This window comes from Xiphophorus hellerii, chromosome 16 (genome assembly GCF_003331165.1).
Source record: "Xiphophorus hellerii strain 12219 chromosome 16, Xiphophorus_hellerii-4.1, whole genome shotgun sequence".
NCBI classification, from domain to species: domain Eukaryota; kingdom Metazoa; phylum Chordata; class Actinopteri; order Cyprinodontiformes; family Poeciliidae; genus Xiphophorus; species Xiphophorus hellerii.
Window position 1 is genome coordinate 1,301,792 of NC_045687.1, and position 108,614 is coordinate 1,410,405.

Sequence of the window (108,614 nt, forward strand, 5' to 3'; positions counted from 1 at the left end):
CTAAATCTTAAGTTCTTATTTTTAATGTGGTACAGAGAACATAAATTTGTATATTTCCAGTGCTTAACTTATAATTAACTAAGTCTATACCTTTAAAGTTATCAGCTAAACTTTAATTTTACACACATTTGAGTTATGTTAAGTTTACTTCACTTATGCCTAGAAGAATGAATTTCTAAATTCTTAAACTCTTTTGAAGTGAAAGAACTAAGAATGATCATAATCAAGTTAGTAAATGTCACGTGTTTCTAGGAAAACCCCTAAAAAAAATAAAATAAAATAAAGTGAAGTAATAAATAAAAACCCCAACAAGAAAGCGTAGATTTTCCATCTGGAAAGTAGGGAAAGTGCTGTAGAAACAGGAAGACTGATAGTCCATCTGCTCAGAAGGATTTGTTACATCCCGTCAGAAAAGTGTTGGTCCAAATCTTCACTCTCCGCTTCGACCACTCGCCAGTGGACCAGCAATAGTTCTTTTAGTGGAGAAACTTTCAGAAACTTTTAAACTATCTGTTGCTCTGGACGTTTTCCTCCTGGGTGTCAGAAGTTGTTGAACTGGATATTTGGTAGAGTGAATTTTTGCTACTCACTCTGTTGTTTCAGATTTAGAGTTGTGATCTAGATGGGTATTACAGACAGGTCGTCCTTCACAGTGTGGATTCAGGTTGCTCCTTCCTTCCTGGACTTCAGCAGGTGTGTTGGTCACCAGTTACACCTGGAACGGCCTCTGGAACGGCCTCTGGATCGGCCTCTGCCAGCGGTTGGAGTTCCAGTCCTTCCTCTGGAAATCCCTCATCCAGACCCGTCAGCTGATCTGATGGCTGCAGCACTTTGGCAGGAAATGGCAGGAAGGTTTTCAGTGTCTGTGAGGCTCGACAAAGCAAAGTGGACAGGTTTTAGGTTTTAGCAAGTTTTTTTTCCACGACAGACACTGATGTGTGTTCCAATCTTGATGACCACTGTGTGTTAAATGATTTTTCTCCAATTGCAATTGTTGTAATAAACTTGTACTTTTATTCTGATATTTGCCTCCTAGATTGATGTTGCTTTAACAACTGAAAGATAAAATGCGGTTTTTAAAGTAAAGTTGTGTTTTTTACAGTAACTGATTAATTTCCTAAAGTTTTTCCTGCAAACATGTTTTCACTTTCATTTTGATATTCAAAATTAAGTCAACAGACAAATTTATAAAGTCATGGGCAAAAATAAAAACATTTATACAAATAGATAAAAACAACATAAATTTCAAACTGAAAAAATAGTTTTGAAATTTTTTTTTTCTTAATTTAAAGTAGGTGATGTTTTTAGAACAGGGTAAAAATTACTTCCTGTTACTAAGGATATGCTAAATATTCACTTCACCTTTAAACGCAGATTAAAACCATTAGAATAACAAAGGTTTTGTAGAAACAAGAGGTCTCACTTTAACTAACTTTAAGTGTCAGTATTTTTGGTTAAAACTTGTTTCTTATTCATTCAGTGAAGTTACTCACAGAAATATTACAAAATATAAAACTTACTTTGTAGAATAGCCACATTTTAAAGTTACTAAAGTAAGTTTAGTAACTTTAAAGTTACTTTACTGCATGTTAGACGGATAATTGTTTTCTTGTGAGTCATCAGCCTGCAGGGACTCATTTGTTCCAGCAGGTGGCGGAGTTGTAGCATTTAGTGGTTATTAATTGAAACTTTTTTAACTTTCTTTTTTCAGGATCAACATTGTTATAAAATGAGGCAAAACTTTCAACTGTCATTGAGTTTAAGAAAAACTATAGAACATAAAAACTATTCAGATATAATTTTTGACCATTTAATCATAAAATACATGAATGAATTTAAACGTTTCACCTCCTTTTCTGCAGGGATTCTGACACCATCATGAGCAGAGTACAGTGGGCCGAAGATGACTTTGATCTTCCTGCTGGAGTGATTCGGTTGGTCACCCCGCAGCCAACTGACGACAAAACCTACGTCATGTATCATGGCACCACCAGGGCGAGCGCTCAGAGCATCCTCACCTATGGTTTCCGTCAGTCTAATGACGGGATGCTTGGTCGTGGAGTCTACCTGAGCAGAGACCTGCAGAAAGCCAGTCGCTATCCTATTGATGACAAGCTCCCTGAGTGGGACAAGGTGGTCATCAAGGTTAAGGTCAACGTGGGGAAGGTGAAACGCATCGATCGTCAGAAGCACCCAATGCAGAAGACCTGGCATAACCATGGGTACGACACCGCCTGGGTGCCGGCCAACTGTGGGATGGTGCCAAGCGGTCTGGAGGAAGACTGCGTCTGGGATCCCTGTCGAATCACCATCCTGAGTGTCATTAAACCCACTGTAGTCCCAGCCCCGTATTCACATGGCTACATGTAAAACAAGACAGGATTGATTCAGTCAAATATATTTTTATATATTTGGATAATGAAAACCATTGTGTATCATTTTGACCTAAAAAAAAAATAAAAGTCTTAGAATTGTGATATTACTGGAAAACAGTGTGGTTGGTTATTGCTAAAATAGTGTTAAAACTGCATGATAAAAAATGATATAATTATGATTCAGTCCGCTCACATCGTTCCTCATAATTTCCAGTTTGTTGTGGGATTGAGACTGAAAAGAAAATGTATTAAATTTATAGTTGTTGGTCTCAAGACGGGCAGGAAGTGGGCCCCATGTGTTATTTAATCAAATCATGTTGAGTGAGAACAAAAACTGGACCCATGTGGGTCAGTTTGAAGTGATTTCCTTTAAACCCCTTTGGGGCCCAGTAAGGACCTACACTGGGTTTCCACCTGTATTAACCAGTAAGAGATTTATTTACTCGACCTAAGTGGTTCTGACCAGCAGCGTCTTCCTTCAGGTTGGACGGGCGCTGAGTTCCAGCTGGTACATTACTGCCACCTTGTGGTAGCAGACACACACTGCAGTCAGTTGACTAACCCGACATGCTTATCTTACGTCGCACCCATTATTCACGCAAAGCCTGATGGGAGTTAGGAATAAGGTGGATACTACACTGGGGGAAACTGTAGTCAGTGTTAGCCAACATGCTATATTGATTAGATTTTACACAGTTAGCGCTGCAGCTAATTTTCACTTATACACTAATGTTTGCTGACTGAATGTTAGTTAATGTAATAGTGATAACTAGTGGTACCATTTAAGCTAACTTTAGCATTTTAGCTAATTTTCACTTATGCTTTGCTGTTTTTACACTAAATGTAGTACAGTATATTACTGGAGCATTTTAGCTAGTTTGATATAAAAGCTAACCTTAATACACTGAATGGAGAAAGTCAGTGTTAGTCAACATGCTAATTTTTAACTAATTTAAGATGATTTTAGCATACACATCTAAAATCATCATCAATCACATCTTAAATTATGATTTATCATCTTAAATCATAATTTAAGATGATTTTAGCATACACATCTAAAATCATCATCAATCACATCTTAAATTATGATTTATCATCTTAAATCATAATTTAAGATGATTTTAGCATACACAGAGCTGTTTGCATACTAGCTAGTGTGTGTAACTGGTGGTCAATATGCTACTGACAGCAAACACTCTGTTGTTTTAGGCAGTTTAGGCCGGTTTCCCTTTCCGCTCACTTGAATTACTTAATTGGTCTTTAGCCTCAGCTTCTCAGTCATTTGAATCAGCTGAGGGACGCGTCTAAAACCTGGAGAGAGACACCACTGGGCTGATTTGACCTCCAGGTCAAAATCATTAGATTCAGTAACCAAGGGAAAGTTGATCCAAAACACAAACACAACAGCCGTTCTAATCTACAACAGAACGGCTGAAAAAGAACAGAATCAATCCAGTGTAATGGCCTAGTGAAAGTCCAGACATGAAGCTGAACGAAAAGCTGTTTTTGGACCTTGGGAGAGCTAAAACTCACAGCATTAATTCTCAGAAAGTGTTTTCAGAACCTCTCAGACTTCAGAACCAAGTCCTGGTTCTGGTCTCAACCTTGCTGCTCCTGGCTAACATGCTGCTGTTAATCTGTTTCCTTTACAAATCACCAAATTACATCATATTTTATTCAAATTCATTTTATTTCAGGAGTCTGGAATAAAAAAAGATTACTTTTAAATTGGATCCATTTTAAGGGGAAACATAAAAAAAAATTATGATAAAAATTAAGTCCAAGAAAGAGAAATAATTTTTTTTCAGTCTTAATATCTTGATAGTTCGTCTAAAATTGCTCATTTCACAGGATTCCAGTCCAGGAGGAGTTTATGGTCCGGTTTGATCCGACTGGAAAATGATTCCTGAACCGATTTAAACCAAATCTTATTGATGCAGAGAAGCAGCAGCTCTAGATATGATGGATCAGAACCGGGTCACCCTGAAAAGGAACAGGTCCGTTTTATTGAAGTCTTTTACATCTTTGGATTTTCCCTCCATGTTGTCTCATTTCAAACCATTAGAGGGCGACACTGAGTCTTTTCCTGGTTTTACAAGAAACAAATTAAAATCATTCACGAATAAAAATCAGTACGTTTGTTCTTATGTTGTCACAGAAATGCACAAACACCAATTATTCCTAAAAATGACTAAACTTCTCCACTGGATTGGAAGTTCAGGCTCAATCTTCCAGCTTTTTCCGGGACTTCTCCGAAGTGTGGATCTTCATCATGTGGAGCCGGACGTAGGTCTTCCGGTTGAAGGTCTTCCCGCACACCTGGCAGCGGTGGCGTTTCTCCCCGGTGTGCGTGTTGCGGTGCTGCGTCAGGAAGCTGCGGTCACTGAAGCCACGGCCGCACACCGTGCAGACGTGTGGTTTCTCCCCTGAGTGGCCCCGGGCGTGACGCAGCATGTTCTGCCGGAAGTTGAAGGACTTCCCGCAGTAGCTGCAGCTGAACGGCTTCTCCCCTGTGTGGACCCTCAGGTGCACCTTCAGGTGGCCCTGCGAGTCGTAGCACTTCCCACAGACGTCACACACCCGCTTGCTGAGATGGGTCTTCAGGTGGAGCTTCAGGTTCTCCTCGGAGTCGAACTGGTTCCCGCAGACGCCGCAGAGCTCAGAGGTGTGAGTCTTAGCGTGATTCACCAGAGAGACGATGGAGCGGAAAGTCGCTCCGCAGACCTTACACGCCACCTGCGGGCGTTTTGGTGACAAAGAGGAGTCAGTCTCTTCGCTCTGCGTCGCAGTCGGGCTTCCTGGGTTGCAGTCTTTGATGTGGATCAGCAGGTGGCGCTTGTGGGTTGTGTAGTCGTTGAAGCTTTTGCTGCAGAATTTGCAGGTGTAGGGTTTCTCACCGGTGTGGATCCGGCTGTGGCGCACCAGGTGAGGCCGGGTGGTGAAGGATTTCCCGCACTCGGCGCAGGGGAACGGCTTCTCCCCGGTGTGGATCCTCATGTGGATCTCCAGGTGGCCCTGCGAGTCGAAACACTTCCCGCACACCTCGCACTCCTTTCCGTTCTTGTGGGAGTCCAGGTGACCCGCCAAGCTCTCCGGTGAGTCGAAGTGATTCCCGCACACGCAGCAGAGCTCCGTCTCGTGCCGCTTGCTGTGATTCAGCAGGGAGAGCACAGAGTGGAACGTCAAGCCGCAGACCTTACACGCCGTCCGCGGTTTCCTTGCCGGTGGACTCTTCCTGCCACAGTTTTCCGGCGAAGACTCACCGAGGCTGCTGTCCTTCACGGAGTGGACGAACAGGTGGCGCTTCAGGGTTGTGTAGTCGTTGAAGCTGCGGCCGCACACTGTGCAGGTGTATGGTTTCTCCCCAGTGTGGATCCGGCTGTGGCGCAGCATGTTGGCCCGCGTGGTGAAGCGCTTCCCACACTCGCTGCAGACAAACGGTTTCTCTCCCGTGTGGATCCTCATGTGGACCTCCAAGCCGCTGGAGCTCGAGAAGCACTTCCCACAGACTTTGCAGCTCTCTGCCTTCACGTGCGTCTTCAGGTGGGTGTTGAAGCGCTCCTCGCTGTCGAAGCGCTCGCCGCACACACCGCAGACATCCTTGGGATGCGCCTCCATGTGGTTGACCAGCGACACAGTGAGCAGGAAGGCTCGGCCGCAGACTTTGCAGCAGATATGAGTCTTGTTCTTTTTGGTCGGGTTAAGTTTAGGAGCCACTGGGAGACGAGGAAGCTTAATCTTCAGCATTGCTACCTTTTTCTTCTTCTTCTTCTTCTTACTGCTGCGTTTGCCTTTGGATTGGGAGTTGGCCCTCCATTCTTCCTCACTGTCAGCATCAGAGCAGCTCGTTGAGGCGCCATCAGCAGCGTCCGGCTGCGTCGACGTGCTAGGAAGAGGATCCTCCTCTTCCTCTTTCACTATCGCCTCGCTGAACTCTGTTGAACTGCAGACGTTTCTGACAAAGGGAGGCATGAAGTTGACCTTGATGATGCTGCTGTCCTCCAGCTCCTGACTCCGCCCACCGGAGCTGGAGGGATCGCGGTTTGTGTCCACGCTCCATTCCAGCTCGTTGGGTTCTTCTTTCTGCTGATGGTCAGAGGTGAAGTCTTCGTCCCAGACGCACAGCGTCAGCTGGGGTTCCTCTGCAGGGAAATACAGAAAACCAAATTTAACAATAAAAGTTGTTCCTTAGCCTGTCACAATAATAAACTGAGCTGGACGATACATTTTCCCAAAAGTTATTGCGATAAAAGATAATGTTGTTTTGAGACCGTTTTCCAGTAATATAATGGTAATGGATTGACTAACAAACTTTGAGTTCAAATGAACATTTAACACTGGAACTGGAAGACATTTCAAAATGAATAAAACAACAAATAAAATGACTGATGGAGTCTCTGTTTTCAAAAAGGGCTGGTTGAGACCAAAGCACCAGACTGAAGACTTTTATAATCCAGGTTTTGGAAGAAATAGAGAGAAGAAGAAAATGATAAATCATGCAAATGGAAATAACTGAGCTTGTTTTAATTTATCATGTGATTATTTGATCTATTGCTTATTGAGACAGGCATCGCTGCTTCAAATCAATAGAAAATGCATCCTATGAACCACAAAAATAATCAATATTCATGTTTTGCCAAACATCTACAAGTTTCTGAAGTTAATAACATAATGTTATTAACATGACGTCTTTACAGTTGCTTTCAGGTGAAATCCAAGACAAAAGTAACAAACAAATCTACAGACTTCACAGCAATTTCCTGCATTTTCATAAGTTTTATTTTAAAAAGTGACTTTTCTCAACTGTTAAAACATCTGCAAATTATCGGGGATTTTTAATAAGTTATCATTTTAATTTCTGAACATCTGTCAAGAGAAAGTTGTTCATTTCTTTATAAAAAAGGTGTACCGTGATTAAAAACAGACGCAGAATGTTAAGGTAAATTATACTTTTTAAAAACTTATTAGACTTCTTTTCTAGGCAATTATCAAAAAATAGTTTATTTATAACGGTCTGCAAATGGAGTTTGGGATAGTGATTACATAAAAGTCATAAAAACGAGTAATAAGTCATTATGTTAATGACATAATGGCGTCAAATTTAGGGAAAATATTAACATCACTATAGCAGAAATGAACAAGAAAAGAAACTGGACAAAAATCTGATTCTATTGTGTAAATTTAGTCAAACAAAAATCGATAACGGGCCTCCAGCTGCTTGAGATCCGGGAATTAGACGGAGCCGCAGCTCCATCGGGAGGCCCGTGTTTAAAACCCCGCCGAGAGCTCACGCACCTGAGTGTCCACCTGGACTGCCTGGAGGCTCGGCCACCACCTGGAGCATCCTGCGCTGCCGGTGGAGCTCCTGCTTGGAGAGCAGCAGCTCCTCCTCATAGTCTGAAATGGTTTTCTTCACCGCCTCGAAGATCTCATCTGCGGCCGCGGAGAGCCGCTCGTTCACCAGCACCCGGAGCAGCTGGATGCTGGACATGACGCGGGCGGAGACACTTTAATACGGGAAAAAATGCAGCTTTGGAAGAATTTTCTTGGCATTAAAACCTAAACACGACATTAAACTACAGACTAGTGTCTTGCTCCTCCAAATCCTTAAGGCCGGTGCTGCCACCTGGCGTACCGGAGAGGGAACTGCAGGAACTTTATCCAAGGTTTGAGGAAACAAAATTTATAATTTTTTATCTTGGCACAGCACAAACAAATGAATAAAAAATAAAAATAGAATAAAAAATATAGTGAAACGTTTAATTGTTTAAGTGACCCATAGATTCTATCTCCATATAAATTAAACTAAAAGAGCAACATCTCAGTTTCTAAATCATTGCTATAAACTACAAACTCCTGTAGGAGTCCTGCAGTGTTATGAGGCTCCCAGGGATCATCTGGACTTTGTGCAACCAAAGCAAGAGCTAGGTTTGTGTCCAGGATGTGTGGGGTGTGCAGAGGCTTTCCTGACCCTTGACCTGTCAGCCTTAATGATCATCTCTTTAGACCTGATTGTTCGTTGTAGTTCAGACCTGTCCTGTTTTATGAACGAGCCAAACCTGAAATGAAAGTTCAGGTATTGTCTGAGCTTCTGAGATGCTAATCAGCTGCTCACAGTAGTAAAAACACCTTGTTGCCACGGTTACACAGAGAGAGAAAGAAAAGGATGTAGGAAACAGAATAAGTACAAGAGTTGATTTTGCATCACAACCGTTTTCCCTCCACTCAACTTTCCACAACTATGACTATTACTGTAAAAAAAAAACTTGAAACATACCAATCTGTTAGTTTTAAGTGAAAGTTCAGCAGAAACCTTTTTCATTCTTGGCGCGTCCAGCAGGTGGCGGCATTCTCCCATAAACTCATTACAGCGCAGAACAAACAGAAATGTTGAAAATAAAACAGAAACTCAGACATTCAACAGTTTTATTGTGAAAAAGTCTTTTCATACACGTTGTCTTGAACTGTACAATCAATAATTTAAAAACATCATCATCATCATCATCATCATAATCGTGTTTCATCACTCAGCAGCTTCAGCGAGTCACGAATGAACAGGAGTGTTTGTGCAGCAAAGATATTTGTTTGTGTCGTTATTGTTTTAAAGATATTAATAAATGTTTCTAGAGGTCATGAAAGGTCAACCAGCACTCCACCCCCTTCAAACAAATTTGGTGCTGTTTGTGCTGCGAAAATTCTGTTTGTGCTGCTTTTGTTTTGAAGATATGAATGAAATCTTGAAGGTCAAAAGGGCAACCAGCCCCCAAACATGAACAAAATCAAATTTGGTGTCAATCAACTCCGTTACGTTTGTGCCGCAAACAAAAATCATTACTATCTTTAAAATGATAGCAGCACAAACAAAACTTGTGCAGAACAAATATTTGACTTTTCATGACCTCAGAAAACTTTTATTAACATCTTTAAATGGTGCAGCAATGCAGCACAAACATTTGACACCAATTTGAAGAGGGAAACGTCACTCAGGTGAGCGACCAGCAGCAGAACGGGTCGGCGGGTCACAGAACGGGTCGTAGTGAGATCTGTGCTGGAAACCACTCAGAGGAACTGGAACAGCAGCTTTTCTACAAAACAGGACAATTTCTGGATCCATTTTTACAGAATCAAAACAAATAACGAGCCAGAACCAGAAACGGACCGGGAAGATTAGTGTCTCTAGAACAAGCAGAACCGGGTCAGAAGAAGCAGGACTTATTGATCAGAACCTGCAGGAAAACGTTGAATAAAGAGAAAATAGTGGCAGCAGCAGGAAAAGAGGAGAGACGGAGATGAAGCCCTGCAGAGCATCTATTATTAAACAGCAAGGCATCATGGGACGGCAGGCGGAGGCAGCGATGCGGATCACAGGGAGGAAGAAGAAGAAGAAGACAACAGCGATGGATCCCAGGGGAGATCCGATCAGATGAAAAGCGGCGGCTCTGAAAAACTCACGTGTTCCAACTCATTTAAGCACGAGCGCACTGCAAAAACACAAAATGCTACCCAGATTTTTCTCCAGTTTCTACTGCAAATATCTGAGTAGACTTGAAATAAGAAAACTAACTAACAGGTCATTTTTCTGTTTTGCAGAAAAATGATTATTGTTTAAGTCAATTATTTAATGAAGTTAACAGAGTACCACAGGCAGATTATGTCACTTATAACCTTTTTATAAATTAAATAATCTGAATGGGACTAATAAAATTATTATTAAGAAATTATTGACTTAAACTCTCATAAGTTTCAGAAAAATTCCCTGCAAGTTAAAACACTTGAAATGAGACAAAACTGACAAAACAGAAACTAGAGCAGAAATTATTTGTAAGATTTTGTGTTTTGCAGTGAAGAAAGAGTGAAACGTCCTGCAGCACCTGAACGCAGCGCAGAGAGGAAATAACAAGGAAAGATGGAGACATCAGGATCTAAAGCCTGGAAGGGAAAATATTTTACATTTTCATTCTGGATGGAAAAATAGTGAAACTGTTTTGGCTTCATTTGACTTAAATAAATGTTTTTTCTTCATCACTGAAACAAAAAAAACAAACAAACTGATAAAACCTGAAATTTTATCATTCATATTCAAAGTGAAGCAGATGAAGGCAAAAACAAACCTAAAAAGTTTAAAAACGGGTCAGAGTTTACTGTCAATGAGGCCCGGTTCTGTCTGAACCCGCCCAGTTTCTCTGACTGGGTCGATGTTTGGGAACAGGAAGGAGCTCATCCGAGGTATTTCTGACAAAAATACTGAATATGATCAGGTCTAAAAAACTGAGACAACTGGGAAGATAAACCTGAAGTAAACAGAACCGTCCGACCCAGTTAAAGTCCCGTCCAATCAGAACTCAAAACACTTCGATTAACCGAGAAATAAAAACCATAAACGTAAAACCCGAACCTGGGAGCCAGTGGAAGTGGAACCGGAATGTGTTAGTGAGAAAACGTGGATCAAGGCACCAAAGCGAGCCTGGACCGGAGTCTGCTGTGGTTCTGTAGTGTGAAACGTTGCTTAGCTTATCGGGAGCGGAGCGGTGAGGTTCTGTACATGTAGTGACGCCTCTGCGGTCCGGCTCTCCGCCCGTCTCCTAGGAGATCTTGCAGTTGCTGCGGGTGCAGTTCTGCGGCGGGCTCTGCGGCGGGCGGATGGGTTTCGACCGCTTCAGGCTGTTGGCCTTGGAGCCGCCGGCCGGGTTGGCCAGCGAGTACGAGCGTCCGTGCATCATGACGGCGTTCATGCCGTTGGCCATGGAGAACGACTTGAGGTGAGACTTGATGGCGACGGGCAGCGGCAGCTTGTCGATGAGGTGGACGGGCGTGCACGACACGATGGCTCTGCAGCACAGGTCCTGCAGGCTGAAGACTGAGGGAGGGAGACGGGTCAGAACGGGTCAGAACCACAGAACCGGATCGCTGGAAAAAGCAGCCAATCCCCAGCTTCGTTCACACAGCAGCAGAATTAGTAAACGTGTCACCTTAACTAACAATAAAATGTTCCAGAAATCATTGGAATAAACAATAACATTGCCATTTTGAAACCGTTTTCAACTAGCATGATAATAATGCTTCCATTTTTACTGCTGTAATCAGAGCGAGGCTGTGGAGTCGTAAACTGTTCACACAGAAGTCATTCATGAACGACAACGCAGAAAAAAAAGACATTTTAAAAACTCTGAATTGATTAAAGGTTTAGCTGAGCGGCTGGACCCTGAGCCGGGAAACAACGGCCCCCCTGGGCCCACTCACCTCTGTTGGGCCTCCAGAACTTCTCCATGCCGTGCCGCATCAGGACGATGCGCGACAGCTCCGTGAAGGACTCGATCACGTTGAAGTTGCAGAGCGGGCTGACCTCGAAGAAGGTCATGCCGTTCTTCTCGGCGTAGGCCCGGGCCTGCTCCGTGGGAACCTGCCGCTTGAAGGCCAGGTGCAGCCGGTTCCCAACCAGGATCCGCGGCACGCCCGGTGCATGCTGGGAACAAAACGCGGCCGGTCAGTCAGGAGGTTCGGTGTTAACTCAACAAGCTGCAGGTCTGAAACATAAAACTCTGCATTTCCTTTGAATGTTTCAATAATCTAACATTTAGGAATCTGGAACCAGCAAAGAATCGTTCAGTCCAGCACCTCACTGTTCAAGGGTCTCTCAATCTAAGGAGGCAAAATAAATGATGGAAAATGTTTCTTTGTGTTTATATAGATAGAAAACAAATAAAGAACCAGAATTAAATGGAGAATAAGTGTAAAAACTTCTTGAAAAAAATGAAATATCCCTTCAATGGTGACAAATTATGCTTCCTTGAACAGGTTAGGACAGATCTATGGCCCAAACGTACAAAACATTTCTTGCACATAATCATTCCTCGATAATGAGATTTTATTCTGCTCAGTTTTGCATTTTCAGCTATTTTAGGGCTCTGTCACTTTCTCGTTAATCTGACATCAGCTGCAGCAGAAAAGTCATCTGAAAGCTGCAGGGTGGGCCTTCAGGCCCAAGGCGGCAACATCCACAGAACATCAGGAAAACTCAGGAATAATTCAGACAGGTTGCATAACTGCTCCTGGGAAACCAAGGAGCAGAAAAATATTTCTGCTTTGTTTCGTCCATTAAAGGTGTCAGAAGAACCAGGAGAGCCGAGGTGGAGCAGGAAAAGCACAACTGGAGCCCAGTCTCATCATATTTAACATTTATTCACAATTAAAACACAAAAACTAATTATTTTATGATGATTTATTTAGATCTAGCTAGAAGAGGCACTTTATATTTTGAACATTGAATCCACAACTGACTCAGAAATGCCAAGTTTTAGTCAATATTTACTGGAAAAAGGCAGTTAGATGACATCAAACTGTTTAAAAGTCTAGAAAAATCAAAGCAGATCTGTGGCTCAGAACCTTTTCAAAAGATTAAATTCAGACTCTATGCAGAGAATTAAACCATCAGGTTTAGTTATTAAACTTTAAAATATTTCTGCTTTGTTTCGTCCATTAAAGGTGTCAGAAGAGCCAGGAGAGCCGAGGTGGAGCAGGAAAAGCACAACTGGAGCGCACATTCCACTGACCAAAAATACCACCCCACACACACACACACACACGCCCACACACACACACACACACCCACACACACACACACACACACACACACCCACACACACACACACGCACACACACACACACACCCCGATGCAGCAGACATCCTCTTTGTTTCCATGTCAGCAGGAAGGACACAAAGCAAGAAGCTGGAATTCCCTGTTTGTGTCGTTTAGCTTTGCAGCGCAGCAGCAGAAAAGTTTTTCCTAATCCTAATCTCATCCTTCAGGTTCCTATGCAGCGAATATTTTGTTCAATGCAGCATAAAACCTTTTACAATAGAAAGAGACAGAAATATCTAACAGTACCTGAGATCTATGTTTGCTATTCACTAGGGCATAAATGGTTATAATAACAATCAAGCCATTAAATGAGTAACTGTCTGTAGCAGCTACTAAAGCAAGTAACAGAAATACATGAGAAAAATAACTTTTAGTCTCGACTTTTAAGTTTGATGTTTTTTAATTGAAATACAGATAAAGATTAAAACATTTAATAAATATTTAATATTTGATCAATCATCTTCTTGATCAGCAAATACATGAATTGTTATCCAAGATGTATTTAGATCCATCCAATAAATGAGAATATTATTAACTTTATAACCGAATGAAACACATTATACAGATTACACAAAGAATGATGTTTTAACACTTATTTTTCTTAATTTTGATGATTTTTTGCTAATAGCTAACAAAAACACAAGATTTAAAAATAGATTATTACATCAGTCCAATAAAAATGAAAATATTTGTAAAAACAGAAACATGAGCTTAATGAAAATTAAGTTAAATATCTGCTTAACGGTTGTTATTTTCCTGCTGAGGCGTTCAGGGACGCTCAGACGCTCAGAGACGCGTTTCCACTTAGCTTAAAGAGATCCCACACTTTCTGACATGCTAATAGCACTTAGCATTCATCAGCAACTCATTGATGGAAATGAGAGCGTTGCGCAACACAAATAATTATCCAGTTGGAACGCAGTGTGCTAAATAGTAAAAGATAATTTCATAAAGTCTTGAGGAACTTTAAAAATCAAGGTAATCTTTCGGTGAATCGTTACAGTTCTACTATTTACCCAAAGCAGGAAGTTAGTCGGTCAATTCAGGAAGTAATTAATGCAAATTCACTCATCTCAGCTTTTCCACAAAACTGACCAATCACATTAAACCTTTCTGTATTTCCTTATTTTCTGACCAATCACTGCCACTCGGATATATTTTGATTTTGAAGTTTAATTAGCTTCTTTCTAATTTAACTTCCTGTTTCATGACGTCTCTTCAAAACCGAACCTGTGAGATTAATTAACAGAGGTGGGGACTCGAGTCACATGACTTGGACTCGAGTCAGACTCGAGTCGTTAAAATCACGACTTGAGACTTGACTTGAAAAAATGCTCAAAGACTCGGACTTGACTTTGACTTTCATGCCATTGACTTGAGACTTGACTCGACTTGAAGCTGTTTACTTGAAAAGACTTGATATTTTTTACTCAAAGTCTTAAAATTTAAAACACATTATTTATAAAGTGGCGTCATTAATTAATTTCACTCATTCCGTATCAATATGCGCAGACCGTCACTATGTTTTTCCTCTCTCCTTATGTATGTATGTGTACGTAGCTGCAGCACAACCAATCAAATTAACAGGATTTGGACGTTTAAAAAAACGCGGCAAAGCTACAGAGCTCAGGGAACGAAATACGAAATAACCGCTGGAATATGCTTCCGCGAGTAATTTCTTTTGGCTATGTAGGTTATGAACTTTCGACTAAAAAACGAACTGCAACTTGTAAAACATACAAGAAGAGAATATCGGATGGAGATGCCACGACGTCCAACTTTGTCCGGCATTTGAAGCTTCACAAAGATCGGTAGGTGGCACTTTTCTTTTGCTGTAAGATAGTTGACTTTAGCTAACTTCGTGTTAGCATGTGTACTCCGGGTTAAATTGGTGATGATTTACCATAAATCCGGTCCTTCAAATGCCTCCACAAATAATGTGCACCGTGTTAGCTCAGGAAGCCGGTGGATAGTGAGCGGGGCTCCGGAACAGAAAGCAGATTCTGGACCTGAACACAGGGAACAGAATCTCTCTGTCCCATCATGATGATGAGCCGGGTCTAGTATCATCTAAGGATGGTTGGTGTATTTGAAGACATCTACGTTGGAAAATTATATTGACAATATATTGTTTACTGCAGTCAGTGCATTAAGTCAACTGTTTTTGACTTAATGCACTGACCGGCGTGACTGTCACATGTCGCACAGAACCCATTTCCAAGTAGTATAGCTTTGCTGGGAAAAAAAAAAAAAAAGACCAAATACAGTGACTGTCCCAAATAAATTTTGTGTTTAGAATATCTGTCCCATATTTACGGAGGACTGAAACTAACATACTTAGAAATAAAAGCAGAAAAATAAATGCACCAGACCTTCCTGAGTTTACTTGTGATAACTTCATTTATACTTATTTCATTTTTTGAAAACTATGATTGTTGTAGTGTTGATGTTTATTTATGAATAGAAGGAGTAAACTGAAGTCAAATGTAATTCATGAAAGGCTGTAATTTATTGTCTGACATCTGTTTACTTCTGAGAGATTTGAAGAATACCAGATGAATAAGAGGATCACAAATGAACCTCAAATACATATTTTAAAAAGAACAAATGGTCTATTATTTGAATTTTATGTATAATTGCAAATTATTAAAAAAAAAAAAAAAACGACTCGAAATGACTTGAAATTAAAGGTTCCTGACTTGAGACTTGACTCGACTTTTGCCTGTCTTTACTTGAGACTTGACTCGGACTTGAGGACAGAGACTTGAGACTTACTTGAGACTTGCAACACAGTGACTTGGTCACACCTCTGTTAATTAAAGCTTGTGTGACATTAAATCGTAACTTTTTTTGTTGTTGTAGACAAAATAACATGTTAAGATGTTCTGCAGGATTTGTTTCTGCAGCGTAAACAGTTCATGCTAACTTGAATGACCATGTATGAAATGGTTCTTTTGCACTTTGACCTTTCCTCAAGACATGCTTTCATTTGTATTAAGTGTGATATTTCATGAAGTTGCATAAAATTGTAATTTGAACTTAAAATATGAACTAAAAGTTAAAATCCCGTCTTTATGCGAAGATTATCTGCAACAATTACAACTTTCTTAATGAAACCGGTTTATGGCAAAAATAAAACTTATGAAAACTTTGCAGCAGCTTTTAGAAAAAGGGGCTGAAAAAAAATCTGTAATTTTAGGCTACAGCAATCACAACTGGAGGATTTTTATAAATGAGCTGAAAAAACCTCGATTGTTTGGTGATTATTGGTGCAGCGTCTCTCACCTCGTCGATCTCCCTGATCCAGCGGTCGATGCCGTCGAAGGACCAGCGGTTGGTGATGTCATACACCAGCAGGATCCCCTGAGGAGAGACGGAGTCACCAGAATCAGAACGAGTCAAACGGTCCCTAAACGTTAGCTTAGCAGGTGCTAGCTCTCACCTGAGCGCCGCGGGAATACGAGCGGAAGATGGTGCAGAACCGACCCTGACCCGACGTGTCCCTGTGGAGCAGCGCAGGGCGTTAGCACGACGCCGAGGCGGAAACACAGCAGCAATGGCACGATAACGCAGGAACTCATTCTCAAAGATCAATAAACTTTAAATTCTAATAAATATTTAACACTGGAACTGGAAGACATTTTAAATATCCAAAATAAATAAAAACAACAAAATACATGTTTTCAAAAACAAACCAAAACACCAGACTGAAGACTTTTATCACCCAGTTTTTGGTAGAAAGAGAAACAATAAATCATGCAAATAGAAATTATAGAGCTCGTTTTAATTTATCATGCAATTAATTGATTTGTTTATTGCGACAGGCTCAGCTAGAATCATTAATGCCCAACGTAAGAAGTTCACACTCAGTTTTCTCAATCGCTTCAAAGTTCTGCTGCTGATGATAATTTGACGCTGACATAAAAAGATAAAAATTTTCTTTTAAGCATTATTTGTAGTACTTACAAAGTATAACGTCACAAGATGCTCAACATTCCTCATTAAAATTTGTTATTTTTATTCTGGAGTTCTCATAAAATTGTGACTTTTTTCTGGTAATGAGTTTATTCATGTATTATTGTGATTCTATTTTCATACGACTGTATTATGGAAATTTTATGACTTTATTCCTGTAATAAAAAATAAAAACATCTTAATATTCAGTTGCAGAGTTGACCTGAATTCAAAGTAGAAGCTGTAAAACAAGATGGCTGCCCTGGCACGTTGACATCTGGACTAAGGAAACCCAAAAAGCGCATTGGTGAAAAAAAACACATTTTCCAAAAATTAAATCTCAATTTCAAACAGCTCCCTGGAAAATATTTCCTCCAGAAACATGATGGAAACTGAATCTTTTCGGTGGTTTGTTGACCAACTTTTTCCTTTTTCTTTAAGGTTTTTAAACAATCCAGACGCGGTTGGTGTTCGCTCACCACAGCTCCAGCTTCACCCTCCTGCCGTCCAGAAGGATTGTTGTGGTTTTATAGTCGATCCCTGCAGAGAGACAGGAGCAGCTGTTAGCAACACGGAGACGTCCGTCAGGAAAACAGTGACTCAGCACCAGCAGGAAGCATTTAAACGCCACAGCGCTGCAGGGTTTCCCCCAGTGGATTAGAAGCCTGGCGGGCCACCAGGCTTTACTTGTCCCCCCACCAGGCTAAGCATTGTTTATTTATTATACTGTAGTTTGTTTTTAATGTTTGCCTTTTTTTTAAGACTTTATAGTTGGTTTTCAGGTATTAATCTTAAAATAACACATTATCATGTTTTCAAATTTCCTGCCAACTTTAAACATTTTAAACTTAAAGAAATGTCGGGGACGCTCAGACGCTCAGTACCACCGGGTTCAGAGCGTTTTCTGGGGAAACCCAGAACTGTAAACCTAAAACATGTCAACAAGCCCCAGTACCAGCTGCTGCTGAAAACTTCTCTCTCTTCTAGCGAAGCGACAGCTAACATTTCATCAGCCAGCGCTGACGCAGCATTTTTCACAGGAAGCTGGATGTTAAAAATAATTCACTTTCCAAAACAACATCTATGTTGTTCAGGTGACTCATGTTGACTTTCACTGCTGCTGACTCAGTAAAACGGAGCAGGAAACCGACTCTGCCAAACCTGTCTGACCTGCTGCAGGCGCCGACCTGCTGCTGCGGTTTTTATGAAGCACATGAACACCTGAGGACAAACAGGTGCAGAGCGGAGCGGCCCATCCCCACCTGGGAAAACGTTTATGTAAAGACTCAAACTGGGACTTTAATGCTTTAATTAATTGAATAAATTTTCACTTGTTGAAAATTTAAATGCAATTGCATTTATTGTTCTTTGTGTTTTTAATAACCTTTCTAGTGGAACCTTTCTATTCGTATGTTTCTGGTACGCCTGTAAATCTGATGCACTAGCTACATCCGCTAGCTTCCATCGCTAACAGCAGCGATGGAAGCTGCTTCTCTTGACCCACTGGGGGTCAACGTCTGTTTCTAAACGATCCGACTGGAAAAGACCGTCATCGTGTTCAAGTTGTGCTAAAGTAAGCTAGCCTATCAGTGAAGCTATTGAAGCCTAAAATAGCAGCTGAATGCTAACCATGTAGCAGCTAATGCTAATATCAGCTTCCACATTTCTAAAGGATTTATTCAAAGAAAAAATCAGATGGTTGACTAACCTGAATAAATTAAAAGCTAAATGTCTCTGTTGTTGAACTCATATGTTTATTTAGTAAATAAAATATCAGGAAAAATTGTTTTTAATGATAAATGTTGCTTATTTTGATGATGTATAGTTTTAGATTAAAACATGATTAATTACAGACTCTGCAATCACCTTGATTGTAAACTGTAAATATTACATTATATTTTACAATATGTAAACAAACAAAAGAAAGTAGAGAAATGCTATTTGTCTTGTTAAAGAGTGAATGAGAAATCCTGTGTTGGGTTTTAGATTTCCAGTGATGCAGAGAAAAGCTTTTTTTTTTTTTTTTTAGAAAATATTTATTTTATTTTGCTGTATAAATATTTGATTATTAAAGCAGTCCCATCAGTTCAGATCAGAGTTTTACAAACAAAATCTCTGATCAGTGCAGCTCTAACTTTCTAAGAGGTTCAGATAATTAAAATGCAGCCAAATTTATGCTTAGTAAATAGAACAGAGGATTTATTTTTATAAGTGCGTAGAGTTTAATTTCCCTCCCAAAGTGAGCAGACTGGATTATCTGTGTCTAAATGAAGCTGCAGGAAGAGGAAGTTAGAAGGGAACATGATTTATTATGAAGGTCAGAGAAAATGTCTGCAGCCATGAAAAACAAAGTTCTTCTTTACATCAGCTGACAGAGAAACAGATCATTAATTCATAAAGCTTTAATTTTACTGCTTCAATTGTTATTTAAGGTAAACAACTGTTGAATCCTCACATCACCCTGCTAATTCATGAGGCTTTACAGCGAGGATCTCCTCATCAGTCGGGTTTTTAAAACGACAGCATGACTGCTTCAGGTTCTGACGGGTCACCGCTGCTGGCTAACAGCGTTAGCAACATCTCCCAATTTCCAGGCAACTTAAAGCTGCAGCTGACCATAAGTGCTGCTCTGGCAGCCTAATTGAATTGGAGTGAGTGCAGGGCGGCGGTCCAAGAGCCGTCTTTCCTCTTAATGCCGGACCTCACTTAGAAATCCCACATAATCGATATTCTTCTCTGGTGTCTTCAATTGAAGCTGCTTCCATTCAAAAGGAAATAAAACTCAGACTGGAGCAGATTTAACTTTAATCTCTATTAGATTTTAGAGAGTTCATGACATTAAAGGAACATTTTCTATCTTTGACCGTTTTTTTTAAACTGTGAAGAGAAAATCTGAAGGCCATCAGTCATTTGTTTCGCATTTTAAAATGTTCACATTTTCCCATAATATTTAGCTTTAGCTGCAACTGTTTCTTCCATGTGTCTGGAACAAATGAAGGACAAAATATCAAACTAACCACCAGCATGTGTAGCATTAGCATTAGCTGGATGCGACTCTTTAAGGCTAAACAACATGTTGCTGTGAGAAGCTGCAGATAAAATAGTAACGAGTTTGAGTTAGCATTGCTACTCAGAACCAGAGCAGAAATTACAAACTCTGAAAGAATGTCATTGGTTCAGATTAGAGCTCAGAGTGCTTTTAAAACCTGCGGTAGGGTGCTTGTTTGTAAAGTCTCTAAGCTACCACTGCCAGACACCTGCCCACTATTCTGTCCCTACGTTTGTTTGTTTTTATTTATTTTGTTAAATACTGACACCAAAGATCCCCAACATGAAACATCAATCAAGTGTTTTTGCTTTTTACATTTAAATTTCTTTCAAATTAAAGCATAAAAACACTTTAGACTTTGCTGAAATGGTTTGAAAAGTAGACATATTTAAGTAGATATTAAAGCAGATGATATTTTGATTCTACCAACCAAATAATGTTTTAAAAACATATTTCATATTTCCATAATGAAAATACTCATTTCTGCGTAATTATTTAGCCATTTCTGCAGAACAGAAACTTGAGTCGGTACACAAATGAACTCTGTGGTTTTTCTGGCTCTGCAGTGTTTAGTAATAAATTAAATCGGTGATGCAGGAGAACAGTTTGAGGTTCCTCACATTCTGGGAAACATAAGTCATTTTTATTATGTAGGAAAAACACAAGAATGAGAACTAGAGCAAATTCTAAGAAGTAAGAAGTGAAAAGAAAGTGAAGAAAATAAATAAAAAGTGTTGCAATAACAGTCTGGCTGCGTCTTTAAAGAGGATTAAAGAACATTCTGCTTTTTATTTATCTCCAGCTCTCAGTTAAACCCAGTAAAGCTCCTGGTTTATCTGGATCCAGTGATAAATGCCACCAATAAACTTCTTCATCCACAACTGAACGATGGAGCAGCAAGCCTGGAAACTGATTTGATTATTGATACGAGTCAGGAAAAAATAGAAGCTTTGTCAAATTATCTACGGAGCAGATGAACTGAAATGTATCACTTTAAACTGAAATTACTCTACATTTTTAAACAGGATTTATACTGGGATCACATAACTTTCTAATATTCTACTAAATTCTGAAAAACGTAGTGGAACATTGCAGCATACTGATAATTTTCTCAGAAAGTCTTTAGATTTTGTTGCTTTATTCCTGGAACGGGTTGAGACAACGTTAGCTAATATAAAAGCTTGATAAAAACCACTGGTTCCACTGGCAGATTATTTCACTTATATGGGAAATTATCTGTTTTTATCTAAATTAAGAAATTATTGGCTTAAAACAAGCTCCTGTTTCTTGCTAAAAAAAAGTCACTTCTAAGTTAGTTTTGATTTATTTAAAATGTAATAAGACATTTGCACCAGAAACTAGATAGAAATACTTGGTAATATTTTGTGTTTTTGCAGTGTAGGGAGTCATGTTTCAACTAGCACCCCAAAAATCAGGACCAATCAAAGCCTGCGGGCGGCTTCAACCAATCAGAATCTGTTCTCCTGAAATATTCAGGGTGCACAGAACACACACACACACACACACACACACACACACCCCCACACACACACACACAGCCCCTCTACTGATGGAAATCAATAGCACCGCCGTCTCTGAGCGCGTTCAGCTGCGATCCGCTCAGCCTCCATATTTAATGAAGCCGTTTGATCTCCCTCACTGCCTCCTACTGGGTTCAGGCGCCGATCCGATTTTTATTTATGTGGAGAAACGAGGAAATTATCCAGAAACATCCAGAAGTCCATATGAAACGCAAACACAGTTATACGGAGCGTTTCATCTAAAATCAACTGGAAACTCTGGATTTTCCCTCCAATAGTCACAGAAACAACATTCCAGCTACCAATCAAAGCCAAATCATTATTTATATTGATACGATTAGGACAATAAACAGATTGTAGGTTACTGGAGTTCCTGGGGGCGCTGCAGCAAAAGCGGCCATCCTGCAGGCTGACATATTTTTCATGAACTGTTGCTGTTTTTGCAGAAAGGAGGAAAGAATCCGACTCATCTTCAGCAGATCAACCGTTTTTGTTTCAGCGCCTGACTCTGACATCAGCCACGTAATGAGGAGGAATTAGGATTAATTAGTCTGAGTGTTTGTCCAGCTGTGCTCCAGCTGTTCGATGCATTCCTTAATGCGTTCCTTCCCTCCGAGCTGCCAAAGTGTTTCACACCGTCCAGGTTTCCTGATGGAAATCATCCATCAGCGGCTGAATTATCCAGCCATTTCCAACACGTTTCATTTTTTAATGACCTACTTCTCAAATAGCAAATTTCCAAAGATCCCAGTTTATTTTTAATCATATTTTCCAGTTTGCACCACTCAGCTTCTTTAGCCACCAATCACCTTCCAGCTGGATGTTTCACCTTGAATGCAGGTCGAACTGGGACAGATCATTTAAACTGGTTCCCTTCCACAGTCAAACCTTTCAGTTTCTATTAACTGGGCTTTTCTTAGCATCAACTTCCTTCGTCTGGTTCTGATCTGGTGACGACGTTGAATAACTTCAAATCTATCCATAGATGGCGGCGGCCATCTTTACTGCCATAAACAGAGCGCTGCCGCGGCCATCTTTACTGCCATAAACAGAGCGCTGCGGCGGCCATCTTTACTGCCATAAACAGAGCGCTGCGGCGGCCATCTTTACTGCCATAAACAGAGCGCTGCGGCGGCCATCTTTACTGCCATAAACAGAGCGCTGCGGCGGCCATCTTTACTGCCATAAACAGAGCGCTGCGGCGGCCATCTTTACTGCCATAAACAGAGCGCTGCGGCGGCCATCTTTACGGTCATAAACAGAGCGCTGCGGCGGCCATCTTTACTGCCAAATACGTCACTTTGGAGATGTAAACTGTTCCTACGGAAATCTGATTGCAATTTAATTAATAGCATGAATGACCAGGCAAAAAAATAAAATAAAAATAAAAATAAAGAAGTCTGTCCTGCAAAAAAAAAAAAAAAGGCTAGTTGAGACCAAATCACCAGACTGAAGACTTTTGTCATCCAGTTTTTGGTAGAAAGAGAAAAACAATAAATCATGGAAATAAATTTTTACATTTATCATGTGATTAATTGATTTATTAGTAATTACAGCAGACCTAATCAAGCAGTGCAAACATCTTCCTTTCTGGGGTTCAATGTAAACAAAGACCCAGTTTGTGTCGATCCAGAGACTAGAAAAAATTTATTCAGTGTTTTATTAAGTTATATTTAAAAACTGCAGTCCAAGCAGCTTTTTGTGATAATTCATTAAGTCATTTTGCTCTAAACAACACTGAGGATAGTTTCCACCATCAGATAAGGTGGAAATTACACCCAGTTTTGACAATTAGTTTTCAGGTTTAGACAACAGAGCATCATGTGCTACATTGGGGATGTGAATGAGAAGCATTGTTTACTCTCCCCCACTGTGACATCCACACACAGCACGAATGTTCAGGACTGTTTTGCCAAAGCGTGAGCCATCAGAAAAGCAGGTTTTTCGGCCAGCAGTGACTCACCGCTGCTGTAAGCATAGGGAGACTCTGCAGATCCGTCCTGCAGGCTGTCCAGGATCTCCCCTTTGCCCACGTCGCTGTCTCCTACCAGGAGGAACTTCAGCAGGTAGTCGTAGCTCTTCACCGGGCTGCCCTGGCTGCCCATCTCTGACCCCGGGAGGCTCAAAATATATTATTTCCCTCTGGCTTGATCCAAAACAAAGTCTGTTTTGCCATGAACTACCTGGATGTGGATCCAGCTGCAGAGGCTTTGTTTTTCACTATTTCCGGCTAAAAAATTTAAATAAAGTGGGTGTCATAAATGTGTTAAATACTGTGAAGCTTGATTAAAGGTAGTGCACATTGGGAGTGAAGAACCCCATGTAAATAAGACATTATGTAATCAAAGTGAAGCTGAGCCTGCCTTTAAATACCGATTGAAGAAACTGATAACTCCATCTGAATCCGTCTGGAAACTCTAAAAAAGCAGCAAAAACATGTCAATAATTATATTAAACTTCTCATTGCTTTGTGGTGAATTTATTTTAAAACGTTCTCAAACTAGAAATGCGTCGTTTCTTTTTTTCATTCAGGAGACGCTTTCGTAGCAACGAGAAGCTAGCTCTGCATGGGAGCTAGCGGGCTAGCCTAGCTCTCCCACAGCTGCTTTCAATCAAAATAAAATTTACATAAAAGACAGCTTCGGGATATAACCCTAAATGAGTTAAAATGAGACTTTAGAGTCAATCTAAAATATATAAAGTAGCGCTATTTCAACGAGCAGTAACGTTTCCCCCCCAGCTAGCCCAACTTCCCCCCAACGTCTGTACAATTTCAGGCCCCCTTCTCTTCATTTACTCCGGGAACAAAACAGTCCGTAACTTCAAATCCAGGGGAATGACCCGAAAAGAGGCTGGAAGTCACGCAGGTTGTTGCGTCCAGTCCAAATCCGTGTGGGTGCACTCGGAAATCTCAGCCCGCGATGTTTCCATTTCTCTTCATGGTTGTCTGTCATAATCACAGATGTTCCTCCTCCACGAAGCGCCACAACAACACTGCCACTCGCTGCTCCGCCGCTCTCCCTACGCAGCACTAGCCACGCCCTCTTCCCCGCCTATCTCTCCTGTGATTGGACGCTGGGTTTGGCGGGGGTAGTAAACAGGCGCGTCTATTGGACAAGAAATATGTCTCTTGCAGATTGTTGTCAACAATGCGCAGATGGTGGAGGGGGTATGTGGACACAAAAAGATATTCCATTCTTTCCAGAATGCTGTTAGAACAAAGACAGAGATATTTTATCATGTCGATAAACAAGATTAAATTAAAGCCTGCAATGGGACAATCAGACCCTATTTACATAATTTTATTCTAACTTCTTAAACATCTTTTATGAACTGTTTCAGTTTATAAAATAATCACCTCAATTTAATCATGTTTATCAGCACCAGCACATAAAATAGGACAAATTGAGATTAAAAGAGGTCATAATTTCATTCCAGTTCTTTTTATGTTGTTGCCTGATGCAATAAATTGTGTCATCAGAAACCATGTTGCATAAGAACAACTAGTTCCCAATCAGTTCCCATACAATTCCAGTGACAACCAATCAATTAATTTTATACACAACAGTCAGGATCATATTCAAATCCAATAAAAACTTCCAAAGAATCATATTTTTTCATAGTTAGTCAAATATTTTCTAAATATGAAAACCAGAAAATTGAACTGAATCTAGCCTTTTCTGCTAGTTGCCATTGAGAGCAAGCACAGGGTGATAGTAGTGAGGAACTTTGAACAGGATGAAACTTCCAGCTGAACCAGACCTAGTGCTGCATTTTAGATCAGCCAATTTTTTAAATTAAAGATTTAGTATATCCTGATAAAGAAGTAAGAAATAAGTAAGAAATAATAATGGAATAGTTTTTGTTGAATCAACCTTGAATATTATATTGATTATTTAGACAATGCTGTGAAAAATAGCACAGAAAACTTTATTTGGGATTTTTAAAGAAATGTTCTGGGGAAATAAACTGACTGGATTCATTTAGTTTTATGTAACTGATGGCATGTTTGATCTCAAGAAGTTCAAATAAATCGTTTGCCCCTTGAATTGAATAGGATACATGTCATATTATTTGGGGAAAATATTAAAAAAATTATCAATCATGGTTTCATGTTATACTTCACAAAAAGCTGGGATTTAAAATGAGGTGTGTAGACTTTTGAGAGCCACTGTAAATCAATATGATGGGTTAGCTAACATCTCTGCAGACCCCACACATCCTGGACACAAACGGTCAGGTTGGAGATAGAGAGACAGGTTTTCTCTTTCAGCTACTGCAAACAGAATAAGCATATTTCCATTACCAAAACTTAATTTCTTGGTGTCAAAATGGTCAACATGGAGCATTAGCATTGGCTTCTATCTGTGTGAAATCAGTATTTATATCAGCATGACTCATCTCCCTACTCTCAGCTCAGCCAGAACACCTACACACATAATGAATGAAGCATGCAAACCTGCACTGACAGCAGCAGCTTTAACTGCAGCTAGATGGAAATCTAGGAACTAAGCTGCATTTAGAACAATAAACAACTTTAATATTTACTCAGCAAACCCATGTGATTTTTCCAAGCCAGCAAATAATGAATCAAAACAAATGTGTTTGCTGACCAGAAAGATATCAGGAAATATAGATGGGTTTTTATTTATTTACCCTGCGTTGTCGTGCAGATTACCGACATTTTTAAGGTGCTTTAACTTTTCTGGAAGTTCTTGTTTATAGAAAACCTGAAAGATATTGAGATTCATTTAAAAACATTTTGCATAAATGCTACCCTGGACGAGTTGATTTGTTTTGCATCTATTAAAAAAAACATCAGACACAAAATGAATGACTGCATAAAAAGTGACTGACCTAATTCAACAGCGATCCAGTCAGTTGGTGCTAGAATCAAAAATATCTTGAGGAAATAAGAAAACAGAAAATTACAACCCTAAGTATTCTGCTAAAGATTTACAGACAACAAGATTGAGGTTCTGGAGTGGCCTAATCAAAGCCCAGACCTGTTTGTAGCTGATGTTACAGTTTACAGAGCTGGAACAGTTTAGCAGGAAGAATGGAGAAAAACTCCAGCATCCAGACTCCCTGCTGTGACGCAATCAGAAATGTAAATACTAAATACTGACTGGAAGGGTGTGAATATTTATACAATCACTTATTTTATGTTACAGATCCTTATCCAATTATTATTATTTATAGAAATACGTTTTTACTTGGATATTTGAGGGTTTTTTGTCAAAGAAAGCTAAGCTTAGTTAATCATGAATGATTTGTAAAACATCCAAGGAGGTGAATACTTTTCTCTCTACGTCGCCCTGTGAAGAAATGCCACCCTGGGTGGAGAGCCACACCATTCATATTAAAATCAATCACTGAAAACGAATAAATTCTGCCTTTTGATTTCTGATGATCGATCTTGTTTTGTAACTGTAGTTCACCAGAATAAAATATAATTAGTAATGGAAAAAAGGCTGCAGAAAAATAAACATTTTATTCAAAATAAGTTTATTGATTAGGATGAAGCTACTGATCAATTATATACGACATCAAAAAGGACCAACATCGACATTATCAGGGAAAGTATCTGAAACTCAAACTTCCTCCTGAAGGGCTGAGAAACTTCTGGTGCTACTCGTTGATGAAGATGAAAAAAAAAAAAGTCTTAAACCAGAAGTTCAAAGAACAAACAGCAAACGTCCTTCCACAGAATTTTCTCTGCATCTGTTTCAGATGTTTTCAGACGAACTCTGGTGGATCAGCTGGGAAAGCGTCTTAAAAACACAGGCAGGTTTTACAAAGCGGAAAGCTGCTCACAGCGCCACCTACTGGTCACACTTTGGAGAGAGAGAAATCTTTTCACATAATTTCTGAAACTATAAATCATTTTAGGGAAACATCTACCAGTTTGGCACCAACTGGTTCTGCTGCCGGCACAAAACAAGTTAAATCTAAAATGATTTTTTAAAATAGAGACAAAACCATCAAGGCTTGGAGAAAAGCAGAACCACAGTTTGTTATCCAGCAGCAGAAAAAAACAAAACGGACTTCGGTGATGCTTTTCCCGCCACAGGATTCCTCCACATCTTTCATCTGAACATCTCTGAGCTGATGTTTGGGTCAGTTTTGATTTAATTTCAAGAATACATTTTCTCAAATTGTCATAAAACAGGTTAAAAAACAAACAACTAAAACTAAACAACAAAACAAGAAAAGGTGACAGCAGACATTTAGCCAACTACACCAAACCTGTAACCCATTTATTCATCCGACCACCGGGGGCGCTGTTATACGACGAGTGTTGCGATTAGATTTGGATAAATACACTGTGATGCAAGCATTAAATTGTTTTGATCCACATTTTTTTTTGTCTCTATCACATAAACAAATGTTTTAACAGAACTCCATAGTGGGATTTGGTTATTTTTAATAGGTTTGTGTATAAAACGATAATGAAAAAGGACTAATTATTATTCTTGGTTAATCTGTTAAGGTTCCTTAACAATTCAGCTAAACTTGATTCATTTTCAATCAGAAATCATCTTCACTCTTTTAACAAGTTAAATCTGTAACATTTTGTTAAAATTTTATAAATTTTTACTCACATTAGGGTGAAATTAAATGAAATGTTCAGTGATGGAGCAGCATTGAAACTATGTTAGGAGTGTTCCACATCTTTCATAAGTGTGGACAAAAATAAAAATATGTACTAAAAAAGATGGAATGAGTGTTCATAATCAGTCATTCAAGTTGCTCAGAATACTTCAGAGTTTCTGCTGTCAGTCAGACTTAGTGGTTTTGTGTCTCCAGGGATAAATCAGCTCCCCGATGAACAGCTTCTTGACGAGCGCCACCCAGGAGTCTCTGGGGTAGCAGCTGTAGGTCGGCGTGCGATAGGTCTGGACGACGCTGCTGCACTTCAGAGGGTTGATCTGCAGAGGAACGGCAGCGTCAGGGAACAGGCTCCACCTCCAGCACCAGCTAACGTCCAAAACGGAGCGTCAAACTAGGAAATCTCACCTCCATCAGCAGGTGGAGGGCGGTGCCCGGCTCCTCACACAGCACTCTGAACTTCACACCCTCTGAAAATGGAATAAAAACAAATTTACACACGCCAAAGTTTCCGCTTTGCAGAAGTAATGAGATTTACCAGCCAGTCTGTAGGGCCGACAGATCCGCAGCGCCATGGCGAACAAAGGGAAAGAGTTGATGAAGTCAACGCTGAGATGCAGGACGCCCTGGAACAGCACCACCACCAGGCGCAGCTGCCCCACACACAGGCACACAGAGGTGTGAAAAACAAACCAACACCACAGCTTTAACAAATGTTTCTGCTTGTTCTCAGAGAAACCTGCAAATAAAGTCAGTTTAAAGATAAACAGGAAGGTAAGGGAGAAGTTCACAAAGCTGTTCTCCTGACTGGACCACTGGAGATAAACAAAACAGCAGCAGACCCAAAAATGATCTCCAGGAAAGGAGAAACAGAGCTGGGGTTCAATTTATTTATGATTACATAAAACATGATTCACTAAAAACTGTCGGTTAAGTTATTAAAAGTCACTGAGATGAAAACTTTTCCAAATCCCAGCTTCAGCTTCTCTTACCAGGGTGAAGACCAGGTAGTACAGCGCTGTGGTAGGAAGCAGGAACAGCAGGATGGTGAACAGCAGCGTTCCGATGAAGAGCTGCAGCAAAAACACAACAGGCCACAGGACTGAAAATGACTGAAAAACCTCAGAAAGTCAGGCAAACTGCTGATTAACACCATCATTAATGAAGAATACTTTGTAAATCTGACTGCTGACTTCCTTAACAGCTTTCCTTCATGGACTGATGGTTTTTGGCTGTTTTCACAATAAAATTGCAAAAACTAAACCATTTGAGCAATCTGTTCCCCTCTTCACCTGTGGGGGCGCTGCACCAAGAACAGCTGAAGGAAACGACTTGAAAACCTCAAAATAAGGTGCTGAGCGCAACTTCCTTCTTCAAATTTAAACAAAAAAGGAGTGGCGTCATATTTTAGTGTTTAGAGGATTTCTCTTTTTAGCTAAAAACCATGAGCCATTTCTCCAGCTAGGCCAGTGTGTTGGTTTTATTGTATTTACCCAGAATGACTTTAAAGAATCTTTCCTTCTTTAAATTTGTGACACAAATCTCTTTCTGAGCGGGTTTTCTTACATTATGAGATGAATTTAATTAAGGTAGATGTAGTACATCAGGAAAGTCGAGGGAAGACTCACCTGGTCCAGGTCGTAGGAGCACGAGTCGACTCTCTGCCGCAGGACGTTCCACTTCTTCCCCCTGAAGAGCCTCCAGAGAGACGACAGGCCGTAGATCTTCAGGCAGTAGAGCCTGACGGAGAATCACAGAGCCGTCAGTCACTCCTAACTGTCAGCCAGAAAATGACCGTCCAACGTTTCCATTCACTCATGAAGATCATTAGTTTTGGGCATTTATATATAAAACATAACATAAAACAAATTTGACACCTTGAAATTGAGCCTCTATCTCTTTAAGTAGCTTCTACTCTTTCTGCCTTCAACAATGGTTCTCATTATTCCGTTGACAACCGTTTTTGAGGTTATATGTAATCCTCCCCTTTATTTAGAGTAGAGAAGTCTTGATCCATCCTGACCAGGAGAAACTCAGCCAGGATCAGAGACAGGAAGTAGTTCAGGAAGGTCCAATCCAGCTGAGAACGAGTTGGACTTTCCCTATTTTATCACTAAGAGAAATCTCTGTGTTCCTTATTTCTGGGTCGGAAACAAAGAATAACAAACATTTCTAAACTTTATCTGCAAGAAGCAGAACAAAGGCTGATGAACCTTCAAATGAAGCATAAAGAACAGTTCAGCACAAAAAGCCTGAGGAGATAAAGTCTCTTCCTTGAAGCTTTTAATGTAAATTTCCAAATTTGGTTCATCGGAGTTCCTGGAGACAGATAATCTGCTCCCAGCCATCATAAAATAATCATCATGAACTAATTTTCCATGAAGCTGCCTGAAGTCAGAGGCAGGCGGCTCCGTCCTCCTCCTGCTGAGATCACTGCAGGGATGCTGAGAAACTCTGACAAAGCTTCTCAAAGTGAAGCTACACGCGCTGTGGGAGATGGAGCAGCATGCATGCAGCAGGAAGGGGGAAACATTTCAGCGTGACGCAGGCGAGGGGCACTATCTTTAGAGCAGATGTTTAATTCAGAGGTTCCTTCCTCTGCTTTCATCAGGATCAGGCGCTGATTCTCCAGAACCGAACTGGAGCTGCAGACAGGCGAGCAGCTGAGAGGGGAACCAGGAAGTAAACATCAACAACCAACCATCCATCATCCATCCAACCAACCAAACAACCATCCATTATCCATCCAACCATCCAACCAACCAACCATCCATCCAACCAACCAACCATCCATCCAATCAACCAACCGTCCAACCATCCAACCAACCAACCATCCATCAAAACAACCATACATCATCCAACCAACCAACCAACCATCCATCCATCCGACCAACCAACCATCCATCAAAACAACCATACGTCATCCAACCAACCAACCAACCATCCATCCATCCATCCGACCAACCAACCATCCATCAAAACAACCATACGTCATCCAACCAACCATCCATCCAACCAAGCAACCAACCAACCATCCATCCAACCAACCAACCAACCAACCATCCATCCAATCAACCAACCGTCCAACCATCCAACCAACCAACCATCCATCAAAACAACCATACATCATCCAACCAACCAACCAACCATCCATCCATCCATCCGACCAACCAACCATCCATCAAAACAACCATTCATCCATCCAACCAACCAACCAACCAACCATCCATCCAACCAACCAACCAACCAACCAACCATCCATCCATCCATCCATCCGACCAACCAACCATCCATCAAAACAACCATACATCATCCAACCAACCAACCATCCATCCAACCAACCAACCAACCAACCATCCATCCATCATCCAACCAACCATCCATCCAAACAACCATACATCATCCAACCAACCAACCAACCAACCAACCAACCAACCAACCAACCAACCAACCAACCAACCAACCAACCAACCAACCAACCAACCAACCATCCATCCATCCATTGGTTCTGATCTCATAATTTAACTCAGGAAGCTTTCTTCAGTCCAACTAATTATCCAGACTGCTCTTCGAATCCTGATCAATAACTGATAACCATTAGAGAGAGCTGGAACATCGATTAGCTGTAAATCAAAGCTTCAAGTTTCCACTTAGCTCCGTCAGACTGAAGCATGAAACCTCAATCCGTCTCTGTACTTCCTGCTGCAGCAGAGGAACCGAATAACTCCTCCAGTCAGACCAAACTTCCACCATCAGCTGGATGGAGACGTCCAACGTTTTCAGCCTGAGCTGGTTTTCATTCTGGATATCGGACCAACATGATTCACAACCAACAGAACCGCATTATTGGGTCATTTTCTGATTTTCAACACAATCTTTAGTTTTAGAGCCAGTAATCTAGAAACACAACAGACTGGTGACTGAATCCTCATTTTACCAACAGAAGGTTTAAAATAGAAATCATTTCACTTTAAAGCTTTGAGAATTCTTCATATCTGGCAGATTTACATGCCGGGTTTAAGATTCTCTGCTCTTTTTTAGCATAGATGCTTAAAAGACCAAAAGGTCTAAAATACAGTTAATCCCTGATACTGACTGTATGTAAGCTTTTAAATTCAAGAAAAGTTGCAAAAAAAATCTAAAAAATGTTCTCGCCAAGTTTTCTGTTATTTAGTAAAGAGAAATACTTTTGATCATTCTAAATAAGCTAGAACAAGAAAAGTTCAGTTTGATTTAACTTGAGACGGTGAAAAACATTGTGTTTTTATTCAGAGGATGTAAATATCTGGTTTCAATGGCACATGTGTGAATTTTCACTAGGAACACCACTTTTCTATTTGCTCCTGGTGCATGTAGAGATCTTTAACAGGAGGCACATATCCTCACAGCTGGACCGTATCTGGATAAAAAAATGAAATCCAACCCAAAAATGTGAAGAAAACATGCAGCTGTGCAAGTCAGAACCTGCAATTACAGAAACAACAACAACTACGGTTCTCCTCTGAGAATAAAGGCAAACATCTCTAAAATAACTCAGTTATTTTTATTTAGTCAAGTTTAAAATCTTCTGAACCAAAATCTGATGAAAATATTTGAGTTTTACTCAAATAAACAGCATAAGTCTCTTTACAGACGTCCGAAATTAAAATGTCTGACAAACACTGCCCCCTGCAGGCTTTTAAACATATTACAGTTTTTATTACAAATATAGAAACTGGGTTAAAATCAGAACAAATCAAATGTTGGGACGACACTAAAATGTACAACAGAGTATTAGGCTGAGATTTTTTGTAGTTTTATTATGAAAATAAAGATGCAATATTACCAGGAGAAAGGGGTTAAAATTAGGAAACTTCAATGAGTAAAAAGCTTTGATAGTTATAAATATCAGACATGATCAGTTCAGCAATTCAGTGATTCTTTCTGCTATTCAGTTGTTTGGAAGATCATTTCAGAGTGATAATAACTTGATGCTGATGTGATAAAAGATTAAATATTTCCTTATTTGTAACAAGATGCTCAACATTCCTCATTTTAACCCAGTGGTCAGACTGGTCTTTCCTGCAGGAGTTATTATAAAATCACTGCTTTATTCTCCTAATATTATGACTTTATTGTCAAATCACTATAACTTTATTCTATTAATTTAAAAGCAAATATTTACTTAGAATGGCCCTGATAATCCGTTGTAGAAAGGCTTTAATTCTAACACATAGCTAGCCTTTTGATTTGCTTAATCTGAACGAACGAACGTCCATCCATCCATCATCCATCCATCCATCCGTACATCCATCCATCCATCGTTACCTGGCTCCGTAGACGTAGAAGCAATAGATGTGGAAGGTGAACAGCGCCACCATGTCAGACAGCAGTGAGAGGGCAAAGGTCAGGCCGAGGCAGGCGGACAGGCCTCCGTACCAGAGGATTCCCTGGATGAACGGCGCCATCAGGTGGATGTAGCCTGCAGGGCGACAGGCAGAGATGAGCCTCATGTTGGTGAACGCTGCTGCTGGTTCTGGTTGGTTCTGGTCCGAGACTCACTGATCCACAGGTGGATGTGGTAGAGGAAGAACCGGCCCAGAACCTGGTCCAGGGCCCGGTTCATCTTCAGGCCGGCCGGAGCTCCCATCAGCCACTGCAGCAGCTCCTCCAGCTTCTGCGCCACGCGCTGTGGAGACAGAGCAGGGCATGCTGGGAAATTACCCGGCTACGAGTCACAGGAAGGAACATTTACAGTTTAATGACTTGAATGCAAAAATAACAAAACTAAATACCATACAATTTTTTAATCTTAAATGTCTCGTAATTTTTGTTTTTAAATCAGTTTTAAAAATAAAATATAAAAATTGATTTAAATGTTATTTCTGATTGGCTGCCAGTGAAATTCATGAAGCTACTTTGCTGCTCAAGCAAGAAATGAAAAAGTTTGTGACAAGAAAAAAACCAAAGGAAGCAACACTGCTGCAAAAAGCCGTAAGAACAGTGGGACTAAAATTAAATTTAATATGATTAATAGAAAACATTACACATTTTCTTATAATCAAAACAGTGGATCATGTTGAAAAGTTGCATTATCTGCTAATAAAATTATTATTATTATATTAAATTATTAATTATTAAGAATTATTAAGAATAATTAATAATTATTATATTATAAATTTTTCTGAAAAAGAACTAATGGCCGACTAAAATCAGACAGTAGGAGGCAACATTTATGCTAAATAAATATAATAATTACTGAATAGTGACTAAAAAACATTCTAAAATTTGATGTTTATTTACGTGTTTCGTAGCATTGTCTGTGGGATTGCTAAGAAGGTCAGAGGTCATCGCTGTTTGGAAAAGTTCGGGAACTCCTGGTCTAATCTCACTGACTCTTTGGTTGGATGGATGTTCAGACATCCAACCCAGACCCACCATTCTATATCTACAGTATATCTTATATAATCTCTATATAATTTCTATGTAATCGCTATATAATCTCTATATGATCCCATATGTCTGCTGTGACTCACGTCGGCGGCCGGCACCATGTTGCTGGCCAGCATGGCGATGTTTTGGTCTCTGTAGAGCCACGACATGAGCAGGACGCCCAGCGAGACGTCCAGCAGGACGGACACCAGGACGTTGGCCTTCCTGCAGACAGACAGGGGACAGGTGAGAGGGACGGACCCGGTCTGACCCGGCCCCGTGTCCCTCTGGGACAGAACCTCCTCCCACCTCATGAAGTCCATGTGGGCGGCGGCCTGCGGAGCGCCCAGCGGAGCGCCCAGCGGAGCGCCCAGCGTCTGCAGCCGCTCGGTTCTGTAGCTCAGCTGGACGCAGGTGGACAGCTTGGAGAACAGGAAGCGCAGCGGGAAGACGCTGAGGATCCTGGGAGAGACGGCAGGAAGTTAGAGGGAGGCAGCAGAACCAGAACCAGAACCAGAACCGGAATCGGACCGGGTTCAGGCTGGAACTATGACTCATTCAGGCTGAAATCGGTTCAGATGTTAAAACGTCTTCAGGGGATTTTCTCCATAAAACGACTCGATTTGGACGAGAATAAAACCTGATTAATAATAAAAACTCTTTATTTCATAAAAAAATTATTTATTTCTGCAAATCATAACAAGAGAAAAGATGTTTCTAATGTTCAATGAGATTATTTACAAATTTGATCTTTTACTAACAACTGGAGAAAAAACAAACAACTAAATTAATAAAATTATCCGTATTTTATTATATTATTAAGAATCTGTTGTCACAAAGAGACACATTCTGTAGAAAAGTGTGGCAGCCATGTTTTAGCCAGCTGACTGGTAGTGTGCAGGAGGGGTCTCTGACTTTTTCCTGGCTTCTCATTTAAAACCAGGAGGAAAATTTGACCCATTTTTAATTTTTCAGAACCTTTTTGTACAGTGAAGCCAGAAATCAGTTTTGAGTGTTTTTCCTGTCTGAGACGATTCGCATGTTTTCTTCAAAACTAATAATCATTTTTATTTACTGTTGTTTTTATTTATTTTAAATGTAACTAATAAGACGTTGAAGAAAGTTGTAGCTCTTCCAGTTCAGGGTGCATTTCTCAGTGGTTCTCCCTGATATTTAAAGTTTGCGCTCCAACCCGGTTCTCCTCACCGGGCGCTGCAGATCCAGGTCCAGACGGAGAGCATCCGGCCCAGCAGGAGGCCCAGCGGAACCGAGGCCCGCTTCAGCAGCTCCACCACGATGCTGGCCTCCCGGCCCTCAGACTGCCAGTGGGTCGACCGCAGCGGCCCGTCATCGTACCGGTCCAGGACGAAGAGCGGCTGGCTGCGCGCCACAGTCCCAAACACCTGAGGAGGAGGAGGAGGAGGAGGAGGAGGAGGAGGAGGAGGAGGGGGAGGAGGAAGCCACAAAAACACGCCGCACGTTTCAGAAACAACAGAACCCTTCGGAAGCGTCAGAACCCGGATCGTCTCTGGTCCTCCGGTACCTGTCTGAGCTCAGAGTGAGGTTCTGATCCGTTCCCAGACTCCTGGGCCTCCACAGGATGAAGCTGCGACAGCATCACCTTCCTCTGCTCGTAGTGGACGAAGATCACCTTCTCCTCATCCTCACGCTCTGCGTCGCCGCCGTCCTCTTCGCTCTTCTTCTTCTTCTTCTCTGCTTTTTCTCCTGGATTCTTCCCACAAACTGGAGGAGAGAAAATCTTACAGTTTTTATCGCCAAGAAAGAAATTTCTGAGTATGAGATGATTTTAGTTTGACTGAAATAATAAAACAGAATATTTATTAAATGACTGAATAAAAATCCAGCTAACAGTTCTGAATAATGAGCATTATTTCTGCTGCTTCTCCAATTCAGTATGAAGGTTTTATTCTGTTTGGTTATTGTTACATTTTTTATCTGTATTTGTTGTTAAAATGTTTGAAATAAAGATTTCAGTTATTTCAGAAAATATGTTTCTAAAATTCAATGAGATTATTCACAAATTTTATCTTTTACTGACAACTGGAGAAAAAATAAACAACTAAATTAATAAAATTATCCATATTTTATTATAGTAAGCATCCATCCATCTGTTGTAACAAAGAGACACATTCTGTAAAAAAGTGTGGCAGCCATGTTTTAGCCAGCTGACTGGCAGTGTGCAGGAACAGGTGGAAAAATGCTGATTTTTCCAGACTCAAAGGAGGAAAAAGGAAGGAAGGAAACAACATTAATTTTAATAAATGAATGCTGTTTGTCATGTTTCAGTTTACTGTCTGTTTTTAATAAATGAATGCTGTTTATAAAGCTGTTTCTGACTGCTGCTCTTGTCCTGAACTCCAGCAGGGGGCGCTCACTCTGGTCCCGGCTGAGCACCTCGCAGCTGAAGCCCGTCTTTCCGAACTGCCGTCTGATCTGGAGCCAGCGCTCCTGGGGGAAGATGGTGCTCAGGTCCCTGAGGAAGCTCTCCATGCCCTCCTGCCCGTCTTTAGGGAGACTCCAGGAGCCGAGAACCGTCAGATCCACGCGGCTCTGAGCCTGCATCTGGGACGACAGCATAGAGGGAAGAAGTCCAATTAGTTATTGCGTTTTATTTAACCGGACTCTGATTCACCCAAACAAGTCTTTAAGCTGCAGAATGTAAATCAAAAAAATATTTTTTTTACATATTTGTTTAAACTGTCACCAGGCTGAGACAGTTTAACATGAAACCGATAATCCGCTTTCTTCCAGTGATCAGAAACAACCAATCAGAACAAAGAGGCGGGTCTTAGCACTGTCAATCATCCAGATTATATCACTTATAACAGGTGTAGCAGCTCCCCAGCAGTTGAATTTATCCAGCCAGTCTCGACGGGTGAATTTAGCGTTTTTATTTATTTTTTCTTCGGGTGATTCGTCACCACAGTCACCACAGTCACCACAGTCACCGTGAAAACTAAAACATATACAAATATTAAAATACAAACATAAACTTACAATACAATCAACAAAACAAAACGTACCTCGCTGCTTTCACTGGGGAACACTTGATTTCTGCATGCTACTCAGCTTGACAGTTCAAGTCGTTGATTGGCATGAGATACTACCAGCTTTTAAAGGGCCCGCCCTCATTAATTACGGCAGCCCAAGAGGTACAACAAAAAAAAACCCCAAAACATTACAAATTGTAAATACCATTAAAAACAAAAAAAAAAAAAACCAAACAAAAATACTAATCAAAACAGACAAACATCCATAAACAATCTCTCATACTTAATTTAGAAAACTCTTAATTTATTTTAAATAGTGTATCCGTTACACTCCCACCAATAATGCATGAACTGTTACCAAAAAATCATGCATTATTTCAAAATTTCCCTTAAACCATGCAGATTGTTTAAAAACATGCTTGTCTGTGTACATTCAGTTTACAAGTCACTTTCTAATAACACCACCAATTTTTGCACTGGTCTTTCTATCACTGAACTCTTAGAGATAAAATCCTTTCCTGATCTTTGTTCTCCTGTTCTCAACTTCACTTTTCGAACTAAGCCGTCACTATCAACCATTGTTTCCACAACACGACCCAACTGCCACCTATTTCTTGGGAGAAAATCTTCTTTAACAATTACAACATCATTTACCTTCAGATTGCGCCGAATTACATGCCATTTTTGTCTAATGGAAATATTCTGGAGGTATTCTCTCTTCCACCGACTCCAAAACTGTTCAACCAAAAACTGCACACGGCGCCAACGTTTTGAGGAATAGATATCCTCCCTCACAAATTTTCCTGCAGGAGGCAGAGCAGAATCAGACTTCATTTGAAGCAAATGATTAGGAGTTAAAGGTTCAAGAGAACCAGGGTCATTTATTCCTTTTAGTGTTAAAGGACGACTATTAATTATGGCCATGGCTTCATAAAAGAAAGTTCTTAATGAAGCATCATCAAGTTTTCCCAGGCTTTGAGAAAGAGTAAAGGCTAACACATTTCGAATGGTGCGTATCTGACGCTCCCAAACACCACCAGCATGACTTGCTGATGGAGCATTAAAGATGAACTCACATTGGTTCTCTGCTAGAAAAGACTCCAGATGTTTAGGATCACATTGTTTCAACTCATTTTGGGCTCCTACAAAATTTCTTCCTTGATCGCAATGTATCTGGCGAACAACTCCCCTCAAACTAATGAAACAACGCAGGCCATTAATAAAAGAATCTGTGGACAAATCATCCAACATTTCAATGTGAACAGCTCTCGAATAAAGGCAGGTGAACACCAATCCATACCTTTTGTGTTCCTTACGATTTCTTTTAACAACAAAAGGACCAAAACAGTCCATTCCACAATAAGTAAATGGTGCAGATGCTTCCAAGCGTTCCTTTGGAAGCTCAGCCATAAGCTGTTCTTCCAGTGGTCGTCTGAGCTTCCTGCACTGCACACATTTATGAATCATCTGAGCCACCAACCTGCTGCAGCCAATTAACCAAAACCCATTTATCCTGAGCTGCATTTGGGTTTGACCTCTGCCTTGATGACCTACCTGAATGTGACAGTAGGACAAAATAAGATGAGTGATATGGCTGTTTTTTGGTAAAATCAGTGGATATCTAAAATCTTCACTAAGAGATGAATGTTTTAATCGCCCACCAACCCGTAGTAGACCATCTTCTACAAATGGATTTAAATGGAACAGAGGGCTAGAATGTGGAAGGATCTCTCCTCGTTTTAGCAACTTCATCTCTGAGCCAAAGGCCTGTTCTTGAACAAGTTTCACCACTGATTTAACAGCATCCTCACGTTCTTTAACACTCACCACGTTTGAACATTTGTTCTGGCATCCAAGTCTTTTAATTCTAGCTACTACTTTAATCAATGTTGACCAAGATGAAAACCCAGTGAAACGTTCAAGAAAATCAGCGGTATCATTTGCTGTTGTCACAAATGTCTGAACAGCTTTAACCTCTGGATCACCAACTAACAGATCAGGGTAAGATTTAAATTCCCTGTTCATCTCTCTTTTCCACAAAAACTTAGGACCTGTTAGCCAATTTGTAGTTAAAATCTCAGAGGCACATAACCCTCTTGATGCATGATCTGCCGGATTTTCAGTTGTGTCAACATGATTCCATTGATTTGGATTTGTGTTCGCTCTAATTATCTGGACCCGATTTGCCACAAATACATGAAACCGTCGTGCTTCATTATTAATATATGACAACACTACTTGTGAATCTGTCCAGAAAAACTCTGTGTCTATCTTCATATCAAGTTCTGATTTTAACAGAACGCTCAACCTAGTAGCAACCACTGCAGCTGTAAGCTCGAGACGAGGAATGGTTGTAATTTTCAAAGGAGCAACTCTGGCTTTAGCCATGATTAAAACACAATGAATTTCACCTTTGTCATTCTCAAATCTGAGGTAAGAGCATGCACCATATGCTAGGCTGCTAGCATCTGAGAAGTGATGTAGTTCTGTTTTAACGATTTTTCCAAATCCTTGGGGATGATAACATCTTTGTATCATTAACCCTTTCACATCCTGAAGGCTAAACTTCCACTTCTCCCACCGTACAAGTAAGTCTTCAGGCAGAGGGTCATCCCATCCAATACTTCTGCGGCACAGATCTTGTAAAATACATTTCCCATTCATAATGAATGGTGAAATAAATCCTAGCGGATCATATAGAGATGCTATTACTGACAAAATACCACGGCGTGTATCAGGTTTGTCCCTCAGATCAATGTGAAAGCCCAAACAGTCACCTTTGACATGCCATCGCATACCTAAAGTATGTTCAGCATGTGTTAAATCAGGCTTGAAATCAGCAGAAACCACACTTGTGGCTCTCTCAGATGGATTCACACAATCTAGAACTTCAGACCTATTGGAATTAAATTTGTGGAGTCTCAAACCACCTTCTTTGCACAGTTTCTGCGCTTCAGTTATTAGTGTGGTGGCATCATTAGTTGTAGGGACACTTATTAACCCATCATCAACATAAAAATTATTCTCCACAAATGCTGCTGCAGCTGGAAACTTTGATCTCTGCTGTTGTGCCAAATATTTCAGACCAAAATTAGCACAGCCTGGAGAGGAGGCAGCACCAAAAAGGTGGACTTTCATCTGAAATTCTTTAGGCTCGCTCTCCAAATCTCCTTGCTCCCACCATAGAAACCTGAGGTAACAACGATGCTTTGATGAAACATAAAACTGGTGGAACATCCTTTCAATGTCACAAATAATAGCAACAGCTTCTTTTCTGAAACGCAGAAGGATTCCAATTAAAGAGTTAATCAAATCTGGACCAGTCAACAAAGTGTCATTCAAAGAGGTACCACGAAATTTAGCTGAGCAGTCAAACACTACTCTTAACTTATCTGGTTTCTTTGAATGATACACCCCATGATGAGGTAAGTACCACACACAACCATCATTGATGTTTGTCTCAGGAGCTAGTTCAGCATCACCACAGCTAATGATTGACTCCATAAATGTTTTATAATGATTGTTGAACTGATCATTTCTTTTTAACCTTCTCTTTAGATGTTGTAAACGAACAATAGCCAGCCTCTTATTATTTGGCAACACAGGAAGGCAGGGTGTTTTAAATGGAAGGGGCATCTCCAAATGTCCATCGTCTTTCTGTGTAATATTTTCACTCAGAAGTTGTATAAACCGAATGTCATCTTGGGAAACACATTTTCCTTCTGGACCCTTTTCATTGAAATCCAACTCCAAAACTCTTAAAACATCAGAAGCCAATGGAGCGGGCATTTCTTTCACCATCACTCTATGTACAAATCTTTGGTTGCCTTGCCGATCTAAATGTGGATTGGCTGCCCCGATAATACTCCAACCAAGAGTAGTCCTCTGAGCAAAAGGTTCATTTTCCCCACCAACAACAACTTCCAAGGGAGCCAAAGCAGAAGGACAGTCAAAACCAATGAGTAAACCTACTTCACAGTCTTGTAAAGCAGGCATTTTGCCAGCCAGATGTTTAAGGTGAGGCCACTGTAATGCTGTACTTCTGCTTGGTATGCAAGATGTATCAACAGGAATGAAGTCACGCGTGTATGCTTGCGGCAACCGTATGTAATTATCAGAGAAAAAACTCCGAACTTGCAAGTCATACACATTTTGACTAGAAACAGGTGTATCAACAGAAACCATGGTACTAAGTTTTAGCTGTACTGGTTTGGTTTCAACAGTCAAGTTTTTCACAAGATCTTCTAAAACAAAGGAGGAGTCACTCTGAGTATCAAGGAGTGCATAAGTAAGTATTTCTTTCCCAGGATCCTTCACAGAGGACAGAAAAACTGGAATAATACTTGATGTGGCAGAAATGTTTCGGGTGAGTGCATGAGATAAAACACTGTGAGAAACCTGAGGTGTTTCTTCTGGAGGGATTGAACACTGCTGACCAACATCCCGACATCTCACTCTGTCCTTGTGTAAACAAGTAGGATGATGTCGTCTACACTCTCCACAAACATGCCGCGTTTTACAATCTTTCAATAAATGGCCTTTCCTTAAACATCCAAAACAAAGATGGTTCTGATATATAAATGATCTTTTGTCTTCCATTGATTTAACTGCAAATTTGGGACATTTAGCAACACTGTGTGATATGTCTGTACAAACCAAGCAAGGCAGTTTAGATTTCAGAACATGACCAGTTTCTTGCTTCTTGAACTCCGTACTGGTATTAAAAGCCTTAGCTTTCCTGGAAAGATCATTTGAAGAAGTTTTAGACTTTAACAAAAATGGAGAAGCAATAGGATTACATGCTATACGTGCTTCCTTTTGTATAAATTTAGAAAAACATTCAAAAGATGGATATTCTCCACACGCATCAAGCACTTCAACCACAACTCTACTCCATTTACGTACAACCCAGTCTGGTAATTTCTTCAACATCTTATGATTTTCTTCACAATCATTTAAGATGGACAGTCCTTTTACTTGAGGCATAGCCTCTTCACAACTTTTCAAAAAGTCAGCAAAATCTCTGAGAGACAATGGATCATTTGGTGCAATCTTTGGCCATGACATAAGTTTATCTCTAAATGCTTTCTGAATTACAAATGGGTTTCCATATCTGTCCTGTAGAACTGACCAAGCACCCTCATATGCGTCCTCAGAGCTTCTGTAAAAGAAACCTTCCACAGCCTTTCGGGCTTCTCCAGAGAGATAACTTTTCAAATACAACATTTTTTCTCCAACAGAGATGGATTTTGAATCAATTAAAGTTGTAAATGATATCTTAAAGTCCACAAATTTCAAAGGGTCACCTGAGAATATGGCAGGTTCAGGAACAGGAAGGCGACTTAAACTCAATGAGCTCGTTAAGGCTTCAGCCAAGTTTACTGCAGGAATCTCAGAGCAAGCTTGAGGTGGTAGAATTGATGCAGCCCTTGCAGCTGACTTTCTTGGATGTTTTAAAATTTGCACTGATTTAACCTCAGGCTTAAAATCAAGACTTTCCCCTTCTACCCCATCTTCAAGTCTGCTATAAACATCAAGCCGAGCTGCAGCCATTTTAACTTCCATATCTGTTTGCATTACCTTTAACTTGCTCTTCTCCTCATCAAGCTGCTGTAGCACTTCAGCTTCCTTCTGCTTCATTTCTGCCATAATCTGGGACTCATGACACTTCCATTCACATTCAAGCTTACTGACTCTCGCATGTTGAGCTTCAATCTCCAACATGGATTTAACTTGTACCCTTTTAGCTGCAAAATCAGCTTCTGCCATTACACGCCCTTGAGAAACTTTGGAGCTGGTAATTGATGAACCACATGTAGATGAAGAACCTTCAGTAGAGATTTCTCCAAAAACAGACTGATATTCGTCTCTATTTAAGACTTCTCGCACCCTTTCCTTTTCAACTTCTTGATTAAAATTTTCTTCAACAATACCCCCTTCTAAACGCTTACACACAAGATCATAAATCTCATTTGTTAATATAGTACAGGCATCTAGTTTCTGCACAATATCTGGAGTATTTAAAGAATTACGTTGAAGAAACTCATAATTCTGTTTCACTTTATCAAGACTGTTTTGGATCTGCTGATTTATTTCATCCAGATTTTCCTGAGAGCAAAAACCCTTTAATTTCTTCCTGGCTTCTCTGGCGATTTGTTTCCAGGATGCATAAGATTTAAGAAATGCTTTTATCTGTTTTGTAGACTCTGCTTCTCTGTACTGCTCTCCCTTTTCAGTTAACTTTCTTGTGCGAGGACCTGAAACCAACTCTTGTCCTTTTGGCTTTTCTTCAGTGCACACATCTTCAGCAGAAAGTCCTTTTTCACGTGGCAGTGACATCTTAACTCTAAAACCTTACAGTGAAATTAAACCCACAAAACTTAACATTTAGTTACAAAACACCATTCTAATTTTTTCCCTTTTTTTTTTTTTTTTTTTTTTTTAATTACATACCTTATAAGTAATTTGGCATATAATTTGACCAAACATAGTCCTTGAGCTCATTTAATTTCATACATATTCAGGTGACGTCATGTCCAAGTTATTTCCGCGTTGTTTGATCAGTCAATTTCTCACCGCGCCATTGGTCATCTGTCAGATTCAGTTTCTGATGCTAACTTGGATCCTCCACGAAGACAGCTCCTCATGGTGGCGTTGACTCCGACGCAGCGCCAAACCTCGGCCGATGTCCGATCCAAACGTCTCACCGTCAAAAGGAAGGCGACACACGGAAGCCTCGAGTTTTCACTGTAGCAGCTCCCCAGCAGTTGAATTTATCCAGCCAGTCTCGACGGGTGAATTTAGCGTTTTTATTTATTTTTTCTTCGGGTGATTCGTCACCACAGTCACCACAGTCACCACAGTCACCGTGAAAACTAAAACATATACAAATATTAAAATACAAACATAAACTTACAATACAATCAACAAAACAAAACGTACCTCGCTGCTTTCACTGGGGAACACTTGATTTCTGCATGCTACTCAGCTTGACAGTTCAAGTCGTTGATTGGCATGAGATACTACCAGCTTTTAAAGGGCCCGCCCTCATTAATTACGGCAGCCCAAGAGGTACAACAAAAAAAAAACCCAAAACATTACAAATTGTAAATACCATTAAAAACAAAAAAAAAAAAAACCAAACAAAAATACTAATCAAAACAGACAAACATCCATAAACAATCTCTCATACTTAATTTAGAAAACTCTTAATTTATTTTAAATAGTGTATCCGTTACAACAGGACATTTTTCCCATAAGTCACTTTATCTGCCAATGGAATAAGTACTTTATTATTATTATTAAGGAACAAACAACCCTCCATATCTTGCAGAAAAGTTAGTTTGACTTGTTTCAATTTGCACTAGAAAGTAAACCGAAAATACTTGGTAACATTTTGTGTTTTTGCAGTGTAGCTGAGGGAGAAGGTGGAGGAGATCAATCTTTTCACAGATTATCTGTCTCATAGCAAACTGTCACAGTTTCAACTAATATGTAAAAAAAAACAATTTTTAAAAAATAAAAGTTCCATACTGCAGATTTGGTTCGTTATCAATCATATTTCCAACATTAAAGTCTCAACTGATCGTAAACACACCCAGAGAGATTTGGAAAATCAGCACATGAAAGTGTAATAAATTTATATCTATAGGATCTATTTTTTATTCACCACTGGACAGTATTTAGTGTCGCACCAACCTGCTGGATGTACTGCTTGACCTGCGCTGGGATGAACGGGTAGTGGATGACCGCCAGCACCACGGCCGAGTCATGACCGGAGATCCAGCGGCCCACCAGCAGCCCGCTCTCCGCCCGGTTGCAGCACTGTGGGAAGAAGATCTTCAGCACCATGGCGTCCGCAGCTCTGATGATAAACAGAAGAAATATTCATTTAGTTGAATGTTAACGAGTTAAAAACATTGGAATAAAGGAAAGGAATTGTTTTAGAAATAAATATCTAACTTGTCTGTTTGCAATAAAGATGTACTGTATGTTTCACCTTTTGAAGTAAATAACTGTAATAAATTGATTACATTTCGATTTAATGAGATGAACAGGTTCCTGTTTTTATTTTTGTACAAAAACTAAACTGAAAACAGTTTCATCCTTCAATTCATCCTTCTTCCACTGGGTTTGAAATGTTAAATCTAAATCAAATCAATTAGTAATCTTCATTAGCAGCAAAGTTAACAGCAAAAACTAATAACGGTAGGAAATGTCGCATGCGCTGGGCGGTCATAAAAAGGTCAAAACAACTGCAGACATCCAAATCCTTTTAGGAGACATTGTTGATGAATTGAAAACAAATGGAAAGGAGATTAGATTAATGTAATGACGAATTGCCGAATCAAAGCTTGAAACATTCATTCATTTAAGGTAAACAGTGTCTATTGACAGATAAGCGCAATCCGAGGAAAATCTCCAAATCGGACAGTATTTGAGGGGAGTTTGGTGAGAAGGCTGGCCTCCTTTCGCCCTTCACTCGCCCCGTTGTGGTTGTCATAGCAACACGGGGAGCCCTGGGCTGGAATCTGATTGATTTCTGCGGCAGTGATCTGGATTTCACAACTCAGGAGCAGAAAGTAGGTTAACTGTAGTGCTAGATGATAACAAAATACGAGGCTGTCACCCGAAAAATATTTATTAGCAAAAGCGATTAAAATGAAGAGGTAATGTTCGTTATTAGGTTCTTCCTGTCAAACTCCTGCTGGCGGCTCATTGACTTAAAACGCTTAAATCTTCGCTAAATTAAAACGCAGAAGCTCCATTAAACAAATAAACTGTTGAGCTGACAGAGAGCATGATGGGAAACGAGGCGCGAGTGTGATAGAGTTTAATTTTACCTTCCTTAACACAATTAAACGGTGTCTCCTTGAGAGTCCGGTTCTTCTACTGCAACATCGCCGCCATTTTATTTGTTTATAGTCCGTCACTTAAAGTGTCCGGACAGAAACAGGCGTGTTTGTTCTGTTCTCTTCTACAAAGGTGTGAAAACCCATTAAAATGCATGGAGAGCATTTTGTTGATTGAAAAATATATTTTAATATATGTTTAAAATTACTTAATCCAACAGACAGAGTCATAAAGCTATGTGCAAAATCTGCAATTTTAAAGTATAATGAATAAAACATTTGTATAAATAAATTACATAATTACAACATAATAAATTCAGGCAAAATTATAGGGTATCTTCTCCAAGTCATTTTTTTCAATACAAAACCTACGAAACTAATACTTACAGTCGGTAATATATATATTTGTTAGAACTGAGTGAAATACTTACAGGGCAATATTTATTCTTTTGTCATTATATATTTTATTTCTGAGTTCTTGATTCAACTTTATTAATCATTTTTATCAAAGCCATAGATATTGACTATGCTCAGTTTTTAATTATTTATTGATTGTATTTATTTTATTATTTTTGGCTTTTCAATATTGCTACTTATTTTGTTCTTTTAATATTAATTGTTTAATATTTTAGTATTTTCTTATCAAAGCTACTTTTGCTGTCATTTAATTTTATTGGTTAACCTCTTTAATATTTTTTAACAAAATTGTGGACCATTTCTTAATATGTAGTTTTTTATTCCTTCACTTACATCTGAGTATTTTTACTATTTGCTTAATATAATTGATATGTTGTAGTTACTTTTAACTACATAATAAATTATTTAAATAATTTTACAGATTTTTTAATGATTAGTAATTCTATCATTTGGTTTACATCAGGCTAGTTCTATAATTTCTTTTGAAAAATAATCTACTGTGTGTCTTTGTAACAAATTTAAAACCATAGACAGACTTTTAAAAAACTGTAATGTTATACAGAATAATAGTTTTATTATTGTAATGAATAAATTGCAGCTGATTTGTTACACTTATATGTTGACGCACGTGGTGTTAACTGTTTGTTTCAAAGCAGTTGCATTTGACATTACAGGATTATTATCTGATATTTAAATTTATACTAAATGTAAACTTTTTTTAAGTCATGTAAGAATAAATAGAAAGTTTGATCTGTTTTTACTCACCAGGTCAGGCTGCTGCTGTTAACATCCAAACTGTAAAGAGTTTTATCTCCTCCCGCAGTGACACCGCAATAAAAGAGCGGGAAGGAAACTTTCAGCTGATAAAGAAGATCTAAGCTCCGTTTCATGGAAGTTTGTAATTTCACTATTTTATTTGAAATGTGTTTGATTTAAATGTCAACATTTAATTTGAAAAACCACTAAAATATTTTAATAACAACTTTTACCCATTATAAACATCATTAGTAAATCATTTTGATGTAAAACAATATTAATTCAATTGAAACTACATTACCCAGCAGTGGTAGTAAACCTCGCATTGAATTATGGGTAAGCAGGAAGTAAACAAACACACGTGGAAGATGGCGCTTTCAGAGCAGAAAGAGGAGAAACCTGAGGATATTTTAAGGGATTTTCGTGCCTCGTTTTTCTCCATGAACCGATTGGCTTCGTTTCCCTGGACGGTGAGTTTGAGGCGCCGCCAAACTCCGTTGAAAATCTGCCTGATTCTGCTGCGAGGGGATCATTTAAAACACCCACTGAGATCATCTGCTGGGCATTAATCACACATAAAATGTTTAAGTTTTTGAAAGCTCCGGCTGCGAAAATACTCAGCAATAGGTTTATATTGCAGCAAAAATGCTTCTTTTTATCGTAAAACCCTCAGTCTGGAACTAACTTCTAGAAAACTGCAAAGATGCTGAAACACTGAGTTCCTTTAAATCAAAACTAAAAACCAAACTGTTTAGAGTTGATTTTATTGGTAGTTATCTGCACATTGAACAACTTATTTGATGTATATTTACTAGATGATGGCGTTTTAAATAATGTGTGTATTCCTCGATTTATAATTGGTTACTGTATTTTGTTTTAATGGTGTAAATCACTTTGTTGTTGAAATCAAATAAACTTGATGTTTAGTTTAGTTTAATATTTAGATATCAGGACAAAGTAAGCAAATCTGGTCTGATATACAAAAAACTCACTTAACCTTTAAGAGCCAAATGCACAACTTTCTGCATAGCACTTTAATCAGATTGAGGTCTGGACTTTGACTAGGCCATTACAACAGTTTGTGTCTCTTCTGTTGGATTTTAGCTTCTGTGTTTTGGATTATTTCTGATTGAGTTTTAGACAATGGCTCCAGAACTTATGCCTCTTTGCAAATCAAAGTCATGCAGCCATGTTGTTTGTTAAAGGATGAATCTTTCTGGGTTTTTTTTTAACAGTTTCTAGACAGCGAGCTGCAGAGCAACAAGTCATCAGAGTTCATCTCAGAGCTGCTGAAGCAGGTGGAAGGATCCTCACTGAACTTTACTTTCTGTTTAATCTGAATTAAATCTAAAATAATCCAGTGTTTTTGTGTTTTTACAGACATGTCTTCATCCTCTGTGTGGAAAGTTTCCACCATCGGTCCGATTCAGGAGGATTTTCCTCTCTGAGCTCATCAAACGGGTCAGTTTCATTAAGTTCACAACAACAGAAATGATTTTCTTTCCCAGTAATTTCTGATTTTCAGTGATTCCTACTAACAGGCGTTGTTGTTGCGTGTCTGTGCAGCAGGAGGCTGCAGGCTGCGATCCTCTGGATGAGCTGTACGACGCCCTGGCGGAGGTGCTGGGGGTGGAGGAGACGCTGCACTGCCACAAGACCTACTTCCTGGTACTGGACGGCTCCGTCACTGGAGCGGAGAACCAGAATTTAATAAGCAGAATCAGACTAACAGTTTCAGTCCATACACTGCAATAAACAGCACAATTTAATAAGTATATGAATCATTTTTTAGTCATAATTTAAATGGAATTTGAATTAAATTAATTGAATATTTGTTTAATAATTTATGTAATAATTCATAATCATTTGAGTAAATGTACAAGTTGTGTAATTAAATTATAACATTTGAACTTTTTAATTCAATTACTGCCTGAGCTTGCCGTTAATGATGCTAACATGCTAATACTAACAATTACATCTAAATGACAAATTTAAATTTAGTCATTTAAATTATGACTAAAAGTATTTAGTTGTGATTAGTTTGGATGTGGTTTTTGTGCCGCAGCCCACCGGAGACGCCATCAGCCTTCTGGAAAACGTGGCTGTGATCTCCGAGGGAACGACGGGCCTGGTGACCTGGGAAGCTGCTCTCTACCTGGCTGAGTGGGTTCTGGAGAACCCACAGGTGTTCACCGGCAGGTGTGACCTCACCTGAACCTGAGCCACGCATCGGAGCCGTGTGCAGCTACACAGCAAAAAATGAACAGCAATAATGAATACTTCATACTTATGCATTTATAAATGTCATGGTTTCAAACTGAATTAGCTACTAAATTAAATATAAAACTAAATTAAGTAATAAGTTTAAATTTTTAGTTCCAAACTAAGCATTGCATTTTCATGCCAAAAATGTTCCTAAAGTAAATATTTAGCTTAAGCTAAATATTCAATTCATAAGCTCAATATTTAGCTTAGAAAATACTAAGTTTGCAAACTTAATATTTAGGTTGAAATTAAATATATAACTATCTATTCCAAATCAAATATTTATTTTAAATGTTTAGTTCCAAAGTAAATATTTATTTTCCAAACTTAATACTGAATATGCAAATTCTTTAACTATATATATAGTTCCAAATTAAGTACTTATTTTCCAAACTAAATATTTAGCTTTTGTGTTATTTACTGTGACTTTGTAACTGAGTGAACAACATGGTGAAAATGACTTTTCAACATGAACACCCAGTTTTTTCTCTCTGTTCCTCTGACTGACTAAACAAACCAAAATATTGCTGTTATTTGTTTTACTGCGTAACTTTAGAAACGGGTCCCTATAGAACTCTGGGTCCTGTTTCTAACAGACTCTCTCCTGCAGGTCGGTTCTGGAGCTGGGAAGTGGCGTCGGATTGACCGGAATCACTGTGTGCCGCTCCTGCAGCCCGGTCCGGTTTGTCTTCAGCGACTGTCACGCCGTGGTTCTGGAGAAACTAAGAGAAAACGTCCGTCTGAACGGCCTCGGCGGCGGGAAGAGTCCATCCGTCACGGTGGACCAGCTGGACTGGACAACGGCGCCGGAGGAGCAGATCCGCCGGATCCGACCCGACACGGTGATCGCTGCAGGTCCGGTCCGGCTCGGCCCGGCCGAGGGCTGTCATTATATTGAAATGTTAACAAATCTTCTGTTGCCCTTGGTTACAGGAGCAAGCTAAAAATAAGCATAAGATCCCAGATGAGCAGACTAATGATATCAACAAAAGATAAATAAATTGAATGACAAGTTAATTTCGTCCAATCAGGCGTGGTCCTTTGTGTGGCCACGCCCCTCGGCTGACTCTCCTCCCGTCTCCTGCAGACGTGGTGTACGATCCAGAAGTCGCAGGAAGTCTGGCGGATCTGCTGCTGAAGATCCTGAAATGTTCGGCGGCGGCGGAGATTCTGATCTGCTCCACCGTCAGAAACCCGGAGACGTACGGCGGCTTCAAGCTGCGGCTCGGTGAGGATCACATCAAGACGCTTCAGACCCGGAACCGAGTTACAGAGTCCCGGTCCGGTCCCCCAGAACTGGGTAGAGGACCCAAAAACTGTACTCGAGTAAGAAGAGTAGCACTACTTTAGCATATTTTTACTCAAATTAGAATAAAAAGTGGACGTCCAAGAAGTTACTCAGTGAATAAAGTATTTGGTGAAAAGGCAACTAAAGTACGGAGAATTTGATCGAAAAATCAGATTCAATATTTTACAATGTCATCAGACATTGTAAAATCAGACTGAACCATCAGACTGGTTCTAACAAAGTGTTAGAACCAGAATAAAGAACACGAGAAAAGTTGTAATAATACAAGAATAAAGTCGTAATAATACAAGAATAAAGTCGTAATAATGCGAGAATAAAGTCGTAATAATACAAGAATAAAGTTGTAATAATACAAGAATAAAGTCGTAATAATGCGAGAATAAAGTCGTAATAATGCGAGAATAAAGTCGTAATAATGCGAGAATAAAGTCATCACAATAATAGTTGCACCGGATTACAGTCTTTGTTGTCTTAATATGACTTTATGCTCGTATTATTTGGACTTTATTCTCATAATGACTCTTATTCTGGTAACATGACTTCTCATTATTACAACTTTTTTCACATAATGTAATTTAAAAAATTTTTTTAGCATGGCCCTGATTTAAAAAAAAAAAAAAGCTTAAATTCTGGTATTTTGAAGAAAAATAATTAATACAAATAATTACAAAATAAAAACTTACATCAGAATCAGCACTTTTTTGTTTACATTTTTATCAATATAAAACTTATAAAACTAGTACTTACAGTCTGTAAAGTGTATACAGTTTGTTAAAACTAGAGTACTTAGAGTTGCTCTAAATGTAACTAGTTACCATCCAGTGGTTCCTCCCTGCAGAGGCTGCAGGTCTGGGCCACCAGGTTCTGACCGGACCCGTCGGCGCCGTGTTTCCCTACAACCGGCTGGCTCCAATAGAACTCATCAAAGTGTTCAGGTGAGCCGACGCTGCAGGATCAACATTTTATTTACAAATTCACATAAATCAGGATTAAAGAAGTCTTTTCTGTTTCTGTCAGAGTCCAGGAAGGCTGAAGCTCCTCTTCATCTGGGAGCCGCCAGCAGAGGCAGAACGTTCTGGTCCCAGTTATCGTCCCAGCGCTGCCCCCTGCTGGCGCGGAGGTTCCTCCGGAAAACTCCCAGTCTGCCGTCTGAGCTGGGAAACTCTGAGAGGAGAGACTGGAAACCAGCAAGGAGAAAAAGACGACAGATTGAGTCACTTTCTGGGACCTGAGTGGAGTTTTCCTCCAAAACCGTCTTCAAATCTAACAAAGTCAAATGTTTGTGCTGCAAAAGGGGTTTTGTGCTGCTATCACTTTAAATATATTAATAAAAAAGTTTCCACAAGTCAGAGGTAAACCCAAACTCAAGTTTACAAAATCACATAAATTTGGTGTCAATCAACCAGAGGTGGGCAGAGAAACCAAAAATTTAAAAAAGTAAGACTAAATATTACTTCAACATATTTTTACTCAAGTAAAAGTAAAAAGTAACCGTCCAAGAAATTACTCCAGAGTAAAAGTACTTGGTAAAAACGTCTACTCAGGTACAGAGTAACTGATCAAATTATCAATCATTTAATATTTAAAAATTACATCATCAGATGGACCAAAATATAAAGTTAAGTGGAACTTTCTGTATTTTAAGGACAAAAATCAGAACAATTCATATAATTAACAAAAAAAAACAAAATCAGGCAAAAATAAATTTTTCTTAATCGGTTTTTTTCAATGAAAAACTAAATAAATAAAAGCTGCAGGTGTGTGTTTGTGTCTGGTGAGTTTTTGGTTGAAACATGTTTGTTTTTCATTCAGTGGGAAGAAAATCCAGAAATTTTACTCAAGAGTAAAAAGTACAGCATAGTAAAAGTACTACCAAAAGTACATTTTTTTCCCCAAAAAGTACTCAAATGTAATTGAGTAAATGTAACTAGCTACTACCCAACTCTGTAATCAACTCAGCTACATTTGTGCAGCGAAACATTTTGCTTGTGCTGCCTTTGCTTTGAAGATATTGATGATGACCTCTGACCTTTGAAAACTTAATATTTTTAAAACAGTAACAGCAAAAATCTTTGACACCAATTTTTTGGGATGTAAAGACGGAGCGGGCCGCCTTCGCTCAAACAGACGACTGAATATCTTCTCTGGATGCTGAAACTGGATTCCAATCAATCGTCTGCTTCATTAATGTTGGACAAACATTAATAAACTACATGTTTTGGGTTTGAGTCAGTAAAGTTGTGAACGCAGCTGCGTTTGGTCCTGCGGGTCGAGCTTGAGCGGATCGTCTCACCTTGAGCTGCTGGGCGAGTTCTGCCGAGTCCCTGAAGATCAAACCGTTCACTTCGTCCTCCACCAACTCCTGCAGGCTGGAGGAAACATGGACGCTCTCACTTCATTTGAAAATCTAAACTAATATCTGTGCAAACACGAAGAAAGGAAGAAAACAGGAAATAAAGGATGGAAGGAAGGAAAAGCAAATTAATGAGGAAGGACAAGAGAAAAAGCAGAGGAGGAAAAACAAAAGAAGAATATAAGGAACTAGGAAAAATATAAGACAAGGAAAAATGGGGCCAAAAGGATAAAAAGGATATTATCTAGGGAAGATATAAAGAAAATTAGGAGAGAAAAGATGAAAACAAGAAGAGTAGAAACTGAGGACAGACGTAAGGAGAGATGGTAGGAATGATAAAGGAAGGAAGGAGAGAAAAGGGAACAAAGTGAAAAACGGACAAGAGATTGGAAGTTGGGAAGAAAAAACTCAAAGGAAGGAAAGTGGGACAGAAAAAAAGGATTTAGAAAGGAAAAGGAAGCTGTGGGTTCTGGCCGGTCCGATTAAAAGGTTCTGACCAGTGGAAGTGGACGGCGCAGACAGGAAGACAGCAGCCGAACATGTCCACCACCTTCATGGGCAGGTCCAGACCGCTGGACGACTTGTGGAGGCAGACGCCCAGATCTGCTGAACCTGGAGGATGAAAAGACAAAAACGACGACGAGGGACGAGAACACATGATGAAGGAGACGGTGAGGGATGGCACTTTCTGCCAAAAGTAAGTTTTGATTAAAAACAAAAAAGATGTCTGGCAAAGAAAAATCACTTTTAGTGAAGAATGACTTGGGTTGTTATCTTAGGATATTCAAATGAGGGGCGGGGCTTCCTCTATGGAACAGATCTTGAAATAAATAAAACTTAATAAATAAAAAATATGAAATGGGACATTTATTTATCTGATGGATCATTTTTTGACTCCAGAGTTTTTCCTACCCAGCAGCAGCGGGTAATCCTCGGCCTCCAGCCACGGCGTGCAGATCTTCACGCACTCCAAACGCAGCGAGGCGATCAGCTTCTTGTAGTGTTCCTTCTGAGGACCTTTTCCTGCACAAACGCACCATCAGACCCGTCACCAAAGCTTCAAACGAACTTTATTCCCTCATATTTAATGAAATGTAGCTGAATTAGTTTGAAGCTTCTGCATTTTCTTGCATCTTAATCTGAAACGATGCTCCGGTTTCACCTGTGATGACGCAGACTAGCGACGGCAGCGGCGCTCCTCCTGTGATGAAGCCTTCGTACTCTGAAACAAACCGACCTGGTTCAGGTAAATCAGAGAATAAACCCGGTTCGGGTCGACTCGTTTCAGAAACCAAACCTGTACCTTGCAGAGAATCCAGCAGGATGGAGAAATCTTCGTCCTCTGCAGAGAGAAAACATCACCGGTCAGGAAGGCTTCAGGCTAAACATGAAAGGTCACAGGGAGGTCATTCACCCGTCCAGCTGGTGCTGCTGATCAGCAGAGCCGGCCGGTCCGACCTCAGGGTCACGCCGCCGTCGCCCGGGTTACGGACAGTAAAGACGGTCTCCTCCGTCTCCCGAGAGTCGGACCTGAAAACGGATCAGGATCGGATTATTAAACACGTTTACCGTAAAAATATTAACAAAGGTCAGATTCCACCAGAGCTCCCAGTCATTCCAGTTCATTGTGAGATGAATGTAAAAATTCACTTCAGATTCAATGGAGACATTTTTACCGAGTTCAAAGTTTAAACACCAGACATGAATGAATGAATGAATGGATGGATGAATGATTCATTGTTTGGACGCTCAGTTTTCAGGAACAAAACTGAATGTTGAGACAAATGGATGGATGAATAATGGATGAACTGATGAATGAACTCTTCCTCCTTTCATTTTCTCCATCCCATAAAAATAATAATAATGGCAATGATGATGATGATGATGATGATGATGGTCTCCAGCACTCACCCTGAGGCTCTGAACTGCGGCTGAGTGTCGGCCATCTTGAGGAAGAGTTGGTGCTGCAGATCCAGAGGAGTCTCTCTGAAGATGGAGGCCGGCCGGTCGTACAGAGTGGTTGCCCTGGAAACCACAACACTTCATCTGTCTGTTTTAACCAGGTAGACACGCGGCCATACGGCTTAAGAACTAAAACGCAGATTTATCATAACAGCCGATTTTAATTATTCGTTTTCTCACTTTTTTTTCTAAAAAAATAAATAAAGTATTTGTGAAAAGCTACAGGAATTTCTGTTCAAGTACAAGAATATAGTCATAATATTAGCAGAGCAAAAACTCAATTTCACCAGAAAAATCTTATGAAAAGTTGTTTTAATGACTTCTTATATAATTACTACTTTACCCTCCAAATATTACAAATTTATTCTTGTAATAAGACTTTACTCTTATACTTTTTCATCTTCTGGAATTGCTGTGCCTGTTTTCTTGTAACATTATGATTTTTTAATCTTTTTTTTAAAATGTATTTAAAAACGCAGCCTGACCCTTACGTTTCATCATAGAGTTACCTGAATTCAAAGTCCAAATAAGTAGACGCTTTAAAACACGTTTGTCAAACAAGATGGCTGCCTTGGTGGAAAAACAAAACAAACAGATTTTCAGAAAATTAGAAATTCAAAAAAACTGATTAATCAGTACAGCTGATTCATCGCCCAGCCCCAGGTTATTTAACAGGAAAAACCTTTAGAGATTATAAACTACAACATTTAATATTTAACTCTTGAGTTAAAAGAGTTTGCAAACATCTGCAGATCATTAAAATGAGACGAGAGATTAAACGGCTTCTTCTTTCTGTAACATTTCAGTTTTTAACAGTAAACTGTTGGTAAGCTAATTATTTTTTTCTTGGTTATGTAAGCACACATTTTCCTCTTCTACTGATTATTTGTTTTCTTAGTTTTTAACACCTGTTTGAAATAAATGAATAAAATTTCAGTTTTAAAGGTGCAGATATGAAACGGATCAGAGGAAGAGGAAGATGTGACGCCAGGAAGCTGATCTGAAGCTAACAGTCTTACTCGACGCCCCAGTTTTTCTTCAAGTCGTCCTTCATGGCGTTCGTCACACACAGGCTGTGGGAGGCCAGAGGGCCGAACAGGTGTTCATACCTGAAGAATAAAAAAGAACAAAACTTTAAACAAAAGAGACTGCACAAACATTATTTAAATGTTTTCTCATCTGACTTTCAACATTTCAGGCTGCAGATAAAACTGATTCTGAGTTTTCAGTCTTTATTTCGTTTCGTTCTTCCTGTTCTGCACTGGAGCTGCAATAAAATCCAGATTGTATTTTCTACCTGAGAGCCTGGATGTAACGTCCAGCAGGTAAAAACACTTCATGCTCCAGGCATCAACACTCTGCATGCTGTCAGTTTATTAGGTGGAAAGACACATGGTCAGTTTTTAATGCAAATATCTAAATACTTTTGAAATAAGATAAAACTAACTTACAAATAACTTTTCGGCAAGATGTAGGAGATTGATTTAAGTAAACAATTCCTTAATATTAATAAAAAGTATCAGAATAATTTATTTATAACATGGGAAAATATTTTGTTTTAAGTGAAATAATCTGCCAGTGACTGGCCACTAGGGGGCGTGACTGAGTTTGTCTTTCCTCTGCCTACATCTCCCAGAATGCTGTGCGATTCTGGATAAAGTTCAGTGAATATTCTATGTATCGAACACTCCGTCAGGTGCATCATTTACTGATATTGATCTCATGCCTATGACGATTGATTGATTGATTGACTGATTGATTGTTATTGATTAATTGTCCAGCCCTGTTTGCACATAAACGGAGTTTCAGCTGCAGCCGAGGCGCTGACCGCTTGGCGAGTCGGACCAGAGGATGCGACGCTCCGAGGCTCAGAGCCATGATGGTGTAGCCGTAGTTGTGCCAGTCGATGATGAAGGTGCTGCCGCGCAGAACGCACACGAGCCACGCCACCGCAATCCCAGGCAGCCCAGGAGGATTCTGGGAAAAATAAAACATTACGTTTGTAAATCTGCAGCACATTTAGAGCCAATCCTCCTCTGATGATGATGATGATGAGGACGAGCTGACCTGCATCAGGATGTGCGCCTGCAGCTCCATGGACAGCAGAACGTGAAGCAGCTGCACCGCCTGGACCATCGTCTTCGTCACGTAGGTCAGGAGTTTTGGTCTGACTGGAAAAGCAGCAGCCGGTTTTTATTTCTGAACTTTTGCTGCAGGAAAACAAACACGGCTCTGTTTACCTCGAAGACCTTTAACCTCTGAGATGCCGACTATCCGGATCTTCTCCTCCTTCAGCACGTCCTGATGGGGCTCTGAGTCTGAAAAACATCCGCTTTCATTCTTAAAGCTGGTTTTATTAACTTCTTCTCAGATGTTTTGCATTATGAGCAAAGAGAAAATTAATCATTAACGGGATTAAAAGTTATTTCTGTTTCACAATTAATAGAAAACAAACTGTGGTAAAAGTTCAACAGCTGCTGCAAGGGAAGTAATCTGCAAATTGACAAAAGATTCTGTTTCAAATTTCATACAAGAACTGAGATTTACAATAATCGGAAGCTGACAGATGACGAACACTTAAACTCTTCACTGTTTCCATGATCAGAAATTGACCTGATGTTGCGTCATAAACCCTGATACTGAACAGATAAGAAAACTGGGTTGATATTAGGATTGTTAGCGGCGTCCAAATGAGATGTGTGTGTGTGTATATATGTAGCAGCAGCAATACTACAGATGATATCAGATATCAATATTGGTCCAAACTGTCATATTGGTGCATCCTATAATTTCATTAATTTAATATTGTGTTTTATTTTAAAGTGGAAAGAACGTGACATATAGTAGTAAAATGTTGGTACTAGCCCATAAATTGTTGCAGAAACTATTGTGATAAATGACAATATTTTTGTTTTGAGACCATCTTCAAGCAATAAATGCAATATACTGCAAATGCGCCCACTCAAAAACAAAAAACAACAAAAAACAAGTTTTGTACAGAATATTGCACACTGGAACTGGAAGACATTTTAAATATCCAAAACAAAATGCAACAACCAAAAATGTTAAATAAAAAGGAAATTAAAACCAAAGGTCATCATATTATTTAATCTCATGTTAACTCTATTTACTAGTTAGTTGATATCTGAAGCCAATACTGGATTTCATTTAGAAGAATCCAACAAGTGCACGCCACACTTTCCAGAGTTTTTTTTATTTATAAGCAATATGGATAAAATACATTTAGTTATTTAATGTAATAAAAGTGAATGCATATAGTATGAATTGTTTTCTGACAGTTGTTCGCATCTTTGGAGATTTTAGACTTTCCAAAACATCTCAGTCATTTAGGTTTTCCAAATATTAACTCATTGTAAACTTTCTCTATCTTTATCCGTCTCATTCAGCAGATAAAATGTTTGTAATTCCAACAGGTGACAGTTTGGAGTCTCACCTAAAAACCCGACAAAAGTGACCTGGTAGCCGTGTTTGCTGAGGGACAGAGCGTGATACTGCATCCGAGGACTGCGTCCGATGTCCCCCAGCACCAGGACGCAGACCCGCCGGTCCGAAGCGGCGTCCCGCTGCCGCAGCCTCCGCCAACACATCGACAGGGTCCCGGCTGCCACAGCCAGGCAGACAGCCGGACAGGTGACACCGGAGCCCGCCACACAACACGAAACAAAGACCGCAAAAACGGCAGAAAACACGGAAAGTAGCGCCACGGTGGAACCGCACGGCGCCATGTTCGCTCGAGTCAGGAAGTATTTAAAGGGGGCGGGGCTCGAGCTTTAAAGAGACCGCACCAATCAGAAATACCAAAATAAAAGCCGTAAAAGAAGATAATTTAGCTACATATTTACTTCATTTGTTTTCTGGACAACAGGATGTTTTAAAAACATTGCTATATTTTGAGTATTCTTTATGACGTCATACTATTATTAGTAAAATATTGAACTTCATTTGTTAATATCGTTCACATCTCAAAGTTAGTTTTTCTCCAATAAAAATTACTAAATATGTCACTTTTATTTTTGACAGAGTAGTGGTGGCTGCAACTTCTGCTACTTTTGTTGTTTACTTATATTAGAAACTGATTTTGGTGCGTTAAAGATGACCTAATTATTATACATTTAACTTCTGGTATTTATAAAAAGGCCATAAACATATTTAGAACGAGGTTGACTGATGTCACATCCACCATCTGACATCAATGACACTTTTCACTTTATAAACTTTACATTCAGTCCACCTATCTGAAATTATGTTCATCGCATTGATTCCTGCAGCAGCGTCTTCACAGGTCTGTCCAACAAATCAATCCTCCAGCTGCAGCTGATCCAGAATGCTGCTGCTGGAGTTCTCACTAAAACCAGGAAGATAGAGCACATAACACCACTTTTAAAGTCCCTCCACTGGCTCCCTGTAGCTCAAAGAATAGACTTTAAAATACTGTTGTTAGTTTATAAATCACTGAACGGCTTAGCACCACAATACATTAACGATCTGCTGTTGTTGTATCAACCTTCCAGACCTCTCAGGTTCTGGTTCTGGTTCTGCTCTGCATCCCCAGAACCAGAACCAAACGAGGAGAAGCAGCTTTCAGTTTCTATCCACCACAAATTTGGAACAAACTTCCAGAAAACTGTAAAATAGCTGAAACACTGAGTTCCTTTAAATCTCGACTAAAAACCCACCTGATTCTATTCGAAACGTAATAAATTACGAATTTAATGATGGAACTTGACTTAATGTCGTGTTTTATTGGTGATTCTATGTTGCATGACTTTGTGTTGCTATTAATAGTTATTTGATGTAAAGCACTTTAGATGCCTCGCTGCTGAAATGTGCTATACAAATAAAATCTGATTTGATTTGTTTTGATCAGCACATAAATCATACACTTTGCATATGATTTTCAAAACAAAGTAAAATGGTTTTTTTCAAGGCCAACTGACCTGAGGATATTTGAACGAAGTTTATTAGACTCTGTTTAACTTCAATGGTTTAATGTAAGACAAGATTTAACTCTTTCTTGTCACATAAGTTATAAATAAATACAATATTTCTATTTTAAAGTTTGTATATACTCGGGTCATTTTTGATGAGTTGCTCATCAAATCAAATTGCTGAATCAATCAAGAAACTACAACGCCTACAAAACCTTCAGGCGGCAGAGGTCACGTGTTTCCGGTGGTTATTTGCCCCCCCAGGAAACTGGGACATCGCATCCACATGTAAATCCTATTAATAGTTTAATTATTTCCTAAATTGAATGTTGACATTTCTGGGAATATCTTCATTGTCTTTTTGGTCTTAAATTTGTTTCTTTTGTGTGTTTTAAGTTTAAAGCCGCAGAAAAAACTAAAGTTTATCTTTAATTATGAGTTGGGAAGTTGAGTCTGAACATTGTGACCATATGTGAAGGTCCGGCTGACGTCACCGCTGACCCACCCCCTGTTAGAGGACACCAGACCATCTGTCCTCCTGGTTATTGTCTCACCGTCTGTCCCGGAGCCTGCAGGCTGCAGAGGAACATGCGGACTGCGGCGCTCCGACCGGCCGCGACGCTGGTTCTGTTCGGCGCAGCGCTGTGCGCCAGTCGGGCCGAGGTGATCGATGACTTGCTGGGCAGCCTCTCCCGCGGGGTGTCCTTCCTGGAGCGGCAGCATGAGCACATCAACCTGGACGGGGCGGTGGGCTTCGTCATGCTGCAGGGTAGGTCTGCAGGAGCGCAGCTGCTGTTTACTAGATAAACCTGCAGCTTCAGGGGGAAAATATGCATAAAAATGCAATTATGCATGTTTTAACCTTTAGACTATTAAAATCTTAATTCATGAAGCAGAAATTCCCTTCATGTTTTGCCAAAGAAAATTATAAAAACGATCATTGTTTTTGTCTTTTGTGTATTTTCACAAGATTTGATTTTGTTAAAAAATCTTTAGGTTTATTTTAATCACTGCAGATACAAAATCCCTAAATCTGCACAAGAATCACTTAAAATCAGAATTCTAATTAAATATTTAAATGATCTTTTTCGGATATATTCTTGTATAGCAGTAAACACAACAAATGAGATAACAACATGTTATTCTATTATTTGGATAATTATTTGAATAATAATGTAAGTGATTCATTTAATATCTCCAGTTGCAACCATGAAGGTTTTAAGCCATAAGAAAATACATTTATTTACAAAGTGACTATATAGGGTGTGCTGGACAGGCCAAAAGCACCTCATGGATCAAATTACGAAATTAATTAATCAATAAATAAAAATAAATATCTCCACCTAATGTGGCATATTTTTCATATGTAAATAATATTTGGTTCCTTGCAGATTTCTTCTGTTTTTCTATCTTATTTATTTATTTATGTATTTATTTGTCAGAGTTAAATATTTGAGGTTATTCAATATCATACCAAGATCACCTGAGTAAACCAAATTAATATTATATTATTGCAGGAGTGGTCATAAAAACTCTCTGACCATCCCAGAGTTTCCAGTCCAAACATCTCCCTGTGAAACCTGGGATTTATTCTGTTTGTTCCAGCCGAGCTGAAGGAAGCGGTCCGGACCTGGCCGCACACGGACCCGGTCAGCTGGGCTCAGAGGACCGCCGCCGTTGCTCTGCTCAGCCGCCTCGATCAAAGCCTGGACAAGGCTGTCGCCGCCCTGAGGCTCAACGACCCCAAATACTACAGAGGTCAGCAAAACAACAATAAAATAAATGTTACTTTTCTATAATTCTTCCTCCTTTGAGTTCATCACAGTAAGAATGTTTAATCAGTAATCAGTCACTTCCTGTTTCCCTGGGGTGTGAATATGACGTGACACAAACCCATTTTTATTAGAGAACATTTCATCCAGTCAGTTAGATGTGTGTGACGTTTTTTGGGGAAAGAAAGCAGGAAACTCATAATTCTGTTAACTGCTTTTCACCCATGCTAAACAATCACGCCCATATTTTTTCTCATTAGGTTATAAATATAACTACTAGGCTCAGGATCAGGCCTCTCCGAACTTTTCTTTGAGGTTCCAGAACCCATTTTTGTCAGGGAGACGTCTCTCCACTGGCTTTCTTTCCTTCAAGGTGTAGAAATGCTAAAAACCGCTATCTTCCTTGGATAGTTACGTTGTTTCTTTAGGCGAGAAAACAGAACAAAAACACCGACTATCTTCATTTGGATCGTTACGTTGTTTCTTTAGGCGAGAAAACAGAACAAAAACACCGACTATCTTCGCCTTAGATAGTTCACTTTAGTTCAGCAGCAGTCGGAGCCTGTCCCAGCAGATATGAAGAAAAAAACCAACAAAAAACAAAACAAAGAAAACAACAAGCCCAATTGAAAGAGTCCTCACCCGATAAATATATTGAGGTTCTTATGGATCCGGTCGGTCGGCAGTCGCAGGGACGAGACCTCGGACTCCCCCCGTTCAATTTGGAGGTGGACTGAAGACAAACTCCTCAGATTGGCCAACTCATCCGACGTCTCGTCGCCCTCGACCTGTCCAACTCGCCGGATCCTGTTTGTGATGCCAAACTGTTGTGGAAATTTTCCTTTAACAAAGAGTGAGGGAAAACTGTTTCAAGAACCAGAGGAAGAATATGTTCTTAATCAGTATTTATTCGAAGGCTCTACAGCGTTCAAAGTCTCTGCTCACCGATCGCAGTCAGGAGAAAGAGCCTCGATCAGAACACAGCTTTCAGTTTTATAGGGAGAGTTTCATCCATTCACATAGTTTGATAATCTACTCGGTTACAGAACAGACAGCAGACACCAAGAACAAGTTTTCTTTCACTAGGAGCCATGAGAGATAAAGGAATAATTCAGTGGCTTCATTGTAATGTTAAGGCCAGAGAAACTAAACTCCTTCAGAAGTCTTCTTCTTGATCTCATGCATCACACAAGAATCATAATAAATTCTGCTATGCATAGATTCAGCTAATTATCATAGCAACCTTCAAATTTTACCACTACATGTGTAAAAACACTCCTCTGTCCTACTATCTCAAATGCTTGGGTTGCTAGGTAACAGGTTGGTTTTTGCTGGGGTTGCTAGGTAACAGGGAGGGCTTTTGCTGGGGTTGCTAGGTAACAGGCTGAGCTTTTGCTGGGGTTGCTAGGTAACAGGTTGGTTTTTGCTGGGGTTGCTAGGTAACAGGTTGGGCTTTTGCTGGGGTTGCTAGGTAACAGGTTGGGCTTTTGCTGGGGTTGCTAGGTAACAGGTTGGTTTTTGCTGGGGTTGCTAGGTAACAGGTTGGGCTTTTGCTGGGGTTGCTAGGTAACAGGTTGGTTTTTGCTGGGGTTGCTAGGTAACAGGTTGGGCTTTTGCTGGGGTTGCTAGGTAACAGGCAGTACCTGCTGATTTATGACGTTTCATTCTGAAGGTTTCTGAAACGGCTCATTTTCTAGACTCCAAAATTATTGATTTATTCCCAAAACTGTCTGAGTGTTTTTTTAAGTGTTTGGTCTGTTTTTCAGAAGCAGTAGAAACCCAGACTGAGTAGAAAAATAATACATACTCTTTAACAAAACCATCCTTCCCATCTGAACTGACGCTCAGTTGGGAGCGTCAGTTTAAATATCAAAGCTTTGACTAGGTGGATATTTGAAAACAAGCTGATGAAAATGTTTTGCCACCAAGTAAAACAAATTTAAGACATTATTCTGAAAAGAGTTGGCTGTCACTCACAGATGCTCACATCGTTTCTCTGCAGAGTTTGAGCCGCTGCTGACTTGGACGTTTTGGATGATTCCTCAGGAGTGGCGCTCTACGGATCCCAGCCTGGTTTATCCCTCAACTTTGACCTCTGAGTGTTACGACGAGCAGCTGAGCGATAAGTGCCTGACGCTGCTGCTGGGGACCTGGTACGACCAAAATGCTGTAGATACGTTTGAAGGTTTTATAATCTGGGAGATAAATGTTAACTATGTAGTTTGGAGTCAATCTTAATCTGTTTGTGTGTTTGTGGTTGAACAGGAAGATGAACGGGACGCCCTGCATCGTCACCAAGCCCTGCCGGGACACCATGACCCGCTTCGGTTGCCCACATTACTCCCTGTCCCACCAGCTCCTCTACTTTATGATTGGCCGAATGGTAAAAGCATCTACAGTCATTCACAAAACTATAAATTTAAGTCTAATTGATCTCTCATAAAAGTGTGTACACAGTGAATTCCAGCAGTCCAACCACGGAGCCCTGAGGGACTCCACTTCCATCTGAAACCTACAAACCTTCTTCATTGTTGTAACTGGTTTGTATTTTCATCAGAGAGGTTGCAACAACTTGTTGAAAGGTGACACCCGAGCGTCCCGAGCCAACATGACCGAACAAAACTACCAAGACATTTTCTGCTCCAACATGATGAAGGCTAACCAGGACATCGTTGCTAACGGTTTAACCGAACAAACGGTCGACATCTTCATTGAAAACAGTGAGCATCAAGAAACATTTTGTCCAATTATGATTATATTTTCTACTTTATCTACACTACGCTCCCTCCACACATCCACAATCTGGTGGATCTGTTTAATATTATAGTGCATAGTAATCTAATTTAAAGTTTGCATAAAATACCTTGAATAAATAACAAATTAAAACTTCGCTCCTCTTTTATTTTTTTTGACAGTCCTGATTTGTGGGTTAGCTGGTTTTTCCGACTTCCATAAAACCGACTGGCTGCAGCACATCCTCAGGCTGCAAGACGACGAAGTCGGTTGTTTTGGGAGGGACAGTGAGTATCTGCCGCCACGTCCCAAAAAACAGCTGGTTACATTTTCACAATAAGCAACAAATCAATTAATCATGATAAACATGATAAACTAAAACCAGCTCAATAATTTCCATTTGCATAATTTATTGTTTCGCTTTTTCTACCAATAGTATAATAGGATAGTAAAAGTCTTCAGTTTGGTGCTTTGGTCTCAACAAGCCTTTTTTTTAAAGACAGTTTTGTTTGCAGAGACTTCATAATTCATTATATTTTTTGTTGTTTCTGTTGTTTTGTTTATTTATTTGGGATTTTTAAATGTGTTCCAGTGTAAATGTCAAATAAAATTGAAAATGTATTGATCTTTGAGAAAATGTTCTTATGCCATTACCACTAAATTACTTGAAAATGGTCTCAAAACAACAATATAATCAAGATATCTTCTGGGACAATTTATATTGTATCGTATTTATTGTTATTGTGACAGGGATAGTTACATTTAAGCTTCAAATATTTTTGTCACACGCGAATGATAGAAACATAATAAATCTTGTTCTGATATCTGTTTAAGGAGATAAATATATATATCCTCTGCTTTGTCTGGTTTAGTTGGTGCAGCTTAAACAGGAACTAATTGTTAAAAATATGGTTTCAGTGTGATTTTAAATCAGAAATGAAATGCTCAGTATAATCTGCATAGACTGATTACAGTAACAGTTACTTTGTAACCAAGTTTAAAGACGAAATATCACTTAAAACAAATGTGATATCTTGTGTTGCTTTTATAATAGTTTCTGAATGATTAAAGTAAGAATCATTCAGAACTGCCTTTCTGTAAACAAGCTTTTTTTATTACTGTATGCACTTTGTTTAGTGGTTTCATTTTACCCATCATCATCTGTCAGCATGTTAAAAATCTGAGAGCTGTTTCCATGTTTGTTTCCCCAGAAAGCTTCGTCTCGCAGATTATTGGAGATGAGCTGCTGGAGCAGCTGCAGCCTCACCGGAGAGTAAAACGGAGGGAGAAAATACTTCCTGGTCAGTTTGTTTGCTTCCCTGATAAAAACCCAGTGCAGAGAATCAAATAGCAGCAAATTATCGGCATTTACACCCAAATATTCAGTCATTTTACAACGTCTAGTTTAACTTCAATCATTTATTTCAGAGATTGTGGTCATGGAAATTTGGAAATAAGATTAAAAAAAAAGTTCATGCTAACATGTTAAGGTCGACACAAGCCGCGTGTTTAGCATGTAGCAGCTAACGCTAATGTCAGCGTCCAGAGTTCACATTTCTAAAGAAGCTCCATGAATGATCAGGGCTTCCTGAAACTCTGGAAATCTAATTTTTAATTTCTTCTCAATCACTAATATAAAACACAAGTTAAAATAATTTATTAAAATGTTATTTGCATTCTGATTGGCTGCCACTCAATTTCCTCAGGCTGCTTTGCTCGTGAAGCTAGCATAGCATGGCCAACTAAAACCAGAAGATATGAGGCAGCATTTGTGCTAAACGAATAATTATGAAAGTATTAATTATTCAGTAGAGAATAAAGGTAAGGAAAACATTCTAGAAGCTGTAGAAGTTTATTTACATATTTAGTAGTATTGTAGGTTTGCAAAGTCCCTGCCCAGAAGCTAATGCTGTTTGGGGGGATTAGCATGGCAACGTTTGTGAACCTCCGACCTAAATAAGATTAAAAACAACAAATATTTTTATGTTTGAGCTCATATTTCTATTTATTCAATAATTTAGCAGCAGAAAAAGCTTTTGAATTGAAAATATTGCCTGTTTGTTTTTATTAAATCAGTCAAAATGTGATTCAAAAATACATAGTCAGTGTCCCATCACTAATTGAGCTCTGATACATGAAGGCCAGATGTGTTGATGAATTATCCTGCTGTTGTGATGTGGTTTGTGTTTCCAGACGGTTGCTCCAGTCACATGACGGCGGTGGCGGTGGGAGCTCTGGGAGGATACCTGAACTTTCACCTGACAGAGCAGGACATAACGAAGAGGCCGCTGTCCTGAACAGACTGTCCACAACACCTGTTGTATCAACACATTTGTTGATGTTTAAAAAAATGCTGGAAGTTTGTGTTTTAATCCTCTTGGTAAAACTGGATTAAGTTCAGCTAATGTAAAAGCACACACACACACATTTCTTCACTGTAAGTATACAAACTATTTGTGTCTGTGACTGATTTAAGTTCATATGACAAATAATCCTGATTGTTACTAAATTTCTGCATCAACTCGTCCCTGATGCCAAGTTTCACCCATTTTATTCACGTCGCTTTGAATTATTGCTAAACAAGTTTTCTGACTCCAGAAAACATTTTCTGTTTTTACAGGCAGAAAATGTTGTTAAATGTTGTGTTTTATGGAGCTAAGCAGTAAAAATCTGCAGGAATTTTCTCCAACATGAAACTAACTTCAATTAAAAACCTCCAGGCATCTGCATTTGAAAAGTGTATTTTATTTATTTTATTATCATAAATATCTGTTTATTCTTTATAAATTATATTATTTGTCCGAGTATAAAACTAGAAAACACTTCAGGAAACTGAAGCTGACAGATCGTCGCTGTTTGCAGGAAGTAGAGCTGAAGTTTCATTTGTTCCAGCCGGTGACCTCGTAGAATAGCGCCTTGAGCAGCCGCGCCTCGTACGTCACCGTGTTTTTCCCGATGTGGACGTGGATCTCCTCCAGCGGCTGCTCGATGATGGCCGGCACCCCCTTCCCATAAACTGCAGGGAGACGGGGAGGAAATGAGGAGGAAACGGGGAGGAAACGGGGAAAACAGGGAGGAAGGGAGGAAAAGGGAGGAAACGAGGAAAAGGGGAGGAAACGGTTGCGAATCAGTGCTTCCTGCTTCCGTGGTTCTCAAATGATAATCTCATTTATGAAAAACAGAATCAATCCAAACCAACTTTTTATTGTTTATGAATCTAAATGGTTCTATGGAAGCAAGGCAGCAGCAGACCATCACACTCCCACCACCGTGCATTATTGGAGATATTATAATCTGCTTCTGAAATGTTTTTTTTTTTTTAAGTTCACTTTTGTCTCATCTGTCTTGGGGATTATTAAGATGTTTTTGGTAAAGTTTAGACGAGTTTCATGTTCTTTTGGGTCAGCAGTGGTTCTGGTCTTGTAAATCTCTCATGGAGGCCATTTTTAACATGACCTTTGACATTAATTGAGGCAGCGATGCCTGCAGAGTCTAAGGCAGGGGTCTCAAACTCCAGGCCTCGAGGGCCGCAGTCCTGCAGTTTTTAGATGTGCCACAGGTACAAAACACTGGAATGAAACAACTTAATGACCTCCTCCTTGTGTAGATCAGTTTTCCAGAGCCTTAATGACCTAATTATTCTGTTCAGGTGTGGAGCAGCAGAGGCTCATCTAAAGGTTGCAGGACTGCGGCCCTCAAGGACTGGAGTTTGAGACCCCTGGTCTAAGGGTTAATTCCCACCAGTCCTGTTTAGTTCGTTTTAAACCAACTCCAGTCCGTTTGTCCAGCAATCCGGTTCATTTGGGGAATGCTAACCAAACAAAAAAGTAAACTCTGCCAGCGTGTGTATCTCTCGGTGTGTAGCCCCAGGTGTGTATCTGTTGTTGTGTATCCGTTGTTGTGTAACCGCGGCTCACCCTCGCAGTGCTCCAGGAACTGAACGCACTCGTTAACCACGGCGTCCCGCAGCATGACCATGTGTTTGGACATGTTCTCCAGCAGAGAGAGGAAACAACGCTTGGCGTAGAACCATGTGTCTGTCCCGAGCTAAACACACACACACACACACACACACACAGAAATTAACTAATTGTTTCAAACATTTTGTAATTAAACTCTTTAAAAATAAGCATCTGTTTGAAGTGAAGCCAGTTTTCCTGTTTGACTTCACATTCCTGAGTTGATTGTGTTTCCAGCTGCAGCTTAGCGGACTCAGCTGCAAACAGAATCTGGACCGGATCAAAGATCCCAACCAGAACCGCCGAGTCCTGCAGAGCCGCTCACTTAAGCTGGAAAACAACCGGACCTGCAGAAGTTTTTATTGTATTTAGAGGCAGAGCAGGAATCTGATCAACATCTAAACACACAGTTACATTGACTTTAATGTTTTATCTTACTTGAAAATATTTTAGAAGTTGACAGATTTTTAATAATAATTTTAAGCAAATAGTCATTTTTGATTTGAGGTTTTTGTCGCATATTTATGTAGCCTGGTTGGAAGAAAATATCTGTTACCGTTGGAAACAGCGGATAAAGTGCGTTTCTATCCACATATCCGCTTTGCACATGATCAGTGAAGCACATATTTGAGTTTCTGCACATTAATCTAATTTGTCCTGATTTTGTTTCCTTTGAACTTCAAAACTGAGCTGCAAACGTCGATGACGAGGAGAAACTAGCCAACTGTGTAAATGTTGGAGAATCCACAGCCCAGCACTGCTTCAGCCGCGCTCTGGATGTTCTTTGATGTAGGTTTAATGTTGTAATCTTGGCACTACCGCCCCCTGCAGTGCAGTTGGCTGAGTTCATCAGGAAACGACAGATTAAAATGATGAACCTTCTTGTTGTAAGGCTCCAGGCTCTTTATGACTCGAGAGACGCCGAAGTCGTAGTTCCCTTTGGCGCAGTACAACGTCCTGAAAAACGGTTCAGAAAACGAGTTTAAAAGCCTCATTCAGCAGAAATGACCAGCAGTTTTACGCTGGGTATTCACTAATCTTTTAAATTATCTTTAATAACTCAGAATATTCCTGCTACGTCATAAAGTCCGCCACACTGACCCGATGACCAAGTTGACGATGCAGAGGTGGAAAACCTTTTTGTCTGGATCATCGTAGGAGATCTGCTCCTCCTCCTTCTCAATCTTCCTCATCAGCTCTTCAGCCTGGAAAACAACGATAAAATGGAAAAAGTGAGCCGATCAATGCATTAGCAAAAAAAAAAACCTTTAATGTCATGGCTTCTCACCATGCTGGTTATTTTACTACGCCATTGATTAATGATTATTAATTATTATTGACGTTCAGCTGTCAGCAATTCACTGTGATTGGCTGCTTGTATAAAAGTGTTTTTATCTGGAGAAACAAGCAGACAGAGCAGAGCGTTGTCCTTTTCACAGAGAACATCTCTCCTTCCTGTCCATCTGTCATCCTGATGACCTTTAACCTCACAAAAAAATATAAATATGAAGGAGTAGATCGTCACCTCTTCGTTCTGGCTGGTCATGATGTAGGAGACACACAGGTTGGCCAGAACCACAGCGCTCACGTTCAGGATCTACAGCACACACACACACACACACACACACACCCACACACACACACACACACACACCCACACACACACACACACACGATTCATCAGCAGCAGCTTGTTTGGAACCAACAAAATGCAGGAAAACTGTTAAAGGACTCAGCTAGCTAATTTAGTTTGGAGCTAAATATTTGCTTATTTAATAAATATTTAGTAAGAACTTATTTCACCCACTAAACTTTTAGTGGGTGAAATAAATATCTGGCTCCAAGCTAAATATTTTGTTTGCTAACTAAATAATTAGTTTAAAATGGTACATTTATACATTAATAAATAACACGGTGAAAATGTGACTTTTGAAAAGTCTCATTCCTTTCCTGTTATTGGAGGATAAATAACCCAAATTAATTATTGCTGTCAATTTTTGATTGTGAACTTTACCAACGGCGCCGCAAACCTTCTGGACCTGCATGCCTGAACACGACTGGAAGATAAACGGCTAAAAAAAACAGATGAAAAATCTGAATTTGTGTCTAATTAGTTTCTCCTGATGCGGCGGATCTGAAACGACCCAAGAAGAAACCACAGCAAGCAAAACTCAGAGGAGGAAACACTGCAGAGGAGTGGTTTGGATTTTACCGAAGGTTTGCATTTGCAGGGACACTCCTGAATGCTGCAGTGCTCCACCTGGACAGAAAGGCAGGCTGTCATCGCCCCCCAGCGCTACAGCCCCCCGCCTACCCGCCGTTGCCATGGTAACTCACAGAGTCGTAGTGCTTCTTGACGATGGGCTCGTAGAAGCTGATGGCCTCCTTGTACTTGTTCTGCATGAAGAGGACGTGAGCCACGTTCAGCTTCCAGGTGTCGTCGTCGTTGCAGAACTCCACTGACTTTCGGAAAATCTTCTCCACCATCTGGAAGTTCTCGCGGTTCCAGTAGATCTTCGCCTGGGCCATCAGAACCACGACGTACCTGAGAGAACAACCAAAATAATTCACATTTCACTGAAAACAGCAGAAAACAAACAAATTTACTGCTTTTCATCAGTTAAACATGAGCTGCTGTGTTGATGTTAGACTTAGAAATGTGTGATTATAGTTATTACACTGCAAACACAAAATATTACCAGGTAATTTTGGTCCAGTTTCTAGTGTAAATATCTTAGTGCACTTGAAATAAGACTAAACTAACTTATAAATAGATTTTCAGCAAGATATCTGAGCTTGTTTTAATTAAAGAGTTCTTTGATATTGATGAAAAATTTAGTTGTTCTATTGGCAGATTATTTCACTTATAACACGGAAAAATGTCTCGATCTAAGTGAAATAATCTGCTAATGGGAATATCAAAGAATTACCAACTTAAAACAAGCTCCTATATCTTAGTTGTATCTCAGTTTTGTCTTATTTCAAACAAACAAAGATATTTGCACTAAAGCTGGTAATATTTTGTGTTTCTGCAGTGTATCTGGTGGTGTACTGTAGCAGTGAGTGTACTCACTTCTCCTGCATCAGGTCGTACTCCTGCAGCATTTTGCTCTGGGCCTCGTCGTCTCGAGTGTGTCTGGTGTCCTGAACCTGAGCAAGGACCAAATTCAGACCGAGTTAAACTCTTTTCTAATTTTATTTTGTTGCTTCTTTACCCTTCCTTACACCAGTCATTAAGATAAAAACAAAAATAATCTCTTTTTAATATCTGATTAGATATTATTGGATCACAGAAGTTCTCCATCCAATCAGACTGAGTTTGAGATGTTTTACAAAGACTACAGAGTCTCAGTCTGGATATGTGCAGAAAACCCATCAAAGATCTACAGATGCTTCTACAATAAGAGCTGCTTCAACATTAGTCAGCCCCTCCAGTTTTTTTTAATCCTTAATTGCGGAAATTAACGCAAAATCAACAGAAACCCACATTTTTCCACGCAAATGCATAATTGTGAAAGTTTTTTTGAAAATCTTCCACAAAAATGTCCAAACTACCAGGTTTAAGTGATGCTTGGTGCCTCACTTAAGGATTTCTGACTTCTACTCTGCTACCTCAGGTTTCTGATAGTCTGTAATTATATGACTTTATTCTCATAAAATTATAACTATTCTGGTATTATTACAACCTTTTTCTCATATTTTAACAACTTTATTCTGTTGTTATGACTTTAATCTTGTATTATTACAACTGTTTTATTGTAATATTCTGACTTTATTCTGGTATAATTTCTCATATATTAATTTTATTCTCATGATGTGAATTTTCATCGGACAACTTTATTCTGATATTATGACTTTAATCTTTTATTATAACAACTTTATTCTGGTATTATTATGACGTATTCTCGTAGCATTATGAGGTTATTCTTATAATTTCATGATTTTTTTCTTATCTTGTCTCTTACATTCTGTTGTAGGATTTAGAAATAATCAGAGGAAAAATCAACAACCTGCTTTGCCAGTTTGCGAAGTTGCTCTGTTAGTTTGCTGTTCATCTCTTCAAACTTTCTAAAGGCCTGAAAGAGAATCAGAAGGAAAGACGCAGCTGAACACCAAAACTTAACGTTAAGATGCTTCCAGGGTTTTTATTCTCTGAAATAATGCAGTAAATGGTCTTGCCGTACCTCCTCTGGTGCCGTCTGGCAGGTCAGTAACGCGTCCAGGAACTCGTACATGTACTGGAAGCGTAAAGAGAGTCGGTCAGCGTTCGGTGGAAAACATGAGACTCCTGCAGAAACATAGGAAACTCACCGGAGAGAGGAACTTGTAGGTGAGGTGAGCGTTTTCTGCCAGGACGTCGGCCGCCAGGTCGAAGTACTGCGAAGGAAATCCAGCAGAGGCGTTAATCCTGATTAATGAAACGACAACGTCTCCCTGCTGACAATTCACAACATGAACACAAAGAATCGGGCTGCAGAGAAAACCCGACGCTCACAGGACATGAACAGATTCACTCAGCTATGAACAGATTCACTGAGCTATGAACAGATTCACTCAGCTATGAACAGATTCACTCAGCTATGAATAGATTTTTAAATAAACCATTTATTGCCTAAAATGAAATAATATTTCTTTACTGAACAATTGATCATTTGTAGCAAAGGATGAATCTGCAGGTAAAAAAACATTTCTAATTTCATCAAGCTCAGCTTTTTCTACTGGACTGAACATCAACAGAATGTAGGGCTGTAAATCTATGCAGCCATATAAATTTTGCTTTACAGGAAATTTAAAAATATGCATATACTTTTATTTTTTCTTTTACAGAACAAGGTAAAAATGCCACTTGAAGAGTTCTGGGTAGGACAGATTTACAGATAAAGGTGTTTTTTTATGATCTTAAAAGCAGTTTTAGTTTAATTACTGCTCTGACTGTTGATTTTTCAGCAAATTGAGTTTGAAGAGTTTGCTTACTTCAGGTAATAACTGATTAGTAAATTAGTTGATAACTATTTTAATAATCATTTCATCATTGACAAAAAGAAACAACTCATATGAACATATTGCACAGGAGTGAAGTGTGTGATGGTGGAAAGTTAAAAGGAAAACAATAAGGTAAAAATATCACAAAAAAGACAAAAATAGAAAAATTAATCTTATCTTTAGATTTATTTAGTTCACTTTTAGACTTGTTTTCAGAGACGAATACTCCCCTGCATATGAGGAAAATTACTCAATTTATTCCAATTCTTAACAAATCCTTCCAAAGCAACTCATAATTGCTTTGTTTTTACCAGCTGTTAATATTATTTTTGTCAAATATTTGTCTTCCAAATTAACTTTAGACAAAGTTCCTCTCAGAGACAGTGAGTAAAAACTACATGCTGACCAATAACTAAATGATTATTGCATGTTTCACTTTTTCAATCCAGCTGAAATAAATTCACGTGCCTCTTCCAGGCTGACAGAGCTGACCGTAGCAAGGCAGACGTTTTGTTCCTGGTTGTTTCTGTACCTCGTGTTTGCAGTAGAGCAGCAGCAGGTTTCCGAACGTGACCCGGGGGAAGGACGGCTGCTGCAGCAGAAACGCCATCTTCTCAAATCCCTCTGAAGGCTTCAGCTCCATGTTCACCAGAGCCTGGTTGTGCAGCGTCACGGGGTCCAGCTCCTGCAGAATAACAGAAAATAAACATGCATGTGTCACAAATCACTTTTATTTTGCTTATTCATAAAGTTTTTGTTGCTTTAATTCACAGAAATCAGACAACAAACAGGGGGAAGACGTGCACTACTCCAAAATCCTATTTTGTTTTATGAAATGTTTGTTTTCTATTGAGAAAACATCTCTGTTTACTAATACAAAGACAAAACAAAGAACACAGAATGTGAAATAAAGTATTCCAATAAACGCATTGGTACCAAAACCAATAAAAACATTATGATAAATTAAAAACTTTTAATAACATGCATTTGTCTTTACAGCTTTTTTATTTGCATTACTGGAAATCTTGGATAAATATAGTTAAATTTTACTAGCCAAAACGGTAAAAAAGGCTAAAAATGACGAAAATTTACATTTGTGGTTATAAAATGTTCTAAATATAATAATTTTGATTAATTACCTTCTTTTTGAATTTGTATTCTTTCCATGAAAACTATATTTTCATATCTTAGTGAAGATTTGGTATCTACATTACAAATTATAAACTTATTCCAGACAATTCCAGAATAAAATGGTAAAATAAAATTTACCATTAAGATCTATTGCTTTAATATATTTCACCATGTGTTGATTAGCAGAATAAATTCTGAATAACAGTTTAGATTAGATATCTTTAATTTCGCTGATGTTATTATAATGTAATTTATTTAATTTCCCTTTGGGATCAATAAAGTATTTTTGAGTTGAATTTTAATTAAGACATTTTTCCTGTCGCTATCCAACACTACCACCAGGGGGCAGCATTGGCCAGTCATTTCTCAGCATTAGCATCTGGTGAAGCGAAGGAGAGTAAATTTATCTCAACAACAGCCTGGTATGAAGATATAATGATCATTCCTGCCATGTTCTGATGCCGAGCTGCTGAGAAAAGAGTCCAGGCAGCTTCAATTTAAACCTGAACCCGGTGACCTGAGGAGGAGACGGTGATGAAGGGCGATGAAGGTTACCTCCTCTGACCTCGGCGGCATGTCAGTCAGCGCCTCCTGAGCTGCTTTCCCTGCAGGAACCAACAAAGAACCCAAAAATGTTACTCAAGTAAGAGTGACAAGTAGTCATTCAAGAAATTACTCAAGACAGAATAAAAAAGTATTTGGTAAAAAGTCGACTCAAGAACTGAGTAACCGATCAAATGTCAATCATTTAATGTTTAAAAACTACATTACCAGACGGACCAAAATATAAAGTTAAGTGTAAATTTTGGTAATTTAAAAATCAAAATGACAATAATTCTTATAAATAACCAAAAAATAACAAAATCAGACCAAATAAAATTGTTTTTCAAAATAAATGTATAAACCTTTAACAAAAACTGCAGGTGTATGTCTGATGAATCTTTTTGTTAAAACATGTTTATTTTTCCTTCAGTGGGTAGAAAATCCAGAAATTTTACTCAAGTAAGAGTAGAGATACTTCATAATAAAATTACTCAAGTAAACATAAAAAGTATAGTGTAGTAAAAATACTCCTGAAAGTAATTTATTTCTAAAAAGTGACTCAAGTAAATGTAACTAGTTACTACCCAACTCTGCCAACAAGAAAGAGAACACAGAGAACATCAGAGCGTCGGACTCTAGAAAACTTCTGCCCCAAATTTTCACAGCAAAGATGAACCGAACCCTGAAACTTGTTCTCAGTTTGACCTTTGCAACTATTCCTGAAACGGAAATAAAGACATGAGAAGGAAAGAGAAGCAAAGTCCTGCAGCCGTTTGATGTGGGATTCACGTCTCCTCTGATCACCGTTCTCTAAGCTTTGCTCTGATAATGTGTCAGAGAGGATTCTAGTTCAGGATAAAAACAGGATTTAAGAGTTTTGTTTCCCCAGATAAATTCTGTCTTTGTTTTGTTTTTTCGTCTTTCTCTCTCTGGAAGAGACATTAAAGACGAACACGCAGCTGCATGAGCAGAACTCTGGAAAATACTCTCTGTTGGTGATTCTGTCAATAATCAGTAACGATTAATTTGATTAATAGTTTCAGCCCTGTGGATAACAGCTCTGTCGAGTATCCTGGCATAAACCCAAACTGTTTTGGGTGAAAATTCTTATAAGGAAAATGAGAAAGCTGCTCCACTTCTGACTTTTTAATGACTTCAGATATATATCCTTCTTTCAGCCAGCTGACCAATAGTGTGTAGCAACTAGTGGGGGAGGAGCAGCGTTACACTCCAGACAACCAAAAAAAAGCTCAGGTGGTTCAGGTATTCCTCTGTTAAAAGCTCTTTAAACCTGTTCAGTCCTTCCTGGTCTTTATGAACCAGAGGTTCTTCTCACCGTTCTTCATCTGATATTCAATGGCTGCTTTGAGGTTGAAGGCTTCGATCAGAGCCGACTGATGCAGGACCAGAGTGTTTCCCACGCTGTGAACGTCAAAGCCTTCCGTTTTCACCCCGACGTCCAGCTCTGCCGCACAAACAAATCACAAACGAGTCACGAGCTGAAGAGGTTTACAGAGAAAAGCAGAAAGTAATTCACCTGGATGTTCTCTCATTCCTCGGTCTATGATCTCTGTGATGTATTTGACAGCCTGCGGATAGTTCTTCATGCTGTAGTAGGTCAGGGCGATGTTGTAGGACAACGCTGGCACAAAAAACACATGAACAAAGAAAAACAGGAGATTTATGGTCATTATGAACGGACTTCTGCAGACAGAGGTCCATTTTTTGTGTGGTCGTTCAAACTACTACATAAATGCAAACGCACTCAGACTTCTGTGTGAACGCTTTACGACCCCAAAGCGACCCGGATGTGCAGAAGAAGAACGCTGACATCACTCAGCAGCGCTCTGTTTAGAGCAGTAAAAATGGCCGCCACCGTCTATGGATCAATTTAAAGTGACAGAAGCCGATTTTAACGTCACAAAATCATAACAAGACTAAGGAAACTGATAAAAATAAAGCCCAGCTAACGGCATCGACCTTCAGTGGAGCATCGACTTCTATGGAGAAATCTGATTGGATGTGGAGTCAGAGCTCAGAGTGGTGCGTTCACTGGCTGCTTTCATTAGTTCATTACTATCATTTTCATCCACTGTTTATGTTCAGATTTACCATCTGGATTCTCCTGATGCAGAAATATGACGCATGTCTCCCATCAGTGACGTGAAAGTCGGGTAAAATGCAACATGATAAGACGCTTTGAAAACGATCAGATTCGATTTAGTTCCACATTTTTAAGTGGAACAGATTGGATATTTTTGTGGCTGAAAAAGTCGGATTTGGGTCGCATTCGCTGAATTAACCTAACAAAGTTTGTTTTGGAGACCAATCAGATCCTGTGAATGACAAAAGTGACAATAAAAAGTAAAGAAAACCACAGAGATAAACAGGTTTCCTGCTTCCTGTGTGTTTGGCTGATCACCTGGGACATATCCCAACATCTGCATGGCTGTCATGAACTTCTTGCTGGCCTCCTCATACTTGCCGTCCTGATAGAGCAAGCAGCCCATGTTGTAGACGTAGTCCGGGTCGTCCTGCGGCAGCTGCTGCAGGAGCAACTATCAGCACAAAAAGACAGAGAGAGTCAGCGGAGAGAAAATCACTGAACAAAATGGCTGCTGATGGGAACGAGCTTCACCTTGGCACCAGAATAATCCTCCTCACAAAATTTGATACATGCCTGGAGCTTCACCATCTGGGATAGAAACAACAGGAATCAGAAACAGAAACAAATATAATGAAAAAACAGATAAAGTATAAATTAAAAAATATTTCAATTTATTAGAGCTGTTTTTATGGAGACCTTGGTGTCTGATTGGCTGCTTCTAACAGCAAGTCAACAACTTATTCCAGATTTGTAAATAATGAGTTTGATGGGTGAAGGTTAGACACTGTAAATTAATCCATGGTATGCTTCAGCACAGGAACATTAAATAATTTATTAAATCACAAAATAATTAGGTCTAGTTGTTTTTTTTATGAAATCACAACACATTTAATTATTTCTGTATTTATTTCCTGCTTTAAAAAAATTTATTACACATTTAAATCAATATTTTATAAGTTATGTATTTATTGTCTGCAACAAACCGACAGCCTGTGCAGGGTGACCCGCCTCTCGCCCGAAACGATGGATGGATGGATGGATGGATGGATGGATGGATGGATGGATATGTATTTATTGTAACTTGGCAGCCTTAATTTTCCATACTTCACTCATGAAACACAGAATAAATATTACAAAAATATGTCTTTTTCACTGTACTTTTTCCTCAATATTAAGGAATTATTGACTGAACACAAGCTCCTGTTTCTTGCTGTAATGTTACTTGTGAGATAGTTTTGCTTTATTTCAAATTTACTAAGAAACTAGACCAAAATTACTGAGAAAATATTTTTATTTTTGCAATTTTATTGTTAAATTACTGAATAAATAGTCATATAAGCTCAGCAACAAAGATATTGATTGTTTTTAATCTGTTATTTAGGTCATTTAACCATTTAGTGCTTTTATAACCTCTGATCATTCATGGAACTTCACTGAAAAGGACAGACATAAAGACACTTTCTATATTTTGGCAGGAAAACTTGAACACAATACTCTGGATGCTCTTCTTATCTCTTCTTTTATTACCGTTCTTAAAAATATTCTGTTTTTGTCTAAAGTCTCCGCCAGCAGCTCAGAGCTTTGCCTCGATTAAGCATCAGGATCGGATCAAACATGTGGCACCTTGGTGTGGCTGCTGGGGTTGTCCAGAACAAACGAGGCCTTGGTGGCCTCAGAGTAAGCTCCGGCTTTGTACAGCGACTGGGCGTAGTACAGCTTGTACTCCTCCACCTCCGGGTGCAGCTGGGTGAGCTGCTCGTAGCACTCTGCGGCGCTGCTGAAGTCCTGGATGTGGTAGTAGCAGAACCCCAGCAGGGACAGCGCCGCTCTGGACTGAGACACACAAACACACGGAGATACTTTTAACTTAAAAACAACAGAATGTAGGTTAAATAATCCTAAAACCCTGGATTAAGTTTTAGTTATTGGCACTGACTGGCAGACAGAAACTCACAGCTGGGTTATATTTGATCCAAATCAGAATTTCTTACATCACAGTAAAAATGTTAGGAACAAAGTGTTTTATCCTCTAAGTAATATTCCCAGAGTGTGACCCAGTTCCAATCCAGAGATACGTAAAATGTACAATCTGCCAAACTGATGAGTGTAATGTTTTGCTTTCTGCCCTCCTAAGAAGAGATTAGCTGCAGTTATTATAAAACTCAGCTGCAGAAACACTGAGCAGCTCCAGTCTGATCGGCCTTCAGGTCTGCTGTTGAAGTGAAAACTAAAACTAATTTTGAGGCGTCTTTTACTTTATTTAACCCACACCTTCGGATCCAACAACCTCTCCAAGGGTGAAACTTTTTCACTTCCAATACGATAAAACACCGATATTGCAGTTTTGAGCATTGACCAATACAAACATTAACCCGACATCAGCCCAGATAATTCATAGTTACTATTATGAGTTATTACTTATTTTGTAGTGTGGAATATTAGGAAAAGCTTGATCAAATGATACATAGAGATGATCTATTGGTTATTTTTGGATTAACTAATTAATAATTAGATAGCAAAAGGTTCTTCATAGTAGATTTTATTTTATTTTATAATTTTTTACAGAATTTCAACCATGTGAAGCTAAAACTTAACTGCCACTGGATAGAACAGATTAACAGACAAGAGTTTTTAATTTTAAATGCAATTTATTAAAAAATGATTAGGTTTATTTGATAGTGACAGGCACATGATAACATAAACAAACTGAATAAAACAGCGATTATAGACTTTAAATTAACAGTATAGTGGCTCAGTTTGCTTTTTCATCCCTGGATATTATGTTGGCAGCTTCTTTGGATCCCTCAGCCACTTACCTTGGTGTGTTTCTGAAGTTGGCCGTTAAGTATGTGAATTGCCTCCACATATTGTCCGTCTTTAATCTAAAACAGATCAAATAAGCAGAGATGTAATATCTATCAACACACTTTAACAAACTATTAAATTAATGAAAGAAAAACATCTTGTATTTGAACATACGGTGGGACATATTTATTTCAAATATGTATGCCGAATTACAGAGATGATAGTTATGATTGAAAAAAGCGTAACTACGTTGTGTTTCCCTTTTCAGTTACGGACGTACACTAAATTTAGAACAAATCTAAGCGGAGTTTGGCCTGGCTTTATCATTACTAATGTAGCCGTTGACCTGAGAAACTAAGTTCTATCCAAACAACGAGCTTCTCACCAGTGTGTAGATGGTCGCCGTGTACTCCCCATCTTTAATCGCTGTCATGGCTCCCAGAAAGAAGCTTTTTAGCAACACAAACTGCTCGTTTTTCTCCGTAAACTGTAGCTGTTTATCATAGCATGTATGCTAGCTCCTATAACGGAGACGAGACGGAATGCATAGGAGCTGTTACCTAGCAACGACGTAGACCGGAAAGAGGAGAGTTGGCAGGCGTCTTCGGCAACTAATAAAGTAAAATGATTTGTTTTGTTTGGTTTGTAAAGGATATTAAACTGCGTATTGTTTTACTCCTTCATAGTCCAGTGCTGCAGCATATTGAGAATGTATTTTTCTAGATTTTATTCATAAATTTGAGTAGGCGGGCCTAACACTGCTACAGAAAAAGTGATTGGTTTACAGTTAAACTGCTGTGCAGATTAACCAATCAGGTGCTACGTTCTTTTTCAACGGCCATAGCGACGGTGTAAGGTTTTTTTTTAGGATGGGTTGTAGCAGTGGAAAGGTAAAATAATTGTTTACTGAAATAATAAAATATATTTTAATACAGAAGTTTAAGTTTTAAATAATTATTTACTCATTTTTTCACTTGTATATTTAACAAGTTCCAGACAAACTCAGCTGTTAATAAACCTGTTTTTATTCATACAATTTTCATTTCTATTAAGTGTCAGTTACATAACGTGCAATGTGAATAAGACAATTCATTTGAGCACATTTATTTTATTTAAACAAATACAAACCAGAGATAAAGTGAATATTAATGCAAATTAACTTGCTAATTGCTAATTACGCAAAAAAGCTATTAGCAAAATATGTTTTCACATTTTATCGATTAAAAACTAAAGGGAAAGATTTATTCAGATACAAACTACAAAACAAGAAACTAAACAGTTTATAACAGCAACTGTCATTGTGTTGGATGTCCAAAGATACCAAAGAGAACAAATACATTTTTTCTCTTACTAAAATAATAAAATATAACATTATATCAAAGAATAACAAAGATACAATACCTTCTTTCTTTGATATTTCTTTCTATATTCTGCTCAGTTTTCTCCCGTCATACTATTGTTGTTGTTGTTGCCAGTTTTTGTAATTTTCTGAGTTTTTCAACTTTTTAATATTAAGTAAATAATTCCTTAATATTAATGAAAAACTACTAGATCAATCGACAGATTGTTGCACTTATAACAGGGGGAAAATGTCTTGTTATAAATGAAATTATCTGCCTAAGGAACTAATACTTTTTCACTAATATTAAAAAGTAATTGACTTAAAACAAGCTCCTATATCTTGCTGAAAAGTTACTTGAAAGTTAGTTCTGTCTTACTTAAAGTGTACTAAGATTGTTGAAATAGGAACTAGATAAAAAATACTTGGTCAGATTTTGTGTTTTGCAGTGTTGGAGGAAATGCCTGGTCCTCCAGTTTCAGCAGCAGCTCTGATTCATGTTCAAAATGAAGCAAAAAGTTTTTCCTAACCCAGCTGCCTGTTATTTCCATTTCTCGCTGCTTAATGAAAGAGATTCTGCCTGTTTCAATCCTTCAACAACAGCACAAGAACAGACTGGTGAGCTTCACAAAAATGATCTCATGAGTTAATTATGTACGACTTGACTTCATCCAGAGGTTTAAAGTAAAGAACACACACACACACGCACACACACACCCACACATACACACTCACACAAATATAAAACAAACCAAGGTGCTGGAGGTTTGCCTTCGACCCAAACCACACTGCTGACCACTGGGCCTCCATAATGATGGGGGAACGGGTACATGCCTTGTGAATGTGCTTGAAAGTGAGAGTTTACATTTCTCTCTCTCTCTGTGTGTGTGTGTGTGTGTGTGTTGCGTATGCATGCATGTCTGCAAGCTGCAGGGATGTGTGTGTTTCTGCTGCCTGTCTTTTTCCAGCTCTTTCTGCATTCTGATCACTGAGTTCAGTTAGAGCGAACTGGAAGCCTCAGTGAAGAGGAGCTGCAGAACAAAAGGTACTGATCAATAATTTTAATATTTTACAGACGTTTGACTCAGAAAAACCATTAAAGGGGAACTGAACAACCATTTTATTGCTGCATTTAGACCTTAAAGTGAACCAGGATAGTTATTCTTTATTTTATATTTAAAATTTGTTTGGTGGAGACGAAGATTTTAACCTCAAATAATTTGTGTAACTCTTTGTTCCTTATGCTGCTTATTTACAGATAATGTCAATATTTGAGGATTTGTTAATGAACTGAATTTGTTCCACACTTGTTCTTGTTGCAACCAAAAACTTTTGATGTATTTTATTGGGATTTAAAGTGACATGCAAAGAAAACACACAAATTTACCAAGTATTTTTGCTCCAGTTTCTAATTCAAATATCTTAGTACACTTGAAATAAGACAAAAGTGACTTAACACTAGTTTCATTAGTAACATGGGGAAAATGTTGAAAGTGAAATAATGAAGTATTTATAAGAAGACGCATTCATACTGTGCCTTTTGGTCATCTTTGTTCTTGACCTTTGGCCTGTTGGTGTTATCATAGTGAACAGGGATTTTAATAAAGTTTGCAACACAGAGGAACAAAAAACTGGATCTTTACACACAGCAGAAGATCTGAGACATATTTACGCTTGGGGGGAGGAGATTACTGGAAGAGCTGAGGGACTGGATGAATTCGATGTTAGAAATAAACTGGGAAAAAAAATTCAAACAATCGTGTTGTAAAATGTTTTGGTAAAGAACAGTAAAATATTTAACAGAAAATAAATGAATCATAAGATTATACAGATTCCAATGTATGGCAACCAGTTTTGCATTGAAATGCCTTTTTTAAAACTAGGAGGAATAGCTTTTATTTTGAAACAGGAAATGGAACTGCAACGTGTTTTGTTCTGTTTAAATGTTCCTCTGATTTAGTTGAACTGTTAATCTTTGCCTTTACCTTTTTAAATTGTCAGAAAATAACAAAATGAACAAAATAATAATCATTATTATTTTAGTTTTGTTTATCATTTGTTTTTTCTCCTCCATCTCTTTTCTCTCTTCTTCATGGTCCTTTACTGCCTGTATTGATATTACATTAATAAATTCAGCTGTGCAACAGAAGAAAAAATTATTTTTTAAGAGCAAATCTGTTACTGACACTGCATGGCAACCCGACCCACCGTGTTTTCCAAATGGAAACCGATAGATAAAAATGTTTGTGAAGGAGTGAGGATGCTATAAAGTGGGAAATGATACACTTTCAGACTAAAAACAAGAAATTTCCTATTAGAAGATTTTTTCAGAGTTTTTTTTGCACATTTCCTATAAATATCTGTCTTATATTCATTCTACCTTTAGAGACTGAAGGAAGATTTTCATGTTATTATCCTCAGAAATGTGTTTAACTTCAGTCTTTTGCAGCTTTCACTTCTCAACACATGAGCTTTATTTAGTCTGCTGCTGCTTCTGTGTATTATTGTTGGCACATCTTGAATAAATCCTGACATGAAGGTGCAGTTTTTCCCCAACATGCCTCTGCAGCTCCTTTCTGAAATTTCCAATCAGTTCAGGTTTGTGCATCAGCTCTCCGACTCCAGAGGCTGGGAGTTTTTCAGCCCTGGGGCTTTTGCCTCTTTCTAACCTCTGAAAGCCTCTGAAGTGTATAGAACAAGGAATTAAATTTCTTTTCTTTGGATTTGTAGCCACACAGACTCTTTCAAGCAGAGAAAATCCCTGCAGACACCTGATTGAAGCAGTTTGGTACAAAACTCAGCTTTTAAAAGCTGCATTAATTCAAGAAAACAAAGCAGGAAACAAACTGATGGTTGCAGCTGTGGACTGATGATGATGATGGTGCATGTCAAAACATCAAAGGTTTGATTTAGTCAGATTAAACTGCTGCTCTGCCTCCATTAAAATGTTTCTTCCTGGAATCAGAACAATCAGGTCCATCTAGAAGTGAAATGTGTCAAAGACATCAATCTGAGCTCAACACCTTTAAACTAAACAGGAACAAACCAAATGTCTTCTGGAGAAATGTTTTATAGTTAAAAACACTGCTCCAGTTGTCAACCATTGCAGTGACAGCATCATGCTGTGGGACAACAATCATCCCAGTGCAAACTGGTTTTAGACAGGAAACAGCAGGCGAACGCTTCTGAATTAACCTTTGACCTCAGCGTTGTTTAAAAGGTGTGGATGCTAAGCTCAGATGAGTTTTACCAACCGGTGTTGAAGCCGTCAGAAACAGGATGAAATCTCGTCTCTCTCTCCAGGCGCCGACCTCATAATGACCTTCAAACTGAGCGCGCTGCTGCTGGTTCTGGCCGCCATGGCGGTTCTGGTGGCGGCCCAGAGGCGACGCCCAACGACCAAAACCAACGATGAATGGAACTACAGAGACGGAGGTGAGCGGCTTCAGATTACTGTCTGACTCTACCAAAACAAACACTGATTTTCCCCAATAAACACTGTAAAAACACAAAATCTTACCAAGTATTTCTGGTCTAGTTTACTGCAAACACCTTATTACACTTGAAATAAGACAAAAGTAATTTAAAAGTAACTTTTAGCAAGAAATAAGAGCTTAATAATATTAATATATTTTCCAATTGTTTTAAGATATTTGCTATAGAAACAAGACAAAAATACTTCAAAAAATTTTGTGTTTTTGCAGTGTACATTTATTTTACGTTATCTTTGACATAAGCCTGAAGGGTGGTAGAATAGCTACAAATTTTACTTTTTAGAAGTAAAAAGTATTTGATAAAAAGGATACTAATTACATCTGAATAATATTTTTAACAAAATATAAAATAATTAACAATTTAAATATAAAGTTAGGTGCAAATTCTGGTATTTTAAAGATTCAATTTGAAACAAGAATACAAATAAATTGCATAAATACAAAATAACACATTTTAAACAGAAAAAACACTTTTACAAATAAATAGCTGGTAAATATGAAGCTTATATTTACCATATATATATATATATAAAGTAACATTAAAACAACAAAGCTTTTGCACAAACAAGAGGTCTCACTCTTACATAAACTGACCATGTCTGGAGTATTTTTGGCTGAAACAAACATTATTTACTGAATTTACTCGCAGATATCCAGAAATTATACTGAAGTAATATTAGTGATGCTGTATATAATATTACTTATATAAAAGTAAAACATATGGTGCGGTAAAATTAGAAGTAAATAAAGTAGAAGTAAATATAACTAGCATTTTAATAACATTACTTGCTTGTGGTAGAAAATGTCTCTAAATGCCTGAAAAATACAAAATATATCCTGTTAAAAAGCTATAAAAATATTTAACCAGATTAATAACCATTCATGGTTTTTTGTATTTCCTGTCTCAGCGGAGCGGGTCAGCATGCGGGGCGTGGCCAACCTGACCCAGGTTCTGGACGACTGGCGGTTCGACATCCTGACCCAGATGAAGGGTCTCCTGCAGAACGACCATCAGTCTCTGCTGCCCGACTACGGCAGGTAGGAGGCCGGGCACAGGTGTTAGCTCTTAACCTCCAATATGCAACTTTTATAATAAAAAAAATAATAAAAATGTTTTTTTTACACATTTATTTAAACAGAACTGTGGATAATATGTGAAAAAAATCGAGCTGCTATCTGCAGATATGCTTCCACCCATGTTCACAACTGATGAAGTAAAACATCTTTGAAAAACAAACACAAACATCCAACTGTTTTCTACTGAACCACTAAACTGGAAAACATATTTTAATCTTTTCTATAAAAGTATTGGCCTGATATCAAGGATTTATCCAGGTTTCTGCTTTTATATTTAGATTTTGAACATGCAAAAAGTTCAATAAAGTAAAAAAATAACAGAGAAAACCAGAAGATCTGACAATTTCTGACTCAAATGAGGAGTATTTATGCTTGGGAGAGAGATTACAGGAAGAAACAAAATTAAGGTAATTATTAAATTATGACATTATCGTCTTCTTATTCCTTTCATTATTTTTGTTTAGTTTGTAATTATTGTTGTGGTTTCGAGTTCTCTTTTGTTTTTTATCAGGGGACAAAAACCCAAATGTTGAGCTGAACAGAGAGGGAGTCCAGCTGTCCTTAAATTAAACACTCAGGATCAAATCGGGGAAACATATTTTAAATTTATGTGAGAAAATATTGGCCTTATGTTGAGTTTTTGTTCTTGTCTGTATTTTTTAAGAGCAGACTTAAATAAACCAGCGAAGTCGCTGAGCGACGCCGCAGGAATTTGGTTTCTCTTGTGGTTGAAAGTGAAGTTTTCATTTTTTTCCTGCAGCCGATGTCGTCATAAAGAGCAGCAAATCAAACTGTGACTTAAACGTCAAAGCAGAAGCGAGCAGGAGTTTTCCATGGGGAGTCCTGCTGCTTCTGAGACGTCAGTTCGGTCCAAAAATAAGACTTTTAAACACCGGAGAACTCATTTCAACGTTATGAGAGTTTCTTTCTTTTCTTCTCCCACACCAATAATTCTGGAAGCTGGTCTAAGCCAGACTAAGGAAATAAAAAATGTACTTGTAAGAACATTTCATTTGGTGGTTGGGTTGTTGCTACAGCATATCAGAGGGACACAGGAAAATATTCACAGAGTCCATAAACACTCGCATGTAACAGCAATTTACCGTGACTAAGCAACCTAACATGTGCGGTCCAAGACTTTAGGGAAAATAAATGATCAAACCGCACACATCCGCAGAAAGAACCAATAATCTGTGAGCCGCCTGCTGCACAAAACAAAATAAACATCTTCAGCAATGTGCTTAAATAACAGTGAATATCCCCTAAAATACACAAATCTCCATAAAAAAATCTGACAAATGGAAAAACTGAAAAAAAATTACAACAATGAGCACAAACTACTTGAGCATGTTTGATTTTAATGTATAATTTTAAAGCAAAAAGTCTTTTAATACACCCAAAAACCTCCATCGTGTTTTATTATGATTTTATCAAGTAGACCAACATTTTGAAGCAGTGTGATGGAAAATGACAATAAGGTCACATCTGAAACGTTCAAGATTCCCAACAGTTTTTACTCATAAAAATCTGAAAAGTGTGGTGTACTTCTGTTTTCAGCTCCTCTGAGTCAGTGGAAACGCCGCTATTAAACGGTTTTGTTCATGTAAAATTACTTCAAAAGACTCGCTTTCTAAAACCTACGAGCTTTTTTGTGTATCTGCTTGACGGTTTTGATTATGTCATTTGAGAAGATGTAATGTTTATTGCTAGTTTTCTATGTTTTTCTGACGTAAATCACTTTGGACTGCCTGGCTGCTGATGTGCGCAGCATAAATAAACCTGACTGGAGTAAAAATCTCTTTCCTGCCTCAGGATCAACCCGCTGTCTGAGGCCTTAGACGACCTCTACAAGGAGTTCAACGCCCTGAAGGAGCGCCTCGGCGACCTGACAGAGAAGTTCACTGCCATAGAAAGCTTCATCGATGAAGTGAAGGCCAGTCGAGCCGGTAACACCGCAGCGGGTCCGGCTCCAGCTCCGGGTCCGGGTCCAGTCCAACGGCAGGGGGCACGGAGGGTGTTAAGGAAGAAAACCACCACATCAACCTCCACCTCAACTTAAACCGCTCTGACTTCTCCTTCCTTCCAGCTTCAGTATCAGCAGATTAACCCACACTTCCTCACTCCCAAGGCATTAAACTCTGAGCAGCTCCTGCAGAATGACTTTGTCATCTTCACACTTTGAAACCGGAGAAAAATCCGTCAAAATGGCCGCCAGGCAGACCTGGACAGAGAACCCAAAAACTGAAGTAACAGTAGAACTACGTCAACATGTTTTTACTCGAGTAAAAGTAAAAAGTACAACTTAGCAAAAATACTCCCAAAAGTAGATTTTTCAATTTGAGTAAATGTAAATAGTTACTACCGAACTCTGCTGTTCGATTAGATGCCCAATTTTTCCGTCAGAAAGCTGACGGTGTATTTTACACCCTGGTTGATAAAATCGTCTCTCACTTTTTAGAGAATGAAACCTTTAACTGCTTGTTATTGTGGAAGTTTCTGGACAGTTTGACCATCAACTGTCAAAACAGGAAGTGAAGCTTCATTTAATGGCTACACTGCAAAAACACAAAATCATACCAAGTATTTTTGTTTAGTTTCTGGTGCAAATATCTTAGTACACCTGAAATAAGAAAATTAACTCATGAGTAACTTTTCAGCAAATATCGGAGCTTGTTTTGAGTCAATTATTTCTTAAAATTGAGGAAAAAGGTTGAGTTCCACTGGCAGATTATTTTACTTATAACGTGGGAAAAATATCTTGTTATAAGAGAATTTATCTAACAATGGCATTTTTTTTTATCAGTATTAATGAATCGTTTAATTAAAACAAGCTCCTGTATCTTGCTGAAAAGTTACTTGTAAGGTAATTTTATCCAATCTCAAGTGTACTAAGATATTTGCACCAGAAACTCGACCAAAATGACTTGATAAGATTTTGAGTTTTTGCAGTGTAAAATCTTCCTGCAGGATTTAAATTTTACCCTCGAGATCTCGTCTTAAAGGCATTCATTTATGTAATTTTACTACAAAAGCTACTTAGGAAAGGGTAAAGTATTTTTTTTAGCTTTTCTTTCAGATTATTAGTCAAATAAATCCATGAATCTGTTTCAGAAAGCAAAACATTTTAAGTATCTCAGCTGTTTTGTCTGTTAGCTCAGTTAGCTAACGCCTTTGTTTGGGACCTGAAAGTTGAAACTTCTCCAGGCTTTCAGACAGCATGCGATGCCTTGGGAGTGATTACAAAGCACAATTTTATCTTGTTTTTTCAGAAGCCTGTTCTGTCTCATTTATTATTAACAAAAAATTAAACCAGAAGAACAGATGAGAAACCTAATTGGCCACGAGCTTTAAAAGCTGTCAGCATGGCTTTTATTCCTGTATCCTTACTAAATAATATCCATGTTTCCCTTTTTACGGTTTACTAATTAATGCAGCCAGAGGACACAAAAACACAAGTACTTACTTGTTCAAAACAACCTGAATAAAAAAAACTTTATAAGGTGAAATGATCACATGCTGGGCTGCAGTGATGTTTATTAAATACAGAAAAAGTAAAAGCTTTCTCTGCTTAATATAACCTGAGACTGAATCAAAAGCAGCAAGATGAGGGAAGAATCATAAAAAGTGATGCTATGCATAATAAACTGCACAGAGAAAGCAAGTTCATCTCTGAATCTGAGTATTTACATGAAGCTCTTTCAGATTTCCAGGCTTCTGAAATGTTCTTGAGATCTGCGCCTCGTCTCTGTTCTTCCATTGTAACCAAATAAACTCGTTTGTTGCATTCATCCGTAAGTTCAGTCGCTTCTTTGATCTGAAACGTGGAGAACTGCAGCGGCGCTAATCACGTCCGTGTGTTTGAACGTGATGCAGAAAAACCTGGAGGAGAAACTTTGATCCTGAGACGTTTGAGGAACCTCAAACCGGTTCATGTGAGACGTTCATCTGCTGCAGGAAGGACGGAGTCAGCAGCGATTAACAGGGACAAAACAAAACACATTCTGTTTGTAACATTTAGCAAAAACAGAACCGGGTCTCAGAGCCGTGACCCAAATTACAAGAACAAAATGGATAATCCAGAAAATGTAACACAGAGTTTATAATCTGCAGCTGCTGCACACAGAGAGGAAGACGAGCAGCTTCATCATTAAATATTAAATATTTCATCTTAAACCTTTGCTGTGGGACAACAATCATCCCAATACAAACTGGTTTTAGACTGGAAACAGCAGGCTAACGCTACTGAATTAACCTTTGACCTCAGTGTTGTTTAAAAAGTGTGGATGCTAATCCATCGTTAAAGATCAAAAGTAGAAGAAAAGAGGAAAAGAAAATAAAGATGCGACGTGATGCGATTTGAGATTCGGAAAACACAGCTTTTATTTTGGTAGTCCACTTCTGCTTATTGGCTAATAAATTAGCATACCAGCTAAATTTAACTCTGATCTATGTATTTAGTTTGAAGCTAAGTCTCTAGCTTACTAACATAATATTTAGTTAAGGACTAAATATTTAGCTTTCTAAGCAAATGTTAGTTAAGTTACATATTTAGTTTGCTGAGTAAATGCTTACTTTGAAGCTAAATATTTACTTGCCAAATAAAAAATTAATTTCATATTTATGACTAACATACATGACCTAGTCCATGTTTTCAGTTCTGGTCTCTTCTGGGATCAAGTTTGATGCTGCTGGTTTTTATGAAGCACAATCCCAGAACGTCCCAGTCAAAGTCCAGACCTAAATCTAATTGGGAATCTTCAACTCCTGATTTTCAAACACTCTGAATCTAATCCATTATGATTTGTTTTTCTGTCATTTCTCAGTTACGTTGCTTTGTGTCTCGCTGTGATCACGGCGCAGTTAGAGGTGTGAATACTTTTGACGGTAAATTCAGAGCTTTCTGTCTGCTGAGGAAATATTGCCTCTTTTTGCCTGTCATGTTCTTTTCCACAGAGCGGACTGGAAATCGATGCAGTTTAAATGACCTCAGAGGTAAAACGGCTCATAAACGGTGGGAGGAAGCAGGAATATTAAATCTGAGCTTGACTTGTCAGCTTTCCTCACAGCAGGATTTAATCTGACACTGTTTTTCCTCAGAGAGCATTTCTCCATTAAATTAGGTGAGATCTTGTCTCTTGGTTTTTCTTTATTGTATCTCTTGAGGATTTCTTCTTTATCAGAAACTCGTCCTGTAATCCTTCTGTGAGAAGCAAAGTGACAGAGTCCAGCCAGTTCACGAATGAGACATCTGCAGAAAACGGTAACAAGCGAGTTCCTCCTTCAGGTTTTACATTTTTGGGCTGGAAATGTTTTACCAATTATTTCCCTGCAAACAGTCAGCGAGTTCAGATTCATTCTGAAACTTTCTGAAATATTCATTTACAAAAGGAGATTAAATAGAAGGTAATTTCCACGTAGTTTCCAAGAAACGCCTGGAAAATTCTGGAAAGTTCCTGATAAATTCCCAGAAATGTTTGGGAACTGCCTGGTATGTTTCATGAAAAGTTTAGAAAGTACCAGTACCAGACGATTCCCAGGAAAGTTGTGGGTAAAATCCATGACAGCACGCTAAGAACTTGATAAGTTACATAAAAATATCAGGAAAGTACCCGGGTAAGTTCTGGAAAGCATCTCACAAGTTATTTGAAAGTTCCAGAATGCACTCGGTAAAATCCACTAAAGTTCTAGGAAACACTTGGGATTTCCAGTTTGGGGAGTTCTGGGAAGTACCAGGATAAATTCACGAAAACATTTGGAAACTCCCTGGTAAGTCCCAGGAACAGTTTAGAAAGTGCCAGAAAATTTCCAGGACAGTTTTCCATAAATGTCAGGATAGAGCCTGAAGTGCCTGCTAAGATTTTTGGAAGTTTCAGGAAACCTTCTGGTATGTTCTGAAAAGTACCTAGCAAATTTTATGAAAGTTTTAAGAAAGTATCTAGTAATTTCTCAGACCTGGGACGTTTCATGTAAGTTTCAGTAAAGCAAATGGTGTTCTAAAAACTTCCTGGTAAATTCCCAAAACAATTTGGAAACTATCTGGTAAGCTCACTAAGCATTTCAGAAAGTACCGATACTAGAAGGTTTTCAGGAGGGCTGTGGGTAAATTCCATAATACAGTTTAAAATACATCTTAGGGTGCAGGAAAGTTCCTCAAAAGTTTCAGGAAAGATTGAGGAAAGTACCTGGTAAATTCCACTAAAGTTCCACCTGGGAAGTTCTGGAAAGTCCCTGGCAAATCTCCAGAAAGATTTCAAAACTAAGTTTTTAAAGATTTTGGAAAGAACCAGAAAGTTTTGCATGCAAATATTTACTCTTTTATTGGTAGCAAAACCTGTTTTTATTTATTTGATGAATCTCATTACAATTAAATTTTTTTACTTTAGTGAGCAACAAAATGGCTGCCTTTAAGATTTATTTTGAAATAGAAATGTTTAATTTTTTTGTTGGTGAAATATAATTTTGTTTTACATCTGAATTCAATTCCTGTTGTTTTTCTTGTGTAATTCCTGTTTATTGAAAATGATTTAACTTAAAAGAAACAATCCATAAAGAGTCAAGCCTTAAAGGAGAGGGGCCTCGCCCACTCCAGCCCCCTCTGGATACGGCCATGCTGATTGAATAAATGGAAATCATGGTGTGTTTTCCAGGTTTAATAAAGTCTGCAGTTATTGCAGTGTTTCACTCTTCAATCAAGCAGCTCAGATCTCACATTAATCACTTATTAACAAAAATCTGTTTTGTTCAGAAACTTTCCTCTGGGATAAATCTGTCCCACCGTTTTTATGAATTATTAATAAAAAAAATATCCGTGCAGCAGCCTGGTAGGTTTCTGCTCAACATTTAATTACTTTACAGCCTGATGGATGAATATTTAGCAGAACCTGTGGTGCCTGACATGAATCTGGGTTTTTATTAGGAAAAGCAGCAGAACATGATGACAGTCAGGAGTTGATTTTATCATTTTGTGTCGCTCTTCAGGTTTCCTACAGGATTCATGTCTGACGAATCAGATGGAAGATCGTTGATTATCCATAGATTTGGCCATTTATTACCCAATGGACTCATTTATAGTTTTCTATCCAAGGTGGATTCAAGTCAAAGTTGAAAGACAAAAAAATATTCTAGAGCTGTAAATTATGTTAAGTTATTGTATTTATGCTTCCATAACATTCTGAGCTTCATGCTGGATGCCTCAGTGGGCTGCGGGAAAAAAACTGTTTTAATGTTTTTAATTTAGTTAAGGTTATATAGGCTATAACTTTGATACCAGTGTTAAAATATATTAGTTTTCTATTTAAAAACAGTTTATGCTGCAAACATGTTTTCCCATGATAAGCACTGGTGCATAAAATTAATCAGAGGCGCCTTTAAAGCATAAATAAAACAAAAAATACATGTCAGATGCAGAACTTTTAAGCTTTGCTAGCAAGAATCTGCACAGTAAATATCTACGCAGGAGAACATAAATATCTGAGCAACCTTAAACAATCCAGGGTGCAGCTAGCGCCGCCACAAACCAATCAGAATCAGCCTGGAACAGCGCTGTGCTGCATGCTAAAGGCTCCATGCAGCAGGTAGAAATACTGCATGTTCGACAGACACGAGGCGTCACAGTTTAATTACATTTAACTCTGGATTTCTGCTCATATGTCAGACGCGTGTTCGTTTTACCGCCGAGTCAGCGTTTGGAGAAAATATAAGGTTCCCAGTCCTGATTAAAACTTGGAGGTTAGCATAAACCAGATTTATGAGTGGTAATTATAAGACATCATGTCAAAAAATAAAATAAAATGCTTACAGGATTACTTCAGGTTTCACTCACAACTCAGTAAAAAAACAAAGAGACTCTGAACCAAACAAAAAAAAGAGAATGGAGCTCTTTAATTACTTTTATGTAATTAAACTAACTTTGATTTGTTTATGCTTGTTTAACATAACTTTACTAAATATTTACTAAATAAATGTAGAGTTATTCTTCTAAAGATGAGGAAGTTCGACATCGGAAGCAAGACCAGGGGACGTCAAAGTCACCTTCTGCAGCACCATCATTCCAGGGAACAGAAGATCCAGGACAATGGCAGACTGGTACTTTCTATGTGAACACACTGCTTATGTTTCTCTTCCCAGAAATTGGGGAGGACTGTGAGTGCTGGTTTTCCTCTCCAACCCAGTGACTTTCCTGAAAAAGGTCCAGGATGTTCACAGCCATGGACGCTACTGCACTAGGAGAGATGTCATGCCGAAAGCCCAACCCAAAGGTGGGGAGGCCTTACTAAAAAACTGGAGTTCCTAACAAATTAACTGCATTTTTTAAAGTTGGTTCACCTGTTCTCTTTTTTCAGTGTTTTTAAAGATTTGATAACAAAAGCAATTTTTGCAGGTTTCTTTTAGTTCTTTTCATAGAATAATTGTTTTGCAGATGCACTGAATTAGATCACAAATGCCAGTAAAATTATTTTGGAACTGGACTTTTTTCATTCCCGTAATTTTTCTACAAACATCCTATAAAAGTGCTGGTAACATTTAACCAAGTCAAGAAAGAATAAAAACTGATTTGGATGCAGCAAAGTTGGTTTTTCTGTGGATGAAAAAGTTTCACCTTTTGTTAAAGCTCAGTTAAAAAAAGATGAATACTTTACAGGAAAATAATGCTCAATAATTTTACACTGCTTACAAATTAAAACTTTCTATCTGCGCCTGAAGATCAAATTTGTATCATTTTTTAATTGTAGTTGGGGGCAAAATTAGTCCCAGACCCAAAAGTGGCCGTCGGGCCACATTTTGGACATAAAGGGAGTAACTTTACACCAAAAGACATTTTTAGACTAACAGCAGGAATCCTCCAGAAAAACACTGAAATGTCTGAGCTCAAAAAGTCCTAGACGTTCATTTTTCAATTAATTTCCCATATTTTCTAGAAAACCTGGAAAAATCTGAGCTCAAAGTAAAAAAAAACAAAAAACTTTTCAAACTTAGAAAATTTCCAAAAGTCAAAGATTTTGACTATGAGCTCAGAAAATGTCCATGTTTACCTCAGGAAACGTTTCAGATTAATCTCAAAAATGTTTTTTCTTTGCAAATGTTTGACTTTGAACTCAGAAATTTACAAGTGAAATTTATCACAAGTCTCTGAGATTTTCTTGCACATCTACAACTTTCTAGCACAAAAATTTCTATGTTTTTTTTTCTAGAAATGGATCCCTGTTGGTGTTTCTCTTTCTTCCTGTCTCTTTCACAGAAGATGAGTCGGGCAGAATAATCGGTCCGGTCCGAGTCCCAGGTGCTCGCTGCGCCTTGGCCAGCTCAGATTGTGCGTCTGCTGGCGTCGGCAGGCGGAAACAGAGGGATGTTGTTTGAAAACAGCTGCAGTCTTGGAGTGTGTTGTTAATTTGATTGCAGACTCGGCGGACGACTCGGACGCCAGGTGCAGACGGCAGATGGTGTTGCTGCTGGAGGCAGATTTCTCTGCTAAACTTTTAAACAAGTTTGCTCGCAGTCAGAGGAACGAAACAAAAACAAGCTCATAAAGCGCCGTGATGAATGTTTCGGAGAGTGTCTCAGTTAAATCAGTCCCACTCTGGAAGGAAGCCACAGAAATTCCTACTAGTCAGAATCACTAATTACATCAGCTCACAAGTACAAAAAAATCAGCAAAATGTTGTGTTTTTATTCCCTACTCAACAGTAAACTAAGCATGAACTTATTTCATTAAACAAATGGTACAACATGTTCATAGATATGTTATTAACTCATCTCTAAACACTGTATAAATCAATAATAACCATTTATTATGTGCTAATTAAGGGTGAAAAAGTGACAAAATCTACTGGCTTCTTGCCAAATAGTGAGTCAGTTCTGTTCACCATTTTATTGTAGTTGTTATACTAAACATTTCAGTTCACCCAGTAAACAGAATAAGCATTAATTTGTTAGCATACAGTCTCCTCCTCACACTTCTGATATCTAATGTGTTTGTAGGTGAATTGATAACATCTGTAAACAGATAAAGTAATACCTTTTTGTAGACACAAGACCATAAAAAAGAAACTTCAAATTGTTTCCTTATTAAATAACAGGCATATAGTTTACTTTTTATTTAGGGCACGATTAAAGAAAACTGAAAAAAGCAAAACAACAATCTATTCTCAGCCATAAAAACAAGATCTAGGTCAGGGTTCATCTGAAAAGATTTCCTGCATTCAGCCAAGTTTTAATACAGCAAATAAAAGCAGATTTGGTTGCACCAAGATGGTCCTAGTTGCCATGACAACAGAAGGAAACCAAAGAGCTCAGAAAATATGATAACTTTGTGTTGCATCAAATGTTCTTGTAAGTAGATTTAAACTTAAAGTCCTAGTTTTGTAGGAAGTCATTACATTTATTTTTGAATTGTGGTCGGGGGATTCTCAAAAATCATTCCAGGGGCCACAAATGGCCCCCGGGCCCAACTTTGACCACCATTAAAGGGAACCTATTATGATAAATTTACACTTGGCACCTTTTTGTGTTTCCATTTGGGTCTCAGCTGCTTCTAAAAACAGACCAGGCACTAAAAAAAACACCCAGCCGCTTTGTTGGCAATAAGTTTATGATTTTTGGTGTCTGGAAAATGAGCCGAGTCCAAATCTTTGACCGGCACTTTGTGGTTACCTGGCAACCCCAGCAGAGTTCTGCCCTGTCACCTAGCAACCAAAGTTGAGCTCCAGCATGTTCTGTTAGCTTATTTTACTGTTGCATAATGGCTGCTGGAAAAGACAAGTGTTTTGTTGTTGACTTACCATCCAGAAACCACTTGCTCTGTTCTAGGTTGTGCAGGAGGTTCCGGTTCTTCCTTACCTGTTCAAGGAAGTGTAACAAGTCATCTTTCCAATGAAGCACATAACTCATAATTCCTTTGACATAAACAACAGGGACCTGACATACTGAAAGCACAACCCATCGACTGCAGGACACTCAGGAGAAACGTCACAGGGCCATTAGCAGAACCTCAGGAGGTTCTGTTCATCAGCAAACATACAGCATGTCCTCTGTTTTCCTTCGGGGCGCTCGGCCCTGGACGGCGCTGCTGACATTTACCGTCGCCCCGGTGGCGGCGGGTCAAGGGCTGCTGCTCAAAACGATGACATATCGGACACAAAAGGGACAACAATGTGCAGGAGGCCGCAGTTAGCCGGACTGGCAGCTACATTTACTCTGATTCCAAACACCTGGATGCACAGAAAGGTGAAAATGTTTCCTGGTTTGTAATTAACTGTGGACCTTTTAGAAAACCCAATGGCAGAACTTCAACACGTTTTATTTATGGCTCACTGAGAGACACTTTATCAGTTCGCAAAGCACTGTATTAGCTCCACTATTTTTTGTTCAGCTCTTTAGCCTTTTTTCTGACTTACGTTAAAGGCAATTAGCTTCCCCTAAATGTATTTTTATGAATAATTTCTAAAGTTGTAATTTTCTTGGCTGTTTTGTAAAATTTCAGTTGAATAAAGTTCAGCATCTGTGTTCAAGTTTTGGTTATCAACTCTTCCAGAAGCTAGACGTTCATATTCATGCAATGTTGGCCAGAAGAACTGCTGTTTATCATTAGCGTTTCTGGGTTTGCGCTGCTAGCTTTTTAGTTAGCGATGCCCACCACTGCTAAAGCTCAAATTGAGAATCAAAATGATAAAGAGGATTTATGTGACTTTGTGCTTTAGCATTAGCTTCTGCTAAATACCAAATTGGTATAGCGTATTAGTATTAGCACAACTAATATTGATAGTTAGCATTTAGGATTAGCGCAGCTAAATTTGTTTTAATCGTTCCCACCAATGGTGTAGCTCAAACTGAAAATTAGAATGGTAAAGAAAAATTGTATTTAAGTGACTTTGTGCTTTAGCATTAGCTTCTGCTAAATACAATGCTAGTATAGTGCTTCGGAGTTAGCACAGCTAAATCTTTAGCTAGCAGTGTCCACCACTGGTGAAGCTCAAACTGTCAGAGAGGAAATCTCTCAGGAACAAAACACACGAAAATAAAATCATGATTTAAATATATTCTTATCATAAATTAAATGTGTGGTTTTAAAGATGATAGATTGGAAGCTTAACAACATTTAAAGAAATTCCTGATGAGCATTTAGTTTTTTTAACATAACTGAAGAGAGGGGGTGAAATTATTAGGGTGCCGGCGCTGACGTGGCAACGTGATTCACTTTGTGTATACGAGTAAAGTCACAAGGACAGGCAGTAATTGGCCTGCCAGGGATTCACTTTCTATGATTTAAGGTGGACAGTCGATGAGGCGCACATTCCTCTGCTGAGACACTTTGAGGAAAATAAATAACGCCGCTCCTGCTTCTGTAATAAAATCAGAGCTACATGAAGTTTATCCACGATATAAAGAACAAAAACACACTCCGCATCACACGACAAGGCAGGAAAAAATAGAAAAGCTGTTTGTATAAACGAAAACTGTAATAATAGGTTGGAAAATGTTTCACAGCTCAGCTTGGGTTACACCACCTTCTATAAATATATATAATAAATTACAGCACAGATTCCATTTCTGTTAGTTTCGCCTTGTTTTGTCAGTATTGTGTATTTTTTCTTTATTTTTGACTTGTAAGGAAAAATTAAAAACTGACTGACGAAGTTCATTGTCAGATTAAAAGTATATGCCAACTGCATTTCTGTTTAAAAAATTTGTTTTGTAATGTCCACATGTAATATAATTATAAATGTCATGTTTCATAAGTGGAAAATCATCAGTTAAAAATAAAATCTTTCAAACATCTATATAATGTGAATCTATATAATGTGACTCACAGAGATAAAGTCCCTGAAATAAATTGATCAGTTATATTCTAATATAACTCATTAAATTCTAATATTTATATCCTAATGTAACTGACAAGTCAATATATTATATGCATTTATTTATTTGGTTTTACTTTTATGTCTTGAATGAATAACACGACTCTATATGTTTTTGTATGAACTGGACATGATTTTCTGGAGGGCCATGGCCCCCACTGTTCCCCCTCTTAAGAGCGCCACTGCCTGTTAGATTATTTTCAGTCTTAGATTATTTTTATTAAACTGTAAAATATGGTACGAATAGGCTGAAAAAATATCCAGTTATTGTTGCTTCTTCCCAGCGTTTGACCGTCTTTAGTAAAATCTGAGTTTCTTTGTGGATCTTTGGACTCTTTCCTGCTGTTGTGACCAGCAGGAGCCACTTCTGTCATCTGGTGCCAAACGCAACAGATGTAAACACACCAACACACACCCACACACACACACACCTGTAATCCATGCTAACCGTACTGTAGGCTGCACACACATTTACTGGACGTATGCGTTTCCACACACAGGTTGTTAGTTCGTAGGCCAGTCACGAAGCCGGAGCAGACGGTGGAGGTTGGCAGCAGAACCGTCGGGTTCTGTGTGATTTGGACCTGAAGGCCATGAGGAGGGCAGACATGGAACAAAGTTACACAACAAAGCAAAACAAAGGACTGCACTGTTTTAATAGACATTAAAACTTTGTTTTTTATGATTTGGTTTTGTTTTTGTCAAATTAAAATATTTAAGATTCTCAAACAGAGACAGTTTAGTGGTTTAGAGCCAAAATGGAGGAATTTTCTGCCAGAATATTCAGAAATTATCTTAGAATCTTTCCTCAAAACACTTGGAAATATTTGAGCTTCAATAGTCAGAAATTTTACTGTTTCTAGACATTTCTGAGATTAATCTCAAAATTTCTGTTTTATTTGGCAGAAATTTACTCCTGTTTTATGTAGTCATGGCCCTAATTAGATCCATCGTAAATTTGGATCTAAGCAAAAGACAGAAATGAATTTAACCTCCATTTATTTCACAAATTAACTGTTAAAACTACATTTTCAGAAAGCTGAGTTAAAAGGCCCCTGCAGTCAGGAAATCAGCTAAATGTTTCCTGATGTTTTAAAGAAAAGAAAGAGAAAAGACTTTGGGGAAACCTCAGGTTTTTATGATTTTAATTACAACAAAGACAACATTCTAGACTGAAAGCCTGTGATTAGAGTTGATTTTGAGCCATAATAAATGGAATGGTGACCAACATATTTGATGTGTGTTGATGACGGCACTCATAAAAATTCAATCTTTATTACTATAAGCTGTTTTTGTGACGTATTTTTCTGTTTTTATGATGTAAAGCAATTTGAACTTCATTCACTGCAAAAACACAAAAACTTGCCAAGCAAACTGGTCCAGTTTCTGGTGCACATATCTTATTACACTTGAAATAAGAGAAATTAACTTAAAATAACTTTTAAGCAACATATAGAGGCTTGTTTTATGTAAATAATTCCTTAATATTGATGGAATAAGAGCTTGTTATTCTGACAGATAACTTATAATCTGAGAAAACTGTTAAATCTGCAGCTTTTTCCTCAATATCAACGAATAACTAAATTAAAACAAGCCTCTATATTTTGCTGAAAAGATACTTTTAAGATAGTTTGTCTTATTTCAAGTTTGCTAAGATATTTGAACTAGACTAACAATACTTGTTAAGATTTTGAGTTTTTGCAGAGTTGTTGTTGATACAAATAAACCTGGTTGACTGACTGAAAGGATTAATTATGTTTTCTATGAAAATGAAACACTTTGATGAAAGGTGATACCTGTACATGCTGAGGTAAAACCTGACAGGTGTTTTAATAAAAAACTCCACAGGGTGTGATGAGAACATCCCCAAACAAACAGAAAGTCGTCTGTTTCCTCCATAAAAGGGAAGTTAAACCTCGGCAGGTGGTCCGGGTCGCGCTCCGCCACCTGTTTCCCAGCTCAACCAGATGCTTCGCTGCGCGGCCGGGACTCCTCTCAGCCAGGAATCGGCTCCTATTTATTACCGGCCCCACGAGGTCGGAGTGGAAGTGTGAGCGCTCATCCTCGGCAGGCAGTGGGAGGTGTTTCATTACCGGCGACACGCAGCAGAGAAAAGCCGCTGAATTTCACCAGAATATCACCTTCACCAGCCAGAGAAGACGGGAGGAGCTCAGGACTGCAGCTAGGACTCCACTGAAACAGCACGGAGTTAATAAACATACACCGATTTACAGCCAAATGGATGCATCTGAATATAGTTTAATATCTTTAAATAGTTCATTTATTTCACTAATTTAAATTAAAAGCTTGTATATCATTACACAGATTGATTTATTTCTCTTAGTACTGATGATTCTGGCGTACAGCTGATTAAAATCTAAAACTTAGCACCTTAAAAATTTTTTAATCTCATTAGAGACTAATAAAAACATTGGAAAGTTGAGTGGAAGGAAAAAGTGTTGTTGAAAAAGGTGAATAGGTAACAGGGATTAGAGTAGACCTGAAGAACACAGAGTGCATTTATTTTAAACCTTACCCAGCAATTAAATAAATATATTTTTACTTTAATAGAATAATAATTAGCTACTGCAGACTGAGACTCGCTTCCTGTCATTCAGGCTAAAGAACTATTCAAAAGAATCGGATTGTTCCTGAACGCCACATCACAAATCTGAAAATCAATAGCAAAGAAGCCATGTCTTTAAAGTTTCTCTGCGCTCTGAGTTTTTCTTTTTGAATTAAACTGAACCAAGTATTTTACATGCAGACGAGCTCCGTCTAGCAGCAGGAATGTTGGGTTGTTTGTCTTTTCTTTGGCTGAGCTGCACTGAAACAAACGCCGTTGTGCTTCAGTAAAAGCTGATTCTGATTCGATTTTATTTTCATACCTAGGATGTAACTGTCCTAAAATAAATCCCTTCACAGTCCGGTCCACTGCTGCAGTTCACTGATCGGATCCGTTTGGAAGCAGCAGAGTGGAATAATTTGCTTTTCATTTTGATGTTGCTAAATTCACTGAGGAGTTTTTACACTAAGGCAGAAAATAATCAAAGAGAAAACATCAATGTTCCTCCATTAAGTTTTCCTTTTGTCCAGTCCAGCCTGGTTGAGTTATTTCAGATAGAAGTCAGAAAGTAACCGGGGTCTACCGAGGCTGATGTGGCCGTCATTAACCTACACGACCTTCACTACAGGAAGAGAGTCAGAAAAACGTTCAAACTTCAGCAAGGCACAAATTCACTGTTTCTGTGCGAAATGGCATGATGTTAAATTATTCTGAGGTCATATGTTGCATCCAATCATCAAGTTAAATTCTTGGGCCAAATTTCCTTTACTCCAATTCTGGAAAAATGTGAAATTTCTGAGTTTTAACAAGAAAGATTTGGTTATGAGCTTCAGAAATTATTCAAATCTGATCTGAAGAGATAAAATCAAACAAGACAGAATCCCCACTGTCCTTATTTATCGAACACAGATAAAACAGAAAAACTTAAGAAGTTCATCCATGAAAAACCTGAATGTCAGATCAGAGAAACAAAATGTTTAAGATTGTTTCAGTTTCTAAAGGTTCAAATTCATCATCAGTTGATTTAGATGGTGAGAAACAATGATGGTGTGTTTCATACTGTGTGTAAGATTGAGTGGAGGTCACGGTTCCAACGAACATCTATTTTCTAATTTAATTAATTTTGCGGCGAAGCGTTGCAAGGTCGCATGTAACCAAGGTGAAGCTGGAGAACGGACGCTCAGCGCCTGGCGGAGGGAGACAGAAACAGCCGTCGCTTTTTACGACAAACTCTCAGGTAAATTTGTTTTCTATGGTTGGAAAAACACAGAAAACATTTTTTGTTTCTCCAACAGGACGTGACTAATATGACAGAATATTAATGTGCTGCATGTGAAGCCGTTGTGGAGCTTGTTCGGATTTTCATTATATTTAGAAACAAAATAAAATCAAAAAGTAAAACTATTTAAAATCACGCAGGTTCGTTAAACAGTTTTAAAAAGTCAATTTTAAGAGTAAAAAAAAAAAAAGAGAAAATAACAGGCGCTCCATCTCTAAACGCATTCTGCAGAAAAGGTTCAGATGTAGCAGCTGGAGATGAGTTCAAAAATATTTTTCTTCATCTATTAAAATAATGAAATTAAGACTCTGGGATTCAGATAGCGATAGCTTCTGTGCAGTGTAAGGATTCATGGTTCCCAAAACCAACATGGGGTTTAACATTTCCCCTTTATGTCTGCAGTTCAACATAAAGGAAGGGAGAAATGGAGAAAACCCATAAAAACCCAAAAACATCTCCATGTTGTGCTTCCAGTCGGAGGAAGGAGAGTCAGGATGTGCATTTTGTTATCTGCCTTTCAGCCGCCGTCCCTCTCACTGATATAAACTTGATTCCATCTGTATTTTTCTGTTTAATAATAAAAGAGCGCTCCAGGAACAAAGTCGCATGTGACTTTCTGGATAATTTCTCTGGTTCATTTTCTCCTGCGGCTCTCCGAGCGTCCCTCCAATCTCTGCAGGAGTCAATCTCTCCCAGGCCGACCCGGTAATCAATAGACAGGCTGATGTTACTGCGGGCTGCCGGTGAGTTATTCCTCCTCGTTGATGGAGGAGAGAGAGGATGAATCTGAGCAGTGGAGCGTTGGCTCAGGATTTGATCTCAGGAGGGACAGACTGAATGATTTTCTGAGATACTTCTGTCAGGAGAAGTATGAGTGACACAACTGCATGTGTTAGAGTCAGAGGTGAAGATTTCAAGTCCTCCAACAAAACCCTGAGTGGGACTTTAATGAGTTAATTTTGATTGATTAAATTAATGAAATAGATAGTAATGCATAAAAAAATATTAACACAATTAATTTTGTATTTTACTTAAAAAATCCAGAGGTGGAACCTTTGTTGCGCATTTCTTGTACATTTGACGCCTGTAAATTTGACGCACAAACAGCATCCGCTAACAGCAGCGATGAAAGCTTCACTGGGGGTTAATATTTGCTGTGAAGTTTGATCTGATTGGAAAAGACTATTGTCAGAGTTTGTTGTGTTTGCGTTGTGCTAAAAGGAGTAAACACATTAGTGAAATCTAAAATAGCATCTTAGTGCTAAACATGCTAACGCTAATGTCAGCGTCCACATTTCAAAAGAAGCTCCATGAATGACCAGAGCTTCCTGAAACTCTGGAAAGCTGAACTTTGTTCCAATATGATGGTTAAACCACCTAAATAACAATTTAAAAACAATAAATGTCTTTGTTGTTGAGCTCATATATCTGTTTATTCAATCATTTAAAGGTGCAGTATGTAACTTATGAAAAACATTTTTGTTGAAATCATCTTTATATTTGACAGTTTGGTATGAAACACAATCTGTGACAAAAATGTACCTCCTCTGCCTTCTCCCTGTGCTAACTGAAAACAACCAATCAGAGCCAGGAGGCGGGTCTTAGCGCTGTCAATCATCCTCTCCCTTTGCTCTCTGCTATGCTGCAGCTAGCGTAGCATGTTGTAAATGCTCAGGCTACATAGCATAGCCACAAAGGAGCAAGTACATGAGGGTGATAGACAGCGTTAAGACCCGCCTCCTGGCTGTGATTGGTTGTTACGGAGAAATTCATTTCTTCAGAAATGTAGCTCAGGGAGGAAGTGGAGGAGATTATATGTCTTATAACAAACTGTCACAACTCAGTGACAGTTTTAACAGATATGTAAAAAACATTTTCTTTAAAAAAAAGTTACGTACTGCAGCTTTAAGGGTTTTTGAATTGAAAATGTCGCCTATTTTGTTGATGTATAGTTTTCGATTAAAATGCGATTAATTACAGACCCTCCAATGAAAAATCTTATTGTTGTCCCACCGGTAGCTCTAGCTGTGTGTTTTGATGTTTTAGTTTCTACAAGATAAAAGTTGAAGATCTGCATCTAGTTCAGACAACTTCCTGGTTTAATTCTGATCCCTGAGGGGAAAAAAATCTGATTTCAACTAAAGAAAATCATAATTGAACATCAATAGCTGCCTTTCTCTGTCAGTGCAGTTAAGCTGAAGAGCATCCAGCTTTTCCAACAGTTTGGGTGAAACTTTTTAAATCATTATCCCTCCCAGCAGCTGCGTCTGTTTTTGTTTCTGTAGATGTTTTCCAGGCTGAGATAAGCCTCCTCTTGGTCTTCCTCGGCTCCAGCAGGAGCATCAGCTCCTAAATCACTGCGGCTTTTTGTCAGACACAAACGATCTTGTTCCCCTCAGCTGGCAGCAGAGAGTGAGGACAGATACGATGTAAAGCACAGACACCAGATTAAGTTTGGGATTAGCCATCGATCCTTCATGCAAACACACATTCTTCTCCTCCATCCTCAGAGGCGTCGTTTAATCTCTCCGCTGCAAACCTGGCTCTGAGACGCGTCTCTCTGAGCACAAAGACACAAAAAGATTTACTAATGAATCTGTCCTGCTCTCCGAGGGAGATAAGGACAGGAAGTTATAATTGAAACTGACCAATCAGCTGTCTGCCAGACTCAGATTTTCAGATAAGGAAGTAAAGGTTTGCCAGAAGTCTGGATCATCCAAAGGAACGCTTCGCTTCAAAGACAAGTTCATAAAAATCATGTTTGTTTCAGTTTTAGTCTAATTAAATGTCATTTGACTCTAATTGTGTTTGACTAGATGATTCAACAAAACTTTAAATGGATTAGCAGGACATTATCACAACAAATTTAAATTCTATGTAAAATAAGTGTCATTTATGCTGCAATGTTTAATGGATTTTATTTGGGATGATCTAGATTTTTATTGGTTTAGATTGAAGATTATTGAACAGAAGCTAATTTAAATTATGCTTTAATTCTGAAAATATTTTTTCTGCCTGGTTTAAACTAGATTTTTTGCTTTTTTGGCCTGAATGTGACCCAAATCCGATTTTTCACGGTAGTCTGAACATCCCAATTCCGATCTTTTCCCTAAAAAAAAAAGAAATCTGATTTGTGCCACATTATACGTAATTCTGTATCAATTGTTTGCAAAAACTTTGCGGTCTGAATGGTACTGTAGCATTTTACCCAACATAGACGCAAGACATGCCTGATGATTCTGCACCAACTTCCCCAAAAGTAGCCTGTCCCAAGTTTAAGGGGCTTTCGCTCCAACTCCTGTCGTCTCCTCTGATGGCTGAGTTATGCATTTAATCTCACAACCTTTCATCCGTAGCTGCCATCATTTTTATGACTTACACAAGCTGTCACGCATATATTTCATTCATATTTAATTTCTTATTTAAAGAAAAAAAAAAGCCGTAAAAGCGAAATTGTTTATTTTATTTTTTTTAGTTTAGCTGAAAATAGACAAAGATTTGCGCACATTTGAAATGGAAACCATAACAGAACCTTACCTTTCCTGGTCCGGCTCCAGATCTCTCTCCGGAAGTTACAATACGCTAAAGGCCGTTACTGTTCTCTTTTTAACTTTTTTATTTATTTTTTTTAGTTTACTTCGTTTAGTTAAAATCTTCTGACGAGGCTGTCAGCTCTGAGTAGCTTAAAATCGATTCGTAAACGGCGGCGTTCATTATTACTTCCGTAAACAAAGCGCTGCTGTGTGACGTCATCGTTCTTCTTCTTCGCATGCGGGTCGCTTCATTGGATGCAGCTGAGCTAATCAGGCGGATTTGGACCAGGTGAGAACGGAAGGTGAACGATATAAAACCAGGCAACTGCTTTCTAAAAATGATTCTCTCAGAGAAATGAACTGAAAACTTAAAACACAACAAATAATAATAAAAAAGCAAAACACCCAGAATTATAGTATTTAATAAGATTCCAGATTTAATTTGGGTATTTTTTGTACTTAATTGCATTTTAGAGAGACGACTAAATCAGATTTATTTAATCTGGATACATTTTTATTAGACTTTTTTAGTTGATTCATAATAACTTACTAATGTTGTCGAGACATTTGAAAGTTTTTATCAGTTGATGTTCTTGTGACTGATGTTAACTTGGTTAAAATAATATGAATACATTTAAGATCTTTGGTGGTAAATAAAGAAGATAAAATTACATGAAACCTACTTAATGGGTCATTGCGCAGCAACACAAACCCTGTAAATTCTAGACACTAACAGGTACCATAGAATTGCACAAAAATCCGTGAGGGACGGCGGAGTCCCTGCTCGAAACTCCGTGAAAGAGGTGAACGGAGCCTGGTGCCAGAAGCCCATTAAAATGCTGTTTACATTGTTTTAAACTGTGTGATTGTGAGTGGGAATAAAAATAGCAACAGGTATTTTGTTCCATATAACGCAGTAGGAGTGTAACAGGTAAACCTTCTATGGATGCAAACTCGACTAAAAACCCACCTGTTTAGGATTGTATTTGAAACGTAATCAATTACAAATTTATTGATGGAACCTGATTTAATGTCGTGTTTTGATTATTGATTCTATGTTGCATTGTGTTTCTGTGTTTGATATGATGTAAAGCTCTTTGAAATGCCTTGCTGCTGAAATGTGCTATACAAATAAAATTTGATTGATTGATTGATTGATTTGTGTAAAACCTGTTGAACAAATGTGAATTTAGTTAACTAGAACAAAAATAGTTGTATTAAAAACATCAGTTGATGGAAAGCAAATAATGTAATTTGTTTACATTGAGTGAAAAAATGTAAAATAAGTTCAATGAAAGAGTTTGTTTTGTGAAACTAACAAAAAAATTATAGTTAGTTGAACCAACTCTTGTCTGAAGTGACTTGAAGTAGCTCATTAATTTATGTTAGTTAAACATAAATTCATAAAGGCAGATTAGTATATATGTTTTACTTTTACTTAACAAAATTATGTGAAACCTGAAAAGAAAAACATTATGTTAAGTCAATGACTAATTTCGTTGAGTATGACAAGATAAACCTGAATGAAAAGCATTTTTAAACATCAAGGTGGAAAAACTTCAACTTTCCGTCTTTCTTTATCTGCCAAAGATTCATCGTCAGAAAGCTGGAAGCAGAAAGAAAAGAAGCTGAATAAAACATAAAGTCACAAAGCAGCCGGACCGGCACGGACATGTAGACGCTTCCTAAAGGTGCAAATTTATGGTAGGTTTCCTCCCTTTCACATCCCTCCTGACACCTTCATTACAAAGTAAAATAACTCAGAAATTGGACTCTTCCTTCTTCCGAGGATCAGGTAGCTGGATGCTGTTAGAAAGTGAGGACGAGCTTTTAAATAACAAGGTCCAAGTCGACGCCAAACTAATCCTGACACATGAGAGATGGGCGCTCAACAGCGAGGGATGACCAGCAGTCAGTCTGGGGGCTCCGGGTTCTGAATCAGATCCGGCCCCGAGGCGGAGGGGCCCCGCTGAATTTCAATTC

At 38.8% G+C, this 108,614-nt stretch overlaps 7 protein-coding genes and 1 long non-coding RNA gene across 10 annotated transcripts; 2 read left to right on the top strand and 6 right to left on the bottom strand.

Annotated features, from left to right (window-relative positions):
• Positions 1-4,046: 4,046 nt before the first annotated feature.
• LOC116736056 (oocyte zinc finger protein XlCOF6-like) lies at positions 4,047-7,988 on the bottom strand. The gene is made up of 2 exons (XM_032588272.1): positions 7,671-7,988; positions 4,047-6,517 (listed from the first exon to the last, which is right to left on the bottom strand). The coding sequence occupies exons 1-2, from the start codon at positions 7,864-7,866 to the stop codon at positions 4,599-4,601; spliced, it is 2,115 nt and encodes a 704-aa protein (XP_032444163.1). The 5' UTR covers positions 7,867-7,988; the 3' UTR covers positions 4,047-4,598.
• A 796-nt stretch (positions 7,989-8,784) lies between these two features.
• Positions 8,785-24,569, bottom strand: rab40c (RAB40c, member RAS oncogene family). The gene is made up of 6 exons (XM_032587818.1): positions 23,523-24,569; positions 17,449-17,509; positions 16,458-16,518; positions 16,301-16,378; positions 11,616-11,838; positions 8,785-11,232 (listed from the first exon to the last, which is right to left on the bottom strand). Exons 1-6 carry the CDS (start codon positions 23,662-23,664, stop codon positions 10,958-10,960), a joined length of 840 nt encoding a protein of 279 aa, XP_032443709.1. The 5' UTR covers positions 23,665-24,569; the 3' UTR covers positions 8,785-10,957.
• A 2,477-nt stretch (positions 24,570-27,046) lies between these two features.
• pigq (phosphatidylinositol glycan anchor biosynthesis, class Q) lies at positions 27,047-46,522 on the bottom strand. Its single transcript, XM_032587723.1, has 14 exons — positions 46,437-46,522; positions 45,292-45,457; positions 36,979-37,165; positions 36,126-36,325; positions 35,789-35,985; positions 34,892-35,044; positions 34,687-34,807; positions 33,713-33,839; positions 33,479-33,632; positions 29,800-29,911; positions 29,164-29,244; positions 28,710-28,824; positions 28,580-28,641; positions 27,047-28,491 (listed from the first exon to the last, which is right to left on the bottom strand). Exons 2-14 carry the CDS (start codon positions 45,442-45,444, stop codon positions 28,339-28,341), a joined length of 1,815 nt encoding a protein of 604 aa, XP_032443614.1. The 5' UTR covers positions 45,445-45,457; positions 46,437-46,522; the 3' UTR covers positions 27,047-28,338.
• On the bottom strand, positions 43,691-44,698 carry LOC116735688 (uncharacterized). The gene is made up of 2 exons (XR_004342413.1): positions 44,536-44,698; positions 43,691-44,468 (listed from the first exon to the last, which is right to left on the bottom strand). It is a non-coding gene; the product is annotated as an uncharacterized LOC116735688 (long non-coding RNA).
• Positions 46,523-47,902: 1,380 nt separating the features above from the next.
• eef2kmt (eukaryotic elongation factor 2 lysine methyltransferase) lies at positions 47,903-52,629 on the top strand. 2 transcript variants are annotated; one of them, XM_032587726.1, is made up of 9 exons: positions 47,903-48,088; positions 48,854-48,916; positions 48,999-49,079; positions 49,188-49,286; positions 49,684-49,817; positions 50,494-50,738; positions 50,971-51,111; positions 52,031-52,127; positions 52,210-52,629. In XM_032587726.1, exons 1-9 carry the CDS (start codon positions 47,951-47,953, stop codon positions 52,223-52,225), a joined length of 1,014 nt encoding a protein of 337 aa, XP_032443617.1. In that variant the 5' UTR covers positions 47,903-47,950; the 3' UTR covers positions 52,226-52,629. The 2 variants fall into 2 exon arrangements, with proteins under 2 accessions (XP_032443617.1, XP_032443616.1); XM_032587725.1 differs by having other exon boundaries at positions 47,909-48,088; positions 49,185-49,286.
• On the bottom strand, positions 52,140-59,266 carry alg1 (ALG1 chitobiosyldiphosphodolichol beta-mannosyltransferase). The gene is made up of 13 exons (XM_032587724.1): positions 58,962-59,266; positions 57,748-57,825; positions 57,575-57,678; positions 57,336-57,484; positions 56,527-56,616; positions 55,457-55,570; positions 54,960-55,075; positions 54,849-54,887; positions 54,708-54,767; positions 54,458-54,568; positions 54,043-54,157; positions 53,486-53,561; positions 52,140-52,369 (listed from the first exon to the last, which is right to left on the bottom strand). Exons 1-13 carry the CDS (start codon positions 59,251-59,253, stop codon positions 52,235-52,237), a joined length of 1,479 nt encoding a protein of 492 aa, XP_032443615.1. The 5' UTR covers positions 59,254-59,266; the 3' UTR covers positions 52,140-52,234.
• Positions 59,252-67,690, top strand: c16h16orf89 (chromosome 16 C16orf89 homolog). The gene is made up of 9 exons (XM_032587319.1): positions 59,252-59,263; positions 60,904-61,225; positions 62,062-62,214; positions 64,231-64,381; positions 64,494-64,611; positions 64,786-64,948; positions 65,144-65,248; positions 66,173-66,262; positions 67,155-67,690. Exons 1-9 carry the CDS (start codon positions 59,252-59,254, stop codon positions 67,256-67,258), a joined length of 1,218 nt encoding a protein of 405 aa, XP_032443210.1. The 3' UTR covers positions 67,259-67,690.
• Positions 67,687-81,142, bottom strand: ift70 (intraflagellar transport 70). Of its 2 annotated transcripts, XM_032588172.1 has the most exons (20): positions 80,875-81,142; positions 80,501-80,566; positions 79,308-79,517; positions 78,216-78,272; positions 78,000-78,135; positions 77,115-77,219; positions 76,914-77,042; positions 75,590-75,639; positions 74,436-74,588; positions 73,232-73,297; positions 73,105-73,158; positions 72,931-72,996; positions 71,994-72,070; positions 71,258-71,465; positions 71,133-71,180; positions 70,446-70,517; positions 70,022-70,125; positions 69,799-69,877; positions 68,879-69,008; positions 67,687-67,977 (listed from the first exon to the last, which is right to left on the bottom strand). In XM_032588172.1, exons 1-20 carry the CDS (start codon positions 80,920-80,922, stop codon positions 67,841-67,843), a joined length of 1,995 nt encoding a protein of 664 aa, XP_032444063.1. In that variant the 5' UTR covers positions 80,923-81,142; the 3' UTR covers positions 67,687-67,840. The 2 variants fall into 2 exon arrangements, with proteins under 2 accessions (XP_032444063.1, XP_032444064.1); XM_032588173.1 differs by lacking the exon at positions 71,133-71,180 and having other exon boundaries at positions 80,875-81,134.
• Positions 81,143-108,614: the final 27,472 nt, after the last annotated feature.

Excerpts from the sequence above, each read along its gene's own strand:
- LOC116736056 (XM_032588272.1), bottom strand. The coding sequence starts at position 7,866 with ATGTCCAGCATCCAGCTGCTCCGGGTGCTGGTGAACGAGCGGCTCTCC. Across the intron at positions 6,518-7,670 it reads CAGTCCAGGTGGACACTCAG|AGGAACCCCAGCTGACGCTG; the intron begins GTGCGTGAGCTC and ends ATTTCCCTGCAG.
- rab40c (XM_032587818.1), bottom strand. The coding sequence starts at position 23,664 with ATGGGCAGCCAGGGCAGCCCGGTGAAGAGCTACGACTACCTGCTGAAG. Across the intron at positions 16,379-16,457 it reads CGTATTCCCGCGGCGCTCAG|GGGATCCTGCTGGTGTATGA; the intron begins GTGAGAGCTAGC and ends GTCTCTCCTCAG. Across the intron at positions 11,233-11,615 it reads GTTCTGGAGGCCCAACAGAG|TCTTCAGCCTGCAGGACCTG; the intron begins GTGAGTGGGCCC and ends TCCCTCCCTCAG.
- pigq (XM_032587723.1), bottom strand. The coding sequence starts at position 45,444 with ATGGTGCTGAAGATCTTCTTCCCACAGTGCTGCAACCGGGCGGAGAGC. Across the intron at positions 28,825-29,163 it reads ACTACCTGGTCTTCACCCTG|CTGCGCCTGGTGGTGGTGCT; the intron begins GTAAGAGAAGCT and ends TGTGTGGGGCAG. Across the intron at positions 28,492-28,579 it reads CCCTCCACCTGCTGATGGAG|ATCAACCCTCTGAAGTGCAG; the intron begins GTGAGATTTCCT and ends GTTCCTCTGCAG.
- eef2kmt (XM_032587725.1), top strand. The coding sequence starts at position 47,951 with ATGGGTAAGCAGGAAGTAAACAAACACACGTGGAAGATGGCGCTTTCA. Across the intron at positions 50,739-50,970 it reads CGACACGGTGATCGCTGCAG|ACGTGGTGTACGATCCAGAA; the intron begins GTCCGGTCCGGC and ends CGTCTCCTGCAG. Across the intron at positions 51,112-52,030 it reads CGGCTTCAAGCTGCGGCTCG|AGGCTGCAGGTCTGGGCCAC; the intron begins GTGAGGATCACA and ends TCCTCCCTGCAG.
- c16h16orf89 (XM_032587319.1), top strand. Across the intron at positions 64,382-64,493 it reads ACGCTGCTGCTGGGGACCTG|GAAGATGAACGGGACGCCCT; the intron begins GTACGACCAAAA and ends GTGGTTGAACAG. Across the intron at positions 64,949-65,143 it reads CGACATCTTCATTGAAAACA|TCCTGATTTGTGGGTTAGCT; the intron begins GTGAGCATCAAG and ends TTTTTTTGACAG.
- alg1 (XM_032587724.1), bottom strand. The coding sequence starts at position 59,253 with ATGGCGCCGTGCGGTTCCACCGTGGCGCTACTTTCCGTGTTTTCTGCC. Across the intron at positions 57,679-57,747 it reads AGAGGTTAAAGGTCTTCGAG|TCAGACCAAAACTCCTGACC; the intron begins GTAAACAGAGCC and ends CTGCTTTTCCAG. Across the intron at positions 54,158-54,457 it reads GGATTACCCGCTGCTGCTGG|GTTCAGCAGATCTGGGCGTC; the intron begins GTAGGAAAAACT and ends TTCATCCTCCAG.
- ift70 (XM_032588172.1), bottom strand. The coding sequence starts at position 80,922 with ATGACAGCGATTAAAGATGGGGAGTACACGGCGACCATCTACACACTG. Across the intron at positions 80,567-80,874 it reads CGGCGACCATCTACACACTG|ATTAAAGACGGACAATATGT; the intron begins GTGAGAAGCTCG and ends GATCTGTTTTAG. Across the intron at positions 73,298-74,435 it reads TGCTCTACTGCAAACACGAG|TACTTCGACCTGGCGGCCGA; the intron begins GTACAGAAACAA and ends TTTCCTTCGCAG.